General features: G+C 45.2%; 4 protein-coding genes and 1 pseudogene across 8 annotated transcripts; 3 read left to right on the top strand and 2 right to left on the bottom strand.

Annotated features, from left to right (window-relative positions):
• The first annotated feature begins 13,026 nt into the window (after positions 1 to 13,026).
• Positions 13,027 to 49,255, top strand: LOC308484323 (free fatty acid receptor 3 pseudogene; annotated as a pseudogene). Of its 2 annotated transcripts, none has more exons than XR_013991454.1 (2): positions 13,027 to 13,322; positions 45,312 to 49,255. The product of XR_013991454.1 is annotated as a free fatty acid receptor 3 pseudogene (transcript). The 2 variants fall into 2 exon arrangements; XR_013991455.1 differs by lacking the exon at positions 13,027 to 13,322 and adding an exon at positions 41,504 to 41,586.
• Positions 49,256 to 54,669: 5,414 nt separating this feature from the next.
• On the bottom strand, positions 54,670 to 61,506 carry LOC308483927 (immunoglobulin kappa light chain-like). 2 transcript variants are annotated; one of them, XM_081018263.1, is made up of 5 exons: positions 61,265 to 61,506; positions 59,896 to 60,254; positions 58,029 to 58,452; positions 55,825 to 55,926; positions 54,670 to 55,070 (listed from the first exon to the last, which is right to left on the bottom strand). In XM_081018263.1, the coding sequence occupies exons 1-5, from the start codon at positions 61,332 to 61,334 to the stop codon at positions 54,967 to 54,969; spliced, it is 1,059 nt and encodes a 352-aa protein (XP_080874389.1). In that variant the 5' UTR covers positions 61,335 to 61,506; the 3' UTR covers positions 54,670 to 54,966. The 2 variants fall into 2 exon arrangements, with proteins under 2 accessions (XP_080874389.1, XP_080874390.1); XM_081018264.1 differs by having other exon boundaries at positions 58,029 to 58,313; positions 59,916 to 60,254; positions 61,265 to 61,503.
• A 7,114-nt stretch (positions 61,507 to 68,620) lies between these two features.
• LOC308484481 (uncharacterized protein) lies at positions 68,621 to 79,299 on the top strand. Of its 2 annotated transcripts, XM_081019472.1 has the most exons (12): positions 68,621 to 68,777; positions 70,514 to 70,570; positions 71,386 to 71,409; positions 72,398 to 72,454; positions 73,046 to 73,069; positions 73,740 to 73,796; positions 74,571 to 74,594; positions 75,228 to 75,284; positions 76,480 to 76,503; positions 77,390 to 77,446; positions 78,244 to 78,270; positions 79,148 to 79,299. In XM_081019472.1, the coding sequence occupies exons 1-12, from the start codon at positions 68,703 to 68,705 to the stop codon at positions 79,151 to 79,153; spliced, it is 489 nt and encodes a 162-aa protein (XP_080875598.1). In that variant the 5' UTR covers positions 68,621 to 68,702; the 3' UTR covers positions 79,154 to 79,299. The 2 variants fall into 2 exon arrangements, with proteins under 2 accessions (XP_080875598.1, XP_080875599.1); XM_081019473.1 differs by lacking the exon at positions 74,571 to 74,594.
• Positions 79,300 to 86,015: 6,716 nt separating this feature from the next.
• On the bottom strand, positions 86,016 to 96,953 carry LOC308484649 (uncharacterized protein). The gene is made up of 10 exons (XM_081019567.1): positions 96,888 to 96,953; positions 96,207 to 96,227; positions 95,530 to 95,550; positions 94,537 to 94,563; positions 93,741 to 93,764; positions 92,354 to 92,377; positions 91,528 to 91,551; positions 89,199 to 89,381; positions 87,510 to 87,560; positions 86,016 to 86,217 (listed from the first exon to the last, which is right to left on the bottom strand). The coding sequence occupies exons 1-9, from the start codon at positions 96,936 to 96,938 to the stop codon at positions 87,531 to 87,533; spliced, it is 405 nt and encodes a 134-aa protein (XP_080875693.1). The 5' UTR covers positions 96,939 to 96,953; the 3' UTR covers positions 86,016 to 86,217; positions 87,510 to 87,530.
• Positions 96,954 to 103,766: 6,813 nt separating this feature from the next.
• On the top strand, positions 103,767 to 140,523 carry LOC308484284 (uncharacterized protein). The gene is made up of 27 exons (XM_081019084.1): positions 103,767 to 103,928; positions 106,280 to 106,318; positions 107,689 to 107,733; positions 108,148 to 108,183; positions 110,334 to 110,390; positions 111,106 to 111,150; positions 111,629 to 111,664; positions 113,296 to 113,337; positions 114,062 to 114,106; positions 115,311 to 115,346; positions 116,009 to 116,050; positions 117,497 to 117,559; positions 117,819 to 117,839; positions 118,335 to 118,391; positions 119,101 to 119,145; positions 120,325 to 120,360; positions 121,022 to 121,063; positions 122,514 to 122,576; positions 122,836 to 122,856; positions 130,880 to 130,930; positions 132,001 to 132,060; positions 132,782 to 132,817; positions 134,765 to 134,797; positions 136,229 to 136,264; positions 137,030 to 137,062; positions 137,340 to 137,372; positions 140,238 to 140,523. Exons 1-26 carry the CDS (start codon positions 103,869 to 103,871, stop codon positions 137,364 to 137,366), a joined length of 1,107 nt encoding a protein of 368 aa, XP_080875210.1. The 5' UTR covers positions 103,767 to 103,868; the 3' UTR covers positions 137,367 to 137,372; positions 140,238 to 140,523.
• Positions 140,524 to 142,700: the final 2,177 nt, after the last annotated feature.

Genomic DNA, 142,700 nt, shown 5'->3' with positions numbered 1-142,700 from the left:
CTTCTTCTTCTTCTTCTTCTTCTTCTTCTTCTTCTTCTAAACAGTGGTTAAAATGATGCTATTAGCTATACCCATGATGTAGTGACCATAGTATCTAGGCTTCAGTTCCATATACACTGGCAGGGGTTCTTGCTCCACAAGATACACTGGTGAGATTTGCTGTGGATTAAGCATGGGCATGATCAATGTACATCATTTCCCCTACACAATTTGCCAGGTTTATAGGTGGCAAATCTTGGGGGAGATGTGCAGTGATTCTCCATCCATGGGATGCAACATGTTTTATGGGTCTATGAATAAAGCCCCTTATTTATTACTGCAGTTTTTCAAACTGCATTTTGAGTCTATTTCCTGCATCCCTTCCTGCTGCCTCTTCAGCCTTGCTGTATCTGAGCAGGAAGTGGAGCTAAATAAATACAGATATATCAAGATACAGGTCAGCTAAACACAACACACTTAGGAACTTAATGCTGATGGACAGAATCCATAGTCCTTGCAAACAGAAGATGAGGCAGTCAATCTGTCTCTGAACTGAGCTGGAGGCTCACACAATTGAGTGCTGCTCCACATTAAAATAGGAATATATGTAAATCTTGAATACAGAAAGGCAGTTTGCCAGAGACAAGTGATCCTTGTTGCTGACAGGCTTATTTTATATGAAGTAGCCCACTCCAAATAGATGTTTATCACCTGTGATAATTTATCAAGAGCAGAAGGGAACTGTGGAAAGTTGCCCCGTGTGGTCAACCACTGAAATGAAGCTGCCATTTTCCCTGTGAAGGACCCTCAGGCCCTAGACTGACTCCGCCTACCTTGGTTGGCCATTTTACCCTCCTGGTCAGGAAGGAGGCTAAGAGGACTTCCTCATAGAAGTTGAGAACCTTGCCTGAGCAACAATATCTTCTTGGAGTGGTCCTGGTTCTCTGGGGGTGAAGTCAAACAGCTGCATTAGCAGCAGCAAAGTGACCTCCCCGGAGCACAAAGAGACCATCGGCTGTGGTGAGGACTGCAGGGCCTGCTCCCTTCCAGGGCCCTTTCCCCTGGGCCAGATGGAAAGGGCCCTGGAAGGGATCAGGCCCTGCAGTCCTCACCACAGCCGATGGTCCAAGGCCTCACTGCCACAGGAGTCCCTTTGTAGCTGGGAGAGTGAGGGCCTGGGCCACGCCCCCTGGGCCCGACGGAAAGGGCTCTGGAAGGGAGCAGGCCCTGCAGTCCTCACCACAGCCGATGGTCCAAGGCACAGAAAGATGTATATGCCTGGAAACATTCAAACTAAAACACTGGTGAATTTTAATGTGGACTTCTTAAATATATATAAAAAACCAGAAGCTACAGTAGAGAACTGAACTTCAGACTGGGGGGAAAAAACCCAAAACAAAACCCAAACAAAACTAAAACAGTGTCATTGATAATAAATACCTTGAAAAAAAACAGAATTATTCTCATTTGGCTATGTGCAGTTCAGAAGCACAGCTGCAGCACTGATGCCTAGGAAAATCCAGTTCTTGAGAAATGTTTGAAGAGCAGAACACCTGGCTACATGCAAATCAGGACCAAGATTACAGAGAACACAAAGAGCAGCTATGCTGTTGGCAGTGCACTGTAAAACATTTCTCTCATCTCCCCTGAAGTTCCTGCCTTTTCCTGCTCAGATAAAGGAGGTAGGAAAGATAATGGCTTCCCTTGAACCAAAACTAATCTACTCCATACAGTGCAGTGTAGATTGACATACAGACTTGCTACCTGTGATAATACTTTACATTTTATTGGGCTGCTGTGGGAAACGGGTGGTCTGCTCAGCTATTTCTAGATGACCACTCCCAGTATTTACAACACTGGCTGGGGCTGAAAGGTAAAGTGTGCAAACAAAAAAATATGCATACATTAGTGAAAATGACATACAGATCATAATTCTATTTCTTAAGATTGCTTTCCAAAATGCATCTATTAGAGAAATTCTCACCCAAAATTGCTAATCATCATCATCATCAGTGTGATATGGAAATGTAGAGACCTGGGTGTTATGTACTGAAGTTCTCACTCTGGACCAGCAGGGGGGGGTACTGTAGATAGCTATGCAAATGAAGGATCCAAAGTTTTAGAAAGTTGTTACAGTAACATTGTACTGGAGGTCTATATAAGCAGGCTGACTGAACCCTTCAGTTCAGTTCTGTTCTGGCCTGTGAATAAACAAGAGCTGTTTGAAGAATCGCTGTGTCGTCTGATATGTTCACCCACAACTTAACACTGAAGATTGGAAAAATGAGAAACTGAGAGAAACCAAAATTGACAGCTTTGCTCACACCTCAGTATAACTCTTGTTTGATCAACCTCCCCCCTTGGACTTTATTCAGCCTAAATTCTAATTGACTTATAGGCCACATTTTCTTTAATTATCATTTGCTTAAGAGAGACAAGTATGAAAGAGGGTGCTTTTTGTTTGAATTTTTGCTGGTTCTGAATGCTTCATATCACCTGATGCACTTCTTCAAATGAAACTTTGAAACCTTACTTGCTTATTCTCATCCCTGTACTTAGAACATTATTAAATTAAAGAAGAACGTGCTTATACGTGCATATAAATCTTGTAATATGCAAAGTCCCATTCTTCTGCTATTTCCTCATCAGGGTTATGCAAACATTTTCCATCTGGGGAACTAATGGAATTCTTTTGCTAACTTATGAGCAAGTTGCTTGAATGGCTTGGCTCCCGAACAAATCGGCTTCTGAACGCCACAAACCCGGAAGTAAGTTGTTATGTACTGAGTTGAATAGGATCCAAACTGCAGCAGTCTGATTGGTCCTAGAACAATAGGATCCAAAAGGCAGCAGTCTGATTGGTCCTAGAACAATGCAGCAGTATGATTGGTTGGCAGGAACCACCCAATCCTGCTCCAGATAGAAGTGAATCCACAACCTGATTGGCTTACAGTAGAATTCCGGAATTAGCCAATCATGTGCAGCCCATTGTGTAAATAATGTATATAAAGCAGATACTTTGAGGGGACATTCATTCATTCCTCCTCACCACTATGAGCTGAATAAAGAGCATGAAATCACTTTGCGACTCTGAGTATATTTCATAAGTGTTTCGGTTTGTGAACTTTTTTCGGATGCCGAACATCCGACGTGACTTCTGCTTGAGTGCAGGAAGCTCCTGCAGCCAATTGGTTTTCAAATGGTTTCGGCAGTCGAATGGACTCACGGAATGGATTAAGTTCGAGAACCAAGGTACTGGTGTAATGCATAATATTAGATATCAGGCAAGCCTGGTATGTCTTCCCTTATAAGCAGCAGCAGCTGGAGACCATCAGTAGAGGAGCTGAGCTGCTCACCTAGCCCCATCCACATTGGCTCTCATTCTGAGAAAATGCTGAAAAGCCACCAGCTCCTTCTAATTAACATCAGAGAAAGAAAGGGATAGTAATAGTAGATATATATTTAACTGAGAAAACAATATTAACTGCAGGTTAATGAATAACAGGTGCTAGACAATGTCTGCTACCCGTGCTGTGGGAAGTTCAAGGGGGAAACCAACTTGGCTGTCATCTCTAAATATTTGAGCTGGGCTGGGACCCGTGGTGGCCGTTGTCCTTTGAGACTTGTGGGGAAGAAGACAGAGAGGCCAGCTGAAGGTGGAGCCAGAGCCAATGACAGGCCGAACCAACTAACTCTAACTTTGCCACCATCTCCTCCCTGCTGAGCTCTTTGAGAGAAACATTGAGACTGCAGAAGAGGAATCTGACAGGCAGTGCCACCTCCTGGGCTGGATGTAACTTAGGCAACATTCACGTCTGAAGAACTATGATGCCACTATAAACAGTCATGGCTTCCCCCAAAGGATTATGGGAGCTGTGGTTTGTTAGGAGTGTCCTGAGAAGAACCAGGAGAGCCCCTATTCCCCTTCACTTAGCTACAGTTCCAAGACGTCCTTGAGAAGAAGGATTGGTTGTCATACCAAGAAAATCCTGACTGTGGACCAGATCGAAAGGCCTGGAGGGTTGAATTCTCTCTCTCTCTCTCTCTCTCTCTCTCTCTCTCACACACACACACACACACACACACACTGCCCTTCTCCAGACCGGGGGTTTTCCACTATCTGCTGGATATTTGTAAAGAAAGCTAATATCGCAAGCAAAAGCAAGAACCCAAAACCCAGCTGTTAGTTCTATACACTCTCTCATCGTGTACTCAAATAACACTATTCCTGGGTTTCCCTCCTCCTCCTCCATCATCGAATTTATATACTGCCCTATACTCAGAGGTCTCAGGGTGGTTCACAGAACAAAATCAAAATATAAAACCACAAAATATATAATCAAAATAAAACAATAACCCAATTACCCCCCCCCAAAAAACCCCCATATTTTAAAAGGACATAGGATGTAAATCAGATCAACCAAAGGCCTGGCACCTAAAGGTGTATAACGAAGGCTCCATGCGAACTTCCCTGGGGAAAGCATTCCGCAGATGGGGAGCCACTGCAGAGAAGGCCTGTTCTCGCGTTGCCACCCTCTGGACCACTCGAGGAGGAGGCACACGAAGAAGGACCTCAGAAGATGATTTCAGGGTCTGGATAGGTTCATATGGAAAGAGGCGATCCTTGAGGTATTGCGGTCCTGAGCCGTTTAAGGCTTTATAGGTCAAAACCAGCACTTTGAATTGGGCCCAGAAACTGATTGGTAGCCAGTGCAGACAGACCAGGATCAGTGTAATATGCACAAATCGTCTTGCTCCGGTGAGCAACTTGGCCGCTGAATTCTGCACCAGCTGAAGTTTCTGAACTGTCTACAAAGGCAGCCCTACGTATAATGCATTGCAGTAATCTAAATCTTATCACATGCAACAGTAACTTTAGGCATGGTGGCAGTGATGCCTCCAGTAATTTGACCTCCACCCTCACACACCCTCTGGTCCTGGCATTGGCTAAGCAGAAAAGGGCAAATGTAGCCACAGACTGGAGTAGGAGAAACTGAATGTACAGTGGAACCTCTATTTGTGACCATAATCCGTTCTGGAGGTCCGTCTGGAGGTCGAAACGGGTCGCTGGGAGAGGCGCCATTGTGCGCAGGTGCGGGCGACGATTGCACGCTTCTGTGCATGTGCGAACGGTGATCACCGCTCCTGCGCATGTGCGAAGGGTGGCAAACCTGCCAGTTACTTCCGGGTTTGCCGTGGTCACGACTTGGAATGATCGTAAGAAGAAGCGGTGGTAAGTAGAGGTTTGACTGTGCTGAGTTTTGGCCCAGGGTGACAACATAGGCTTTGCATGCATTTCTGCTCTGTACCTGACACCTCCGACTACAGCTTGTCCAAACAGTGACATTCTCTCAGTGCAACCGCAGACACTCTTGCCGTCTGGACAGCTGGAACAACGTAACTGCAGAGAAAACCTCAGGGTCTGCATTGTACTGGGAGAGAATCAACAAACTTGATGACAGCACTCTGCATTCCTCAGTTAGCTCACACACTAGGAATTCCCAGGGGCAGATATGTTTAAGCTCATTTTTCACTACGTCTAGAAGAAGATCAAACCTATCCATTCTGAAGGAAATCAGCCCTGAGAGCTGACTGGAAGGACAGATCCTGAAGCTGAGGCTCCAATACTTTGGCCACCTCATGAGAAGAGAAGACTCCCTGGGAAAGACCCTGATGTTGGGAAAGATGGAGGGCACAAGGAGAAGGGGACGACAGAGGATGAGATGGCTGGGTTGCGTTCTCGAAGCTACCAGCATGAGTTTGACCAAACTGCGGGAGGCAGTGGAAGACAGGAGTGCCTGGTGTGCTCTGGTCCATGGGGTCACGAAGAGTCGGACACGACTAATCGACTAAACAACAACAACATAGATAATACTGAACCAGACCAGTGTTTCTCAAACGTTGGGTCCCCAGCTGTTTTGGACTACAACTCCCACCATCCTTAATCACTGGTCCTGATAGCTAGGGATTATGGGAGTTGTAGTCCAACAACAGCTGGGAACCCATGTTTGAGAAACACTGGATGAGGCAAACCAGTGAGTGTGACTTGTATGTTCCCCCTGTGCTCCCCTCTCCTGTCCTCACACTCACCAATCAGATACACAGCTCAAAATGTCTGTCTCCTTTGCTGGGCTACATTCTGATCTCCAAAGTGTTTCCTCCAATTCCTGGTCCTAAGAAGTGGAGTGCTTCCACTACCTGGTAGTCACCAGCCATAAAAGCTCCTTCAAGCAAGCATCTTCTAGCCACTGCTCCCCCCACCCATGCCCCTGAGCTAGATGCATGTGAAAAAAAGCTTAAGAGAAGAGTTCACAACCCCATGCTGTACAGTCATAACAATAAAGAGCTGCAGCGTACACCCAAAGGAATTAATCAGAAACTTAACATGCAAAGTCTGGAGCCGGTTGACTGGAGGTTCAGGGTGGGGCAGAAACTAGAGTACTAGAACCTGACATAAAAAATCACTCCAAATCCCCACTAGAAGTTGCTCGGCACTTCTTAAATATATTTTGAAAGGTGAGGGGAAATGAGTTTCTTTATTTTTAAAATATTTTATTTTTTTCCATATAGAATGTTACATTTGTTAGTTTTGATGGATGCAATAACGGAATACTGAATGGTTTAGTTTATGTAAAATATGCAGGGATTTATGAAATGCAAAATGAACCATGGAAAGAGAAGAAGGGAAGTCATTGATATCTTAAGGATGTTTAAATGAGTATTTTAAATTGTAAAACAGAAAATTTAATAAAAATTATATATATAAAAAAGAAAAACAGATACTCTAAAAAAAGAATGTTACTGTTACTCAACAATTATATTCCAATTCAACAAAATGAGTGACGTCCCACTCACCCAACACTGATGTTTATAATCCATACAATTGCGTTTTAAGGTTCCGCCTTATCTAATTTAATCCTCTCTAGCATGTTTCTTAATACGTTCTGCTGTTTTCTTTCGCTTCAAACCCTGCTGCGGTCTTCACGTATGGGAAATAACTTTTTTATATAGACCGGAAAAGATTTCCAGTCTTCTTCAAAAGATTCTAAATCTATATCTTTAATCAGTTCCGTCAGTTTTGCCATCTCTGCTTATAAAATTATGATTAGTGTAGAACAAGGGATAGGTAACCACAGGTTGGGGGGGTGGAGCTGAATGTGGCCCTCCTGTCCTCTCTATATGTGGCCCTTTGTGGTGGCCGGGGATCGATGGAGAGATAGAGGCCTGGGTCAAACACTGCCAGGCCTGCCAAGAATCCCGCCCAGATCCCCCAAGGGCCCCAGTCCAGTCCTGGGAGTCCGCCCGAGCACCATGCTCACGCCTGCATGTGGATTTCGCCAGCCCCTTTCAGGGGAAAACATTCTTCATAGTGGTGGACTCCTACACCAAATGGTTAGAAGTCGCACTGGTACCGTCCACTTCCATGTTCGCAGCCATCCGGGTACTACGCAGGCTGTTTGCAACCCACGGGCTCCCTGACACTCTCATCTCAGACAACGGAACTGCATTTACATCAGGAGAATTCCAAACCTTCACAGCGCAGAATGCCATCCGCCACATCCGTTCGGTGCCATTCCACCCTGCCACCATTGGCCAAGCAGAACGCATGGTGCGGACCACCAAGGACACTCTTCGCCGCATGACGCAAGGGGACTGGGAGTACCGCCTTGCCACATTCCTTCTAGCACAGCACAGCACCCCCAGCTCAACGACTGGCTGGAGCCCCGCTGAACTACTAATGGGTCGGCGCCTTGCAATCAGATTGGACCGCCTTCACCCCGATAGAGCTCAGGATGAGGTAGTGGTGGGGGAAGGCAGGAACCCCCGGACCTTCGAGGCCCAGGACCCAGTGTACGCAAAGAATTTTGGGGCAGGCCCTGCATGGGTACCCGCCACAGTCACCAGGGTCACTGGCCCTGTGTCGTACGAGGTGCTAACGGATGGGGGGCAATGCTGGCGCCGCCACTGCGACCAGATACGGCGACGGTTCCCGGGAGAAAACCAGGAGGAGGACAGGTCAGAGGAGTCCCAAGGGAACAGCGGGGCAGTGAGGCCCATATAGCAGGAAGGGCCAGCAGGAGAGGCAGAATCAGTAAATACAGAGAGGACCCATGAGGCCGAAAGGACACCGGAACCAGAACCACGACTGAGCGAGCCGGTTGCACCAGACCAAACAGCCCCATCACAGCCAGCATCCTTGGAACTCGAGCCAGAACCTGGAGCCCGGACCAGGGAACACCCCAGGCCGCAACGCACACATAGGCCGCCGGCATACCTTGAGGACTATGAATGCGACCTCCCGGGCAGGACTGGAACTTAGAGGGGAGGGGTGTTATGTACTGAGTTGAATAGGATCCAAACTGCAGCAGTCTGATTGGTCCTAGAACAATAGGATCCAAAATGCAGCAGTCTGATTGGTCCTAGAACAATAGGATTCAGAATGCAGCAGTCTGATTGGTCCTAGAACAATGCAGCAGTATGATTGGTTGGCAGGAACCACCCAATCCTGCTCCAGATAGAAGTGAATCCACAACCTGATTGGCTTACAGTAGAATTCTGGAATACTCAGAGTCGCAAAGTGATTTCATGCTCTTTATTCAGCTCATAGTGGTGAGGAGGAATGAATGGAAGTCCCCTCACAGTATCTGCTTTATATACATTATTTACACAATGGGCTGCACATGATTGGCTAATTCCGGAATTCTACTGTAAGCCAATCAGGTTGTGGATTCACTTCTATCTGGAGCAGGATTGGGTGGTTCCTGCCAACCAATCATACTGCTGCATTGTTCTAGGACCAATCAGACTGCTGCATTCTGAATCCTATTGTTCTAGGACCAATCAGACTGCTGCTGTTTGGATCCTATTCAACTCAGTACATAACACCCTTGGAACTCTGGGAAGGCTACAGCCCTCCAAGCCTTCACTGGTCCTGTTTTTCTCTCTCCTCCAGAGATTTTACTGGGCTGAAATGTGACCTTGAACTGTATCTTGCTTGGATGGAGGATGGCAAGAGGTTTGCTAAATCTACTACTGGCTTGCTGCCCCTAGAAGGTCACCCACAAGGGAATGCCACTCTTGGGGTCGTTGTTGGCTGGGGTAGTTGTGGTTGATGCACAAAGTGAGCAGCGGTTCAGCCCCTGTTAAACGTTGTAAGTGTTAGAATTCCTGCTCCGTGATTGCAGTCATGGGATTGTTGTCTATCACATGACGGTATATGTTTTGACTCCACAGAGTGGGAAGTGACAGAGACAGGATGTTTGTGTTACTGTGTCCCGTGAAGTGGGACAATTGTCCTTTGTTCTCTCTTTTTGCTGTCTGATGCTAGAGAGAGAGGGAGCCATGTTGCAGTGCTCCGTGTGGTTTATATGTAAATAAAGTAGATTAGCCAAAATGCTGAGTTGCTGCGCAAGCTGCGAAGACTCTGTGGATCCCTAAGTGTGCCGATGTCTGTTGGCATCAGTTGCTGTGATGTTCGGGCAGAAGAAAGCTTTTGAAGCTCTCAAACAAGTGACTAGGAGGGAGGGAACATGCCAGTTGGGCATGTGTCTCTACCAGGGTCCTACTCGATTGTAGGACGAGCTCCTGACAGTAAGGGTGCCAGATGCAGTGCTGGAAACAGCTTTGAATAATTGCATAACATGAGTATTTCAGAGCAGGGCTATCTTCTCTCTCCCAGTATGAAAGTGCCATGGCAGGAGAAGCAACACATACTAAAAATTCTCCCTCCTGTACTAAAGGTCACCGTTGAACCCTGTTCTTTGAGCATAATCTATAGGCCTGGAGAATTTGCTGGTCCCTAGACGGCAATGTTCATCACAAACACAAGAGGGCACCGGCATGTCACATCTAGAGACAGTGTGCTCCTCCCATCCACCCTGCCCCTCATGTGCTTGGGAGCCCATCCTAAGGGTCTATGTACTTCCTGGGGCCTTTTTCTTTCCATGGGAAGTACCAGTCGTTAAACTGAGAATTTCACACAAAAAGGAACTTTTTGTTTCATGGAACTGCAATTTTATGCATACTGAAGTTTATGAAATTTTGATTTCTGCAATAAGGGAAATCATTTTCCTTGGATGAGGCAGGAGGAGAACAACAGGCCGTGTCATCTATAAACCGGGAAGAAGAAATGGTGGAGCTCAAGATGTTGTTGGATTCCAAATCCCATCAGCCCAAACCAGTGAGGCTGGGGGTGGTGGCGGTGGGGTTTGCAGTCCAACAGATGGAAGACCACTGGCTCTGCATTCTTGCAATATATGCTCCCATCTTACAGATGTAATTTGTTATTCATTTCTTGGCAAGGAGGACCTTTCACAATCGCTCTGATGGTTAGAGTGTTGTGCATCACATGCTGCTCTTCAGCGTTACAGTCGTACCTTGGTTGTAGAACGGAATCTGTTCTGGAAGTTCATTCGACTTCCAAAAATGTTCAACAACCAAGGCGTGGCTTCTGATTGGCTTCAGGAGCTTCCTGCACACAATCAGAAGCCGCGGAAGCCACGCCGGACTTTCGACTTCCAAAGAACGTTTGCAAACTGGAACACTCACTTCTGGGTTTGCGGCGTTCTGGAGCCAAAACATTTGACTTGCAAGGCGTTTGGGATCCAAGGTACGACTGTACAGGCAGTTAACTCTTGAATGGCATTAAAAGAGGATCAGACGCTGAGATTAAGAGTCTCATGCTCTACCGAATGAGATATCCCACAGGTAACAACAACAACAACTCCCCCCAATAACTCCTCCCCTCTGAATTCTCCCTTTCTGCCAGCAGCAGAAAATCTTTTATGGGCGTGAATGAGTTACATCCAAAAGTGGGTACCCAGACTCAATTCTGCCTGGCCCCCCAAGCCAACCCAATTAACTAGTCTACCATGTGGGCAAGAAGCACAGGGATAGGCTAGATGGCTCCAGATTAATCAGGCAAGACAGCATGGAATTCTACATACAAGGGCGAAAATTTACCCAACACCAAATATACCAGTCCGATCCCAGGGATATTACTGTGCCAAGCTTGGTAATGAAGCATTGCGGCACCAGGCCTCTAGGTGGAGCAACTGAGCATGCAGTCTTCACCCAACAGATAATTTCAGAAAGGCATATGGAAGAATTTCCAAGAGACAAACTTAAACTAGGTAACGGAACACCTAATCCGTATTGCCTTCTTTGGCCCTTTAAAAGCTGCTAAATCTCAGGTAGTCACCTTCCCACAACTGGTCTTTGAAAGAACAGTCCTTCAAACAGAAGATGCTTTCTATAAAGGTATGTATTCGTTTTATTTTTTCTGTCCTTCTCTTCAACCAAAAAAAGCCCCCCTGAGCAACTTACTCTAAAATGAAAATATAAACAGTCCTTAGGTTCAGGCTTACAATCTAAGAAGACATGAAACACAAAAGGAAAATGGACTGGGAAGGAGGAGGAGAGAAGCGAACTTGGGTTAAAGTTCTTAGTTATGTAAGTTCATCTAATTACCAGATGGGGTGGGCAAATTCAAGGCGAGGAAGCACCAAAATTTGCTGAACTTTCAGCTGCGCTGATGGTGCAACCCTGCACCCCTCCTCTCCCCTCCTCTCTTGCAGCCTGATGGAAGACCCTTCAAACAGAGAACCGTCCTCTGTAATGCAGGACATGCTCTGGAGCTAGGGAAGAGTTTAGATGCATCATAAGTGGTGCCTGGACTATATGGCATTAAAAGAAAAGAAAAAAGCTTTGTTGTGTTGTTCTGATGTTTACTGGCTTTTTTCTGGAGACACTGAACCAATAAAAAACGAAATGGTTGACAACCCTGTTTCTGCTCAAACCGCTTCCTGAAGCTGGCACCAGATGCATCGTGGGTAAGAAAGCCAGGACAACGTTGTCCCGGGCACATTGGTGCACTTATAAACCGCCCTCCCCCCTTTCCTGTTTGCTTGAGAGGCATTATTAATCCTATAAGGAACAAGCTGTAAAACGGTGAAGAACACAGATAACTAGTGATATTGAGTCACAAGGTTGCTGGAGGAACGAAGGCCCTTTTATTGGGGAAGTCATTTAACATAATAGGAAGAGTGTAAAAGCGGGGTGGAGTGGGGTGGAAAGGTACACAAATATTGGCACAGGAGGAGCAGGTGCACAGGGGTGAAAGAGTCAACGCGGCTCGACCGAGTTACCAAGGGGCTGCTTAAAGCAACCAGAAGCAGCTCTCCCTCCATTCCGAGCTCATTTGGCTATGCAGGGCTGCCCTAACCACTAGGCGGGGTTGCTAGGTTCTCGCCCAGAGAAAGCGCCAATGCTTTTTAAATTCATGAAGGATGTAGTGGTTGCCAGCCAGCTGGTGTTTTGCTGGTCTGGACAGTAAAACCACGTCTTGCGCTGCACACCTCTTTCAACCCGGCTGTCTCAGGGACAGAAATGAGACGGGAAGATCGCGCTTTAAGCGTATAGCGCAGATGGGGCCGTCATCTTCTGTAATTTCTGATTCTGGGCAAAAGGAGTAGTCAGTGACAAAATGCTTTAAGGTCCCATGTTCAACCTAGGTAGGATTTGGAAAAACTGCTGTCTGGAGCCTCGGAGAGCCACTTCTGTGAATGTAATGATCCATCTACGACCAACTGATGAGGATCAGGAATAGCTCAGCCCGCGCCAGGGAAAAGTGCACCTGGTCAGAGTTCGCCGGCGAGTTGTTATCGTGTTAATCTTGTTCCTCTTTGTTTTAAGATGAACATCGCTTGCTTTCCATTGCCTGTTGACCTCTCCCGCCTCCTTCCGTTTGCATCCCAGCGGCCTGCAGCCCGATCCTCGGCGTGTTTACTCGGATGTAACTCCCGCTGAGTCCCAGCAGGCTTACTCGCAGCAAGGATGTGCGCGGGTAGGATTGCCTCCCCAGCCCCATTTTCCAGACATGGCTCGGGAAGGTTCCAGGATCTGCTTACCTGGGAAGATGGCCTCGCACGCTGAACGTGCCGGGAGTTACTTCCGAGTAAGCACGAAGAGGATCGGGAGGCGCGCTCACTCACTGGCGCTCTCCTGGCAAACCCCATTCAGCATCTCCCGCGCCACGGCTCTCCTCGAAGTCCCGCCCACCCTCTTGGCAGCCGCGCCCCCTGGCTCTTCGCGAGTCAGACGTCTTTCAAGCGGTCCGCTAGGACACTTTTCGGTTGGTCCAGGTGGAGCGGCGGGCGAGATCCAGGACTCGAGCGAAGAGAAGCCAACAAGGGATCCGCTACCTCCAAACTTACAGAGCAGAGAAGATCTGAGATCTTGCAGAAGAAATCCCGAGGTCAAGACTGGCGGTGGTGATGCAATAGAGGTTTTTCTTCCTTCTTTCCTTAAGGGACCCAGGTGTCCGGTTTCCCCAACCTAGGGAGGTAAGTGCTAAGGTGGATGTGAAATATATGTTCGGGAGGTGCTGAGTGACTGATTTCTAATATCTAAGATTCTCCTGCATTTCTGAGCCCCATTCTCTTAACAAACCAAGAACTGAGTAACCAGTTGTTGATTCAGGTCCTCCAGAACTTGAAGCTCCTCATTACATATGCATTTCCCACCCCACACCCCACAAAAAGAGAGAAATCTTTGTAATCTGCTGCAGAGCGAGCTGGGAAGAGAGCAAAAGAAAAAAGGGTCCTGATTATGCCTGTGAAAGACAAAGAGATACGTGTGGCATTTATTTATCTTTTTGTATCTGTCTCTTTCAGTCCAAGAAGCTCAGAGATGGCGTATCAGGAGTGGGGATTATCTGCACAACAACCTTGTGAGGTTTAGTCATATACAGATAGATGAGAATTATTGGAGGCAGTGTGCTGTAGCGGTTAGAGCGTCGGACTAGGACCTGGGAGATCAAGGTTCAAATCCCCACTCAGCCACGAAGCCCACTGGGTGACCTGGGACCAGTCACTGCCTCTCAGCCTAACCTACCTCACAAGGTTGTCGTGCAGATTAAAGGGCAGATGGCAGGGGGAAGAACCATGTCGCCACCTTGAGCTCCTGGGAGAAAAAGGTAGAAGAAGCTTATTCAAGGCAGTAAGCTTTGCTGCTGAGTGGGGATTTGAACCCAGGGCTTCCTGAAGTGCAAAAAGCCACACATCTAAAGCTCTGCTGAGTTTGCACGATTTGTTGGATGGTGGTTTGGGATCTTGGCTGGAAACTTTAGAGCTGTTGCCTATTCTACACTTCCAGAAGTGACATCAGGAGGGAGGTGGGGTGGGAAGGAAGCAACTACTGGAGTTCCATCTCCAAGGATGACATACCTTCTGTGAAATTGACTTCCAAAAACAGGGATTCCAGTTCCCACAGTGCATAAGCTCTCTGCAAGCACATAGGAGCATGCGTAGAGCCCCTTCCGACATGCTGCAAACACCCAAGAACTTGGAGAAGGCTGGCTTCAGCCTCTGGTGCCAAGAGGCATACCAAGTCCATGTGTCTAAGTGAATCCCAGCATCTAGGAATTTATATCCTTGGATCTCGTTCTCAACCATTCCTGTAAGTCGCAAGCTCACAACAGAGAGCAATTCCCTTTCTGGACATGCTTGCTTTCACTGCTGAGCACCCCATTAGTCACTAGCAGATAGATGACTTGTGCCTATACCAGTTAAGTCTTAGATTCATTTGACTGGATTCTGTTTTCATTCAGGCTCTGCATAAGTACTTTGGCACTCCTCTTACACTGTTGGTGTTTGGGGGGGCCAATATTTTTTCTTATTGTGCGTGTAGCCAGGATGTTTATACCCTATAAGTTATTGCTTTATGCATGCTCTGGCCATAAAAACATTATGTTGCTTAGTCGTTTAGTCGTGTCCGACTCTTCGTGACCTCATGGACCAGAGCATGCCAGGCACTCCTGTCTTCCACTGCCTCCCGCAGTTTGGTCAGACTCATGTTTGTAGCTTCGAGAACACTGTCCAACCATCTCGTCCTCTGTCGTCCCCTTCTCCTTGTGCCCTCCATCTTTCCCAACATCAGGGTCTTTTCCAGGGAGTCTTCTCTTCTCATGAGGTGGCCAAAGTATTGGAGCCTCAGCTTCACGATCTGTCCTTCCAGTGAGCGCTCAGGGCTGATTTCCTTCAGAATGGATAGGTGTGATCTTCTTGCACTCCATGGGACTCTCAAGAGTCTCCTCCAGCACCATAATTCAAAAGCATCAATTCTTCGGTGATCAGCCTTCTTTAAGGTCCAGCTCTCACTTCCATACATCACTACTGGGAAAACCATGGCTTTAACTAAAGCCATAAAAACATATGCCGCGATAAGCTTGTTCACCTTCAAGATGCAGTAAGACTCTATGTTTCCTGTAACCCACAAACATGGTTTTCCCTCCAGAAGGACATCCCGCTGAAACTCTCAACCTCCAACAGAGGCTCCAAGTTTGACGGGATCCTTGGCAAAGTGTCTGGATGGGCTCACGCAGGAGTCAGTGAGCACCCTGGTGGACTTACCTGGCTGAGGTAGAAAAGGCAGTGACGTCAGAACTGCCATCAGAGCCAAGTGGCAGGCGGCCATTTAAATTTCCCACAATGCCCTGCAGCAATGCTTCATTGGAGGAAATCAAAATGGTGACTTGGTGGCTTGCATCCTTGTTGATCATAGGGCGTAGAGCATTGGCATTTGCATGGTGGCGGCAAGGAAGTGTGCTTGTTCCCTCTGGATGAATTATCCCCAATTTCCCACCTTCCTTTAAAAAAGAAAGAAAAAGAGTAAGTTTCAAACATTTGTAGAACCTGAGACACATGTACAGGAGCTATCTTCTCATTTTTGCTAGGAGAGATGACCCTGATCTCCTCTTTCAGTATTTAACTCCTGCCCCCATCCCTAAAATACATGCAGACTCCCATAGCATCTGCCCCAGGATAACACCTGTTGGAGCTCAGCCTCTATGGAACTTTAAAGAAGCGATGACAGCTAGTTAACATAAGAATATAAGAAGGGCCATTCTGGTGTAGGCCAAAGGTGTTCCAGCACCTTGTTCTCACACTGACCAACCAGATGCCTATGGGAAGCCTGCAAGACAGAACTGAGTGCAAGAACAACTCCCCCCACTTTTTATTCCCAGCAAATGGTATTCAGAGGAATGAGTAACCATGGTTTTGCCATGATCAGATGTGATGAGCTCAAGCTCTTAATGCAGCAGGTGAAGCAGTCCTCAGGTGTCTGCAGAGCACATGGTTCCTGTCTCTCTCCACCCAAGGGAGCTGCAAATGAACTTCCTGTCTTCTTTCCCCATTTTGTGAGCATGTGAAATCCCAGTTTCCCCTTACATGGCAACCAGGTTGTATTCCCCCCAGAGGTGGCTGAATTCCAGGCACTCTTAATGTCTCCATTTATAATCCGGAGAAGTCCAAATACACTTAAGCTGATTTAGGGAAGGCTAGGGTTTAATTCATGCCAGGATTCTTCCCGGGCATCTGTTTTTCAGTGTTATGCCTCTCTGAAGCCTGGAACATATGAAGTAAGAACAGATGAAATTGTCAAACCACTAAGGAGTATCCCAACACTGTGAAAGGAAGGTTAGAGACAGGTATTGACACCTGATGACTCCTTTCTTTTCGAAATTGAAGGCCATCTACAAGGATGGTGGTTGCCTATCCCTGTGCAACACGAACCACCAAACTGGCCTCAGCTCATCAGCCACAAACCATAGCCTGCTAGAAGGTCATTCAAATTCATGTTTTGCTTGTTTTCCTGGGAGAGCTGAAAGATGGGGTTGTTGAGTACAAGGCAGACCACAACACATTGGAGAAGTGGATTGTGTTCAGCTTGGTGGGTCACTGGTTGTTGAGGCCCAATTTTGGTACTAATTGCACCAGCTCTGCCATATTCCTCAATCCTAGGATTGCCATATTGCAAAAAGTAAAAACCAGGACACCCCACAAAGTTGTTGAGCTTTTGGGCCATGCTCACAGGTGACTCACATAACCTGTGTGAGATTGTGGCCTCCTAAAAAGCACCTTTTTAGGCCTTGCATGAGAGCATGATGCCCCAAAACACACATTTTGGAACGCCACACAAGTTCTCAGCCCTGGAAGGAAAAAAAAAAGCTTTTTGGAGTGAGATTGTGGTCCAAAATCATGCAAGATTGTGATGCCAAAAATTGCTGCCCTGCTCTCATGTCAAAAAATGTGATGTAACTAATAATAATATCCAGTGATTGATTGGTTTAACATGTGCACTTAGCTTTCTCAACAACAGTGTCAAGCTCAATGCAGTTCTCACAATGATAACAATAGCATTAAAATAATAATAAATAAATGACTGCCCTGTGCCAGTTGACTTACTCTGGGAAGGGATTTTTTCATACACACACACACATACACAGACAGACACACCCTCCAGGAGAGACCAAAGCAGCTTCAAAGCAGTTCCATCCCAGCCATGTGTTCAGAAGGATAGTGTGGCTGACAATGGTACTGAAGCATCACTGAGAGGTCCACCAGAATCAACAGGAATACACTCCCGTTGTCTGTTGTTGTTGTTGTTTAGTCGTGTCCGACTCTTCGTGACCCCATGGACCAGAGCACGCCAGGCACTTCTGTCTTCCACTGCCTCCTGCAGTTTGGTCAAACTTATGCTGGTAGCCTCGAGAACACTGTCCAACCATCTCGTCCTCTGTTGTCCCCTTCTCCTTGTGCCCTCCATCTTTCCCAACATGAGGGTCTTTTCCAGGGAGTCTTCTCTTCTCATGAGGTGGCCAAAGTATTGGAGCCTCAGCTTTGGGATCTGTCCTTCCAGTGAGCACTCAGGGCTGATTTCCTTAAGAATGGATAGGTTTGATCTTCTTGCAGTCCATGGGACTCTCAAGAGTCTCCTCCAGCACCATAATTCAAAAGCATCAATTTTTCAGCGATCAGCCTTCTTTATGGTCCAGCTCTCACTTCCATACATCACTACTGGGAAAACCATAGCTTTATGTATACAGACCTTTGTCGGCAAAGTGATATCTCTGCTTTTCCCAGCAAAAGTCACACCCCAAAGTAATCTCACCACTGCAAGTGCACAGGAGCCAGGTTTCCATTCAGGACAAACCAAGCCTGAGCTCAATTTAACGTGGTACCAGGCACCTAGGTTCTGTTCCAGCTGCCACTGAGTAATGCAGACCTCTTCAGCAATCAGGGTTGACAGACAGATCCTCTGTGCATTGGCCTAATTCCCTTCAAAAGACGTCAAAGCAAGTGACACACTGCCATGGCATGATGTGCATAGGATCAGACTGCTAATTCTTTTTTATCTTAGCTGGGGTTATAGATAAGGATTTGGCACTGGATTTCTTGAAAAGAGAAGTGACTCAGGCTTGTGGGAAAGCCGTAGCCTTTGAACTGGAAGGTGTTCTCCTCTGTCCTAAGTCTGCAGGGTCTTGCATCGCTTGGAAGTGACTCTGTGCATGCTCCTGGGGTGATCTTGAATGGTACGAGTTGTTTGAGAGTGGATCAGGTTGCCTTGCAAGGTGGTGGGTCTTCTTTTTGTTAGAAGTTTTCAAGCAGAGGCTGGATAGCTGCCTATCAGAGACAGTAGCAGCTGGGGTGGTACAGAAGAGTTTTCCAGTCACCCTCTGGGCATGGGTGCCACGGCAGCTTACCTGGATGGGACCAGGGCAGCGGGGAGGTTAGGCTGTGTGGATATATGGGTGGATTGTCTGCAGGTGCTTCTGTGCAGTCAAACCTTCCTCACTGCTCTACCCAATCCATCCAGGTAAACTGCACCGATACTGGTGATGGGGGGCAGCTGTGCCCCACCTCACCCACTGCCACTGATCACAGATTCTCCAATAGCAGGTGTCCTCTTACACTGGCAGGGAGGGATGGACTAGATGAGTGTGAAGGTCCCTTTCAGCACTGTGCATTGTATCCACCTAAGTTCTACTCAGAATACACCCATTAATGGGCCTAAGTTAGCCACACTGAGCAATTTCAGTGGGTCTGCTCTGAGCATGGCAAGTGATGGGTTTAGCCCATGGGGTCTACATTTGTTTCCCTTAAATAAGATGGCAGGCTGGAGAGGCTTCATTTACTACTGAAGGGAGACAGCCCTCAAAGCTGGCTCACTCATTTTCTGCTTATCCTCTGCCCAAGTGCCTTGCGTTGAGCATCCAGGGGAAGGGTCAGCTTGGTCTGCATTGAGTGGCAGTGGTTCTCAGGCAGAAATGGGCCTTTTCCTGTTCACCTGCTGTGTGATCCTTTGGGGTGACTGGGACGTTCTGCAGGGTTATGCTTTCTCAGCCTTTGCAGCCAGCCTCTAGACTAGGCATGGCCAAACTTGGCCCTCCAAATGTTTTGGGACTACAACTCCCATCACCCCTAGCTAACAGGACCAGTGGTCAGGGATGATGTCCCAAAACATCTGGAGGGCCAAGTTTGGCCATGCCTGCTCTAGCCTAAGCAGCAAGCCCTGATCTCCAGATTGCCAGGGCTCAGCTGCCTGCTGCCAGGTGTGTGTGATCATATCAGTACAGAGAAGAAAGGTGGTGTTTAATGTTTGAAGCTGAACAACTGCACTGTGCAATAGACTTCCAAGCTCGGAGGGCTGTCTGCCATCTCCCAGCGACAGAGGTTAAAGATCATCTTGTTAAGATTGCTGACAAGCTCATTGTTTTTGCTGGCGTATAGCAGAAGAGCCTCTGCAATTTGCAAATCCCATCATGCCTTAGGAAGCATAACTGGGCAACTTGCCATCTGCTTCCCCCTCCCCGCAACTTTATCCCATCCAGAGCTGTATGCCTGCTGTGCTCTGTAGAATCTTCACAGGTAAAAAACAGTTTTCCCAGGTAGGCTTTCCCAGACAGGGAACTGTCTGTTGGACTGTTGGGCCACATTCACACAATATATTTAAAGCACAATGATACCACTTTGAACAGTCATGGTTTCACTCAAAGGATTCTGGGAGCAGTAGATTGCTGAGAGATGTTAGCAGGCCCGTATCCTTCCCTAAACTACAATTCCCAGAGTAGTTTATCTAACAGTTCGCTCTTCCCAGGAAACTCTGGGAATTGTAGCTCTGGGAGCGGACTTCGGGTTTCACCTAACAACAGCACTCAGCACCCACCTCAAACTTCAGCTCCCAGAATCCTTTGAGGGAAGCCATGACTGTAGCACAATCCTCTAAAATTTAAATATATTGTGTGAATGTGGCCTTGGATTAGAATGTGGGGTATTTGGGTTCACACAGGCATGAGTGAAACAGAGGCTGTTTTTCAGTGGTTAGTGTTAAGTTGTGGGTTGACATAGCAGACGACACAGCGATTTCTCCAAAGCAGCTCTTTATTTTGTAAGCTGGAACAGAACTAAACTGAGGAGCTCAGTCAGCATGCTTATATAGAGCTACAGAACAATTGTAACTGTTGCAACATTCTAAAACTATCCAATCACTGAACGTCACTTTTCGATCCTTCATTTGCATAACTATCTACAGTATCCCCCTGCTGGCCCAGGGTGAGAACTTCAGTACATAACACCCCTCCCCACCGAGATAAGGCGTTAGTTACAATCGTAATGGTTTCCTTATATACAGCACTACACGTAATGGTTCAATTAGGCACAAAAGCATATCGGGTACATTTCCCATACTTAGACCAACAGTGATACATGTCCAACAACATAGTCCTTTAAATTAGTTGGGCGCTTGGAAACTCTGCCAGACCGCCGGGGACTGGTAGCCAAGTCCGGGGGGCCACACAATTCTTGCTGAGGCTGTGGTGCGACCCTAGGTGGCATTGAAACCAAATCCTCTGGATCCGCTGTTGTGGGTGGAGCCTCCGCAAGTGGAGTGGTCTGAGCCTGTGGTAAGTCTGGCAGACCCTCTGAAGCGGCTTGGTTCGGCTCCACGCTGGCAGTTTGCGAGGGAGGTGTAGGTGGAGCCTCGCCATCTGTAAGTGTCTCTTCTGGAGTCACGAGCGCAGTTGGGGGCACCACAGTAGTGTCCAAGTCCCCAACCCTGTGCCTAAGCTGGTCTATGTGCCGGCGCCACAAGCGTCCGTCTTCGAGTGCCACCTGGTACGAGCGAGGTCCAGTGACTCCCACTACTGTGGCTGGCACCCAAGGAATGTCCCCCACATAGTTCCGGGCAAAGACCTGGTTTCCTGGAACAAATGACCGTGGCGCGTTGGCACAGCCTGGGGGTTCGGCCACGGCAAAGTCCGGGTGCAGCCGGTCGAGCGGTGACCTGAGGCGGCGGCCCATAAACAGTTCAGCAGGACTCCGCCCTGTGGTCGCATGAGGGGTGATGTGTTGCACGAACAAGTATTCGGCGACCCGCTCGTGCCAGTCTCCCCGGTCCAGGCGCGCCAGTGCCTCGTTTGCCAAGCGCACCATTCTCTCCGCTTGCCCGTTGCTGGATGGATGAAATGGTGCCATTAGTGCATGGCGGATGCCCAGCCCCAAAAGATACCGCTCAAAAGTGCCTGACGTGAACTGCGGTCCGTTGTCGGAGACAAGGACATCAGGACACCCATGCGTCGCAAAGAGGCCTCGCAGCACCCGGATGACGGCCTCGGTAGTGGTGGAGGGCATCAGGGCCACCTCCAGCCATTTGGAATAGGCGTCCACCACTACCATAAAGGTCCGGCTGTGAAAGGGGCCAGCCAGATCGATGTGCACCCTTGACCAGGGTGTGTTTGGTGTCTCCCAGGTGTGTCCCTTAGCTGCCGGTGGTGCAGGCCTCGATTCTTGGCACGCTTGACAGGCGGACACCCAGGCAGTGATGGCATCATCCATGTTTTTTTTTTTTATAATAATTTTTTATTAAAGTTTTAAACAACAAAACAAGAAAAACAACACACACAAAAAACAATACAAAACTTAACAGTAAAAACACAAAACACAACAATTAAAAACAAACTCTCTTTTCCATTTCCAATTTTAAATTACTTATTTTCTAGACTTCCTCATACCTCCCTCTTTTGTATTCCAGTCCACATTATTTGTCCAGCAGTTTCTTTTCCACTTTTTTAATCCCAATCTTTAATTTAATAAAATGTTAAAAAATATAACTTCAACTTTTTTAAACCTAATCCTTAATCTTAATATCATATAACTTTAAAGTTTTCCCTTTTAATATCAAATTTCCATTTCTTTAAACATCTTTAATCTTGATCTTTAATCTTAATCTATCCTTAACTTTAACCTGTGCAGCTGGAAACCACTTGTTTTCAGTCCAACATCACTCTAACATTCCTTAATTTTGCAGTGTTTCTGAAGATAGTCTTTGAATTTCTTCCAGTCTTCCTCCATCGGCTCTTCTCCCTGGTCACGGATTCTACCAGTCATTTCAGCCAGTTCCATATAGTCCATAAGTTTCATCTGCCATTCCTCCAGCGTGGGAAGTTCTTGTGTCTTCCAATACTTTGCGATGAGTATTCTTGCTGCTGTTGTTGCATACATAAAGAAAGTTCTATCCTTTTTTAACACCATTTGGCCGACTATGCCCAGGAGAAAGGCCTCTGGTTTCTTAGGGAAGGTATACTTAAATACCTTTTTTAATTCATTATATATCATTTCCCAGAAAGCCTTAATCTTTGGGCACGTCCACCAAAGGTGAAAAAATGTACCTTCAGTTTCTTTACATTTCCAACATTTGTTATCGGGCAAGTGATAAATTTTCGCAAGCTTGACTGGGGTTATGTACCACCTGTATATCATTTTCATAATATTCTCTCTTAAGGCATTACATGGCGTAAATTTCATACCTGTGGTCCATAACTGTTCCCAGTCAGCAAACATAATGTTATGTCCAACGTCCTGTGCCCATTTAATCATAGCCGATTTTACCGTTTCATCTTGAGTATTCCATTTCAGCAGGAAGTTATACATTCTTGACAAATTCTTAGTCTTGGGTTCTAACAATTCTGTTTCTAATTTGGATCTTTCCACCTGGAAGCCAATTTTCCTGTCCAATTTAAATACCTCCATTATTTGATAATAATGAAGCCAGTCTCGCACTTTGTTTTTTAGTTTTTCAAAACTCTGCAATTTCAGTCTATCTCCGTCTTGTTCCAAAATTTCCCAATATTTCGGCCATTTGACCTCCATATTGAGCTTTTTCAAGGCTTTCGCTTCCATTGGTGACAGCCACCTTGGGGTTTTATTTTCTAGCAAATCCTTATATCTTATCCAAACATTAAACAGCGCTTTCCTGACAATGTGGTTTTTAAATGCTTTATGTGCTTTGACCTTATCATACCATAGATATGCATGCCATCCAAATACATTATTAAAACCTTCTAGATCCAAAATGTCAGTGTTTTCAAGAAGTAGCCATTCTTTCAACCAGCAAAAAGCTGCTGATTCATAGTACAGTTTAAGGTCTGGCAGGGCAAATCCACCTCTTTCCTTTGCATCCGTTAGTATTTTAAATTTTATTCTGGGTTTCTTGCCCTGCCAGACAAATTTAGAAATATCTTTCTGCCACCTCTTGAAACAATCCATTTTGTCCACGATCTGCAAAGTTTGAAACAAAAACAACATTCTGGGCAGTACATTCATCTTTATCGCAGCAATACGGCCTAGCAGTGAAAGCTTCAAATTTGACCAAATTTCTAAATCTTTTTTCACTTCTGACCAACATTTTTCGTAGTTATCTTTAAATAAATTCCCATTTTTTGCTGTCATGTTAATCCCCAAGTATTTAACTTTCTTAACCACTGTTAAACTTGTCTCATTCTGAAACCTCTCTCTTTCAAACGATGTTAAATTTTTCTCTAAAACCTTGGTTTTTGACTTGTTCAATTTAAATCCTGCCACTTGACCAAATTCTTGAATCAGTTCTAAAACCCTTTTAGTACTAGATTCTGGCTCCTGTAACGTCAATACTAAGTCATCTGCAAATGCTCTCAATTTATAGTGTTTAATTCCGACCTGTATACCTTTAACCACCTGGTCCCTTCTAATCATATTCAGCAGAACCTCCAGGACCGAAATAAAAAGAAGTGGGGAAATTGGGCAACCTTGACGTGTCCCTTTTTCAATTTTAAGTTCTTCCGTCACAACATTATTTACAATTAGTTTAGCCTTTTGTTCTGAATAAATTGCACTTATACCATTCTCAAAACCTTGGCCTACCCCCGTTCCCTGTAGATTCTTCTTCATAAACTTCCAAGAAATATTGTCAAAGGCTTTCTCCGCGTCTACAAATATCAGCACTGCTTTAGTGTTTATATTCACTTCTAATTTTTCCAAGATATCAATTATATTCCTCAAATTATCAGACAAATGTCTTCCTGGGAGAAAGCCCGCTTAGTCTTTATGAATCTCTTCCAACAGCACTTTTTTAAATCTCTTAGCCAAAATATCTGCAAAAATTTTGTAATCCACATTAAGTAATGATATAGGGCGGTAGTTCTTAAGTTGTGTCTTTTCAATCTCTGTTTTTGGTACAAGTGTAATATATGCTTCTTTCCACGACTCTGGTGCCCTCTTCCCCTCCATTATTTTGTTGCAGACCTCTTTCAATGGTTGAATTAACCATTCTTTTAAAGATCTGTAGTATCTAGAGGTCAAACCATCTGGTCCTGGAGATTTACCCAGTTGCATGTTTTGAATGGCACCTTCTATTTCCTGTTCAGTTATTCTGTCATTCAAAATTAGTCTGTTTTCTTGAGATATTTTTTGTAATCCATTTGTTTTCAAAAATTGGTCTAAGTCTGTTTCTTTCACTGGCCCTTGAGTATATAGTCTTTTAAAATACTTCTGGAAACAACTTCTAATCTCCGCAGGGTTCTGTATATTCCTTCCTTCCACTTCTAAATTCGTAATCGTATTTAGTTTTTGTCTCTTTTTCATTTGCCATGCCAACAATTTACCACATTTATTGGCCGATTCAAAAGTCTTTTGTCTCATTTGTTTAATTTTCCATTCTATTTCCTGATTCATTATTTTCATATATTGTACTTGATATAACTTTAACTCTCTCAGAATCTCTTGAGATTTGGGATTTACTCTCAGTCTTTTTTCACATTCATTCAATTTGTTCATAATTTTATCCTTCTTCTCATTTTGAGTTCTTTTCTTTATCGCATTCTGTTGTATTAAGAACCCTCTCATGACCGCTTTACTTGCATCCCAGATTACTCTTTTCTCCATGTTGGAACTAAGATTTATCTCGAAGTAATCTCTTAGAGTTTTTTGGGCCTTCTTAAGAAATTCTTCATCTCTAAATAAGGTGTCATTCATCTTCCATCTGAAGGAGCCAGTTGGTGTTAGTCTCATTTCCATCTTAACAGCATTGTGGTCGGAGCAAATTTTCGGGCAGATTTCCACCTTTCTTGTCTTTGGTGCCATTCCTCTAGTTATCCAAATTTGGTCAATTCTTGTCCAAGTCATTTTGGCTTCAGAAAAGAAAGTTCCCTCTTTAGCTAAGGGGTTTCTAATTCTCCAAATATCCACTAAATCCAAGTTGTCTGTCATATCAAAGAAGGTTTTCGGTAGTCTACCATCTTTGGTGACTACCTGTCTTTGTGCCTTGTCCATATAAGTAGATACCACTCCATTCATATCTCCCATCAAAATCATGTTGTAATCCATATGGTCCATCAAGGTCTCATGCAACTTCTTAAAAAAATCAGATTTCCCGTCATTTGGTGCGTAAACTCCTACAATCAAAAATTTTTCTCCTTGTGTTTGAATTTCAATTGCCACAAATCTTCCTTGGTCATCTTTAAAAACAAATTTCGGTGATAAATTGTCTTTTGCGTAGATCACAACCCCTCTCTTTTTAACTTTATCTGACGAAATAAATTCCTGACCAAGTCTTTTATTTATCAACAATTTCCTGTGTAGTCTTGTTATATGTGTTTCTTGTAAACAAATTAGGTCCAATTGTTCCTTTTTTAATATATGAAATACTGACTTCCTTTTCTGAGGGGAATTCAAACCCCGACAGTTCCATGTTAAAAGTTGCAGGGCCATGATGTTATTGTTTTAGTTCTCCTCCTACTGCACCTAGTGCCTGTTCCTCATCCGTCGGTGGTATCCCTTCTTTCGAACGGTCTTTTGGTTCCGGAAATAGTTCTTTTTGTAAGTCTTCTCCGTGGTCCCTGTAAAATTTATCTTTGTCGTCTTCCGATCTTATTTTCCTCTTCTTTCCTTTGTAGCTAAAAGACAGGCCTTGAGGGAGTTCCCACCTGAAGTTGATATTGTTCCTTCTCAGCAGGGTAACCAGGTCTTTATATTTTGATCTGAGATCCAGAAGATATTTCGGGATATCTTTGAATATTTCCACCCTTGTCCGATGGATTTCCAGTGTCTTCTTGAAATGTAGGCCCAAAATCTTATCCCTCTCTTCTTTTGTTCGAAAAGTAATCAGACAGTCTCTCACCTTCTTCTCTCCTCTTCTCCCAAGTCTGAAAGCATTTACTATTCTGAAACTGTCTTTTGCCAGTTCTGGATCCCAAAAGTCCAAAAATTCCTGCGTGAGAAATTCAGCTAGATTGTCCTTTTCCACCTCAGGTACCGATCTGACCCGCAAATTCACTTGCTTTTCCTTCAAATCTATCATAGACAGGGTTAGTTTATGGTCTTCCAGTTGTTTATGCAGTGTTGGTAATTCCTCTTGAACCTCTTTAACTTCAGTAGCAGAAGTTGTAGCAATTTCTTTAGCCTCTTCAGCAATCTGGCGTGTTGAGGCCGATTCCTCTAATAATTTCTGAATAGTCTCTGTGTTAGTATTTACTTTTTGGCCCAAGTTATTTATGCTTGCAGTATTTTGATCAATCTTGTCACATGCCTCTGCTACTTGTTGGCTTATTTTATTTAAAGATTCATTAACTTTGGCCAAAACTAGAGCAAAGGCGTCATCACTTGTCGCACTTTTTACCTTTAATTGTGCCGATGAGGCTGTTGTTGAGGTTCCAGAAGGGCCTGAGGCCGAAGATCTCCTTTGTAATCCTTCTTCTGTGCGAATAGTCCTCCCCGATCTTGTAGTCGAAGCATCCGCCTTCTCTTTACCATCTGCCATTCCTTAGATAATGCTCAAGGTCAGTCACGTAGTTGAAATTAAACAGTGGAAATTTCCTACCAAGCAGTGTGAGAACTCCTCAAGCCTGCTACAGTTACAATTATAACAAGTTGTAACAGTTCCAAGTTCCACTAGGGGGACACTGTAACAGTCATAAAAGTTCTTGGATACTTTAATTTCCTTTTTAAGCCCCCCTAGTTTATTCAGGAAGAAAACAGTCTATTCACAATTTTTAACTTAGGACCAGGAGATATATATTCACATAATTTGTCCAAACTTTTATTTCCTGTGCAGGACTAGCTGTCAAAATATATTGCAAGACAGTACCTCTCTTTCTTTCCTAAGATCTGGAAAATCCTTTCCCAGGGAATTGAGTGATGGTTTAATCCCTTCTTTTCCACTCTTTATGAAGAAATCACCTCCACAATTCTCCCCCCCTTTCCCTCAATTTATAGAGGGAAAAGTCCAGGTTGGATGATTGGATTAAAGTCCGCTAAAATGTACTTTCCAAATGCTTCCGCTTTCAAGTTCAATGCTTTATTTTATCTACAAAGAAAGAGGCTGACTTCCTTTTTAAGCCTCTTTCCATTTTTGGCCAGATTCCAGTTTCCAATTTGTACAGTTCCAATTTAGATTGTATCCTACTCACGGATCGTTGATTTTCAGGTCCGGATTTTAAGGAAGAAAGGCAGCGCTCTCCGGTCAACAGCTTGCAGCTTCACACCACGAACGAGCAGACAGCCCACAGCACAGCGCTCTCCCCCGCTCCGATTTCAAGCCCGTTGCTGGGCTTTTTACCGGTTTGGGGGGGCGCCAAATGTGCCCGCTGGGTCCCAGGCTCACAGGCTTCCCCCGCCTGTGATTTTTAAGGGTCCCCCGCTGCGCCGAAGCAGGATCCGACCCTTTTCTTCGTGGCGCTGATTCCCTCTAACCGAGGAAATCCGCCATCGACCGCTGGCGCCGCCTCCGGAAGTCCATCCCTGTTAGGCCACCAGACGTAACACCGAGCCAACGCCTTCATTTTGACAATTCCCGGGTGGCCAACGTGCAGAGCCTCCAGGACGCATTGACGGAGTCTTTGGGGAATCACGACGCGGTCTCCCCACAGCAGACAGCTGCGATGAGCCGAGAGTTCATTTTGTCTGGTTGCGAAGGGCTGGAACTCCGATGCAAAAGGCCCTTGTGGCCACCCCCTCCACACCCAGTTGAGCACACAGCTGATGGTGCGATCCTGGGCAGATGCGGAGGCCACATTGGCAGCCGATACAGGCGCTGCCGGAAGATCCTCAATCAGGAGGAGCGATGAAGCTGGAGCCGGGTCTTCCACAAACGCTGGAAGAGGGCAACGACTGAGGGCGTCGGCATGGCCCATCAATTTCCCTGGGCGATGGACGAGCCGGTAGTGGTAGGCAGCCAAGAAAACAGTCCATCGCAGCATGCATGGCGAGAGGACCGGTGGAGTTGGACGATCACCAGCGAGGAGGCCCAGGAGCGGCTTGTGGTCAGTGATGAGGTCAAAAGTCCTGCCATAGAGGTATTCATGGAACCTCTTCACTCCAGCCACAAGTGCCACTGCCTCCTTGTCGAGCTGGCTGTAATTCCGTTCCGTTGGAGATAGCATCCTGGAAAAGTAGGCGAGCGGTGCTTCTCTTCCATCTGGAAAACGGTGACTAAGGACAGCGCCGATGCCAAAAGGTGAGGCATCGCAGGCAAGGACCAGCAGCCTGGATTCACTGCACTGTACCAGCACACTGTCCGATGAAAGGAGAGCCTTGACCGCGTTGAAGGCTGCCGTCTCCCGAAGACCCCAGGCCCAAGGCGTCTTTGTGCTGAGGAGTCGGTGAAGAGGCTCAGCCACCGTGGCTTTGTGGGGCAGGAACATGTTATAAAAGTTCAGCAGCCCCAGGAACGCCTGCAACTCCGTCTTGTTTTTTGGGATGGGGGCCTGCTGGATAGTGCAGATCTTGGATGTGGTCGGGTGAAGGCCGGAGGCATCGATAAGCTAGCCCAGGAACTCTACCTGTGGAACGGCGATCTGGCACTTCTCCCTCTTTACCTTGAGCCCGGCCTCTTGGAATCTGGTCAGCACGGCATGGAGGCGCTCGAACAGCTGCTGGTGTGAGTCTGCGGACACCAAGACATCATCAAAATATGGTACCACGCCCGGAAGCCCTTGCAGGAGACGCTCCACAAGGCTTTGGAAGATGCCAGGAGCCACACTCACCCCAAACTGCAACCGGCGGCAACGGAATGCCCCTCGGTGGGTGATGATCGTCTTGGCTTCAGCAGTGGCATCATCGATGGGCAGTTGTTGATAGGCTTGGGCAAGGTCCACCTTAGCGAAGACCTTACCCTCACCCAGGGAATGCAGCAGGTGTTGGACAACAGGAACCGGATAAGCGTGCTGCTGAAGTGCCTTGTTGATCGTGCACTTGTAGTCAGCGCAGATTCTCACCGACCCGTCTGGCTTGACAGGCATGACGATGGGGGTTTCCCACTTGGCGTGGTCGACTGGCTCCAAAACTCCTTGGGCGATCAGCTTGTCCAGTTGTTCGTCCACCTTAGCCTTGAGAGCAAAGGGAACCCAGCGTGGCTTTAGCTTGATGGGGGCGACTTGTGGATCAAGGCTAAAGGAGATGGGCGTACCTGTATATTGCCCCAAAGTGCCGTCAAAAACCTTGGCAAAGTCTTTGACCAGACCCTCAGTCTCTGCGTTAGAGATGCAATTGATGCCGGTGACTTCCAGGCCAAGGGCATCAAACCAGTCTAGCCCTAGGAGGCTTGGCCGCTGACCTTCGACCACCACCAGCCGGAGCAGGCCCGAAAAATCCTTGAAGGCAATCCGGAACCAGCCAACGCCTACCACGGGAATATCGTTTCCCTGGTAGTCTCTCAGGTGTACGTGGTGAGAGTCGAGTTGCCTTTTGGACACTCTGGGTACCAGTCTTTTGATGGTGCTCCAAGACACGATGGACAGGGCAGACCCGGTGTCGCTCTCCATGTCACATGGAGCTCCTTCAATGAGCACCGTGACGTTCAGCTTGCGTCGCGTAGGCAAGTCGGTTTGGCCAATCATGGTTCCAGACGGGCAGCGGCAGTTGGTGAGAGTGAAACAGCTTTCCTTGGCAGATTGGAGTGAAGACTTGGACTTGCGAGTCGGTGAAGGGGGGGTGTCAGACGGAGCTGATCGGCAGACCTTAGTGATGTGGCCCCTTCTGGAACACTTCCGACAGATGGCGTCTCTGAATCGACACTTGGCATGGGAATGGTTGCTTCCGCAGCCGGCACATTCCGGTTGGCCCTTGTACTTCTGTTGGAACTTCCTGCCCTCCCACTTTGTCTGGTGCACGTCATCGTCTTCACTGGAGGATGCCTCATCACTGCTGGCCTCTTCGTGATGCACTGGAACTGGCTTCCTAGCAAGACACGGGCTGCTGGACTTGCGGATCTCCTGGGTGGAGTGTTCAGCAGCTTCCGAGGCCACAGCCTCCTCAATGCAATGGCTTTCTGTAGCGTGAGGTCTGGCTTGGTGAGGAGACGCCGTTACAGATGGATGTTTCGGACCCCGCAGATGATTCGAACCATCAGGGCATCGTCTAAGTCTCGGAACTCGCAGTGCATTGCAGCCTGTCTGAGGGCAGTGGTGTAGTTGTTGATTGACTCCCCCTCTGCCTGGTTCCGGTGGTAAAACGCATGGCGGGCAGCAATCTTGGACGGCTTTGGCGCGTAGTGGTTGCGGAGCTTCTCTTGGATCGTGTCCCATGGTGTTGCCTGGACTGCTTCAGGCACAACCAATGCTCGGGCCTTCTCAAACACCTCAGGCCCACAGAGGCTGAGGAATAGGCCCCACTTCCGTTCCTCTGATACTGCTGTCAGCTCGTTGGCTTGGAGGTAGCAGTCGAACCGAGCGAGGTAGGAGTCCCATGATTCAGAGGCTGGCGCAAACAGCGGTAGAGGCACAAGTGAAGCCATGATTCCGATGCCGGCGTGAAGGGCGATGGATGGAACACAGTGCTCTAGCCAAAACAGTCAGCTCTGAATTGGTTCTGTCCAGTGATTTCGCTCTGTGATTTCGCTCTGTGATTCAGCTCAGTTCAGAGGATGGCTGCATCTGGCTGTGCTCTGATGTCCATCGATCCCACCTTCGTCGCCAGTGTTAAGTTTTGGGTTGACATAGCAGACGACACGGCGATTTCTCCAAAGCAGCTCTTTATTTTGTAAGCTGGAACAGAACTAAACTGAGGAGCTCAGTCAGCATGCTTATATAGAGCTACAGAACAATTGTAACTGTTGCAACATTCTAAAACTATCCAATCACTGAACGTCACTTTTCGATCCTTCATTTGCATAACTATCTACAGTATCCCCCTGCTGGCCCAGGGTGAGAACTTCAGTACATAACAGTTAGAGTGCCTACTTTGCAGGCACAAAGTCCCAGGTTCAGTTCCCATCATGCAGAGTTGGGAAAGGCAAATGTCTGAAACCCTGGCGAATGCCTCCTACCTGCAAAAAAAGACCCACTCTAATATGGATTGAGTGTGCTCCGTAGCCATGGAGTGTTGAACTTCAGTTGAGAACTATGAGGAAACTGACATGTGAGGGGAAGGGGATGCTGGGAGATGGAGCAACTCATCAATGAGGAACGATTGCAGCTCTTTAGGATGTTTTAGTTTAGAGAAGAGGCAAGTAAGTGGCAACGTGATACAAGTGTATAAAATGATGCATGGAAAGGGGCTAGAGAAAAGTTTTTTCTTCCTCTGTCCTAACACCAGAAATGGTGGGCATTCTATGAAGCTGATTGCTGGACAGGACAGGCAAAAGAAAACACACCTTCCCACAGCACATGGTTAAACTATGGAATGGCCACCAACTTGGATGGCTTTAAAAGAGGATTAGGCAAATTCATGGAGGATAAAGCTATCACTGGCTCCTCAACACGATGGTCATTAAGATGATGATGATATATTATTTATACCCCACCCATCTGGCTGGGTTTCCCCAGCCACTCTGGGCGGCTTCCAACCGAATATTAAAAACAATACAGCATCAGACATTAAAAACTTCCCTAAACAGTTGTCTTTTAAAAGTAAAATAGTTGTTTATTGCCTTGACATCTGGTGGGAGCGTGTTCCACAGGGCAAGTGTCACTACCGAGAAGGCCCTCCTGGTTCCCTGTAACCTCACTTCTCGCAGTGAGGGAACCGCCAGAAGGCCCTTGGTGCTGGACCTCAGTGTCCGGGCTGAACTATGGGGGTGGAAACGCTCCTTCAGGTATACAGGACCGAGGCCGTTTAGGGCTTTAAAGGTCAGCACCAACACTTGGAATTGTGATCGGAAACGTACTGGGAGCCAATGAAGATCCTCCACTGTCACAGAAAGCATGTGTCTGAATACCAGGTGCTGGGAATCACAAGGAGGGAGGGCGCTGTTGTGCTCAGGTCCCGCTTGTGAGCTGGTTGTCCACTGTAAGAACAAGATGCTGGGCTAGATAGACCATTGGCCTCATCCAGATGGCTCTTCTTATGCCAGATTTAAGCTTTTTATGGCTGTCAGGAACCCTAAAGAGCAGTACACTGCAACATTTGCTGTAGATCCCACTTATGAAGCTCAAAAGACAACAAGCATGCCCTGGCAACCATTGGCACTTCTCAGCCAATCACATTTCAGCGAAGGAGGATATGAGAGAATGCCTATTCAAACCCTGAGGGGCAATAATGTTCCAAGGCACATTCACCTCTGTGGAGCCAGCCAGCCAGGGCTTCCTATGATATCATCAAAAACAAGGCGCAACACTCTTGACTTGACAGCCTGGCTCTATCGCATGAATGACCCTGGAAGAGGCGCTGTCAACAAAGCGCAAATCTTCCTGTCGCCTTCGTCATGTTCTCAGAGCAAAAGTAGCCAGTGCTTCTAGGTCAAAAGCAAGGAGGTTAGAAGATCTGGGGTGGGTGGAACAAAACGGCTTGGCATCTCATGCTGTCATATGAGGCTTCTGTAGTTTAGGCATCTTGCTAAAGAACTATTGTTGTTTACATATTAGGATTCTGGAAGCTTAGTAGGGGAAAGGGCTCCCCATCAAGGCCCAATCAGTGGCTGGGGAATTGAAAAGTTTCTTCTGCCCTAGATTCTGTGTAGGTCTTGGTTGGGACAGGAAATTAATCACAGATCAGACTGGCTCCCCCAATACGTCTCCCCCTGGCCCCAATATCCTGAGTGTCATATGTTTCCCATGGGTTGCCTCACCCCGGTGGGATATTAATCGACAAGAGAACTTCTCAGGAAATATATTGCAGATGTCGAATGCCAATATGATCTAGGCTTAAAGTCAAATCACACGTTCATTGACAAAGCACTCTAGCCCTATAAACCAGCAAGCACTTCCCCTGCCCCTTTAATGTGCTCTCTGTTCAAAAACAGAGCCTTTTTTCTGAACAGGCCTAAGTTAGTCACGTTCATTAGTTTCAATGGGTCTCCTCTGTGTAGGACTAGCATTGGCTACAACCAGAGTGAGAATGTAGAGAAGACACTTCCGCTTGCTCTGGAGGGATAGGGCAAATGAGATAGGGCAGCGGTGGCAGAGGCAGAAAAGTGTAGGCTCACCCAAGACAGCAGGCGCTCTGGAGGCATCTTGCCAAAGGTGCCCACAGAAACTGGATTAAACATTGCCAACTACTCTTGTGTAGTCGGCAGGTATTGAGCATTCCATTTTTGATATGAAACTTTTTTTGGATTGTGTGTGTGTGTGTGTGTGTCACAGGGTCTCCACACTTCTATTACGAGGTTCCGTCCATCAGTAGCCCTGTGCCTCCCTTTCTCCCACAGGCCCAGGTGAAGCTTTTCAAGGGTTGACTGTCAAAAAGATGGCGCATTGTCAGGGCCAGCCCACTCATGAGGCAAGGTGAGGTGACCGCTTCAGCTAGCAGGATCCATAGGGGCAGCAGATCCAGCCTTCAAGGAATGCATTGTCTGCTGATGGTGGTGTGGTGGCAGCAATGGCTGTGGCATGCTCCTTGGAGGCCTCTCAGCTGGCCTCTCAGCAGCAGCCCCCATGCCACCTCTACAGCAGCCTCTTGGTGAATGGGAGGAACTGCTGATCTCCTCCCACCCCTGGGGAGAAAATGGCAGGGGCTGGTCTCTTGGGCTCTGTCCTACCCAGTTGTGATCCAGCGTGGGCTCAGTTCTCTCCCATAACAGCCTTTGATTCCCACTTTGATTCAGGTAAGGTTGATTTGATTCCTTGCCCTTTTTTCCAGACATAGATATCTATTCCATGCTTGTCCCTGATGGAGATATTTATTCTCCCCTTGTTCTTCACTCACCCCCTTTACTCTGGCTGGGAGTGTGGCATTTTGTGGTTCACCTCAGGTGCCAAAATGTCTTGGGTCGGCCCTGTGCATTGTCCTGCCCAGTTGGCTTCCATTCAGACATCGCTTAATAGTGTCAGGCCACCATCAGGTCCCGCAGTAAATTGGCCTTTAATTGCCTGCCTTTTGTTGGTCCCCAGACGTCAGTGAGAATCATTACAGCTAATGGCGAGGGGGCTATCTGATTTCCTGGCTCACTTATTCTTACAAAGTTGAGCCTTAATTTCCGTGAATCGGGAAGGAGCCCAATTATGACAAACTTGCTGAAAGCAAGGAGCGGTGGGGTGGGGTGGAGGGAAGCAAAGTAGAATGAGAATTCAAATGGATACCCTCTCATTGCATAATCTACTCCCCTCTCCCCAGGAAAACATCCCATCTCCAGTCTTGGGTGCTTTTGCCTAGTTATAATGTGTCTTTGAACTCTGGACACATAACTCCTTGCTTATCTCAATGGAGGATAGGGAGGAGTTGGTGTGCATACAGAGTGAGCCTACTGCACAAAGCTACAATTCACACTCCTTGCTCCACCAACCTTTGCACTTGTTTCTGCCCACCATCAGCATGCGGCCCCTGCAAGGCCGCCCAGAATGCAATGCGGCCCTCTGGCAGAAAAAGTTCCCCCTCCTCTGTTGCACAATTCCTGCTTTTTATCATTAAAACCAGCCCTGACTGTGAGATCAAATTCCAGGATGAATTCCTGGTGAGCTGCACATTTAGCAAATCCCTCCTTCTATTCAAGACAGTGTAGAGTGGTCTTCCCAAGCAAGTTTCTCTTCTAGGTATTGACCTTAGCGAGTTGATGTTGTATCCTCCCTAGGATCCAGTAGACAGAGTGAGGTCCTTAGGCTTGGAAGTGAATTTCCAACTTTTCCTGCAGTTCTGCAGTTCCTTCATCAAAGCCAGCATATGTCGTAGGAGTGATTCAACTCAACCATGCAACTGAGTGTCCAGAAAGGTCTTATCATTATTATTATTATTATTCACCGTAACAGGGTCAGGAGCAATAGAGTTAGATCTGCAGCCACTTCCTCCCCAGTGATATGAGAACACAGAACAACCGCCGCAACCAGCAACCATTTGCCGTCTGATCTGGCATAATCTCATCTCCGTCACCTCTTGAGCTCATCTCCTTCCATCAACAGCTTTGCTGTCTCAGATGGATCATTTCAAGGAACAGGGCTGGCTGTTCATGACCTTTTGCACAGGGTGGTTTGGTGATGCATCCAGGAAAGTGGCAATTAGGCTGGGAAACAAAGCCTGTAAGTGATGCCATGCGCCAGCTGCCCCCTGCCGCCCCCACGGCTGCGCCCAGGGCACTGAAGAACATAGGTCATAGAACATAGGAGGCTGCCTTCTACTGAGTCACACCACTGACTCATCTAGCTTAGTACGATCTTCTCTGACCGGCAGCTGCTCTCCAGGGTTTCAGTTAGAGGACAACCCGACTTGGAAATTGAACCTGGGATCTTCTGCATGTAGAGCAGACGCTCTGCCACTGAGTGATAGCCGTTCCCCAAACCCTGGGAAGATCTTGGGGCAAAGGAATTCCTCATAATGGGTGGCAGTACTGGAGATGAACAAATCTCCCAATTTTGGATTCTCTTAGATTCTCATTTTTTCCAACCTAAAATTTGATTCTCAAAATACCGTATTTTTTGCTCTATAAGACTCACTTTTTCCCTCCTAAAAAGTAAGGGGAAATGTGTGTGCATCTTATGGAGCAAATGCAGGCTGCACAGCTATCCCAGAAGCCAGAACAGCAAGAGGGATCGCTGCTTTTGCTGCGCAGCGATCCCTCTTGCTGTTCTGGCTTCTGAGATTCAGAATATTTTTTTTCTTGTTTTCCTCCTCCAAAAACTAGGTGCGTCTTATGCTTTGGTGCGTCCTATAGAGCGAAAAATACGGTAGATTTACAGTTTTCCTTATATTCCCCATGGAAATTCATCGGTAATTTAGTGCGATTTTCTCCCAATCTACATATTTTTGGCATGCACATTTCATAGAATTGTAGAATTGGAAGGGACAATAAGGATTATCTTGTCCAACCACATGCAATACAGGAATCTTCCTTTTCTTTTTTCTGCCCCATGTGGGGCTTGAACCCACGACCCTGAGATTAAGAGCCCCATGCTTTACCAGCTGAGCTATCCATCGCTGATTCATGGGAACAGGCACAGACCGCCAAGGTAGACTTTTACCCTGCCCTCCTGCCCATCAGATGATGTCACAAGAGACATCAGTTAACAGATGGGTGTAGTTTGGGGGAAATGGCCCTCTGGGGTGGAGGTTTCCCATCCCTGCACCATACCATCCCGCTTCTTCAGAAAAACTGGGACATGTGTCCTCTGGGACGTGCTCCTGGGCAAGTCCCATGACAATGTGTGCCTTTTTTCAATGTGATCTCTGCCCCCTTTTTTCTGGAGCACTTGGCAGGTATGCTGCACTACAACTTGCTGGCAGAAATGTCTTCTGAGAAATTTTGGCTCAGCTTTAATGTGAAATATAGGGGTATCCCAGACTTTCTTTCTAACGTGTGTGAGGGAGGCTCTCCATCTCCACCCAATGCACTTTGGCCCTTCGGTGCTTCCCCATCATTTCTTCCTTCCTTCCTTCCTGGTGCCAACCTTGCTCCACACCCAATGGTGCCACAGCCCCGTCCAGCGTGCGTAAGAATCAGACACACACACCCCAGCAGCTCTTACCACCAATCAACACCTACGCCAGGGGGCATTTCATTAGCTTATTCCGATAGCATGTTATTATTGCCATTGGCTGACGCATCTCTTAGCAGGACAACGATTAACAATGTCTGATAGCTTATGTCAACAGCTGGATTGTTTCAATTTATGGACAATAAATTGGGTGCCAACTTGTAAGTCATTACCTATGAGCTTGGGCTTTTTTTGAGTGAACTTTACACAGAGTTGCTAAACTGTAGCATTAGGAAATGAGCTTGGGTCATTTTGGCCGAATCGCAATATTAAATAAGAAGAGAACTAAAACACAAAAGCGGGATTAACAGATGCCCAAAAAACAACACAATTTTAAAAAAACAACAATTTTTTTAACAAATGCAATGAAAACAGGAAAAGTCATTGATGATGTCATTGAAGGCATTGAAGGCATTAGAGCAGTCTTTAAATGCCTGGAAGGCTAACAGGCAGAGCAGGGGTTCTCAGTCTTTCTATCCTCAGGGTCCTCTTGAGATAGCTGAAAATTACCAAGGCCCACCAGTCACAAAATGGTGGTGCAGGGGCAGAGACAGTCACAAAATGGTGGCAGGTGGCGGAAGAGCTTGGCATCCTTTTCTGCTGACAACCTGATCCACCTTTGAAAACATTGCTAAATTCTTTGCTGCGGTGATTTCCTTGCACAGAGATCCTGAGTTCCATTTTCCTCAAGAAAAGTGTGCTCTTTTTCTGTGGAGGTATTTTGACTTGGTCTTTTCATGTCAAGCAAATCCAGAGACTCTAAGCGAAGAAGGCTTTTTTGCTTTTACGTTTCGCCCTTAAAAGTATTTTTACCCCTGTCGTGTAATTTCTTCTCCCATTCTCCTTGCACATTCAAATTGTTACTTCTCCCCCACTCACCCAACTGCCAAGTTCTTCCGTTCCTCCTCCCTCGTTCTTTCACATTACGGTACTTCTTTCTCCTCTAACAGCTTTCCTTAGAGCGTGAGAAGAGCTTGCTGAATTGGGCCAATGGTGAATCAAAAATCTGCTAGCAGGTTTGGACCACAGCTTCCATCATTAATGAACGTTGGCCATGATGGCTGGGCCTGATGGGAGTTGGATGTTTAGCAACCTCTGAAGGGATCCAGGGTGGGGAAGGATGGGTCAGCCCTTGAGCTTTATGGCTGAACAGGAATTCAAGGTGTCTTCTTATAGGTCCATCTTTCTCTACACCACAGCCCAGGCTCTCTCTGCCTCTCAAGCTTGTCATCACAAGGAATTCACTCACCTGTTCACTTGGGAGGGGGGCAACCTCCTGATATCTCCAGAACCAGTTTGTATTAATATTTCATATGGAAGGATGTTTGCAGAACAGTTTATTTCCTTGCTGCTTATACAGAGGCTGTTGTATTGAAGTTTTATTGTATTTGTCCATGTGCCTTACTGTCTGATAACATTGTAATTTTATTGCTTTATGCTTTGAACTGTGATTTTTAATGAAGGGTGGTATAGAAATTAATTGAGCAAATTAGGGCACAGTCACGCAAAGTAGAGCACAGAGACAGTAACCCAGTCACGGAAAATAAATCTTATTGATTTCACCCCTTCTGTCTTCTGAGATTTCAGCAGGCATTTTGCACACACTTTTCAGTACATCTTTGTCCACAAGGACTAAAAACCTGCCTTAAAAAGCAAGCCAGTATTCTGTGCAACTGGAATCCTGTGCTTCCTTGCACCCCTTTTGATGTGGTTCACCAGAATGGTGGAATATATGTACAATTGTCTTTATAAAATGCACATTGCTTCTCTTGGGAACTGCATTGCAAACTTCGGAGGAGTGTGAATTTTGAAGGAAGACTGTGTTTTTGTAGGTGGAGGTCAACCACCATACCCCAGCACTGTGGTTCTGATCTGAATCTAAAAACTCAATGCTCAGATATTAAGAGACAGCTGCAGAGAGGGAAAGAAAGTGAGTGAGTGTGAGAAAGGGCAGATCCACACCATGCCTTTAAAGCACACCCAGCACACATTTAAAGCACACAACTCCCCCCAAAGAATCCTGGGAAATGTAGTTTGTCAAGGGTGCTGAGAACTGCATCTCTGGGAGGAGGAAACTACAGATTTATACTGTGGATCTGTCCACAGTGAGAGTGAGAGGGAAAAGATAGGCCTACTCCTATGCGTAGGAAGTTTGTTTGAGCTACCCTACATATTGCCCCTAGAAGAAGCAAATCAAGAGGTCTGCCATGCGTCACCGAGTCTCAGACGGGTTGCTTTCGTAGAAGTGGCAGCTCCTTTGTGTCTCTCGAAGTGGCTTTCGCAAGCGTCTGCTCTGTAAAGAAGAGAAAGAACAGAGAGAAATAACCCGTGCGCAAATCTGCAAGATTCAGAGCTCCCATTTCCAAAGCAAACAGCAGTTCTGAGATGGAAAACAGTTTCCTCTGGAGTCCAAGCAGGCCCCCTGCCACTGTTTGGGGACCAGCATTTGTTATGGAAAATGGTTTTGTGTGTCCTCCCCTGCCATCGCAACGACCCCCATCCATCCTTGTGCTTACTCAAAGGGTTTATTGACCTTGTTTACAGACAGCTCCAAATATTTCTCCTATCTCTCATTTTCGTCTTAAAGTTGCCGTTCTGATCCCATTCCCTAGCCTGGGACAAACAATGCAGTGAGTCTAGCCATCTGCTGCTCTCTGTCCAGTCTGTCCAGAGAGTCATACTGACTAAGTACTTCTGCCAAGCGTCCAATGAAGGTGCTGCTGCTGCTGCTGCTGGAACTCCCAATGTTAATCTGATAAATTCATCTCTCTTTCTAGAGTCAAGCGGGTTGCGTGGCAAGACCCTCAAGCTGACCCCCCATTAAGATAAATAAATTCACATGGACAGGGATATTTTGTTTAAGGTTTTTGGGCAAAAAATTGGCCACAACTTTATTGATTACAGGAATGAGAGCGGCATTGGCTTAGGCATTGGCAAGACTATATCTGACTCCTGTCCCCTTTGCAGGAAGTCTGTAAGGGTAAAGCACCCAAAGGGAAATTGCTTCGGGGGAACCTGCATGCATCTCTCCTGGTGTTCCCAGGCATGGCCCTCACCCTTCAAGAGGACTTCGGACAGGAACCAGGCCACGGCTTCCTTTAACGAAATACCCTTGAAACTGGAGAGGCAGGTGATGGCCAACCTCCCCTCCCCCATTCACAATAAGCCAATGCCTAACCGCCAAACCTTCCAAAGTTGTGATGATTGCTAAGAGGTAGGCAAAAACCAAGTGGCCTGTGCCAAATTGCCAAATGGGAAAAATTCCTACCTGGCCCTCAACGCGAGGCAGGAGCCTGGCACATGCCGTGCTGCTGCTTTTATACTTTCCCCCACTATCACCCTTTGACATGATTGGGCAATAGCCCTGGGTAATTGTGGTGCCACCCCGGCATGCGTGCGTTAGTTCCACCCACGCTGGGGGGTGGGGAACCAGGTTGAGAGCCTGCCCGCAAACAGGACCATCTATTAAGGTGATCCCATTTAGAGCAGCGACAATAACATTTCCTGCTCAGCCACAAACCTTGCTGTGTGTCTCTAGACCAGTCACTGGCTCTCAGCCTCACCTACCTCACAGGCTTGTTGTTGTGAGAACAAAAGTGTAGGGTTCTTGCATTCCACCCTGCGTTGCCCATGCTCACATGGGCATTGTGCCACCGAGCCTCAGGTGAAGAGAGCCAACAGGTGTGAAGGGCAGCTGTGCTCATGTGCCACTTGTGGGTTTCCTGGAATCTTTGGCCTGTAGGGCCGGCCCTGTCGTGAGACAACTTCAGCCTCTGCACGCCCCCTGCAGCCAAGTGCCACCTTCACACCACATGCTGCAGCCACCACCACATGCCCCCCTCTGCCACCACTGCATGCCCACCTCCGAAAACAATGTCTGCCACCTCCATGGAAGCACAGGCACCATCCTGTTGTCATCACTGCGGCGCTGGAGGTCGCTCACTGCGCCATCATGACACCCACAGTGGGCACTGGGCGCCCACAGTGTGGGGCCCAAGTCAGCGCCCCTGTCCATGGGGACTAGTATTTGCCAGGCTGAGGCCTACCCAGATGGGTGGGGTATGAATAATAAAATTGTTATTATTACTCCTACTCCTCCTGTTTTTCCCTTTACCTCATGGCCTTGATCCTTCTTAGGAACGGACCTTTCGCCAGCACAGACCGCCAGGAGGGGCAAAAAGAAGATGGGAAGGGGAAAAAAGCCAATGATTGCCCAGGGCATGGTGCCAAGTGTGCCAGGATGGTTTATGCCAGCAGGCTGGTGCTGGACCAGTGCCCATATCACTCTGTCCAAACATATGGCTGCAGGCTTTGTAAACCAAAAGTGCCTGTTGACCTTTTCTGGGGATGCTGCCAGGCTGGAAGAGATTGTTATAGATCAAAGCCAACTCTGGAACGAGCTGATTCTTGCAATTGGCACAGAGAGAGAGAGAGAGAGAGAGAATAAAGTAACACCCTATTAATAGAGATGGGGAATTGGGTGTAATGCTAAAGAATTCCTACCAGCCATTTGTAGGAATGCATCGTCCTCTCCTGTGACACTTACCCCGAATTATTGTGTAGGAACACAGGAAGCTGACCAGGCCTGGTTTTCGGTTTGATGAGGCCCTAAGCTACTGAAGGTAATGGGGCCCTTTATATGTCCAGCTGTCCTTTGTCAACAACAAATTGTCACTGTTTTTTGTGTTGAATATATGCTATATGGTAATGTATTGGCCTGTAGGGACGCGGGTGGCACTGTGGGTTAAACCACAGAGCCTAGGGCTTGCCGATCAGAAGGTCGGTGGTTTGAATCCCCGCGACAGGGTGAAATCCCGTTGCTTGGTCCCTGCTCCTGCCAATCTAGCAGTTCGAAAGCACGTCAAAGTGCAAGTAGATAAATAGGTACTCCGGTGGGAAGGTAAATGACGTTTCCGTGTGCTGCTCTGGTTCATCAGAAGCGGCTTAGTCATGCTGGCCACATGACCCGGAAGCTGTACGCCGGCTCCCTCAGCCAATAAAGTGAGATGGGCGCCACAACCCCAGAGTCGGCCACGACTGGACCTAATGGTCAGGGGTCCCTTTACCTTTAATGTATGGACCTAATAGGTATCTAAAGCCATCTGCACATCACAAAATATGTATTTTATCAAAGTAATTGCTGAACTGAAATACAATTAAGAAGTATACTAATAGTGAAATACAATTAAGAAGAAGTTTATTAATAGTGAAATAATTATTAAGCTCTAACTTAAAATGATTGGGGGCCCATTACTTACATAGTAGGAGCCTACACAACAGGAAACAATGTTGCTGTATGTAGGTTTTATTTTATTTTATTTTATTTTATTTTAATCTTATATTTTGGAAATGTACATCCAGTTTTATTTCACCTTTAAATTTTTTGAGGGCCCCCAAGAGACAGTGGGGCCCAAAGCTATAGCTTGTTTAGCTTACACGTAAATCTGGCACTGAAGCAGTGGCATCTGTGGCTCCATGCTAAGCTGTAAGAAGCTATCCCTTCTTACACACAGGGCTGGCACATCCGCAAGGCAAGGTGAGGTGACTGCAGGGTCCACAGGGGCAGCCTGTTGCTGCCACAGTGGTTGTGACAGCTGTGTCGTGTACTTTGGAAGCCAGGTCTGCTTTTTCCTTGGCAGCCCCCCCCCCCCCATGCTGCCACTACAGCGGCTGCTTGGTGAATAGGAGGCGCTGCTGGTCTCTTCCCACCCTTGTTTCCAATGTAGAGCTTCACTCGCTCCTTCTGCTTTTTATGGTGCTGGTTTTTATGAGGCCCTAGGAATGAAGAATGTCCTTGTGTGCATCCCTCGAAGGAGCCAGTTCAGGCCCCAGTGCAGAACTGAGAAAACAGGGATGAATATGGTAAGGAGCAAAGCCTGGGAGTTTTATAGATGCTCTGGCATCTCCTCTCAGAGCAAGGTTTCCTCAGACCTTGCTTGGATAACCTTCAGCCACCATGGCGTGTAAAATCAATGCAGAGAAGAAGAAGTCCAGTTTTAATACCCTTAAACTACTGGGCTTCCAGACTTGGGGAGGAGAAAAATTTAAAGAAGGAGGCAGAGGCACCAGCCCCAGGGAAGGAAAGAGACATTATTTTATTTTATTTTATTTAATCCATTCCATTCTATTTTACTTATTTCACAGAATTTACATGCCACTTGGTTGTTTAAAAAAAACAAACAAACCTCAAAGCAGTTTGCAGCCATTAGGAACAACAAGAGTGGAGTCAGCTATGCAGTTGCAAATAAAACATTTTAAATGTGTTGTGAAGTGCAATATACAAGTGTGACACTAGATGGCGAAAGTGAGCTATGCAAAATGCAATGTATTTTTCAAAATGTTTTTAATAGGCTTTTTCACAATGTTTTTTAAAAATATGTGTGTAGATTCCACCAGCGTAGCCCCATCTGCACTTTATTTATTTATTTATTTATTTATTTATTTATTATTTCTATAACACTCTTCATCCAAAGATCCCAAGGCACTTTACCATATAAAGACACAGAAATACATACCACAGTAACAAACAAAACCAATACACCCTCAACAGTTTAATTAGCCAAAGGTCTAGAAGAAGAGGAATGCCTTTGGCTGGCAACTAAACTATACATAATGAAGGCACCTGGTGAGCTTCCCTGGTGAGCGCATTCCACATGCAGGGAGCCAGTGCAGAAAAGGCCTGTTATTGTGCTGCCGCCACCCCCCCCAGACCTCACAAGGAGGAGGCTCACGATGAAGGGCCTCAGATGATGCTTGCAGGGTCTGAGTTGCTTCATATGTAGAGAGAGGTGGTCCTTGAGGTATTTTGGTCCTGAGCCATTTAAGGCTTTATAGGTCAAAACCAGCATTTTGAATTGGACCCGGAAACTAATTGGCAGCCAATACAGTCAGGCCAGGATCAGTGTAATATGCTCAAACCATCTTACCCTGGTGAGCGATCGAGCCGCCAAATTCTGCACCAGCTGAAGTTTCCAAACCATCTTCAGGACAGCCCCACACATTGCAGCAATCTAACCTTTAGGTTACCAGAGCACAGACAACAGAAGGTATGCTATCCCTGTTCAAACAGGGGTGGGCCACAAACAGAAGCTGATGGCAGGCACTCTGCCCCACAGACACAATGATACCAATTTAAACAGTCAAAATCCTGGGAACTGTAGTGGATTAAGGATGCTAAGTGTTGTCTGCACACCCCTATTGCCCTTACATTCCCAGAGTAATGTAAAAAATGAACTCTGAGAACTGTAGTCCTCTGATAGGAATAGGGGTCTACTACAGCTCTCAGCACCCTTTGAGGGAAGCTACGTCTGTTTAAAGTGGTATGATACAGCTTTAAATGAATGGTGCAGATGGGGACCTTAAAGACAGAGAATAAACCAGGCATGTGTTATTTCCCAAGTATCCACAGCAGAAAACTCCTGAACCAGAGCAGTCAGTCTGGCAGAGATTGGAACAGGCTGGCACAGAAAGATTGGCTCCAGACCTACCAAGGCTGACAAATAAATGCTGGGTTGATTGGCTGCCCTATCAATTTCTCCCTGGCTCACATGTATTGCAAAGCAAATAAAAAATAAACAAACTTTCTTCACCTATTCTTGGCTGACTTCCAGTCCCTGGCTGGATTACATCTTGTCTGCCCTACACAGGACCGCTGCAGGGGGTAAATTCAGAGGGTGGATTGAAAATGGTTTGCGAAGCAAACAGAGAAGCAGATGCTCTGGTTGCCATCTTGTCTCAGCAACCTTCAGATATATCGCAGGTCTTATCCACAACCTTTCAGTGTGTGTGTGTGAGAGAGAGTGAGTGAGTGAGAATAAATCCAGTTCTCATTTAAAGGCAAACCTACATAATTTGCACTTTCTGAAATAATACCTGAGCAAACACAGCATCCTTTGAAATTTGCCAATCTCTGTATTTTGAGATGCTGTTCTTTACCCAACTCATATGTATAAAGCCGGAACACACCGGAACTCAGTTCCGGCACCTCTCAGGTGGGTGCCATTGTCATTCTAAGAGACTGAGGGAGGTGTTCATGATGAGTTCTGGCACCTCTTTTTCTAGAAAAATAGCACTGCATATACTCAGGCGAGGTGTGCATAAGAATGCACCCATTAGTGAAAACAGCAGACCAAAACCCATTATGGAAAGGAAAGCTGCTTTGCAAAAATGTGCCATAGTTATCTATATATGTGCATATTAGGAATTTGCACTAAAATGCTGGTGAACTTCCACAACATTTTTAAAAAGGAAATGTCTGAGGGCAACCGCTCAGCATCAGATTTATTTTCCCTCCTCTTTCATTCTCCTCACAAACGGCTTCTCTCACACACCTTATCTCCCCACACAGGTGAAAAAGCATCTGGCATGCCTTCTGGTGTTTACCTCTCCATCTACCTGCTCACCATCCTGACGGGCTTTCCCACCAACCTTCTGGCCCTGTATGCCCTCATCAAGAAGCTGAAGACCAAGGCCACACCCAACTGTGTCCTTCTCCTCAACCTCACTGTTTCTGACCTCTGCTTCCTGGCTTTCCTGCCCTTCAAGGTGGCAGAGGCGGTTGCCGGGCAGTGGCCTCTCCCCGCTCCCCTATGTCCCCTCAGCGGCCTCTTCTACTTCAGCACCATCTACTCCAGCACCCTCTTCCTCACGGCAGTGAGCGTGGAGCGCTACCTGGGCGTGGCCTACCCCATCCACTACAAGCTGAGGCGCCATTCGGCTTACGCGGCTGTGGCCAGCCTCGGCCTCTGGGCCTGCTCCTTTGCCCATTGCAGCATTGTGTACATCACTGAGTTTCAGCACAACAATACAGAGCCAGACAACGGCTCCCATAAGAACTGCTACAAGAACTTCACAGATGTCCAGCTCGCCATCCTGCTCCCCGTCCGCCTGGAGCTTGGCATCGTCCTCTTCCTGGTCCCATCCTTGCTCACTTGCTTCTGCTACTTCGGCTTCATGAGGATCGTGATCTCCTCGCCGCACATCCGCAGGAGCAAAAAGCAGCGAGCCGTGGGGCTGGTGTCGGCCACGTTAGCTGTCTTCATTGTCTGCTTCTCGCCTTACAACATCTCCCACGTGGTGGGCTTCATCCAGTGGGAAGATCCACGGTGGAGGGATGAGGCCTTGCTGCTCAGCACCTTCAATGCCAGCTTGGATCCGGTCATCTTCTACTTTTCTTCCTCTGCAGTGCAACGTTCATGCTGGGGCTTCCTGACCCGGGTAGAGAGGGTCTGTGCCTTGCCTTCAGTGATCCGCAAGGTGTTCTATAGAGAGAGTGAAAAACTGGGGAGAGCAGGTCCCCAGGAGGCAGTTTGCTGTTCCAGGTTATGACCATCTACATCTATGGACATGCCCAGAGACTGAGACTTTCTTTGTGGGCCAAGCAGATACTACAACATTTGATTTAAGTCTGACAGAAATGGCTCCAGGCCTCCGAAACTGAAATCTCAGTATCATGCACCTCTGCAGTTTCTGCACCTCTGAGGCTAGCTGGACTGTGCCCAGAGAAGCTCCATAAGTCCTTTTCCACGCTGGGTTGAGGTATCATAGAATTGTAGAGTTGGACATCTAGTCTAACCCCTTGCAATGCAGGAATCTTTTGCCCAACATGGGGCTCGAACCCACAACCCCGAGATTAAGCCTCTCCCCTCTTGGTTCTTGAAGGCTAGAAATAATGATGGGTGAGAGCCACTTCCCTCCAGTTTTATTTTGAATATGTTTTGAAGAAAATAAGTGTAATTTGGTGAGTGCATGTAGGATGCAAGCTCATTCTGACTAGGCACCACTGTCATGAGCTCCACAAGGCATGGGGCTCTCCCTTCTCCATCCATTGAGCTCCCATGCCACCCATGAGCTTCCCCCCATCTCTTGCTTCTTGTCTGTTCCCCAAAGTCAGCCAGTGGTGAATGTGGCTTACAAGGCCTCCACTAGGTCCTAGGCCAGGCATAGGTGAACTCGGCCCTCCAGATGTTTTGGGACTACAACTCCCATCACCCCGACCACTGGTCCTGTTAGCTAGGGATGGTGGGAGCTGTAGTCCCAAAACATCTGGAGGGCCGAGTTCGCCCATGCCTGCCCTAGGCACTGCTCTGATAGTTATGGAGGAGACAAATAAATCAGGAGCCAGGAGAAATGTTCCCATAGCTCCTGATATCCTGGATGCTGCTCCACATGTTCCTAGCGGCATTGTGGAGATGGCTCACAGCAGGGCGAGGTACTTGGTGATGCCTGGCGGAGACTCGTACTCTCCAACTGTTTCCAGAAAAGGGATGATGTGACACTGAGCTCCTATTTTCCTTGCTCTGCTGGAGAAGGGGCATATATGTGCTTTTCGGCACTCAGACTCATTTCTGGAAAAGGATTTTCTGAAGAAACAAGGACTCTGTTCGCTGCCTCAAAGAACGCCAAGTGTTAAAACTGTAGAGAATCATGTTCCATGTTTGTGTGTGGTGGTGTTGGATGGGTGGGGGGCCAGATCCCATCGAAAGTGACTTCACAAAAGAAGGAGGGTGCACATCTCCCCAAGGAGGGTGGGGGAACCTGAATGCATATTGTCTACTTTGCATGTTAACCCATCAGTGCCAAAAGAGGAAATACGATTCTACGGTTCATGCCTTGGCACTTTCTTTTTTTCGTTTTTTGTCATGTTTGAAGCTGCTCTCAAGATGTGTGAGAAATATAAGAGGCCCTCTGGGCAGCCAGGATGGTCCCAATGTGGCCTGTTAACACCTCCCAGAGGACATGCGAGGAAGCCCATCCTTTTTACTGAATGCAAGTAATTTGAAGTGGCAAGATGCAGTGAACCCGTGTAACACAAGCAGGAGTTGCTAAGGAGTGTGGGAATGCTCAGGGTGGCAGGAGAGGATATATTGTTTATTAATATCCTTCCTAACTTGTGCTAGCAAGTCCCTGTACTTAGCAGAGTTTACTTTCCCCTTCTAACATGCAGCAGATAGCTGCTTGCAGGCTTGTGTAAGCCTCTCACTATCATACAATTCAGTATTGAATTGTATGTTCCTGGTAAGTTCCCTTTTATCCCTCTTAAAAGAATAAAGACATGACAATCTTATTGAAAGTTAATAAAATAAGTTTACTCACATTCAGTTCACAGTTGGATTCCTGAAGACAGACTTAGTTACAAATATGTACATGTGGATCTACCCCATATTGGGGGGGTTAATTCCAGTGACTGCAGACTGGCGAAAGGAAGATGGAAAAGAGAGAGAGTGGTAGCATGCCTTGTTCTTTTGTTACCTGGACAGGTAAGGTCACACCCACATCTAGTCACATGCAAAGGAAGGATGCTCCAGCCAGGAGGAAATAGGAAGTTTTTGACTGGCTGGACCAAACATTCTCCCGCATGTCTTCTCTAGGAAAACAAAGAATGTTGTATTTGACTGCTCCCAGTGGATTACATCCCACAAGGATTGATGGTTAATGTTAACCATCATTAATAAACCATAGCTAAAACAGACATGGATTATCATAAAAAAACAAAAACATGACCAGCAAGCTTTGAGAGCTTTTTGAAACCTTTGCTGCTTCTCACTCATAGCTCTGTTGTTTTGGGGGCAGTGATAACTCCTTAACTATTGTTCAGTGAAAAGGCCAGGTTTACATGTAAAATGAACTTTATGAACCAAATACAACCCTTGGTTAATAGTTACTCAACCATTGCTAAGCTACTGTGCTAGGTTCACAAAAGCCATGGTGAGGACCAGGGGTAAAACATGGATAAAGAACAGGACTGCTCTACCATTAGGCAGAGTGAGGCAGTTGCCTCAGGTGGCAAATGCTGGAGGTCCACCAACCATTGTCCCATAAGGGAACCTGTATTTGCTGTGTTTGTGCTTAAGAGCGTTACTTTTTATTGTAATAATGTGGGTCTCCTTTATAAAATAAACAAATAATGACCCCAAAAACATCCCAGCTCAAAGCCATTTTTTCCCAAGCCCTCCTTAAAAGCCAGAACTGATGGGGTTAACTATATCCTTCAGGAAGGTGTTCTACAGATTGGAGGACACCACCAAGAAAGCCCTGCTTCAGCTCATCAATCTGAATCTGACCTTGCAGCACAAACAGCAGTGGCAAACCTGCCATAGCAAACCAGAGGATGACTGGCCTCTCTCCCTCTTAACAGTATAATTAATTCAGCCAGACTGATGAGCTGTAAGGGCTGGGTCAGGCTTGGAGAGATTTGGTTCACGGGGATATATCTCTGCTTCCCCTGAAGTTCAAAGTACCTAATTACAGTGGTACCTTTGGTTCTCAAACTTAATCTGTTCCGGAAGTCCATTCCAAAGCGTTCCAAAACCAAGGTGCACTTTCCCATAGAAAGTAATACAAAATGGATTAATCCGTTCCAGACTTTAAAAACAACCCCTAAAAGAGCAATTTAACATGAATTTTACTATCTAGCGAGACCATTGATCCATAAAATGAAAGCAATAAATAATGTACTGCAGTCACACAATCAATCAATCAGTAGCTGAACTGGGTTCCACACAGTCACAAAAACAAAACAAAAAGGGCCGCAAAAACAAAAACGCAAAATAAATAGCAAAAACAGGCAGACCTCAGTGTAACACTCAAAACAGAAGTGTGGCACTTAAATCGGAAGCATAACACTCAAAATGGAGCACATCCGGCTTCCAAAAAAAGTTTGCAAACCGGAACACTTACTCCCTGGTTTGCAGTGTTTGGGTTCCAGGTTGTTTGAGTACCAAGCTGTTTGAGAACCAAGGTACCACTGTAGTGATTTGACAGGCACCGCTGAGCCAGGATAGAGGTGACAGACTAAAGAGGTTGACACACACAGAGACCTTTGGAAAACAGCCTTTGGAAGCCAAATGTTTATTATCCTAGAGATCATAACCCTTTCATGGTGATGCAGAGTGGCTAAGGGAGTGATGCATAAGCACATCAGAGGGTGAATATGGGGGGTGGCAGTATTTCCTCTTTTTAAATTTGTTTCTTTAAATTGCATTTAAGGCAGTCTGTTTGGATGGAACCGGCTGGAACCAGGGCAAGGGGGGGGGGGAGCTTGTGGCCTGATCCTCCTGGCTTTCTTCCTTTACACCTGGAAACCGATAGAAGTGACCAAAGGTGAAGGATGGAACAAGGGTGGGTGAAGAGAGAAGGGGGATGATTTCTAGGTTCATTGATTCCCTTTATCTCTCCTCCCTTCCTGAGCCTCTCTCCCATTGTACACACACAATTCAGCTGTCGCAACCTCCAGGGGGAGGTTAAGAAAATGCAATTAGCTGATGTTTGCAAAGCACTTGTAGCTCTTAGATGAGATGGTAATGTGATAAAGGCTGTACTGTTCTCTCTGGGAATAGAAAAAGGCATAGGCACCCCAGGGATGGAGAGGGAGCCAGCTGCCCACATCTGCAACACAGATAGACATGAGGAGGGACCACAGTTAGGGATACTTGGTGCGACCGTTTGCACTTTGAAACAGAGGTGTGGAGGCCTGGAGGCTGTGGCCCTCCACACCTCTCTTTCTGGCCCTCAGAACTCTCCCTAGGCCATGCCTCCTGTCTAGGTCAACCCCTTCAGCAGCCCTGCTTCACACCATCCTTGAGTGTTTTTGTCTGGCTACAGCATGTCATTGAACTGTGATAATGCCCCTCACTTGCCTGGATGGAATTTGTGTGTTTGCACAGTAACTTGTAGGGACGCGGGTGGCACTGTGGGTTAAACCACAGAGCCTAGGACTTGCCAATCAGAAGGTTGGCGGTTTGAATCCCCGCAATGGGGTGAGCTCCCGTTGCTCGGTCCCTGCTCCTACCAACCTAGCAGTTCGAAACCATGTCAAAGTGCAAGTAGATAAATAGGTACCACTCTGGTGGGAAGGTAAACGGCATTTCCATGCACTGCTCTGGTTCACCAGAAGCGACTTAGTCATGCTGGCCACATGACCCGGAAGCTGTACGCTGGCTCCCTCGGCCAATAAAACGAGATGAGTGCCGCAACCCCAGAGTCAGCCACGACTGGATCTAATGGTCAGGGGTCCCTTTACCTTTACCTTTACAGTAACTTGTGGCTTTTGTGTGGTTGGAAATGTAGAGTCATATCTAGCCACTTTTGCTTCTGGCCACACCCACAGCTGGGATGCAGACCCCAAGAGGGAATTTGGCCCCTTGGGCTGAAAAGGTTCCCCCCCCCATACCTTTGCTTGACATTTTATACAAAAGCCACCATCCTCTCTCCTCGAGACTCCTATAATTGCCTGGTAAAGTTGGTTGCATCACATTAGAGTTTATTAAAATATCATTGGTTTGTCCAGCATTTGGGAGCCGTAATGTTTGACTCTGGGATTAGGCAACCACCATAAGCTATCAAGATTCATTTTTCCAAGCCAGGGAACTCAAAAAACCTTGAGGAACCTCACATCCGTCCTAAGCTTGGAGCATAATTTCATCTATTATAACAGTGACTCTCATCAGGTCCTTCATTGCAAGGTTGCTTGCGTAATGTACAGAAGAGTCTGGCATAAACCAGGGCTGGTGAACCTGTGGTCCACCAGATGTTGTAACATCTGGACAGCCATGGCACCTACCCTTAAGAATAAACATGAAAGAGGAAACCCACTTAGGCTGGCTAGTTTGCATGCTCTGCCACATTCCCAACAGCTGTCAGGAGGAGAGATGTTAAGCAGGACCCTGGGCTGGATAAGAATATGGTATTTTTAGCTCTGGTGGTCAGGGCAGCAATTGCTGATTGAAGAAGAACTCTGATGAAAGGAGGGAAAGCAGCGAGGGTGGGGAAAATATGGGAATGTGAAAACTTCCAGGAATGTCCTTTCCTCCTCCTATTAATAAGATGAGGGATGGGCAAATCATCCTGGAAGGAAATGACAAGAGGGATGTTTTAAACAGCAGTTGAGGACCTGTGGCTCTCTGGATGCAGTTGGACTACAACTCCCATCATCCCTCTTCCCCTCTCAGAGCTAGCCAATGGAAGTTGGAGTCAAGCAGCATTACTTGGAGTCAAGCAGCAATACTGGGGAAAGAATGAAAACACAACATTACTTTTCAAAGGGGTGGCCAATTTTGGTCCGCAGCAAAATAAGGGAGACTTTAAATAAGGCATCCTAATCATGAAGGTAGCAGCCCTAACCCCAGTTACCTGGGAGGAAGCACCATTGTATTCAACAGGACTTACTTCTGAGTAGGCATGGTTAGGCTTGAACTGTGACAGCTGTATTATGGCACAAGGTTCAATATCATCAGATGCATGAATAATAATCCTAAATTAGAAGACATAATCATGTTTTGGGGTGGGAATAGCAAAGAGTGAAGCCAGAGGATAATGAAATACATGAAGGACTGGGATAATTATGTAAAATGAAAAATGTTGCAGTGAACCTTAACAAGGGAATCTCAACAGCAAAAGGTTGCATCCAACTCTGTTTCACTAAGAGTAAACCCATTGAAATGACTGAACCTAGTCATGTCCATAAATTATTCTGCAGATGACTAATGTTTGGATTCCACCCGGAGAGACTTGTGGCACATTATTTATTCACTGACTTATTTATTATGGCACAAACGTTTGTGGAGTCAAGCCCACGTTGTCAAATACTAGGCAGTGTGGATGATAATGCAAACATCCTGGCACTGGCCAGCTGATTATCTAACATAAGAGATAAACTCGCAATCTCAAATCAAGCCACATGTGATTAATTTAATTTCCTGATCGTTTGGAACTTAGCAGTTTCACACAGTGCAGTTTTCTTTGGAAGATCCACTGTTAAAGTCTGCAGCAGACTGCCCAGTGAGGCTGAAAAGCTTTCTGAGCACTGCCAAATCTGACATGTGCCCATTTATTCTGCTTGTCCAGCGAAGAATGGCAAAGGGCATTGCTGGCAGATGATGGCATGAGGGACGGACAGGCACATTAAGTTCTGGCGACAGGACTAAGTTCATCTCATTTCTACCAGCCTTTAATAGCCATGTGCAACACCAGATCCACACAATACATTTGCAGCATTATGATATTACTTTAAACAGTCATAGCTCCCCCTCCCCAAAGAATCCTAGGAACTTAAAGCTGCTGAGAGTTGCAATGAGACCTCTCTTCCCCTCACAGAGCTACAGTTTTCCAGAGTGGTTTATCAATCTCTCTTCCCAGAGAACCTGGGGAATTGTAGCTAAGTGAGGGAACAGATGTCTCTCAAGAACTCTCAGTCTTAAACTACAGTTCACAGGATTTTCGGGGAGAAGCCATGACTGTTTAAAGAGGTGTAATAGTGCAAATGGGATGCGGGTGGCGCTGTGGCCTAAACCACAGAGCCTAGGGCTTGCCAATCAGAAGGTCAGTGGTTCGAATCCCCGCGATGGGGTGAGCTCCTGTTGTTCGGTCCCAGCTCCTGCCAACCTAGCAGTTCGAAAGCACGTCAAAGTTCAAGTAGATAAATAGGTACCACTCCGGCGAGAAGGTAAACGGCGTTTCCGTGCGCTGCTCTGGTTCGCCAGAAGCAGCTTAGTCATGCTGGCCACATGACCCGGAAGCTGTCTGCGGACAAATGCTTGCTCCCTTGGCCAATAGAGTGAGATGAGCGCACAATCCCAGAGTCCTCCGCGACTGGATCTAACTGGATCTAACCTTTACCTTTACCTTTAATAGTGCAAATGGGGCTTATGCTATTATTATTTTTAGAGTGTACAAAGTAGTTTCAGGACTGCATCTTTTCCTCTGCTCCTTTCTTCCACTAAAAGAGATTTCTGTTCTTTCAGATTTTTTAAAAAAATGGTCCATTAGTCACTCACAGCCCTGAGCAACTAATGGACAGAGCTGCTTGCTACTGCACAATTTGATGGCAATTTAACTAGTCCCCCTGGGAGCAATGGATGGTGTCCCATCACTCTTGAGAACTATATGGGTGGTGGTGGTGGGGACTTGTGTATGACAGTAGAAGAGAAAGCGGTTCCCAGAGAAGGACTGCTGGAAGATGCAGAGCACGAGTACCATGCGCAATTAAACTTGGGTCACAGGTTCTTTGCATCTAAAGCGATCGCAATTCCTGAAGGTTTCTTGTTAAGCAGACTATTTGTTTCCCTAGCAGCTCATTAATGAAACCAGAGCTAAACATCGACTTCTCTGGAAAATGCTTGTGTACCTCTTTTGGATTCAATGTCAGGTTGAGCGATTCAGCACTGCATCTCTGAACATGATTTCCCACCCCGTCCAAACCAAGTGTCCAAAACGGATTGTGTAAATATAATCTAGTTCCCATGAAAGACAAACAACCACATCCTAATAAAGTTTATGTGTTTTGATGGAGCTGGATCCATATTATTCTGCTCTATATTGTTTTGAATATCCTTCATTAATTTCTACCGTCTCTAAGGTAGGGAAAGACTCCTTTAGATAGAGATGGACTGATGTGGCAATTTCAGCTCCCTCAAGTTGTTATTTTCCTAGTCTTAAAGTCACTTCTACACCTTTCCACATCAGCTTGGGAATTTGTTTTCTTAAAGTCCTCATGAGAACAAAATTGGGTGAAGGAAGCATAAAACTGGATGAAACCAGAAGTCATATTTGAAAGAGAAACCACAGAGATTTATTCATCTACATGTGAAGACACATAGCTAATTTGCAGTTTCACAATTTACATTCTGGTGAGTGGAACTCTTCCACCCTTGCCTTCCATCCATGCCTTCCACCCATGCTGCAATTGGACAGTCTGCTTTTTTTATAAAAAAAAAAATCGCCACCTATATATTCACCAGTTCCTATATGTTTAAATGAAAACATTGTAAACACAGCTGCAAATCTTCTCCAGCAGGTACACGGAGAAGTGCCTTGGCAACATGACCGGCACTAGCCAATAGGTGCTGTCCACAGCTGGATTTTGCTACAAATATGCAGAGTGATAAATCTCTCATCCACACCTGACTTCAGCCCTGGAAATGAATAGGAATGCTTATCTGGAATGCCGAGGAGGTCCTTCCAAACCGGCCTGATTCTTCTATAAAAACCTATATCTGCCTCTGCCCTTAGAAGTACCCCTTGATGTCAGATCCTAGGACCTGATGTTGCAGTTCTGTAGCCTGACCTACCGGAGATCTTCTCGAATGCTTTTTGCAACTATCTATGCACCCTGTGGAAGAGAAACAAAGACAAGATATGGTCAAGGGAGCAAGTACCCATATGTGCTTTAGAACTGAGCCAAAAGCACCAAGAAAAAAATGCTTTCTGCAAACTATGTGGGCATTGCTGAAAGCCATCTCCCCTCCTTGCCAATTTCCCTCCATGCATGTGCTGTAAAAGGTTTGCTAGTGAATTATGACCCCCTCACTTCTCAGTTGCCTTCACTTGCCCTAGTGACGTCCTCAAGTCTAGCTATGTATCTGTGACCTCATTCCAGAGGTACCAGGTTGCCCCCAAGGCTGAGGAGGCTTGTCGTGCGTTGAACGTGCATGACATTATGTGTGTTGCATGTATGTGACATCATGCACGTAACATATGTCATGATGTCGTATCCTCCGGAGGAGAAGCTGGGTACTGAAGCTGCAATGCTCAATGTGTGTCACATGTAACAGCACATGTGTGAGCTGCATGCTGGGTCCCCTCAATATTGACACCCCAGCCCCCTAGAGGTGTTGCACCTGCCTCATTCTGTTTATTGTGTGTGATCCCTGATGGAGCAGGACTGCCCACCAGAACTACTCAGGAAGGTAGAAGGAATCACAGCTGGAGAAAATTGTGTCAATGCAGTATACTCAGGGAAATAAAGAAGAAAACCCGACAAGGACAGCAGTCATGCTGTCAAAGGAAAACCAAATCACCAGATAGACTTAAGCTGAGTGCATGCTGGGAGATCTGAGGCAAGAAAGGAGAGGGTTGTCACGTACCTAGTGCAAGAAGGGCAATGGTGATGCCAAAGATTACCCCAATCTTCAGCAGGTTCAGAACTTCAATCACCAAGGGAGGGGAAGAGAACCGGCTCTGTGGTTCTGGAAGGAGGAAAGTATGATCGGTTAGAGTAGAAACTATTTGTGGGTTCTGGATGTAGGATTTGCCTCTGAATAATGGAAAGCAACAAAGGTCCATATAGTTAAAGCTATGGTTTTCCCAGTAGTGATGTATGGAAGTGAGAGCTGAACCATAAAGAAGGCTGATAGCCGAAGAATTGATGCTTTTGAATGACGGTGCTGGAGGAGACTCTTGAGAGTCCCATGGACTGCGAGAAGATCAAACCTATCCATTCTGAAGGAAATCAGCCCTGAGTACTCACTGGAAGGACAGATCCTGAAGCTGAGACTCCAATACTTTGGCCACCTCATGAGAAGAGAAGACTCCCTGGAAAAGACTCTGATGTTGGGAAAGATTGAGGGTACAAGGAGAAGGGGATGACAGAGGAAGAGATGGTTGGAGAGTGTTCTCGAAGCTACCAGCATGAGTTTGACCAAACTGCGGGAGGCAGTGGAAGACAGGAGTGCCTGGGGTGCTCTTGTCCATGGGGTCACGAAGAGTCGGACACGACTAAATGACTAAACAACAACAGACAACTGGAGTGTATTCCTGTTGATTCTGGTGGACCTCTCAGTGGAAAGCAATTTGGAGTTGCAACTTTAAATGCCTCTTTCCCCAAGGGAAGGCAAATTAATGATAAAGTGATGCATCACAGGGAGAAGCAGTTACTAAATAATGGTACAATGAAAATCCCTGTAACAGTCCATAACAGAGTTAGGGAACTTCTCAAGGGCCACATTGCCTCATAGGCAACCTTCTCAGGGCCACATGCTAGTGGTGGGCGGAGCCAGGGGCAAACATGAGTGGAGTAAAAGGTAGGACACTTTCTTTTATATCATGTTTACACACATACCACCACATACCACCTAGGCCAGCAAACAGCATTATGCCAGTTCAAGCCTGGCAAAATCATTTCAGGTGATTCCAAAGCAGGACTAGTGAAAAGGAGTGTGCCCTGAGTTCCAGATAGGGCTGAAGGGCTGAATTTGGCCCTTGAGTTTGAGGTTGCCAACTCATCCTTGACGATAAAGTCGAGGATTCTGATTCTTGGCACTTTTATGCTAGTGTTAACTTCTGGACAAGTGAGTTTGCCAGATGAGGTGGCACATGTGTCATTATTCCTTCTGTTTTCGCCACCACGTGTATTCTTTCTTTTAAACATTTTATTTATTAATTTGATTTTTTTTAAGTGCTGTGGTAATGGATTTTAAGGCTATTGAACCGAATACAGTTTGCTAATAAAAACAGTTTTCAGAACTGGAACTGTTAAAAAAAACCCTTGCTTGTGGAGAACATGAGTTACAGCTTTTGCAAGCCAATTTGAATCGGGTGTAACCAGGGCTTCTTTTTTCAGCCAGAGCTCACAGGAGCTCAGCTGCGGCCCCTCTCAGGTGGGCACCGTTGCCATTCTAAGAGAATGAGGGAGAAGTTCATGTTGAGCCCTGGATTCTCTTTTTCTAGAAAATTAGCACTGGGTGTAACTCAGGGCCAGATTTAGGTTTGATGAGGCCCGAAGCTACTGAAGGTAATGGGGCCCTTTATATGTCCAGCTGTCCTTTGTCAACAACAAATGGTCGCTGTCTTTTTGTGTTGAATAGATGCTATATGGTAATTTATGGACCTAATAGGTATCTAAAGACATTGGCACATAACAGTCCATGCAGAATGTAGGCACTCTATACATAGAAATGAGCAAACGAGTGATATTTTAGGGAGCAGGCTAGCAGGCGGGGGCCAATTACTTACATCATAGGAGCCTACACAACACAAAACACGGTTGCTGTATGTAGGTTTTATTTTATTTGTTTTTTATCTTATATTTTGGAAATGTACATACAGGTTTTTCCCCTTTAAATTTTTTGGGGCCCCCAAGAGAGTGGGGCCCTAAGCTATAGCTTGTTTATAGCTTGTTTAGCTTATACATAAATCTGGCACTGGTGTAACTGCTTGAGAAGAACTACAGTCCCTAATACTGTATCCTATTCTCCAACGCGAGTGAGCTCCGAACCTTCCGTACATCCTCAAACGACCACAAGGAGGCAGAAGTGCTCTGAGCACTTCTGGCTGCTCCTTACCCACTCACCATAAGAGTACTGAACGCTTATCGGCTCGGACACCGATGGGTGCTCCACGCTGCAAGTGTAGCTCGCCCTCTGGTGAGGATCAGGCAAACCTAAGAAGCTAGAAGCCTGGGAGAAGCCGGTGGGATCTGTACAATCCTGCTGGGAGGAATTCAGCTGGAGTCCAGAATGATACCACGTGAGCCGCACCGGAGCAGGGTAGAAGCCTCCCGTTCTGCAAACGAGGGTCCATTTGGATTCAGGCTCAGTCTGGAGTTGTAGGAAAACGACCGGCTGGGTGGGGCGAGCTGAGGGAGGCAAAGAGAAAAGGAAAGCAGTTGCCAGCGGCGCAAGAACACTCTTACCTCCAGCACTTTCTAGCAACAAGTATTCAGAAGCAGCCTGGAGAGTGGGTGACTTTTCCTCTCCGCGCCCAGGAACAATGAGCTGCAAAAAGAGGATTTTCGGAATTTTGCCCAGCAAAGGGCATTCCGTGGCATCAAGGCTGGAAGAGAGAACTTTAAGAGGACAATGATTGTTTCATCACAGCCCTTGTTTATAATGTGGTCGCCAGATGGATGAAGGAGGTGCCTGGCCAGGAAGACAGCACACCACTGTTAAAACAACTTCACTGGCTGCCCATCTACCACTGAGCCAGGCTGACGTTATTAATTTGCAGAGCCCTGCCTGCACAAATTAAGTCCAGGGTACCTAAGGGATCTTCTGAACCTTTATAGCCCAGCTCCGTCCCTGAGATCATCAACAGGAGCATCGCTGGTTGATCTCCGTGTTGGCGAGGCTCACTTGATAATAACAAGAAATAGACCCAGTCCTGTGTACAGTGTGATACTTTGCCGACAGGGATTCAGCAGGCACCTTCTGTGCCAAGTTTTTAACATCTGCTGAAAACTTGTCTATTCTGCCAGGCCTATGCAGGCAACTAAGAATACATTCTTCTACAAGGGTTAATTGAGGTGTGGTTTTAACTTTTTAATATGCTTTTACTGTGTGTTTTTATGCATTTTTGTTGTAAACAAAAATAACAGTATACTTTTTAAAATAAATAATAATAATAATTTTTATTTTTATTATTTATAACCCGCCCATCTGGCTGGGTTTCCTCAGCCACTCTAGGTGCCTCCCAACAGAATACTAAAAATACAATAAAACAACAAACATTAAAAACTTCCCTAAACAGGGCTGCCTTCGGATGTCTTCTAAAAGTCAGATAGTTGTTTATTTCATTGATAAATAAATAGACATATATGTGTATATAATTAAGACAGGAATTGTTTCAAGACCATCTGGAGGATTCCCCGCCCCCCCCCCCCCCGGAGAGAGGCAAATTAAAACAGTGAACAGAGTGGAGAGGGCTGGTTTCTCACAAAAAAGTGAGAAGAATTGTGTCTGCACATTTGACCTCATATCTCAGGTTCTGCAAATGCTAAACACCTTCTCTCTCTTTCATGCTCCCCCCCCCATGAAATATGGAAAATTGGGAATGATGTTTCAACAGGAAGGGGGGACTGCTTACGTACCCCTATGGAGGGCCATGTATTCTTTATGAGTGTTATTTAGCTTGGCCAGCACAATCGTGTGCTGTGAGACCCTCAAGCAGGGGATGTTGCTGTAGTCCAACTCCCACCAGTCCCCAGCCAACATGCGCAACAGCCAGGGGTTATGGAAGTTGTATCTCAACAACATCCAGAGGTTGCAGCATTGGCTATTCCTGCCATCCGGACACCCTGACCAAAGAACCTTGGTTGAAGTATAGACATGCAGAGGGACACAGAGATTCTTGCATTGCAGGGGGGTTCATCCTTTACAGTTCTATGTTTCTATGAGCATTTTCTGAAGGAGAAAGGCTCAATGCCCAACAGACCTACCTACCTGTCGCTGGCCTGTCTTACCATAAACATGGAGCTTGACCCCATTGCCACACATCTCCTCTTCACCCAACACCATCACTTGGCAAGTGTAGCTCCCAGCATCTTCCAAGGAGACGTTGGTGATGACCAGCAGTCCCTCTCCTGGGCTGAGGAAGGTGTCTGGATAAGACAGGCTGAAGCGGGGTCCTGGGACCACCACAGATTCTGCCGTCCTTGGGCCTTTCAACCAGGACATGCCCCCCTTGGCTGAAGTGGGCTTCCCAGTCTGGATGGAGATGGCACATTTCAGGGTGACGTTGTCTCCCACGATGGCAGTGACCTCTGCTGGAAACTGGACCACCGAGTAATGGACGCCGAAGGCTGAAAGGAGGCAATGGAAAGGGTAAAAGAGTATTGGGAAACAATCTGTAATGAATTGAAAAAAATGTTTAAAAGTACTTCCCCAGCACCAACCCCCCCCCCCCCGAGTCCTTTCTGTTGGGGATAATTCAGACTGAGATTCCCAGGTGTCAAAAAAGTTTCTTTATGTTTGCTACTACTGCGGCTCGTGTTTTGTTAGACCAAAACTGGAAAACGAGTGAGGTCCCAACAAAAGAAGAATGGCAACTTAAGTTGACAGAATAGGCACAACTCACAGACTTAACATATAGAATAAGAGAACAAGAAGAACATACGTTTAGAGAAGATTGGAAAATGTTTATTGAATATACAGGAAATAACTGTGTACAGCTGAAAACGCTGGCAGCATTAAGATAAATTCAACAGTGAAAACAAGTTTTGATGGATGCAATAATAGAATACTGAATAGTATAGTTTTTGTAAAATATGTAGGGATTTATGATATGTAAAATGAACCATGGAAAGGGAAGAAGGGAAGTCACTCATATCTTAAGGATGTAAAATGTGTCTTTTAAATTGTAAAACAGAAAATTTAATAAAAATTATATATATAAAAAGAAAGAAAGGAGGCAATGGAAACTACAGTATATGATAACATATAGGCACACATGTCTGCAGAGCTGGCGAACCATATTCATAGGAAACAAGAACATTTTTGCTAAAAGGTTGCAAGTGGGGAAGCCTGTGGAACTCATCTTGCAAATGCAAAATCTGGATTGAAATTCATTTGCTAGTATGGAATTCCTAAACTACAGTGGTCAACAGAAGAATAAAAATGTATTTTTGAGGAATCTCAAGTTTTGTTCATTTTGCAATAAATCTGCTAGACATTGCTTCCTTCTCAGAACAAGCGACTCAATTCAAAAGACTTGGGCTCCTTCCATGCCCAATACTAAGTTTATAGCATCTCTGTTTAGGGATATCCCACATCAAAGCAGGCATAGGATTTTCCCATCATCCCTCAGACTCACCTGTGGGAAGGCTTGAAGTGCAGAGCAGGAAGGAAATTCCCAGCAGGAGATAAACCTGTTTCAGCTTCATTGTTTTGTGGCTGCTCAGCTTTGCAGTTCAGAAAAGACAGAGGTTCCCCCCCCCCCCCGCAGAGAAGCAAAGAAAGACTGAAGAATCACATGATACAAAGCGCAACAGTTCCTTTTCAGGTCAAGGCTGTGAAGCAAAATAAGCTTCTCCTGCTTGGACCCTCTGTGCTGTTATCTTAAGGTTGAGAACCCCTGTGGGATTCTTATTAAAAAAGGCTTGATTAGAATCAGGGCTGGCGCACCAGAAGCTCATCCCGTAACTTGTTCTATACAAACCAACTTCAGAAACCATCCTTGGAAGTAGGGGTGGAAGGATCTATGAATTTTGATTCCATCAGTTTCTCATGTTCCTCCCAATTAAAATTCAGTTCTCTACAGTTTGCAGCAATTTTTAAAATATATATTTAATCATTGTGAAAATTCAATTCCTCCTAAGGTCATCTCCCCCCCCCCCCCCAATTCTCCAGTTAGCAGCAATTTGCAAATAAAGAAAATATTTGTGGCAATTCACTAGCATTTTAGCAAGGCTTTCTCCAAATAAACACATTTTATGTGAAAATTTGACCAATGTACACATTTTCTGCAAGCCATTTCCCCTAATATAATGCATTTGAGGAGGCTATTTTCACAATTTACATTTTTATTTAAAATGTTCAGATTTAAGACACTAAAACCTGGTGGGCAGGGGCGACTCATCTTGCTTTGCCACCTGAGGTGAAACAGGAAAGTGTCGCCATTGTCAAAGCTTCGCTTATCGGAGTTGTACTACGGCTTCCAGGTTCCAGTGAAAGCTCATGAGATTTCACAGTGCTCTCATGATATCTCACAAGAACCCAGAAGCTGCCACCACCACTTCTCCTTGTTTCCCCAGTGGCAAAGGAAGCATCCATGGTGGCCACTCATTAGATTCTGCTGCCTGAGGCAGCTACCTCTGTCCACCTCATGGATGTGCCAGGCCCTGCTCTATGATCACACTCTATGATTTCTAAAAGCTATGAGATGAAGCCATATTTGTGGCTAGGGACAGGGTGGGATCCTCTTAGTTCCATTTAGTTCTGCATATCATATTTTTTTCCTACTATACCACAATGGACAGAGCCTCTTTTCTACAGACCCTTCCATACAGAAATTTGCCCTTCAGTGCATAACGCTTAGCTTTATAGTGCCTCCATAGTTCTCCACATCTTATTCTGGATCCAAAGTCCTCAGAATCCTCAGCACAGAATGTTATCTTGGGTGGTGTTGGAAGTCCAAACAGACCATATCTCCATGTCCTCTGGAGCCTCCTCCCTTGAAAAATTCTAACTGGGCGGGGGTGCTAAATATCTGGCCAAAAATGAGCCATGCCTAAAATAAGACAATAGGCCACTGCTGCTCCTTATCGATTCTTACGTATCTGCTGGTTATCAGGAGCTTGAAAACAAATTTATATTTTCTCCTGTACACAGAGTTGCCCCACAGAGCACACCATTTTCAGAGCAGCACTGGCTTCAAGTTTGCAAGAAAGTAAGAAGAACGTAGTGGATCAGGCCAATGGCCCATGTAGTCCAGCATCCTGTTCTCACAGTGGCCAACCAGAAGCTAATAATTATTATTATTATTATTATTATTATTATTTATTTATACCCCACCCATCTGGCTGAGTTTCCCCAGCCACTCTGGGCGGCTCCCAATCGAGTGTTAAAAACAATACAGCATTAAATATTAAAAACTTCCCTAAACAGGGCTGCCTTCAGATGTCTTTTAAAGATAGGATAGCTGCTTATTTCCTTGACATCTGAAGGGAGGGTGTTCCACAGGGCGGGCGCCACTACTGAGAAGGCCCTCTGTCTGTTTCGCTGTAACCTCACTTCTTGCAATGAGGGAACTGCCAGAAGGCCCTCGGCACTGGATCTCACTGTCCAGGCTGAACGATGGAGGTGAAGATGCTCCTTCAGGTATACAGGAGAATCTCAGCACAAGAGCCCTCTCCCCCTTCTGCAGTTTCCAGCAACTGGTATTCAGAAACATTACTGCTTTCAACCATGGAGGCAGAGTGCAGACATTGTGGCTAGTAGCAATTGGTAGCCATCTCCTCCAGGAATTTGCCACCCAGATTGGTGGCCTATCACTGCCTCCTGAAGAGGGTGAGTTTTATGGAAGCTGCATGGAGAACTTCTTTGATTTATGTCTCTTGGATCATCCAAGATTTAACTTCATTGGGTATCCATGGGTTCTATCGTTGGGCAAGAGGGTGAAAGGGCCCGTGCCTCAGTGAGGGGCCTGCTGCTGACCATGGGGACCCTGTGGCACTGTTTCTGCCCCTCTGGCTATAGCCATCAGCTTGCTCCTTCCAACCCAGCCAACATTGCTGGCTCCCTACCTGGGGAAGGCTGTTGCTCAGTGGGGCATCTGCTTTGCGTACAGAAGGTCCCCAGTTGAATCCCCAGCCTCTCCAGGTAGGCTTCCTGTCTGATGCCCCGGAGAGTCATTGCCAGCACATATAAACAATACAGATCTGGATGAACCAAGGGTCAGAATCCATACAAGGCAGATTCCTATGTCACAACAGCTCCATTGGCTATCGGTCTATCACTGGGCATCATTCCAAGGGTTGATTATGGTCTATAATGCCCTAGAAGGCTTGGGTTCCAGCTATCTGAAGGACTGCATTTTTCTATATGAGCCTGCTCAGGCTTGGAGATCTTCTAGGGGAGGCCTTTCTCCCTGCTCCACCACCTTCACAGTCACGATTGGTGAGGACACTAGAGAGGACCTTCTTGGAACTCCCTTTCATGGGAGGCTAGGCTGGCCCCTTCTCTGCTTACCTTTCATCAGCAGGCAAAGATATGCAGGGCAGTTCTATCCCAAGGGAACCTACTAAGAAACGCATTGCAGAGGATAAGGCAAAAATGGGTGGATCAGAAACTCATCTTCTGGGACCTCCTGCTGATGAATATTTTCTGCTTTTTAATTTTTTTTTATGGATGGCATCTCCTGCTTCTTCCATGGGTTTTTTTGCTTTGGTCATGTTCCAGAGAGAGAGGGACAAAAGTCACGAGGAACTGGATCAAATCATCTTCCAGCCAGTTGCCATAGAGGAAGCACCCTGATGATCCACAACAACAATATTTGCTAATTGTCTCTCCTGATCACTTGCCATTTCTTTGTTGCTTACAGCTATCCTTCCGAATTCGACGGGATTAGAATCACAATTGCCCAACTGAGCAAATGAGCCTATTCTTAACCACTGGTTTAACTTGGTTCCCTCCAGGGATGTTTGTCTTGAGCTACAATGATTGTATTTTGATGGATTAACCATTTAGCTAAATGAAGTTACGCCTGCGTGGAAGCAGGGACCCATATACCTCCCGGCCTTTGGCATTTCATAGAATTGTTCTTTCAAATTGATTTTTTTTTAGAACCAATAGCTGAAATAACCCATTTTCTTTTCCTGGAAGACAATTACACAACTATGGTTTGATCAGTCACCCTCTTGCTGTCAACAGACCGCTGGATTTCCATTCTGCAGGGCCAACAAAAGACATGTCTCCTGCTTGAGACAATTGTGCCTCCCTCTCTCCCATCCACCCACCCACCATCAGATCAGCTGCTTGCTGCTGACAAACGTGACATGGGTGCTCCATGCCTTGCTCTGAAGAAGGATTCTTTCCTCAAACAAGGCATTGTGAGTGAGGTTGCCCAGAGGGCACCTGCAAGTGTGCTCCTTGAATATTGCTTAAAGCAGGCATCCCCAACCTTTAGCCCTCCAGATCTTTTGGACTACAATTCCCATCATCCCTGACCACAGGTCCTGTTAGCTAGGGATCATGGGAGTTGTAGGCCAAAACATCTGGAGGGCTGCAGATTGGGGATGCCTGGCTTAAAGTAATCCAAAACTATTAAATGAGCAATACTCCCAGCTTAGTATAGGAAGGATTTCAGCCTGACAGTTCAGGGAAGCTAATCAAGCAATGATGGAGACATCTTTCCTTTCCTTTGATGGAGTAGCTTTTGCTCTTCATGCTAGTAACTTAGATAGCAATGCTTCTTTGCAAGGTTGCTCACACTTCCGATTAAAAGGCACAGATTGCCTTCTAGCAGACTGAAGATCTTTGGTTAAAGCTCAGTGTTGCACCAATGGAGTCAGAAGAAATTGAGTTTCCAATGGAGTTCAATTGAGCTTCCTCCCAGGAAACTATGCAAGGGTTTGCAGTTATGCCGATTCTAAACAACTGGGTATTATACCACAAGCTGTGTTTTGTGTGTGCGTGCGCACATTCACACACAATTCTTATATCTCTGTTTGCCTATATATAATGGGTCAATACAAGTACCTGCATTTTGGGGTGTGGTTATATGAGCTGTCAGGATGAGCTTCTAGAATTCAGAATTGCAACATCTCTGGAAAGTTGCAGGTTGCACATCATGCGTGTGGCTGATTGTCGCCAGAATTCAGTCTACAGAAGCATGCCCTATTAACCCATTTTGCTCTATGACATGCTATCTAGGACATACCGGGTGCGTATGAGTGTGTTTCCATTGGCTAGGGCCGTGACACAGATGCAACAGCCTCAGCATCTATTGATTGTCATGCAGCTCTGTTTGCTGTGTGGCTGCCAGTCCGCTGGCGTAACCCAGAACTTTGTCTGGTTAGCGAAGCAAGCCGCTTTGTACGACTCAGGCCCCAGCCTAAGCCACAACCACTCTGATGGCCTAGATGTGGTCTGAGATATAATCGCCAGAGAGATCACTGTCTCAAGCTCTCAAGCTCTATGGAAATATGCAGTATAGGGACAACTAGGGAAGCCAGGTGCAAAGGACAGCAGAACTCCAACGTCCTGTGTTGGTGGGGGGTGGATTTCAACACACATAGCTTCTCACGCAGGTGAAATTAGGGATAGGGGAGAAATTTGATTCAATTTGGATTTAAAGGTGAGTATGAGAACCAAAACACAGCAATCCTTTGAACTGCACACTTCTCCAAATTTTGCAGTGCAGTTCTCCAGCAAAGTGATGTGGACAATAAAAGTGTATATTATGGTAAAGTGTGTGTACAAATGCATATATTGGTTGAGATAACATGCAAAAAATGCAGTATTTTAGGGAAATTGCTTTGCAAAGTTGTGCATAATGGGAGAAATGCTCAGTAAGGGCTTATCCATGCTTCCTCTTTTCCCTCTGCCTTCCCCCAGGGAAAACTGCTCTTTAGTGCTCAGTCGGAGCAAATGGCAATTCAGCTTTTTACCCAGATGGCTGTTTCCTCCAATTTAGAGCTAAGGAGCAGATTTCCCCTGGGAAAGGAGTGGGGCAAGGGGGAGAACTGCTTGGATTTGTGTCTAGAAAGTGTGGATCAAGTGGACAACTTATCAGAACCACGCTTTTTTAGGCACAGGACAAGAGCAAGCCTAAGTTGCTAGTGGGTTCTCATGAGGACTTTTTCAAAAATGAACTTGAATTTAAGATTGGGAAAAGGAGGAACTGCATTGCAGGGAGGTTGGACTAGATTACCCTTGAGGTCCCTTCCAACGCTACATTTCTATGATTCTATGAAACTGACATTGTCAATTTTTTTTTTTGTCCATCCCTGATTTCAGCACAAGGTGCTTCAGTTGCAAGAGGAGAGTGAGCAAGTTCTGTTATGTACAACAGAGCTTCGAGAAAAACACAACTCAAATCACTCCAAAAAGAAGACATTGGAGCACTCCCAATCATTTGCCCATGTGCATGTACAGAAAATAGTCGATCCAGGTGCGAAAGAGAGCATGTGGCAATCTGTGCTGATCATTGCAACGCAGCAGATTTTCATTTGTAATCTTGTGGACTATATTGTTTCAAAAGCCCAACAGAATATCCCATGTTATCAGTGAGTCGTCCCATTCCGCCCCCCCCCCCGCTCAGGCCTCAGTGTTCAAATCAAGCTCCTAGCAGTCAGAGTGGGTCTTGCCCTCAGTGTGCAAACAGGAATCCCATCCACCTTCAGCAAACAAGAATCACAGCCAAATGAACATACAGTGGTACCTCGGGTTACAGACACTTCAGGTTACAGATGCTTCAGGTTACAGACTCTGCTAACCCAGAAATAGTACCTCAGGTTAAGAACTTTGTTTCAGGATGAGAACAGAAATCAGGCGGCGGTGGTGCGGCAGCAGCCACAGGAGGCCCCATTAGCTAAAGTGGTGCTTCAGGTTAAGAACAGTTTCAGGTTAAGAACGGACCTCCGGAACGAATTAAGTACTTAACCTGAGGTACCACTGTACCTTGTTCAACCAGCCACTTGCTTTATATTTGTGCCTTGGTGTGCATCAGAGAGAGCTCAGCCCTGTGGCAAGTGCCTCTAACTAATGGTGGACAATCAGTTTTAGTTTCTATCAGTTCCTCATATTTTCAGTCTTAAGCCCAGTTCTTCGCATGTTTGGGAAATTGACAAATCACCTGTTCTGGCTGGGATTACATCCCCCCTGAAGGAGCAAGTGCAGAGATTGGGGGTACTCCCAGATACATCTTTGTCACTAGAGCGTCCTCTCTGACCTTTTGCCTTTTGCCAGCTTTGTCTGGTTCACCAGCTACAGTCGATCCTGTACAAAGGTAGTCTGACCACTGTAGTCCATGCATTGGTCATCCTGAGGCTTGATTACTGCAGCAGGTTCTTTGTGGGGCTCCCCTTGGACTTGGTTCTGCTGGTGTAGAATGCAGTGGCCAGATTGCTGATGGGGGTATCTGGCTGGGAACACCATTGATAAAAACATCTGCACTGGCTTCCCATCTACTACTGAGCCAGTTTCAAGGTCCTTGCATTAACTTGCAAAGCCCTGAACAGCTTAGGTCCAGGGTACCTCAGGGATCACCTTAACCCTTACATCCCAGCTCCATCACTGAGACCATCTGCAGGAGGGTCGTTCATCATTCCCAGACTTGGTGAAGCTCGTTTGACAGAAACGGGAAACTGAGTCATTGGCCCCTATTGCGGAACATTCTGAATATTCAGCAGGTGCCTTCCGTTTCAACCTTTAAATGCCTGTTTTCTATTCCATCATGTTTATGCAGGCGGTTAATAATTCCTCTTTCCATAACAGTTTGTGGATTTCTCATGTTAACATTTTGTTTGCTTTTTCTTGTGTGGATTTATGTATAACTGTCATAAATGGCTCAGATTTTTTATTTTTAAAAAAGCTAACCAGTGTAAATATTTTATTCTAAATGAATAAAATAAATATTGCTGAGCCCGAGGTTCCCCACCCTTGGGAGAGGGAGCTGCAGGCATGAGTCACTGGGCTTGGCCCACAAGTGTGGCACTGCCTATGATAGGGCCCAGCATAAATAGAGCCCCACAATACACCATTATTCCCAAGCCCAGCTGAGAGGGAGAACAAAGCACGAGAAACCCAAAATGAAGTTCCAGGTCGCAGCTGCTTTCCTTGGCCTCTGCCTGCTGTCTCTGCGCAGCACCCAGGCTGCACCTGCGGTAAGAATGAACAAGGCAAAATCCTGAGAGCCCAGGGTGCCCAGGGAGGGGGGGGGGTCAGTGTGTATGCATAGATTGCTCAAACTTCCTGATGAATCTGTAGAAATCAGGGCTGTGTTTCACAGTGTTGGCATTTGCTAATGTTGTGCTTTGGGGCACAGGAGCCAATAAAAAATATCGGGCAACTCTAAAATGCAGTTACTGAAGTAGTACATTCCACGAATGACCATCCCAATTTGCTATTTCTGTACTTGTGAATTCACTCTTCTTCTTCCAAGGGTTACAGTGCAATGCTCTACCTAATCTTCATATTTATCATATTCTAAAAAGAAGAACCTGAAACTCTTCTACATAGCCCTGGAAGCACAAAGTTAAGTGCTGGCTGCTCCTGGGCTCTCCACTGTGATGGAGTTTTGTGTGCCCCCCCCGACCCCTCTCAAAATTTGTCTTGTAGGTTTCCTCCTCGAGATACTGTGAGGTGTTTATGGCCTCCTAAGACACACAACCCCTTCATGGATCACTGCCTTGTCATGGTGAAGGGGCCTGAATAACTCAGAGAAGCTATGAGCTATGCCGTGCAGGGCCACCCAAGACGGACAGGTCATAGCCGAGAGTTTAGACTAAATGTGATCCATCTGGAGAAGGAACTGGCAATCTACTCCAGTATTTTGCCAAGAAAACTCCATAGACATAAAAAAGGAGAAGCTCTGAGAAGAAAACGAGAGTTTCCAAGGCATGCTCTGATTCATGGGGTCACGGAGAGTCGAACACGACTAAGACGATGAAACAACAACAAAGACTTACAAACCTCATTTCCCACTTAAAGATAAATCAATAGATCACAATGCATTTTTCTGAAAGCACTTCTAAGATTTTTCATTTCCTCACTGCATTTGGAATGCCTTTTTGCAGAGTTCACCCAAATGTCATTTTTTTGAGTGGCACACACCATTCTCCCCCTGCTTCCATTGGCTAGCAATGCTGCCTGGTCAGGGATACTTTGGAAGATGCAAAGGCAGCTGCTGTTAGCGGCACATAAGGAAGGAAGGAAGGAAGGAAGGAAGGAAGGAAGGAAGGAAGGAAGGAAGGAGGAAGAGACATTTTGTTATTGGCACTGCTGCCTCACTTTTGAGAAACTGGTGGAGAATTTTCCCTTTCTTGGAAGAAATTTAATGAAACAGTCCCCAAGAGGGCAAAGCACTTCAATAGGTCACTTCTGCAGCATCTCACCCCATGTATGAAAGGAGGCAGGGATGAGGTTGCTGGCCAGCATATTACAACTGGAGGTCATGATACTATTTATCTTCCTCTTGAGCAAGTGGCCATGAATTGGCTTGTTCTTAATGTGTCTAGTTTGCTCCTTTGCTTTGCTGAGGCCTCACATCCCTTATGGAGTGCAAATTTGGCATCTGGAGCTTTCCTTGACTTAGAGTAAAAATCACCAGAGCAAACTTTACTTGTTGAAATTCCGCATGCCTGGCAGACCACTAACTGCAAAGGGTATGGGATCTCCACCAGGATCACCGTAGCCTTCTGTGAGCCCTCACTTCTTCTCTGTTTCCCTTGCTTGGTGTTTGCTTCCCCTGCACCCCTACAACCACAAACACTTCTCTGCCTTTAGGTCCACGTGCAAATCTTGCCCAAACTTTCATCCAAGACCCCAGTGCAGCCAATGCTGCTTTAGGGAGATGCTACAATCCTCCACCTAACAGAATGCTCATTCTGTTCCCTTACAGAATGGAGGCAGCTTTGATGGCAACAATGTAGGATCTGACAGCTTCAACAACAATGGAGTAAGTACCCCAGAACTCCTCTGTGTTTATCAGTATTCCCCTTTCCACTATATGTATAAAAATATTTTAAAGAAATGCTAGCAAACATTTCCACTGAAATGTTTCCTTTTGTTAGGTACCCTGCAAATTGCTATATATACCATATATATATATATATATATATATATAATAAAAAATAAAGGATGCATTTGCTTAATATAAGGTTGCATTTCCACTCAAGCTTAGATCTACCATTCATACTAGTCCTTCCATTGTGCTCTAGCATGTTGTTCCAACTCAGGGAGGGACTTCAGCTCACTGCTTGGTGCTTTGCATGCAGAAGGTCCCAAAGTCAATCCCTGGCATCTCCAGGTAGAACTTGGAAGCTCTCCAGCCTCAAGCCCTTGAGAGGTGCAACCAGTCAGTGCACAAAATGCGCTGCGTGGGTGGATGATCGGGAAGGATGTGTGCATGTCAAGAAATTAAGCTCGTGTAGCAAAGTAAAAAAAAAAAAAACTCCACATATTTATTTCTATGCTCACTTTTGTCTCTGGCCCCGCCCACCACTTGCACTTGGCCCCTGGAAGGTTGCCCAGAATGGAATGTGGCCCTCAAGGTAAAAGTGTATTCCAGCCCCAGTGAAGACAGTATTGAGCTAGATAGAGCAATGTTGGGACTCAGTGTAAGACAGCTGTCTATCTATGTAGAATGGATAGATCAGATAGCAGTTTTGATGTCTGAGAGACGGAACTTGTAATCTGGTGAAATGTGCACTCTCCCAATTATAAATCTGGTGGATGTTCTTAATTTCTGGTTTTTCTTTTTCTATGTTTCAGAACGATTATGAGGGATTAGGAGGAGTAAGTATCAGCAAGGGTATATACATGATCCATCTCATGTAGCATTTTCCTAAAACAAAGCTGGAGAACCGGTGGGGCTCCAGGTATTGTTGGACTACAATTCCCATCAGCCTTGACCACTGGCTATGCTGAGCTAGGGCTGGTGGGAGTTGGGGTCTACCAGCCTATGCCCCCATCCTGCACTCAAATGTTATCAGCAGCACCTGCTCATTGAATTCTAAAAAAATATTCAAAACCCCAATGACAGTTCAAGTAGCAACTGAACAGAGAAATGTTGGCTGTTCCTTTGGATTACTCAAGCCCTCTAGAAATCAAAAATACATCAAAATTTGGGCAACGGTTGGCAAGTACCCACTGCGCTGGGTTGGGATTCATATGGAGAGTTGAGGTGAATGTAGGGATAGGAGAGAAATATTATTCCATTCTCATTTAAAGGTAAACCTACCTAATCCATACTTTCCTAAACACTATGTAGTCCAAAACACAGCCATCCTTCAAAATTCTTCAAATTTTCTTTCTTTCATTTCTCCAAAATTTGCAGTGCAAAAAACCACATGCCAATGTCAGCTGTGCATATACATGCATATTTTAGTTAAAGTAGCATATGCAAATCATTCTGCTACAGAACATTCCCCCCCCCCCAAAAAAAAATCTGTAAGGCAAAACTGTGTGCAATGATTCAGAGAAAAAAACACCAAAACGCCGATTGATTCTCATGAGAGCTGCTGTTGGCTTTTAAAATGCAGATTAATCTGGAAGAATGGGGAACTGAATTTAAGAAAGCAAGAGAAACCAAACTTGACAGAGGTTGGCTTTAAAGGGGGATTAAACAAATTGATGGAGGAAAAGACTATCTGGAGCTAATAGCCATGAAAGGGTTACTCTTGCTGCCCAGACTTCCATCCCAGACCCGGATCCAGTCATTGCTGTTTTAGGAAAGGGCTTCTCTTTCCAGCCCTCCACCTAACAGGATGCTCTCTTCTTGCAGAATGCACACAGTTTTGATGGCAACAACGCAGGATCTGGCAGCTTCAACAACAATGGAGTAAGTCATAGAATTCCTATGTGTTTTCTGCTGATCCGTATTTCCTCAGCCAAATAATGGTCTTTAAAAAAAAATAAGGTAGCAAACATCGCCACTGATTGTGCTTCCTTTGGTAACTTGCAGATGACTTTTTTTTAAAGATGTATTGGCTTAATAAAAAGATGCATTTCCACCCAAGCTTAGATCTCCATTCATGCTACTCCTTTGTAGCATGTTGGCCCAACTCAGGGAGGGACCATGGCTTAATGTTTAGTGCATCCACTTTGCGTGCAGAAGATCCCAGGGACAATCATTCAGATATTCAGGGAGGGCTTGGAATGTGCTCTGTATGAAACCTTGGAGAGCCACAACCAATTAGGGCCCAATATACACTTCCTGGATGGAAGATAAAGGGCTGGTGAATGTGACTAGATTAACACAATAATAAAGTAAAATGCACATTTATTGCTCTGCCCACTTTTGTTTCTGGCTGTGTCCACCACTGGCTTTTGTCCCCTGGAAAGTTGCCCTGAAAGGAATGTAACCTGTTGTAAATAGGGTATCTGGGGATGCTCTTAATTTATTAATTTTCTCCCCTGTTTTCTGTTGCAGAACGAGTTTTGGGTGTATGGAGGAGTAAGTATCAGCAAGCATATGCATGATCCATCTAGCCTTGCCCTAAAACAGAGATGGAAAACCTGTGGGCATCCAGATATCATTGGACGGCAGCTCCCGTCATTCTGGACCCAGGGATCATGGGAGCTGGAGTCCTTAAGCATCTGGAAGGCCACAGGTTGCCCACCCCTAAGTTAAAGCAACCCTAATCCTACAGATCAGCTGGTGGTTAGAACACGAAAAGACCCTGTATTGACTCAAAAGTGTTCAGCGCTGGGTGCACCCAAAGTGATTGAAACTGAAGCCAAAGAAGATATTTGCTTAAGTTAGCATTGCTGTTCAGTGGCTACTACGCATTCCACTTGTTAGGTGGGTGTGGACTCTGATGAGAAACAGTTTAACAGAACATAGATAGAAAACCTGAGGTTTTCAGGTATCCATGGGTCCTTGCTCTCAGCTTCTTATCTGCTTCCCTTGCTAACTGCTTGACACACACACACACACACAGAGAGAGAGAGAGAGAGAGAGAGAGAGAGAGAGAGAGAAGATGGGGGACTTTTCTACCTTTGGGTCCACATCCAAATCCTGTCCAGAGTTCCATCCCCAATCTGATCCAGTTATTGCTGTTTTAAGAAGGGGCTCCTCTTTCCAGTCCTCCACCTAACATTATGCTCATTTTGTTCTCTTGCAGAATGGAGGCAGCTTTGATGGCAACAACGCAGGATCTGGCAGCTTCAACAACAACGGAGTAAGTCCCCTCTGTCTTTTGTGATGATCCATATTCCCCTTTCCTCAAACAATGGTCTCTTTTTAAACAATGGTAGCAAACATTCCCACTGATTATGCTTCCTTTTCTTTGGTACCCTATTATTTTTTTAAAAATAAAAGGATACATTGGTTTAATAAAAGGATGCATTTCCACCCAAGCTTAGATCTCCATTCATACCAGTCCTTCTACAGTGTTGCCCCAACTCAAGGAGGGACCATGGATTTATGGTTAGTGCATCTGCCTTGCATGCAGAAGGTGCCAGGACAATTGCTGGCATCTCCAGGGAGGCCTTGAAATGTGCCCTGTATGAAACCTTGGAGAACCACAACCAATTAGGGCACAATATGCACTGCTTGGAGGATGGATATACAAGGTTGTATGAATATGAATAAAATATATTATAGTAATAAGGTAAAATGCACAGTCATTGCTCTGTCCACCTTTGTTCCTGGCTGTGTCCACCACTGGCTTTTGTTACCTGGAAGGTTGCCCAGAAAGGAATGTAGCTGTTGGTTTGAAGAAGGTTCCCTGCCCTGTTCCAGACAATATGGAGCTGGATGCACTAATCTGACTTGACACAGGACAGGGCTGCTTCCATAGAACCATAGAAGTAAAATGGGTAGATTGCATAATAGCATTGCAGTAAGAGAGCTATAACTTTTAGTCCAGTGAAATGTCTTCTCTGCTTGTTATAAATTAGGTATCTGGGGATGCTCTTAATTTATGACTTTTCTCCCCTGTTTTCTGTTGCAGAACCAGTATGGGGGGAATGGAGGAGTAAGTATCAGCAAGCATGTGCATGATCCATCTAGCCTAGCATTGCCCTAAAACCAAGATAGGAAACCTGTGGGCATCCAGATTTCATTGGACAGCGGCACCCATCATTCCGGACCCAGGGATCATGGGAGCTGGAGTCCTTCAGCATCTGGAAGGCCACAGGTTCCCCACCCCTAAGTTAAAGCAACCCTAATCCTATAGATCAGCTGGTGGTTAGAACATGAAAAGACCCTGTATTGATTCAATAGTGTCAGTGCTGGGTGCACCCAAAGTGATTGAAACTGAAGCCAAAGAAGATATTTGCTTAAGTTAGCATTGCTGTTCAGTGGCTACTACCCATTCCACTTGTTAGGTGGGTGTGGATTCTGATGAGAAACAATTTCAGAGAATGTAGATGCCCTCAGCCTCTTCACACACACACATACATACACACACACACATACAGAGAGAGAGAGAGAGAGAGAGAGAGAGAGAGAGAGAGAAGGTGGGTGGGGAGCTTTTCTACCTTTGGGTTCACATCCAAATCCTTCCAAGAGCTCTATCCCTGACTCTGATCCAGTTAATGCTGTTTTAAGAAGGGGCTCCTCTTTCCAGTCCTCCACCTAACATTATGCTCATTCTGTTCCCTTGCAGAATGCAGGCAGCTTTGATGGCAACAGCGTAGGATCTGACAGCTTCAACAACAATGGAGTAAGTCCCCTAGAATTCCTCTGTGATGATCCATATTCCCCTTTCCTCAAATATTGGCCTCTTTTTTAGAAATGGCAGCAAACATTCTCACTAATTATGCTTCATTCTCTTTGGTAACATGAAGATTATTTTTTAAAAAATTCATTGATTAAAAATAAAAAATGCATTGGCTTAATAAAAGGATGCGTTTCTACCCAAGCTTAGATCTCCATTAATGCTAGTCCTTCTACAGTGTTGCAGCACATTGTCCCAACTCAGGGAGGGACCATGGCTTTATGCTTAGTGCATCTGCCTTGCATGCAGCAAGTGCCAGGGACAATTGCTGGCATCTCCAGGAAGAGCTTGGAATATGCTGTTTATGCTTCTGCTGCTTGGAGAACCACATCCAATTAGGGCACAGCATCCATTGTCTGGGTGGTAGGTAGAGGAGATTGTGTGAATATGAAGAAACTACTTTGCAGTAGTAAGGTAGATTTCACACTTATCGCTCTGCCCACTTTGTCTCCTGGAAGGTTGCCCAGAAAGGAATGTGTCTCCTCAGTTGAAAAAGGTACCCTGCCCAGTGTAGACAATATTGAGCTAGGGACCAAAGGACTGAGCTGATACAATAATAATAATTTATTAGATTTGTATAACATCCTTCATACGGAGATGATAGGATGATTCACAAGATAAAAATACAAAAAAATACAAAATGGAAACACAAGATGCATTTTAAAGCAAAATTAGAGATGGAATCTCTATAGACTACAGCAACTCCTCCTCCCCGACCCTCCAGTCTGCCCTGATGCTGCGCCAAGTACCTAGGTGGGCACAGCTGGGTGAGACCAACTCCGTCTATTTACCCACCCACGTCTCAGTGATGCAGACCAGGTCTTCTTCATCTACAATCAGATTGTGGAGGAGGGAGGTCTGATTCAAAGCTGATCTGTCATTCAACAGCATCAGCCACAGACCCTAGATAATAGGACAACCACAGTTCTCCAGGCTGGAGGAAGGGCTGCCAGATAGCACCGTCACTAACTGCCTGTTCTGTTTGCCTGGCAGCTTCCTGTGTATAATGGATAGATCATATCATAGATTCTCAGTGATAGAGCTATTGCTTTTAATCTAGTGGAATATGTACCCTGCTAATTATAGATTGGGTATCTGAGGGGTGTTCTCAATTTCTGCTTTTTTCTGTTTTCTGTTGCAGAACCAGTTTTGGGCATATGGAGGAGTAAGTATCAGCAAGGGTATACATGATCCGTCTAGTCTAGCATTGCTCTAAAACAGAGATGGAGAACCAGTGGGCATCCCGATAATTGTTGGACAGTAACTCCCCTCATTCCTGATCACTGACTGTGATGACCCAGGGATGTTGGGAGGTGGAGTCACCCAGGATCTGAAGAGTCACAGGTTCCCCAACCCTGGGTTAAAGCAACCCTAAACTTATAGAAGATTTTTTTTTTTTTTGAGGGGGGACTGTATAGCATGTCAATAGTGTGAAGTACTGGGTACACCCAAATTAATTGAAACTGAATCAAAAGAAGATGTTTACTTAAATTAGCATTGATGGCTGGGGACTGCTACTTCCTCCACTTGTCTGGTGGGGCATGTACTCTGGAGAGAAAGATTTTAGCAAAGAGGAATGCAGATGCAAAACTTGAGCTGTGCATCTGTCTAGGAAGCTACAAGAATGTGCCTTTTTGCCTCTGAAGGAACTCCCCCTGCTTTAAACACTGCCCTGGCACTCTCTCCCCTTTTTGGCCTGTGTTCATTCTTGCAGGCAGGTTCCAGGTTGAGGTGTCCCTGGCAAGGTGGCCTCCTCCTACAGTGGAGGACACCCTGGCTGCCCTTTTCAAATTCCTCGCACCGTGCTCCAAAGCAAAGCTATGCCAGCACTTTGCAGCAAATTGAAACAGTGGGCAGTTCCCAGTCACAGCCATCCACTGTGGGGAGCCTGGCTCCAATATTGGTGACAGGTACAGGCACCTCCTGCACCTCCTTGCTGAACTTGTATAATTCTAGGTATTACCAATTATAATGCTCTCTCAAAGGAAACTGACCCCGTAAAGCTCCCTGCCATGAGATCACTAATATATCCCCTTGCATTCTGTTTATAGAACAGTGGAAGTTTTGATAACAACAATGCTGGTGACAACAGCTTCAACAACAATGGAGTAAGTCTAGTTACATGAATCCATGCACCCATGGATTCTCTCTCTTCCAGAATTATTCTGCCACACATGAATTAAGGTTTCTATAACAATTCAAAACATAACACTCCCTTGTGGAGCCTGGCAGCGCTCTTCTTTTGATATTCCCTTTCAAATGCTCTCAGTTACATCAGATCACTATCTGTTCAAATGTCAAGCCTGTTTGTTCTTTTACAAAAAGAAGCAGCAGCAATTTTGACAGGCAGTCCCAAGAGTCCCACAGCCCAGCCATGTAGCATAACCACCAAAGCAAGATCTCATGTATCACATGGGTGCCTATCTTTTTACCCTGAGTACTTTCTAAGTATTACCTTTCTACCCAAGCATTTCCCAAGTACTCCATTTCTACTCTTTGTACTTTATTCTCCATGCTGGGCATAAAGGGTAACACTTAATGGCGTCTCTTTATGCCATATTCCAAAAAATCTTGCGAGTGAGAGGAACTAGATCAGAGGTGAGGAACCTGTGGCCCTCTAGGTATTGTTAAAATCCAACCCCCATCAGGCCCAGCCAGCATGGCCAGTATCCAGGGAAGATGAGATTTGCAGTCCACCAACATCTGGAGGACCAGAGGTTTCTCCTCCCAGGTCTAGATCTTTTTTTATGGATGGTATCTGGAAAAGAACCCTCAAAGTGATTCCCCCCCTTGCCTAACTGCAAATGCATACCTGAACATGCCTCCTAAGAGTCTGCAACTACATATTGAAAAACCACAAATTTGGATTAGTAGCTGAATGATCTGTCAATGTTTTGCCTTGCAGAATAATAATGATGACCCCATTGTTTGGGTGAGTATTAGTAATGCTGAATCTCTCCATTAGGAATAGGGTTTTATGGCATGACTGTGTCATTTTGTTGCCACAGTATTACTGGAAGCATACAGGGTTGCCTTTGCATAAACAGGAGAAATGGATGCATCATGCCACCCAAGCAGAGTGTTATGTATTATAAGAATGTAAGAGTTGTCTTGGTGAAATAGGTCGAGAAATAGGCTAGGTCCATCTAGCCTAGCATTTTGTTTCCAGTGGTGACTGGGGAGTTAACAGTGAAATAGGGATGTAAGGGATGCTTGTCAAGCCAAGCTCCCATCTAGTCTGGCATTTTCAGCCTAATAAGGGAACAAAAAGAGGATGCTGACTTATACCAAGTCAGATACATTGGCCCACCTACCTCCTACATTGACTGGCAGTGGCTGTCTGGGGTTTCAGAAAAGGAGGTTTTTCCCAGTCATATATGGAGATGCAAGGGTTTGAACATGAGATCTTCATGCAAAGCCGATGGCCTACTAAGCAATGGCTGTTCCTTGGAAAGCTTATTGTGGGGGAAATTGGAGGAAAGGCAGCCACATATCTAAGTCTGTCTAAGCACTTTGAGCCCACCTTGAGAGTGGGGTAAGAGTCTAGTAGCTAGCTAGAAAGACACATACCTTCTCCAAATATTCAGGAAAATGTATGAGCTACAGATTAGTACCCTGATTTCATAATATGGTGGTTTTACTGAAAGAAACACCTTTTTGTACCGGTGACAGACATCTGTCATATGCTGTAGCGCCCAGTGGAATGTGAGATGAGGAGATTTAGAGATAAAGACATATTGGGGAGAGCTGCCCTATGGGTCTCTCTTGGCATTTGAATTCTAATGGGTGTTCCTTTTCTTCTTTTGCAGTATTAGACACCCAGGAAACCACTGCAACACAGTGCCTTCTGCCCCTTTTGTTTCGTAAATGATTCTCTCTTGTGGGATCTTTCCTTGCTGCTGAACAACCGAAACCTTTTATTGCAAATAAAGAACCTTGGCGTCACTTGTTGATCAATAAATTTGTTTGAGTGTCCAGTTATTCTATAGCAACAAACCCAATGCGTTGCATGAAGACAACCTTCCTGGATTAATCCAAAAGTATATCTCAGGGTGAATTGGAGTCAGGTGAATTGGAGTGGCCAAGTTATTTTGGCCCTTGAGACAGAAAATACTGCAATCCAGGCAGTTGGATTAGGATTTCATGAAAGGGCAGCAAATTGTTAACTGCTTCATTTAACACTAATATATTCCATTAATACTCCCATGGAGAGCTAACAATTTGCTGCCCTTTCATGAAATCTACATCCAACTGCCTGAGGTGGTGACCTCACTCCGCCTAATGCTAAGGTCAGCCTTGCATGCCTCTCTGTGAGTGAAAAATATATTTCTGACATTCTCCTTCTATGTAAATATAACTGAATGACTGGAGGAGGAGATGAATGTGGCAACAACTCTGGCCCTAACCTTTCCCCGTTTTCCTTATGCACCTTCCCAGTTAATCAGACAATAATACATCTTTATCAATGTCCAAACAAATCCAGCCTCACAGGTGAATTTGCTGACACCCTCCCCCAAGCTTTTTTTCACCTCTGCCTTCCACAGACCTTAATCTCCACATCAAGTTCCTCACAAATACTCAGTTTGGTCTTACGCAAACCAGCTTTCCACCTACCTTCAGCAAATAAGAGAGACTTGAACAAATAAGGAAATCTGAGAGGTGGAGTGGTTTGAAAGTCGCATTAAGGTGGCAACCCTAACCCCATTTACTGGGGTGTAAGGCCCATTGAATTCAGTGGGACTTCTGAATAAGGATGGGAGAGAAATTTGATTCATTTTGTATTTAACTTTGCACTTTATGAAACAATAACCAAACAGAAATGTCCCCCTCCTTTGAAATTTTCACTTTCCTGAATTTTGTACTGCGGTTCTCCAGCCATATAGTTAAAGGATCCCTGGGTGGTTAAGTCCAGTCAAAGGTGAGTATGGGGTTGCAGCGCTCATCTCGCTTCAGACAAAGGGAGCTGGCATTTGTCCATAGGCAACTTTCCAGGTCATGTGGCAGCGTGACTAAACCGCTTCTGGCGCAATGGAACACTGTGTTGTGTGCCACAGTGTACTGAAATGCTATTTACCTTCCTGTTGGTACCTATTTATCTACTTGCGCTGGTATACTTTGGAACTGCTAGGTTGGCAGAAGCTGGGAAAGAGCAATGGAGCTCACCCCGTTGCGCAGATTCGAACCGCTGACCTTCCAATCAGCAAGCTCAGTGGTTTAGACCACAGCACCACCCACATCTCCTTTCCAGCCATATAATGCATGCTCAAATGCAAATAAAAGTGTGCATACAAATGTATACATCTGTGGAAGGCAATGTACAAAAATGCATTATATTAGGGGCCTGCTTGTGCGTAGACACAGTGAGGCTTGCAGCCTGAAACCAGGGAAATGTGGATTCATGGACTTGCTCAGTACAAACAGTGTCAGGAGCTGGCATCATCAGGCACCAGACAAGGTCCATGCCCCTGAACAGGGTTGACTATTGGAGCCTCCTGGAACTCCCATTTGCCTGGAATGTCTTCCCTGGGAAGTTGTGTGGATTGGGCACAGAGAGGGAGGGCGATTGAATGGCCCACTCAGAAGATGGCACTCCAAGCATCTTGGAGCCATCATTACCATTCACCCATGAAGCTGACTAGATGAGTAGGCCATTCTCTCTCTCTCTCTCTCTCTCTCTCTCTCTCTCTCTCTCTCTCTCTCTTTCCCACCATCAGCCCATCTCTTAGGATGGTTGTGAGGGAAAAAGAGGCCAGAACCCTGTACACTGCCTTGAGCTGAGAGAGAACTTGAGAGAAATTGCTAATCAGGATAGGCAGGTGATTGAGCTCAATTGACTAAATCTCTGACTGTGCTGTTCTAAGGGTTGCTGGCCTCACTGTAATGTATCATCTCATCTCTGGGGGGAGGCAGGATGGTTGTTTCATGGTTCTTTAAGGATTTGTAACCTGTAATAGCAATACAAATATTACTTTAAAAAGGGGGGGGGGGGAGTACCTCTGACTCGTCAAGGTTGTTCAGTCCAAATTCTGCCCAGTTGTTCACCCCAGATCCCAGCAGATCCCAGTGATACAGACTAGGAACCAGAGAGTTTGGTCGCTTTATCCAGCCATCCACCTGACAAGACGCTCTTCCTGCTCTTCCTGACTGAACATGGATCAGTACTCGTGTGCTTCTCAGCATTGCATTATAGAATTTTAGCAGTGCTGAATGTATCTCTTTGAAGAGCACCATTATCCTCATCCATGTAGCACTGATTGCAGCTCAAAGTTATGGGGAAGCATTTTCATGCCCTCTAGTGCTTAGAACCTGAACAGCTCTGATAGCTCAATTGTTGTTGTTGTTTTTAATATATATATATTTATTGATTTTCCAATATAGTTCCAATAACAGCCTTATTATAACAATAAAAATTTTATCCAATTAATACAATTATTAATGCCAATTATTCAATGTCAAATTGTACAACTTGCCATATTTTTCTGTGTATAGCACGCCCCCATGTATAAGACAACCCCTATTTTGGGGGACTCAAACTTACAAAAATGGGGGGAGATTGCCCTGAGTTGTTGGGCTTTTTTTGTGGAGGATTGCCCCCAGAGTTTTTGAGCTTTTTCTGGGGGGTGGGGGTGGACCAGAGTTGTGGAGCTTTTTTTAGGGGGGATATTGCCAATAATTGCTCACCCATTTCACCTGCGCTGCCGTGCCCACCGCCTATCAGCTTTTCCCTTATGCCCACCCTATTGCTGCAGGAACACCAAATAGACACCGGCCCTTGTCACAGCCACCTATAACACCACCGACAATCTCCGGCTAGCAGAACCAACCAATCCCATATCACCAATATGCACTGACCATGTATAAGATGCCCCCCCTTTTTTCACGTAATTTTTGTGGGGGGAAACCTCTTCTAATACACGGAAAACTACAGTACTTAAACTGCCCCCCCCCCGCATGCTAGAGTTGATGAGTTCATTCTTCTACATTCCAATAAGATATAATAATCCCTTATATAACACCTACAATCTTGTGATTTCAATTCATGTTGGTCTAATAGGTAATTTCAAGTGAGGAACTTTAGCTGTAATCCTTATTCTTTCCTGTGTGTGGCAATTTTCCCCATGATGTTTTCCCATCCATATATGGTGTTGCATCCTTTATTCCTGCAGCTGTTGATGGTTCCTGTCATGTTTCGGGAGAAGCAGTTATCCCAGAGTTTCCAAAGGTCACTGCATCGCTTCATCCCATGATTCAGCTTCCAGTAAACAAGCCATCTCCGCCATTTTTCCCAGCCTAGGAAGAACAGTCTGAATCCAGACTGCAGATTGTTAATCCAAAATTTTCTATTCTCACAGCTGGTAGACTCCTTTCTGCCTTGATGCTGATTCATGGCCATTTATCTTTATCTCAAACACATTCCTTTGTGGATAATAGAGGTTAGGGAGGATTTTGCTCTATATTTTCAAAGCATACATTTATTCCCCCCTCCCCTCTCAGTTCCTCTCTCACACACAAACAGTTCCAATTTTGTTAAATTCCATATTATATTACAATTTCTTCCATCCTCACTTGTGCAGATATTTTGAAATAAAACTTGCATTCGGGGGGGGGGGGAGTTGCTATATCATAAATGCAGAGAAAAACCTTAAGTAAGCAAACTGTGGGCTCCCCTCCCCCCATAATCTTTTCGACCGAATGAAATCTGCTCTCAATCCAAACCTTTCACATTCTTGTAGCTGGGTTGTTTTCCCAGTTTCTTATCTCATTGTCTCTGGCACGGGTCTTTAGTTTACTCCAATTAAAATCCAATTAACAGGATAACCTGTGCTTCCAGGAATGGGATTGGGGTGGGAGTGGGGGTCGCAACCACCAGAGTGTTGTGTGCACCCAGTGCCTTTGCCTGCCCTTGCATTCCATGGGGAAGCGAGTGCCAGACCACCGGGCAAACTGCAGATCAGAGCTTGGTTCTTCTTCCAACCAAAGAGGAATGCAGATAATGAAATTCCCCCATCATTATCTCTGTCTGTCTCTCTCCCATGGTGTTGGGAGAGGTGTCTACCCCCTAGTGCACAGGAAACAGGAAGCCCTCTGATAGCTCAGTTCTGTGGCGAATACTGTGTGCTTTCACCCAGTGAAATCAATTAGGTTTCCACTCTGCCTGAATCTGCATAGGACAGATCAGGATGCTGGGTGTAACATTTTGACTTAGGCACTGCAGCTTTCATATTCAAAGGTCCCTGTTTGGGTCCCTTGCGGGATTATTCACCTGAATGCTTGCCTACTCCTCTTTAACAAATCAACACATATTTCAAAAAGGCCTGTAGTCTGTCAGTTTACCAGACGCTCTGTAAACAATATTTCCCTTCCCATTCAAAGAGGTGGGGAGCCGCAGAGCTTTGGTGGCAACTCAGTTAGTGACAACAGCTTCAACAATATAAGTACTGGAGATCTAGATCCATTTAATAGAATTGTCAAGTTGGAAGGTATCCTGAGGATCATTTAGTCCAACCCCCTGCAGTGCAGGAATATGCAGGCTTCACATTCAGGGATCGAACCTGCAACCTTGATGTTATCAGCACCATCCTCTAACCAACTGAGCTATCAAAGGGCTCTCTTCTACCGTTGTTCCCCCAGCACTAGTTATTTGGAGATATAGTATCACTGAACATGGAGGTTCTATTAGGTTGTTACATAGGACAGGACCTTGATTCTGAATGGGTAAGTGCAGTTCCAGCACCTGCGAATGGGCTTCACAGATCTAGCAAGAGGCAGAATTCCAGTGAAGGAGGTGCTGCTGCTGTTGAGCCTTTTCTCCTTACTGGTGCTTCACCAGAACCTCAGTCCTAGATCGCAGGAAGGAATAATAGGAAGTGCCTCAGAGACAGCTATCTCTGCCCCACTGAGGGCCTCATCACACTTTAGGAAGTGGAGAGGCACAGTTCTGTTGTTGCAGGAAGCACTCAAACAAAGCCTGATGAGAAGACTCATGTCTTCTCCAAATACTCCAGGAAACACAGTGAGGAAGGAAGTGACCAAGAGGACACAGGGGCACCACCACCACGATGCTTTTCAACATCTTTATGCACACCCTCGCCCAGCTTGTCCGGAGTTTTGGGTTGGGCTGCCATCAGTATGCTGATGACACCCAACTCTATCTGTTGATGGATGGCCATCCTGACTCGGCCCCAGACACACTGATCAGATGTTTGGAAGCTGTGGCGGGATGGTTACATGGGAGCTGGTTGAAGTTAAATCCTTCGAAGACAGAGGTCCTTTGGCTGGGTTGGGACGATATGGGATATGGGATTGGGGGGGCAACTCCCATCTCTTGCGCAATTAGTGCCATCACCGTCCGTTAAGAGTTTGGGTGTAATCTTCGACACCTCCCTTTCGATGGAGGTGCAGATTGCAGCTATAACAAAGGCGGCATTTTTTTATCTCCGCCAAGCTAAGCAGTTGGCTCCTTAGCTCTCTCGCCCTGACCTAGCCACTGTGATCCACGCGACGGTCACCTCCAGACTAGATTATTGTAACTCGCTCTACGTGGGGCTGCCCTTGAGACTGACCCAGAAACTCCAATGGGTGCAGAATGCCTTGGCGAGACTCCTTACTTGGCGAGACTCTCCTCGCTGTGAGATCACATTCACCCGGTGCTATACCAGCTGCACTGGCTCCCGGTGGAGTACAGGGTCAGGTTTAAGGTGCTGGTTTTAACCTTTAAAGCCCTATACGGCCTAGGACCCTCGTAACTACGGGACTGCCTCTCCTGGTATGTCCCACAGAGGAATTTACGGTCTTCAAATAAAAACATCTTGAAGGTCACAGGCCACAGAGAGGTTAGGCTGGCCTCAACTAGAGCCAGGACTTTTTTGGCTGTGGCTCTGATCTGGTGGAACGCTCTGTCACAAGAGACTAGGGCCCTGCGGGACTTGACATCTTTCCGCAAGGCTTGCAAGACAGAGCTGTTCCACCAGGCCTTTGGTCAGGGCACAGCCTGACTCCCTCCTCTGGCAATCCTCACAGAACTCTAGCCCAATGGTTGCTATTAATCTGACTGGAATTAATTTTATAATGAAATGATTTTATAATGTTTTATCATTTTACTGTTGTTAGCTGCTCTGAGCCCGGCTTCGGCTGGGGTGGGCGGGATATAAATAAAATTATTATTATTATTATTATTATTATTATTATTATTATTATTATTTTACAGACCTGTGCCTCCCTGTCATAGGAGGGTGCTCTGTGCCACAAAAGCATAGTTAAACTATGGAACTCATTTCCACGGGTGGCAGTGATGACCACCAACTTAGAGGGCTGTAAAAGAGGGCTGAACAAATTCATGGTGCATCAGCCTGTCAATGGCTACTAGCTTGGAAGGTTGTCCATGGGGAACTGTATCTCTGATAAAGGCTCCCCCATTCCTGTTCTGTGGGGACACCTACAGTCAGAAGCAAACATTTGGTCTTCAGAAATGCCAAACCCAGGACTGTAAGTGGATGATTTCCTGGTTGTCATTGCTCAGTTGCCTCCAGGAGATTCGGTTCAAGAGATTTGGTTCTCCATCCCACCTTGGCTCATCACAAATGCCTACGGTGGGAGCACAAGCATTTCTGTTGCTGAGGACTTCTTTGGCCATATTCATACAGTTGTGCCAAATAAACAGACCCCACGCATTGGAAATTGGATGCTTGCTAATTTTTATTGTTTTGAAGCTTTCCTCAAACCAGCAGACAAGACAGAACAAAAACCATTCATGAGCAACTGATGATCACCATCGCCACGGCAACTCTGGTTGTTTCATGATGCAATTTGTTGTCTTTGATTAGCAGGGAGCAGGATAGCTGGTCCAGTGGCCAATTCTTGCTTTAGATTTAAGTGAATGCTGAAAAGAGAGAAAAAGCAGCAAGCTGAGAGTTCTCTGTTCTCTGTTCTCAGAGATCTGCACTTGTTGACGGTTTGCTACTAGACCAAGTTCAAGTTGTTTCTATTAATATATAAAACATTTAACAACTTGGGACTGGTTTACCTTCAAGATTGCCTTACCTCATATATTCCCACTCAGCCCCTTTGATCTGTGGGACTGGCACTGTTATGAGTGTCACATGATATCCACTGCTCATTTACTGCCTCTTTTTAGTGTCTGCTACAAACATTTTTGTTTAGACAAGCCTACCCAGGCACATGGAACATTGATGTATGTCTTAATTTCCTTTTCGTTTATAGCTGATTTTATTATTTATGTTTTAAATACTTGCTTTCAACTGTTTTTGCAGATAATTTTATAGTTTTTTTCTCTCTTTGTAAACTGCTTTGAGATGTGTGTGTTTTTACAATCAAGCAGTGTATAAATTTCACGAAACGTGGGCAAAAGGTTTCTCATTCATGGTTGATCTGGGACTGTCAGCATGAATCATGTTTAGGAGCCATTTGCTAGAATACACACATCATCCTTCTGTTCATTTCCAGTTTTCGGGCTCTGAGTGCTGTTGCTTATGTAACCCACATGCAAGAAGAAGGAATCATCAGGCTTGGGAAACTCTTGAGTGTTTTCATAAGCACATAAAACCTTAGGGGAGAAAGACCCTAAAGGGGAAATGGACCAATAACTTTGCTCATGGTCAGGGGGTACATGATGCAGAGTGACTGTTGTGGGCAAAACTGGGGAGGGGGCAAAGAACAGAGAATATGATGTAGTAACTCGAATCCTAGGGAGCAGCATTTTATGCAGCCTTTCAGGTTTGCCTCATCTGCAACAGAAGCCATTTCTGGTGATAAGAGTCATTCTTTGGCTGTTCCCATAGGAACCCCAACTGTGCTGCCACACACACACCCCGCCCCCATGATAGAAGAAAGGAAGACACACAAAAAACAAATATGTAGTACACACTGGCTCTGTACTCATTTAACAGTCATAGCTCCCAGTGTCTCACAAAACGATGCTCAAATCCTGGGAACTGTAGTTTAGTGCTAAGAATTCTGCCCCATAGATCTGCCGTTCCTTTGATGCTCTAGGGAGAAAGGATGATGTCTTAATGTCAATAGGCATTGGGGGTTGGGGAAGGCAGAGCATAAGGATGAATGAAGTTTGTTAAAATACAATTAAGCTGGGTTTAACATTGAAGGCTGCTGGATTTATTTTTATTTTAAGCAGATAATCTGTATTAGAGAACTTACAGGTGGTGGGGTCCTTTCTGCTTACTCCTCATTCTCATTTACTGGTTCCACCTAAAGAGAGAACACAAGTTTTATTACATCCTCATCCTTATCTCTGGTCATGCAGACTTGAAAATTAATTTTTAAAAAATAACCAAGAGTTCATTGAGGGGCCTACTGGTCTCTTACAATTTCTCATTTTAAAATAATTAAGAAGCATCTAGTAGTCACCAGCTGAACAATCTCTCCCCCCCCCCCCAAGCTGCTCAACAGATGTAGGGTTGCCATACGTCCTCAACAACATGGGAGGGGAGCTCAGCAACTTTGTCCGGATTTTCACTTTTAGGAATACGGAATACGGAAACCCTATTATATATTTAAAGGTAAAGGACCCCTGACAGTTAAGTCCAGTCGCGAACTCTGGGGTTCCGGCGCTCATCTCACTTTACTGGCCGAGGGAGCCGACATTTGTCCACAGACAGTTTTTCTGGGTCATGTGGCTAGCATGATTAAGCTGCTTCTGGCGAAACCTGAGCAGTGCATGGAAACGCCATTTACCTCCCCGCCAGAGTGGTACCTATTTATCTACTTGCACTTTGGTGTGCTTTTGAACTGCTAGGTTGGCAGGAGCTGGGACTGAACAATGGGAGCTCACCCCGTTGCGGGGATTCAAATTACTGACTTTCCGATATATTTACTTCTCAGTAAACTTGCACTAACTCCCATTCTCCTCTCCAAATGGAGATGTTCAAAGTGGTTGATGAAACACATTCAAAACAAATACAATTCAGCCTGAGCAGTGCTAAACCCATCTACCAGTTTCAAGCACCTATTGCTCTATTACCACCACAAAAGAGGCAGTCATTTTTCCACAACTGCTTCCTGATGGTAGCACCAGAGTCTGATTGTGGCATAGCTGCAAGTGTATGTTTATTAAGATAAAAGAAATGCTTTTAACTTTATAGAGTGGGAGCACCACTTTCTGGCATGATCTCCCCCTAGATCAGAGGAGAGCCTCAAGCCAGCAGTCAGGTGTCCGTGTGACTTTACAGAAGTTAGCCCTTATGGAATTAATAGTCAAAGCAGTGGCATAACATGGGTTGCTAGTCCCCAGGGCCACACGGAGCTGGGGTGGGAGGGAAATGGATGGGGTGCCCTTGTGCATTCAACTGCCTAACAATGTCCGTGTCATCCAAGAAATTGAAGCTGCAGAGATAAGAAAAGATGAGTCTTTCCATTGTCTGGAGAAGTCACTTCCTGCTTTTCATGGAGAAGCTGTTTTCAACAGAGTCCAGCTGTGGAAGTGCGCAGCTGTATTGAGGCAGCACTGGGTGTTGAAATTTTGCACCCCTAACAATTTTGTGTCTGGGGTGACTGCCCCGTGCCCCCCATGCTATGCCACTGATTCAAAGCAGTCCTCTGCTTGCAGGGTTGTCTGGTCCAAGCCCCTTCTAAAGATAATCAATAAGATGGGCTTGCAGAACAGTGACTGTGGTTTGAAGCCACCCATTACGTTTTGCATGCACACATTTGAATGCCCATTTTGTTACTTCTTTTGTTCTGTTTGGTGGGGCTGCATTTCCTCCCTGGCCAGCAGCATGTGAGTGACCTATGACTGCACCTGGGTAGCCAGAAGAGAGCCCCAAAAGCCAAGGATCAGAAGGAAAGGTAGGAAAGAGCGATCCATAAAAATGTGCCCTCATTTCTCACCTCATTCTTTTTGCCTTTGCCTTTGCCATGGCCATGGTGATGGCCTCTGCCTTCACCTTTGCCATGGCCATGGTGATGGTCATGGTGACGGCCTTTGCCTTTGTCTTTGCCTTTGCCTTTGCCTCTGCCATGGCCTCTGCCGTGGCTGTTGCCACTTTCAGGCTGAGCTACCTCTTCTTCAGTCTAGGAAGCAAAGAACAATTACTATTAAGGATGGAATGGGCAGCTGATTTGGTCCATCGTTCCTGGTTCTTCATTCCTGGATCACAGGTCTGTTCCCATCCTGTCTTGATGTTTCAAAGGAATGCATTAGAAGTCTGCATTTAATTGTATACATTTTATATGAAGTTTCTTAAGAACATAAAAACACCCTCCTCTCAACAGATTCAATGCATTCAACAACTTTCTGATAGTAAGAGCTGTTCAACAGTGGAACAGACTCCCTCGGAAGGTGGTGGACTCTCCTCCAAGGGTATATAAGCAGAGGTTGGATGGCCATCTGTCTGGTATGATCTAGTTGAGATTCCTGCACAGCAGGGGGTTGGACTAGACCCCTGGGTTCCCTTCCAACTGGATGACTCTATGAGTCTATGATTCAACAGTAAGGTACATATTTTTGAATGCCTCTTTTATGTTATAGCCATAATTTTCTGCACACATTTCCTGCACTGGAACCTGTGGTGCTTGAGACGTTGGACTTCAAATTCCCTCAGCCCCCACCAGCGCGGCAAATAGTCAGGGGAGGTGGGAGTTGTAGGTGTCCAACAACACTTGGAGCATGGTAGCTTCCCCATCCCTAGCCTTGGGGAATATTAAAATTCAAATTTTCGCTGTTTTGGGGATCTGAACATGAAAGCAGCTGGGTCCAGACAAAAATGTCATAATAGCAACCTGATCCTCCCTTTGTCGATCAAGGCAAAGAATCTCAAAATAGGACACTCTCCTCCCCAGTCAACCAAACCTCCAAATCCCAACACCCCTCCACAGCCTAACAAACCTCTCCCTGCCTCTCGTGGTCCAATGGCCATGTTAGCATTTTATTGCCATTCCAGGTAGTTTCAATTCAACCAATTGGGTTATTTGGAACTGTCCAAGGTCCTGCTTTTGCCTACCTTCTGCTTTGACCTGGCTTAGCTTGTCTTCAGCAGGTGCCACCTGCTGCCCTGGAGAACATCAAGCTACAATGGGACCACCCTAGTCTCATTTCTTAGTGTTTCTGATGCCTAAGGATTTTGTAGGTTGAGTGACATATAAATAGAAACCTTTACATCCCCTATAATGCTCCAGATCTCCACTGGAAGCTGTCTTTACAAGTTCCCACAATGCCCCAGAATAGTGGGCACTAGGAGACAGAGTAAGAAAAATAAACAGCCCACAGATATGTACTGTCATTGAGTCAACCACATATTTGACATTTTGAAAGAGAAAATTGCTTTCAGTTGGCATAATGCACAATGGGATTATTTAAGAGAAGACTTTGATGAGAGGGATAACAGGAAGGACTGCTTAGATCTGCCAGCCCTTTTGGTAGTCACTAGGGGTGCTACACTTGAGGAGGAAAATTGGGCTGTTCCTGTGCAGGTGTGTGTCATTGCCAATGTGCCGCATTACAATATGTTCACAAGATCTCTTTTTACCAGCGAAAGGGGGTTCTGAGGGATGAAAAATAAAGCAATCCTGCTTTTCCATCTACAACCTTGCAGACAGGCATGACTCTCTTAGCAGATGTTCTGAGTCACTGGGCATGAAAATCCCATCCTTGAGGTCGAAAGGCCTTTGTTATGTCAAATCCTGCATGCTGGACATTGTGGGAAATTAAAATGGGAGCTTGCAGATCCAGACATCAGGGCAGTGCTAGTGCGCAGCGACACAGCCTGAGAGCAGGGCTGGCTCCCACAGGATGGTGCTGTATTAATGCCTGTGGATTGCCTCCTTTGGAATTATGGAGCGGAAATTAGGCCCTTTACTCCACCAATTAAAGGATAAGTTGTATAATACTACATTGAGCCAATATGCACTTTGGACTAATGGTCCTCTTTCCCCATTGCTCAACTGTGTTCAGGGTTACACTCCTTTTTCAGGATGCCAGGCAGACTGGCACAGATCCACCCTGGGTTCTTTTGTGTCTTACTAACAGAACAGTGCGAATTCACTCTTCCATTATACAGCTGGATGTTCTTCCTCCTCCTTACATCTGTTGGCTTTTAAAAAATTCCATGGAAGCAGAATTCAAGGGAACCACAAAAGAGTTCCGCTGCCAGTTATTTTTTGTTTTTACACCATTGCAGTCCATTCATGACACAAACAGAGAAAGCTCACAGATACTTACTACTACCAATGGATCGACCGCATCCTGAAAGAGAAAATTGCAGACAATGTATATAGTGCTTAATGCAGTGATATGACAGAGGAAGGTGAGGATGAAAATGACAAGAGGAAAAGGGGGTGCTGGCCTCTGCCCCCCAGGAGCTTGCACATCATAGGTCTACAGCTGGTGGCAGTGACAAAGGGGAACAAGCAGGGCTGGTCTAAGATGTTTTGGTATCTGGACAATCTGCAAAATTCTCTCCTCCCCACCAGGGAAGGAGGGGTAAGTGAAGATCCACATTGGGAGCAAGGGGAGGAATAAAATAAACTACACCCAACAACTGAAGTGGGAATCTGAGGCTACTGCGGGGGCGGGGCTCTCAGTGTCACCAGCAGACAGTGCATTCCTTGGATGCCAGACCTTCTGTCCCTGTGGATTCTGCTGCCCAAGGCTGTCACCTCACCTTGCCTAGTGGTTGGGCTGGCCCTTGGCAGAAACATATATCAAACTCAATGGATCGCCACAGCTGATCACTGTGGAAACCCACCTGAGACAAGGAATGCTCTTAATAACCTAGGGCAGTTTCACACCCTAGATTTAAAGCACATGACTTCCCCCAGAGAATTCTGGGAACTGAAGTTTCCTCTTCTCAGTTCTGTCAGTTCAGCCTTCCTTTCTATGGATAAATGCTCTTCCTCCTTCTTTTCCTCAATGACTTTTAAATATTCTGTGGTAACCCAATTAAGGGAAGAGAACAAACGACTGTGTTATTCTGCTCCTGAGCCTTTTGGTGCTACTCTAATCCGTTATATAGGATGCAAACACAGAAAGCCCCACAGATACTCACCTCAAGTGCTTCCTCCTGGAGATCCTGAAAAAGAAAATGACCGTCAGTCCCCATAGTGCCTACCAGAGTCAAACACCATGATTTCCTTGCCCCAGTGGATTTACGTTTCGTAAAGCTGTGTGACCTTAGCTTACCGTAGACAGTCTACATCTTGGCTACCTAAAAAAGGCTTTAAAGAGACCTTGGGAAAGTTTTGGAGGCTGTTTGATGAGAGGCAACCTGGGAATTAATTGATCTCTTATTTGGTGGTGGCAAGGGCCTCAAATGAAGAAAGGCAAGGTGCAAGAAAGAGGTACACTACTTAACAGATAAGATACTAAGCTTTTCCTATATGCAACAACCACAGCAAGAATTTTATTAGCACAGAAGTGGAAACAAGAGGAATTACTGACAAAGGAAGAATGGCAATTGAAGTTAATGGCGAATGCGAAACTGGCCAAAATGAAGGGAAGAATCCGAGAACAGTGGGACCAGAAGTTCATCAAGGACTGGACTAAATTTGTAAATTGTTTGAAAGACAATTGTAGTCAATCAAACACATTGGTAGGATTGCAAGAAGCTTTGTAAGGAAAGGTATAAAAATCACCGCAGAGAAGAATAAGAAAATATGGTGCTTTGATGTTTTTGATTTGAAAGCAATGGTTAAGCAGTGAAAATGCAGAAATTTGAAATGAAAGGTAGAAAATCATAAGGAAGGTTTGAAGGAAGTCATGGCCCCAAAAAGCCAAATTGTAAAATATAAGAGGAGAAATTGTAATGGAAAGCAATATTGTAAAATTAATAAAAATGATATGGCCAAAAGAAAAGAAAAGAAAAGAAAAGAAAAGAAAAGAAAAGAAAAGAAAAGAAAAGAAAAGAAAGGGGTACACTAATGCCCGTCCCTCAGGCAGCACTGGACCCAGGAAGGTGGGATATGGCCATTGCAAGGTCAGTATCTGAGCCCTGGCTCAGGTGCACCTAGAAGTAATGAGCATGTTTTGCTCCCTAGGCTGCGTTCCAACTTCACACTCCTTTTTCAGAATTCTAGGCCTATTGGCACAGTCCACCCTGGGTATTTCGTCTTCATCTCAGTTATAGTGCAGTGCGCATTTACTCTCTTATTACATGGATAGAGTCTGGTGTCCTATCTAGCCTATTTTCACAATAACCAACCAGAAACCTGCAGGAAATGCACAAGCAAGATTTGAGTCCAAGACCCCTCTCCTCTTCTGTGCATTCCGGCATAGAATGTATTCAGAAGAAATGCTGCCTCCATCTGTGGAATTTTAAGTAATGCCTCTGAAGCTTAATTAGAGGGGGCAGGGAACCAACAAGAGAGTATTCCTGCAAATTAAGTTTCTTGACCCCGTTGCGGTCCTTACATGTCACAGAGAATGCACATACTTACATCCACATCGTCATCCAAAGCCTCCTGAAAGAGAAAAATGCCAGCAATCTTGAGAGTCATTTATTTTTATCTGCAGTATTATTATTATTATTATTATTATTATTATTATTATTATTACGGCATAATGTACAATAGGGTTATATAAGAGAAGGACTGCTTAGATCTGCCAGTCCTTGTCATAGTGACTATAGTAGTCATTAGAGGGGCTGCACTTGAGGAGGAGGATCGGGCTGTTCCTGTAGTGGGGTGTGTGTGTTTGTGTGTGTGTGTGTATGTATTGGTGTCTCACAACTTTGACCTGTTGCAGGACCTTAGCCAGACCTTAGCAGAGCATACACAGAGTTCCAGAAAGCAATCAGTTGCAGGCAGGATGGACGAAGCAGGAACAAAATGCTATTACTAGTAACTTGGTTACTTAGAGGTGTTTATTATTTACAGCAGGCTCTACAAGTTACTATACACAAGAACAGATACAGATATGGATCTTAACTAGCTCTCTCTGACAAACTCCAAACGATTCTCAGAACTCCACACTGACCAACAAACACTTCAGTCAGTAAGATCATAAGTCATCATGCCTGTGTGAGACCTCAACCAATGGTAGAGCTATATCCAAGGTCCCATATCTCCAGTCAGATAACTCCTCTCTGCTCAGTCATCCTTGGCCTTCGGCCAACTCTTAATTGATTCTGTGTGAAACTGCACAGAATGGCACGTAGTCAAAAATCCCAACAGTATGTGTATCCCAAACAGTAAGTTTGTGCGTTGCCAATGTGATGCATTACAATATACTCACAAGATCTCTTTTGCTCTGCACATGTTTCTGAGGAATGAAAAATAAAACAAGGGTGACTCAATTCTGCTTTTCCATCAACAAACCTTGGGTACACGAAAGATTCTCCTGGAGGATGCTCTGGGTCACTGGGGTTTGAATGGACATGGAAATTTCATCCTTGAGCACGGAAGGCTCATTTGTTACATGAAATCTTGTGCGCTGACACAACCTGAGACCAGGGCAGGCTGCCATTTTGAGGTAGCCCCTAGGAAAGCAGCAGAATCCTGCCTATAGCAGCGGTTATCGTAAGAGTTTTAGGCAGGCATTGGAGTTTCCCCATGATGCCTTGCAGTGACACTCCATCATTTGGGGAAATCAAAGTGGTGGCTTGCAGATCTAGACACCAAGGCAGTGCTGGTGTACACTGACGAAACCTCAGATCAGGGCTGGCTCCCATTTGAATTTCCCTGTCTTTTTGAATTGTAAGCCTGAAGGCAGTGGTTCTCTTTTGTTTTTTCTTCTTGAAATTAGTTCTCTGGGAGTCACTTTTAGAGATAAAATAGAGTTCTTTTTTAATGTAAATAATAAACTGAGCAAAGGTAGGGCCCAATTGCTCTGTGTCTGGCCTGGTAGGCAGGTTTTCCCACATAGCAATGAATGGCAGCTTTTCAACCCATGTGGGAGAGCTTAGGAGGAGTGGGAAACACCTGACCCTCCAGATTATGTTGACCTACAACTCCCATCAGCCTTCAGTATTATCTATGTTGGCTGAGGTTGATGCATGATGCAGTTCAACAAGATTTGAAGGGCTTTTGTCTCACTAATAAATCACTGTGAATTCACTCTTTCACTACACAGATAGATCTCCCTCCTCCTTATTCTTGGTGACTTTAAAAAACAAATCCACAGCAGCACAATTAAAAGCAAGTGAAGTAACGAAAGCATTCTTTTGCAGATTAAGGGTTTGGCATAGTCCATATTTGGCAGCCATAGAGAAGGACCACAGCTACTTACATGCAGCTTATCTTTGCCTTTCTGAAAGAGAAAATTGCCATCAGTCTGCATAGTGCCCAACAGAGTTATATAAAAGAAGCCGATGAGAGAGTCAGAGTGGTTAGATTGTTGGACTAGGACCTGGGAGACCAGGGTTCAAATCCTCATTCTGTCATGAAACTCATTGGGTGACCTTGGGCCAGTCCCTCCCTCTCCATCTAACTTAATTCATTGAATGTTTGTGGGGATTAAATGAGGAAAGGAGAACTACGCACACCAACTTGAGCTCCTTGGAGAAAAAAAAAAAGAGAGTATAAATGCAACAAACAAACAAACAAACAAGGATGAATATGTCACAGGATGCAGTAGCAGAGAGAGCAGAAGAGAGGCACGACCACTCCATCACTGCAGCTAGGAGGCCACCTCTGATTCTGTGTCTCTTTGACCTATCCCTGTCTAGTGAGTCATTGGAAGAACTTGCAGCTCATTTACAGATTTCTTCCTCTGTGCCAATCCATTTTGTTTTGTTTTCAATTGTAAGCCAGAGGGAAAGGACCCCCAATTTTTTGTGACCTGGGGACCAATTTTAGCTAAAAAGTGGAATAAAAAAAGTGAAGTAACAAAAGCATTCTTCTGCAGATTAAGGGTTTGGCATAGCCCACATTTGGCAGCCACAGAGAAGGACCACAGCTACTTACCTTTAGCCCACCTTGGACTTTCTGAAAGAGAAAATTGCCATCAGTCTGCATAGTGCTCAACAGAGTTATATACGATAAGATGATGAGAGAGCCAGAGTGGTTAGATTGTTGGACTAGGACCTGGGAGACCAGGGTTCAAATCCTCATTCAGCCATGAAACTCATTGGGTGACCTTGGCCCAGTCCCTGCCTCTCCACCTAACTTAATTCATTGAGTTGTTCTGGGGATTAAATGAGGAGGGGAGAACTATGCACACAAACTTGAGCACCTTGGGGGTGGGGAAGAGAATATAAATGCAATAAACAAACAAACAAGGATGAATATGTCACAGGCTGCACTAGCAGAGAGAGCAGAAGAGAGGAAGGACCACTCCATCGCTGCAGCTGGGAGGCCATCTCTGATTCTATGTCTCTTTGACCTATCCCTGTCTAGCAAGCCATTGGAAGAACTTGCAGCTCATTTTACAGATTTCCTCCTCTATGCCAATCCATTTTGTTTTGTTTTCAATTGTAAGCCAGAGGGAGAGGATCCCCCCCCTTTTGGGGGGGGGGGTAACCTAGGGTCCAATTTTAGCTGAAGAGTGGAATAAATAAAGCGAAGTAACAAAAGCATTCTTCTGGAAATTAAGGCTTTGGCATAGTCCATATTTGGCAGCCACAGAGAAAGACCACAGGTACTTACATCCAGCCCACCTTTGCCTTTCTGAAAGAGAAAATTGCCATCAGTCTGCATAGTGCTCAACAGAGTTATATACGATAAGATGATGAGAGAGCCAGAGTGGTCAGATTGTTGGACTAGGACCTGGGAGACCAGGGTTCAAATCCTCATTCAGCCATGAAACTCATTGGGTGACCTTGGGCCAGTCCCTGCCTCTCCACCTAACTTAATTCATTGAGTTGTTCTGGGGATTAAATGAGAAGGGGAGAACTATGCACACCAACTTGAGCTCCTTAGAGAAAAAAAGAGAGAATATAAACGCAATAAACAAACAAACAAGGATGAATATGTCACAGGCTGCAGTAGCAGAGAGAACAGAAGAGAGGCAGGACCACTCCATTGCTGCAGCTGGGAGCCACCTCTAATTCTGTCTCTCCTTGATCTTTCCCTGTCTAGCGAGTCACTGGAAGAACTTGCAGCTCAGTTTACAGATTTCCTCCTCTGTGCCAATCCATTTTGTTTTGTTTTCGATTGTAAGCCAGAGGGAAAGGATTCCTCCCCCCCCCCACTGCCTTTTTTTTGGGTGACCTGGGTTCCAATTTTAGCTGGAGTGGAATAAAAAACAAACAAATAAATAACCCAGGCAATGGTAGGGCCAGGGTTGGTGGGTAAGAGCTGCCCACTCAGCAAGATGCCTTTCAGAGACGCCTCCTTGGACCGAAGATTGGGGCCCCATCAGTGCAGCATGTCACACATACATGTGTCATGTATGCATCATTGGAAGGAGGCACATCATCGAGAGCAGGCTTTGCACAGTTTCATTGATTGCGGCTCCTCCTCTCTCACACTCAGGAGAAGCCTTCCTTTGATGCTCGGTGGTTAGACCTCCACCCCCTCAATATCGGGGGGGGGGAGGCTAAGTCCCCTGCTAAGGAATACTGAGGGGGCTGAAGACACATCCACCCCTTAGAGTTGATGTGTGTGGTGCCATTCCCTAGTATAATGTTTTATAGCAGTGAATGGTGGCTTATCAGCAGATGTGCGAGTGGACTGGTGTCTTCCAGTTGTGCTTATGGAGCAACCCTTCCTCACTTGGGGACAAGATCTGACTCTTGCCCAGGGACTTTCCTGTGTCCCAACGACAACTCTTCTTATAGACAGGCTGATTGGCACAGACCCACTCTGGATTCTTATTTGCTGGTAACACATTACTGTGAATTAAGCCTTCCTTTCTCAGGTAGTTCTTCCTTCTGCCTATGCTCAGTGACTTTTAAACAGTCTGTGGGAGCCCTATTAAGGGACAGGAACAAACAACATTGTTGTTCTGCTCCTTTGGTTTTAGGTGTTCTCTAGTCCATATAGGCAGTGCTTTTTTCTAAAAAAAAAAAAAAAAATGTTTAGGGGTACTTTCATTTTGACTCAAGAAAACCACCATTTCCTTGAGACCCTGAAAAAGAAAATGGCCATCAGGTTAAGAACTTAATTCGTTCTGGAGGTCCGTTCTTAACCTGACACTGTTCTTAACCTGAGGTACCTCCCACTGCTGCCGCGCAATTTCTGTTCTCATCCTGAGGTAAAGTTCTTAACCCGAGGTAATATTTCTGGGTTAGCAGAGTCTGTAACCTGAAGCGCCTGTAACCCAAGGAACCACAGTATTCAGAACCATTGTTGCCTCCAACTATGGAATTTTAAATAATTCCTTGGAAGCTTAATTAGAGCAGAGAACCAACTTTCTTTCTGCAAGTTCAGTTTCCTGACACTGTTGCAGTCCATACATGTCATAGACAGATAAAACAGATACTTACGGCGCCCACAGAACCCTGAAAGAGAAAAATGCCATCAGTGTTCAGAATACTTTATTTTTCTCTGTGTTTTTTAAAATCTATTTTTCACTTCGTTTTTCCTAAACAGAAACAAAACATACATATAAATTTCAATGCAACATGAGGGGCTTTTGATGATAAAGTCAAAAGAAGGATTAAAAAAAATCAGGAGTAAATGAACTTGATACAATTGTAAAATGTAAATTGTAAATGGGGCATAGAAACAACTTGCATTATACACTGAAGGGAAAAAAGAAAAAAGGTCTTAACAGTTTACAGAGGTTGTCAAATAAAATCATATTTCAAAGGGATTTGTCACCTGTGTTGTTGTTTAATTATTATTTAATTCAGAGCCCCCCCCCCCAAGAGAGTACTTAACAGTGTTATATCAGAGAGGAAGATGGTGACAAAGATGACCGGGGTGGGGGAAGGGGGGGGGAGAAGAGCAAGTCTCTTTCCCGAAATCATAGATCTGGAAAGTGAAATATAATGGGAAAGGGGGTGGGAAGGGGGTTGGAGCCAAAAGTACAAATCAACAAAGAAAGAAGGTGGCAGGATGAGGGCAACATGGATCAATAAGTTTCATTGGAAATGCACTTGTGTTGCTTTGGGCTCAATGCTGAATGCCAAACTGAAGCCAGTAAGCAAATTAATAATAAACCCCCCAAAAGCTTAAAACTAAATTTCAACAACCAATATAAGAGGGATAAGCTGGTTAACATCTGCAATTATTAGACAAAATAGCAGTTGCTACAGCCGAAGCAGCAACCAGCTGTGCCTGTTGGAATTTTGTAGGACATTCAGTGCTAATCATACTTTGTAAACTAAAATCACTAAACCACCACAATCAATAAATGTAAGTTCATAAATTTCAGTGGCTCTCATCTATGGCTAGCAATGGGTACCACCCATCCATTTTAATGTAATATTGGCCTGCACTGAACCCCCCCTTTAATCCCCCCCCTGTTTTTTAGAAATACCTTTAGCAAAACTAGCAATACTGGTAACCTTCACAGGGTATGCACATACAGTGGGAATCCAGGACAACGCACTTAATAACAACTGCCATCATTCCTGGCCATTGGCCGTGCTTGCTGGGGCTGATGGAAGTTGTTGGTCAGCAACATATGGAGAACCAAAGTTTCCCCACTCCTGGTCTAGACAGAGGGGAGAGCTGCACAAGGCCAGAAAAGGGGCCACAGAAAGCTGACATCCATACACTGGTTTAATCTGTACCAAGTTTTTAGCTGGAAGCTTCTAAGTTTGTTTTTAGCATGAAACCCAGCCCACTGAATTACTCCCCTCTTACCAAGCTCTGTACAGACACTGCCACAAAAAGGAACACAACCAATGGATACAGCAGCTTCATTTTGCCGGTCTCCTTCTTTTTACTCTTTGAGATACTTCTCAAAGCGCAAACCGTCCTTTCCAAACTCCAGCATTTATACTCACTTTGGGAAGGCTCAGTGGGTCCAAATCTCAATGTTTCCATTGTCAAAAGGTGTGTGGATAATAGGTTTATCAATAAGGAAAGGTCACGGGATGGATTGCATCAGCCTAACCACAGTATGGAACAACATGGCTGCACCCAAGGAAAAGAAGGATGCAAAGGGCAACTGGACGTGGCATCCCATGGCTGTTGGCACTTCTGCAGCTGGCACAGAAATATTATCTGCCACTTCTTTGATGTGCTGGAAAATGCCTGGATGCTGGACACAGCCACGTCTGTTTTGGATTTTTGCTGTACCCTTTGGAAGGTACATAGCTGCTGAGGTCATTCATCAAACTTTCTAATAACATCTTCCTTGATTAGGGCTGGGCCAAGCTGTCAATTCTGAACTCTATTGGTTTCTCATTTAGCAATGCATTTTAAGTCCTTGTGAAAATTTGTTAGTGTTTTTGTGCAAGTTTCTCCTAAAATTAAATATGTATGCAAAAAGCCTAATGAACTCATTCTTGCAAAGCGGGTTTCCCTAACATATGCTATTTTCACTTGTTCGATGCATTTTTATGCACACTCTGCATTGTATAGGCATTTGAAAAAAATTACTTGGCCGGAGAACTGCATTTGAAAATTCAGAGAACAGCAAATCTTGAAAGACTACTGTGTTTCACCTCTCGTATTGTTTTGGGAGATGGGACTCAGTTAGGTAAAGGTAAAGGGTCCCCTGACCATTAGGTCCAGTCGTGACCGACTCTGGGGTTGCGGCGCTCATCTCACTTTATTGGCCGAGGGAGCCAGCGTATAGCCAGCATGTGGCCAGCATGACTAAGCCGCTTCTGGCGAACCAGAGCAGCGCACGGAAACGCCGTTTACCTTCCTGCTGAAGCGGTACCTATTTATCTACTTGCACTTTGACGTGCTTTTGAACTGCTAGGTTGGCAGGAGCAGGGACCGAGCAACGGGAGCTCACCCCGTCGCGGGGATTCGAACCGCCAACCTTCTGATTGGCAAGTCCTAGGCTCTGTGGTTTAACCCACAGCGCCACCCGCATCCCTGGGACTCAGTTAGGCTCATCTTAAGTATTAATGGGAACATTTTCTCTCTCTAACCCTGATAGATAAAATTGTGAATAAATCGCCTGTAGTTTTTAGCAGAAGAAGCAGCTCAGACATAATTCCCAGACCTCTACAAAAAACAATGAGCAAACTGATTGCCTTGTTGTTAACTAGGGCTGAGTACATACCACCTTCTTGGGAGTGTTACAATCCACATTCTCATATTATTCTTATTCAGTGCTCCAGCAATGGATTAACTTCATGCACTCCCAGAGCCGGTGAGGTTTGCTAAGTGACAATGTAAGGGGAAAATGAGAAACTGAGAGGATCGAAACAGGGATATTTTCCCATCCCTGCTGTTATTACATGCACCTGAGAAATTAAGATGGTGGGAAATGAAGATGCAGTTTGCCAACTACCCTATTAGCAAAGTTTAAAAAATAAAAATAAAGGGGGGAAAGGCAGGAGTTCTGGGGTCTCCTGGTAACCCCCTGAGCCACCCCTAACCAAGCCCCTGGTGTTTGAATCACATGTGTATTATGGTTTATTAAAGCAATATCCTTGCCTTATCATGATTTGAAGTTCATGATCCTTGGCTTATCACCATACTTTGTCATCATCAGATGCCCCTTTGAATGAGCTTGCTGCAATATCTCCATTGAAGCAGCTAATGAAACCACAGTGCTGTTCTGAATCAACAGGGACTCTGCTACTCTTGGACCAACCTCAGAATGGTTTCTTTGTTGTTTGCAAAAGGGAGCTGAGCACCGATAAGGGAGACCAAGGTAAATGAATCTTATCAGCAAAAAGGGCATCAGATTCAAAGAGTGTTGTGCCTAGATAAAGAGACTTGGCACACCTTCTCTGGGCCAGATGGATCAGCCAAAATCATTAGGTTCTTGGCAAGGGCAAAGTGGAAGCAGAAGCTTGAATGACCACCATTATCATTATATATTTTATATATACCCCATCTTTTCCCCTGATGGAACTCAAGGTGGCACCACTAAAGGAAGTTCGGAATAGGTCTCATCCACACAAGCAACAGAATGAGATGGGAATGAGTTGGTAGAGTCCTATAATGATATATTGGATTGTGCCACTTCTAAGCCTGACCGCGGGTACAGAACTTACATTACCAAATCCTACCCCACCCCACTTTTTTAAAAGAGTCAGTGCTAGTAAGTCTGAAGAGCTATGCTGGATCATGGAAACTGTTCATCAGCTGATGAATGGAGAGATTAGTCCTTCTTGTTGCAAGGTGTTGCTTCATAGAAACTTTACCTGCAGGATTCATTCAGGGCCTGATCTGGGTCACGGCCAATTCAGTGTTCCAGATCAGGCCTCAGATCAGGCTGTGAGGGCATGCACAACCCTAGTGCATATAAAATAATATACAGTACACTAAAATGCTGCTGAACTTTCATGGGGATGTTTTTCTTCTTCTTAATTTGCAAATTGCTGCTGAATTTGAGGCCACATTCACACCATGCATTTAAAGCAATATGACATGGGTAGGTAAAGTAAGGTCCGCGGGTCGGATCAGGCCCAATTGCCTTCTGGAACTGGCCCATGGGCAGTCCAGGAATTGCCGCATGGATCACCAGCATGGGCATTCTTTCCATCTCCCTCCCTCTACCTCACATGGCGGCGGCACCTCCTCCCTCCCTCTTCCTAGCTTCTCCCTGCCCGGCCTAGAGGAGGAAGGGGGCTGGGCTTTGTTGGTGCCAGCAGCAGCAGCGCTTGAGTGGCCACCATTTTAAGCAACCCCTCTCCGGAGCCCTTTTGTGGGCCACTCATTGTCCAGCCGCCGCCAGCCCCTGCCACTCGCAAGACACAGGTAAGCAGCCACCAGGGATTGTGGTGCTCTTGCATAATTTTTTCCCTTCAAAATATAGTCTGGCCCCCCACAAGGTCTGAGGGACAGTGGACCAGCCCCCTGCTGAAAAAGTTTGCTGGCCCCTGCACTATGATATGACTTTAAATAGCCATGGCTTCCATCAAGGAATTCTGGGAGCTGTAATTTGTTAAGGGTGCTGAGAGCTGTTAGGATTCCCCCCTATGTTCCCCTCAAAGTGCTACAATTCACAGAGTTCCCTGTGAAGAGGGATGGATGGCTAAACCATTCTGAGAAGTGTAGCTCTGAGGTGGGAATAGAGGCCTCTTAACAACTATCAGCACTCATATCCAAATAAGCACCTGGGATTCTTTCAGGAGGGAAGTGCTGAATGTTCAAAGTGGTATGATACTGTGTTAAAGGTGGTGTGATGTGGAAGTGGCCAAGACTGGGGGAAAACGAGAAACTGAAATTGGCAGAGTCATGCATCCCTAATGATTAAAATGTTTTCTGGATGCTTATAACGAAATGGCTCTGCTTCGATCATCATTATGGTAGTGTAACTAGTTTGGTTTTTTAGAAGTTTGACCTCCCAATACGAAGCAGGCAGCAACACAACACTGTTCCTTCTCTTCAAGTCTGGCAAATGAAATCACTTTACGTGGCACAATGCAACACACACCCATCCCGCCGCATTTCCTTGACAGGAAGGGAGCAGAAATTCTATAACAATAGCAGCATTGGGTTTGGGCACTCAGGCCTGCTGGCACATGTATTAAATGTAGCTGCAGAACTGAATACTGCTACTGCAGGAACATCAAGGTGTGGAAGAATCTTGGAGAGGCGAAGATGATGATGCAGTTCCTTGCATGGACTGCTTTGCTTTTTGCAGTCTCAACACAGGCTTGGGTAAGAGAGAGAATGCATCCAATGGGTTGGGATTGCTTTTCAATTGCACCACAGATTTCAAGTGGTATTATACCACAGTGAATAGCCATGGGTTCCTCCAAAAGATTCTGGGAAGCAGAGGAGGATTTAGGCAGGGCAACCAGTTCCACCGTACTGGACACCAAGCCTAGAGTGTGCCACAGGGCATCACAACTATGATGCTGTAAATTGAGCAGGATGTGAGAGGCAGCAGGCACTAAATTTTGGCCCCAATGGGGCACCACTGAAATTTGAAAAACTAAAGTCTGCTCCTCCAGGGAAGTGTAGTTTGTTATGGGTGCTGAAAGTGGCTATGAGACGGCTATTCCCCTCGCACAGCTACAATGCCCTGAATTCCTTGGGAAGAGAGATTAATTGTTAAACTACCCTGAGAGTTGTAGCACTGAGAGGCAATTCCTTCAACCTACTTTGGGGTTGGGCCAGGCCTGTCAGCAGCCTTAACAGACGACACTTTGGGGGAAGCCGTGGCTGTTCAAAGTGCTATATTAGTGCTTTAGGTGCGTGGTGCAGATGTTGCAGTTGAGTGCTTTAAGTCCTGGATTTCTTATGATGTTACTTGCAGTGCTGAAGCTCTGAATGGGCTTTATGTTTTTGAGCCAGTTGATGGATAAGGGTTCAAACCAGATTTGGGTGGGCCCAACAACATGCAAACTCAACCTGAGAGAATGGTTGGGAACTAGGCCAGTTGCCCTCAGTGATGTGATGGTCGTGGGCCACAGCAGTGCCCTGAGAAGTGCTAGGCAGCTGGGTCTAGCCACCATTTGGGGAGGAGTGTTTGCTAAACTCCTCACATTTACAAACTTGGACTGGCACTAGCACAAGACAGTTGATTCTGCCACCTATTGGCCTTGTTCAATTTAAAAGAGCATCGGTTCAAAGCTTGGGCCTCAAAGATTGAGTTGTAAGGAAAAGGGTAACATTTTTCAAGTTGTCAGAAATACATAAATGTGTCCCTTCCAGGTAATGTGACCTCTGTTCTGATTTGTATTCATATGTTTGTAATTAATATGCAAAATGTGCATGCCTTTTCTATCCATGAGTGAGCCTTAACAGGGAAGTGTGTGTTGCTAAGTGGGATGCAGAGGTTTGGGGAACATTGTCGCAGCAAGTATCCCAGATGACAATGGACAATGAATCAGATACACGGAATCGGGACCAGTATCAAAGATTGATATGGTCAGGCATCTGCCAAGGCCTCAGTCATAAGCAGGGCTCATGGAGAAACAGGGACGGAGAAGTTTGATTCTTTTCATTTAAAGGCAAAGCTTCCTAATTCACACTTTCTAAAACAATGTTTGAACTGAAACACAGCCATCCTTGAAAATTCGCTCCTCTCTGAATTTTGCAATGGAGTTCTCCAGCCAGGTAACATGAACCAAAATGCATCTGCTGCAGGGAAAAGTGTATATAATAATGCATATATTGGTGATAAATAACATACAAATAGCATTGTGTTAGGGGGAAATTATTTACTAAAAAAAAAAATATTTATAAAAAAAATGTATTTGCTAGGCAACAATGCATACAAATGTGTATCTAAACAGAAATTTGTACTATCAGGAGGCCAATAAATAAATAAATAAATAAATAAATAAATAAATAAATAAATAAAGTATTTGTACCCCGCCCATCTGGTTGGGTTTCCCCAGTCACTCTGGGTGGCCCCCAACAGAATATAAAAATGATGAAACATCAAACATTAAGAACGGCCCTAAACAGGGCTGCCTTCAGATGTCTTCTAAAAGTCAGAGGGTCGTTTAACTTTTAAAATAATAATAATTGTAAGCATGAACTGATGTGAACATGTAGGGAAATCCACTTTAAAAGTAGAGAAATAAGAAACCTGAGAAGAAGGGAAATTGACAGATTCACCCATCCCTCCTGACAAGAAATAGACACACCTGTCCCTCTTTCTCCTTCTCATGGCTGCGATTTGCTTGATCACTTGCCTCTCACTCCGGTCCAGACAGCGGTAGTGGTGAAAGGGTTGGGCCACAGGTGCCACTGCCTCTCTTCTCATTGGCTGTCTGCCTGTTAAGCCAGTAGGTGGTAGTAATGGTGAAGTTGGAGGAGGAGCTGGTGGTAATGTCAGTGACAAGATGGGCTCCCTGAGCGTTGTGAAGGCGAAATCACAGAAGTTATCTTGTCCAGGGGTCCTCCAAACTCTGGAGGTCAACAGGGCACCTGTTTCCCAGAATGCTTAGCACAGTGACACTGACATTCTGCACCTGAGTGCATCTCTGTAACTGGCCAGACATCTTAGAAATGAAAATAATACCTTTTGTTTTGTTTTGTTTTGTTTTGTTTTGCAGGGTGATGGAGACGGGGATGAAGATGAAGGCGGGATGCCGGTAAGTTAAGCAAAGCTGGATTTCAGTTACAGTGTCTCCCCTTTAAAAGGATTAAGGTTCATAACCTGAATGAGTGGGCAGCAACAGTTACCTCACATTGGTTTCCACTCCGCACAGAAATATATCTCACACACCTATCTCACCCTTCAACTAAGGCTCTTGGTCATCCAATATAGGATTTTCTAACCACCACCCCCATTCTATTCTCACAACAACCCTACAAGAAAGATGGTCAGTTGGCAGAGAGAGACTGGATGCCCCAGCATCATCCAGGAAGTTCAATGCCTGAGAAGATATTTGAGATCTGACCTCTGATACTCCAGCCTAGGGGTTCTCAAGCCATGGTCTGTGAGCTACATTCAGATGGCTAGCAGCATATCTGTAAAATACAACAAGAATCCATGCACCAACGAGGACAGCACATTACAGTCACTACAACAGGCAGCAATTTTCATGTGGGGAATTTTTTTTGCAACCAAGGAAGCTGTCCTCATCTTGAACTGTGGTGGCCACTCTGACCAGAAGCAGCTCTCAGGGGCCTTTCAGTGGGGATGACCAGGATCAAATATGGGAACCTTCTGCATGCAAATCATATGCTCTATGACTAAGCTGTGGTCCACTCAACAATCTTTTTTTGAGGGGGGGATCTCAGTTGCCCCATTGAAAAAAAGCCCAAAGTTTCTGATAATCACACAAAAACAAAAGGAAACAATATGAACCATTATCTGGCCATTCAGTTAATAATCAGGAATGGCTGTGAGCAGAATGCCTGCTTTGCAAAGGTGTTGGAATAGATGGCCCTCAGGGTAGATTCCAACTCTACAATTCTATGATTCTATGAAATTAATATTACAGGGTGATCTCTCCTTCTCCCCTCCCCTTTCCCTCTCCTGTCCATCAGTTTAACAGTCAGTGTGGTGATGAACTAGGGCCTGAGAGTTTAGAGTTCAAATCCCCATTCTCTCATGAAGCACACTGGATGACAATGTGCCAGTAACAGTCTCTCAGCCTAACCTGTCTCACATTCTCCTCTAAATCACTGCCTTCCCACATTTTGCCCTCCCTCAGTCCAGATTTTCCCATATCCTCTCCTTTTTGGAGTACCCTGGGTCTGAAAAAAAAAATCTATATTGAGTAAGGAGTATGTGTGGGAAGGCAGTGATTTCAAGGAGAATGTCATATGGACAATGGAGAATCCGTGGAGATACAGGAAGCTTCCTATGCACATTAAATGCCAGTATGGCTGAGTTCAAGAGAATGGAGCAATGTATATATGGCATGTCTAAGTTGGAGTAGTAGAATAGTGGAGCGTGGGAGGCTGGGGTGCATGTCATGTGTGGATCAGTCAATGCTTTCCCCCTCCTTTGTAGGATCTAATGTCCATGCTAGGAGGTGGTGGTGGCGGCGGCTTAATGGTAAGAATTTCTCCATCACCTTCTCCCGTTTTCTTCTGTGCTTTCCTTTGGTTGGTGGGAGGCAACTGGGATATATTTTTTAAAAAAAATGCATCAACCAATGTCACATGAGGTTGCTCCCTTTGTAAGCTAAGCTGGTCTGCCCAGAGATAGTTACCTGGTGTCCATGGTATGATGTGAAGGCAGTTTTAAATAAATAAATAAATAAATAAATAAATAAAGTAAGTGTAGGGCAGTTGTTTTTTTAAAAAATAAGAAAAGAAAAAGATTCTGGTCCACATCATGGCAAGAGATATCAATTTCCTACCCTGGGGAAGACAGCAACTGTTGCACAGTATGTCTAAAATTGAGTAGTGGGGATGCCAAGTGTGTATCATCCAAGAGAAGATCAAAAACCTTTCCCTTCCTTTGCAGAAGATGCTTGGAGGTGGTGGTGCTAGTAAACTAGCGGTAAGTGCATTTCTATTACCTTCTTTCATTTTCCTCTGAGCTATTATTTTGGGAAGTCAGAATTTCATCCATGGGGAAGCGAGTGCCAGACCGCCAGGCAAACTGCAGATCAGAGCCTGGTTCTTCTTCCAACCAAAGAGGAATGCAGATAATGAAATTCCCCCATCATTATCTCTGTCTGTCTCTCTCCCATGGTGTTGGGAGAGGTGTCTACCCCCTAGTGCACAGGAAACAGGAAGCCCTCTGATAGCTCAGTTCTGTGGCGAAATCAATTAGGTTTCCACTCTGCCTGAAACTGCATAGGACAAATCAGGATGCTGGGTGTAACATTTTGACTTAGGCACTGCAGCTTTCATATTCAAAGATCCCTGTTTGGGTCCCTTGCGGGATTATTCACCTGAACGCTTGCCTACTCCTCTTTAGCAAATCAACACATATTTCAGAAAGACCTGTAGTCTGTCAGTTTACCAGACGCTCTGAAAACAATATTTCCCTTCCCATTCAAAGAGGTGGGGAGCCGCAGAGCTTTGGTGGCAACCCAGTTAGTGACAACAGCTTCAACAATGTAAGTACTGGAGATCTAGATCCATTTAATAGAATTGTCAAGTTGGAAAGTATCCTGAGGATCATTTAGTCCAACCCCCTGCAGTGCAGGAATATGCAGGCTTCACATTCAGGGATCGAACCTGCAACACTGATGTTATCAGCACTATCCTCTAACCAACTGAGCTATCGAAGGGCTCTCCTCTACCGTTGTTCCCCCAGCACTAGTTATTTGGAGATATAGTATGAACATGGAGGTTCTATTAGGTTGTTACATAGGACAGGACCTTGATTCTGAATGGGTAAGTGCAGTTTCAGCACCTGCGAATGGGCTTCACAGACCTAGCAAGAGGCAGAATTCCAATGGAGGAGGTGCTGCTGCTGTTGAGCCTTGCAACAAAGTTTTCCTTTTTGAGATATTTTGTCAGTATTTGTTCCTTTAAAATGCGAAAGGAAACAGTGGAATCACTATTTTTCTCTTCTTTAGCTATCTGTCAAAAACGTTTGTCTCTGGTCAATGAGCTTCAAACGTCAGTCCTGACACCCCGCTCCAGGGTCAGGACGGTGGAAAGTTACTTTACTTTAAACTCACTTTAAACAGTCCGAAAAAGATCCCCCTTCTTCTCCTGCTGTCGAAGGGGGTTTCCACAATTTTAAATGATGAAATCCAATCCTTTAAAGACGATTTTCTAAACTCTAGTTTACGTTGTCTTTGCTTTATTCTGTCTACAAAAGAATGGAAGGCTGACTTCCTGTTTAGACCTTCCCGTTCAGTACCAAATTGAAAATAAATTTTTAAATCCAATTCCTTTCTGCTCGCAAGTCCTTATTTAAGGTCCAGTTGTTCAAAGTTTAAGTACTCACGGGTGCTTATTTTAGAGTCCAAATTGTCCCAGGAAAAAGGCAGCGCTCTCCGGCAACGGCTAAGCGGCTTCGCTCCACAGAAATAGCAGTTGACTCACAGCACCGCGCCACTTCCCCCTCTTCACTTCGGAGCCCGTTAGTGGGTTCCTTTGCGAGTTGGGGGGGCGCTAAAGGTGCCCGCCGAGTCCCATGGTCACAGGCTTCATCCGCCTGTGATTTTTAAAAGGGTTCCCGCTTCGCCGTAGCGGAGAAGACCCGTTTCACGCGGAGCTAGTCCCTCCAGTTCAGAGGGAGTCCGCCATTGCCGTCAACATGGCGGATGTTCTTATTGGGAGGCAAATAGCATCACCCCAAGAGAGTCACTCCGACGCAAGCCAACTTCCTACAAGCACTAAATGTGGTTTGCTTCCTGCAAAGCCTTCAAGCACCTGACTTCCATGCATCTCCCTCCTCCAGGACACTTTTGAACATCCATTGTCCTACAACCAACTACAGTTCAACGGGTGGGTGTGAAGAGAGAGAATTTTCAATGGTGGAGCAAAAACTCTGGGATGCCCTCCACAGGAAGTCCCATATGAGCAAATCACAACCAGAAATGGGCAAATCAGTCTAATTTTAGTCATGGTTGATGCGAAAACAGGATGATAGACCTGAAAGGCCTGGGGTATGATCCAACTGACTCTTCATCTATTCTTAGAGTAACCTGCCTTTCTGTAAAGATCTTTCTTTTTACTTCCTTGTAGGCAATGGTCCCTATGCTAGCTGGAGGTGGAGGTGATGGCGAGGTAGGTGGTGGAGGGGTAAGGCACAATCCTTTTTCATTGCAGGGCAGATCTTGCCATGAAGTCAGATGTCAATCTGAAGCATCGTCACCATCATCCTTATTCTGGACATCACTTGCTTGTTGAGGGAAACCACCATGAAACCATGTGTTTAGCCGCCACCTCCCCAAACCATACTCATGCTCCCTCCTGGTCAGTATGCTGAGCACATGCGTGGAACCCCCAGGACCATAGGCAACATGCAGCCCTCAAAAGACCGCGGTACCAAAGTGGTGATGTGGCTTGAATGATGAACTGGGAGTTTAGAGTTCAAATCCCCATTCTCTCATGAAGCACACTGGATGACAAATTGCCAGTAACAGTCTCTCAGCCTAACCTATCTCACATTCTCCTCTAAATCACTGCCTTCCCACATTTTGCCCTCCCTCAGTCCAGATTTTCCCATATCCTCTCCTTTTTGGAGTACTCTGGGTCTGGAAAAAAAAAATCTATATTGAGTAAGGAGTATGTGTGGGAAGGCAGTGATTTAGAGGAGAATGTCATATGGACAATGGAGAATTTGTGGAGATACAGGAAGCTTCCTATGCACATTAAATGACAGTATGGCTGAGTTCAAGAGAATGGAGCAATGCATATATGGCATGTCTAAGTTGGAGTAGTAGAATACTGGAGCGTGGGAGGCTGGGGTGCATGTCATGTGTGGATCAGTCAATGCTTTCCCCCTGCTTTGTAGGGTCTAATGTCCATGCTTGGAGGTGGTGGCGCTGATGGCTTAATGGTAAGAATTTCGCCATTTACTTCTTCTGTCCTTTCCATTGGTTGGTGGGAGGCAGTTGGGATAATTTTTTTAAAAAATGCATCAACTAAATCACATGAGGTTGCTCCCTTGTTGAAGCTAAGCCTGTCTGCCCAGAGATAGTTACCTGGTGTCCAGGGTATGGTGTGAAGGCAATTATTTATTTATTTATTTATTTATTTATTTATTCATATAGTGTAGGGCAGTTGTTTTTTAAAAAATAAGAAAAAAAGGAACAAAGAAAAGCAATGGGATGAAACTGTTCTTTGTGAAACAAACAAAACTGCTGGCTAACAGAGGTGATGGAGATACTGCTTCATATCACAGCAAGAGATATCGATTTCCTACCCTGGGGAAGACAGCAACTGCTGCACAGTATGTCTAAAATTGAGTAGTGGGGATGCCCAGTGTGTATCAGCCAAGAGAAGATCAAAAACCTTTCCTTTCCTTTCCTTTGCAGAACATGCTTGGAAATGGTGGCGCTAGTAAACTAGCGGTAAGAGCATTTCTATTACCTTCTCTCATTTTCTTCTGTGCTATTATTTTGGGAAGTCAGAATTCTGCAATTATGTCAAATGTGGACAAAGAGTCCTCTCATGTCTACCACACGTAAGATGGGTGGCGCCTTTTACTTTTCATATTTGGGAATTTTAACAGTCTTTTTTGGTAAGAAACTGACCATCCTTTCCGTGTCCATAGAGATAGAAGGATCTGTCAATTTTGGTTCCCCCATTTCCAATTTTTCCAATCTTTAATCTGGTTCTCCACATTTCTGCAGCCATCTGTTAATTAAAAAAAAAAAGAAAATTCCTCAGTATTTTAGTGCAATTTTCTCCTGAAAACCATATTTTTGCATGCAGGTGTTTTTGGGTTTGAATTGAATTTTCAAATACAGGAACACAGAGCATATTTATCCCCCCTCCCCTCCCCCCATCCCACTTACAACCATACCAAATATAGCATATCTACATATACCATAGGACTTCCCCTTTGTAGGCAGTTCTGATTAATATCCAAGTATTTGCAAGCATTTTTCCTTATACAATGCATTTTTCCTAATATAATATTTGGTGGTGGTAAGAAACTATCCATTATAATCTTCCTGTATTTGTGAAGCTGTTGTAGGCCTTGGGAATGAAGTCAGTAATGTCATTGGGTTGGTAAGAATCTAATATAAGCTCCTCTTACAGTATGTGTTAGACTTTTGGTTATATTCACATGCAAGGCTATTGCATGAAGAATGACTGCTCAGCTGGGCACACCCCAGATGACACATTCTTGCTGCGCACTCAACATTTCCATCTTCAGTGAGGATGTCTCCAAAAGGGCATTTATACATGAATAGCTAAATATATATCAGCTCCCCCCTTGCAGGTGCCCATACAGATTCAAGCTATTTCCACGGTGCGACAGCAGTGTGTGTTTTGTCATTGGAGACAGTGAAAGTGACAGAGATGTTGCTCCATCTATCTTCTCCATGTGCTAGACCTAATAATAGGATACTGGTCCCTGTGCTCTTAATGTTGTGAAGCCAGAAGTCATCCTGAAAGACTCTTGGAAGTCCTGTAACATCACCCAAGTAGACCTCAAATGCATTCCAAGATCTCAGCAACCTAGGAAATACATAAACTTTAGATAGGAGGAAGACCTTCCCAGATTGTTTAGGTGAAGGTTTTATCTCCCACAACATAAATGGCCTGGGTATGGTCTGGAGACACATGAAGACTCCACCTAACTGAAGTTAAGCAGATTTGAGTGGGTGACGGGGAGTGAAACTATGGAATTTGCAAGCACAGGATGTAATGTTGACCATCAATTTGGATTACTATAAATGGGGAGAAGACAAGTACATGGAGGATAAGGCTATCCATAAATATTCATCATGATGGCTGTTACACTACCTCAAGTACCAGAGGCCTTATGCCTATAGATGATAGTTGCTGAGGAGCTAGAACAGGAGGCTTCTATTGTACTCTTGTTCTACATGTGAGGTTCTAATAGGCACTTGGCTGATGTGAAAACAGGATGATAGACCTGAAGGGCCTGGGGTATGATCCAACTGACTCTTCATCTATTCTTAGAGTAACCTGTCTTTCTGTAAAGATCTTTCTTTTTACTTCCTTGTAGGCAATGGCCCCTATGCTAGCTGGAGGTGGAGATGATGGCGAGGTAGGTGGTGGAGGTGTAAGGCACAATCCTTTTTCATTGCAGGGCAGATCTTGCCATGAAGTCAGACGTCAATGTGAAGCATCATCACCATCACCTTATTCTGGACATGACTTGCTTGTTGAGGGAAACCACCATGAAACCATGTTTTTAGCCGACCCCTCCCCAAACCATACTCATGCTCCCTCCTGGTCAGTATGCTGAGCACATGCGTGGAACCCCCAGGACCATAGGCAACATGCAGCCCTCAGAAGACCGCGGTACCAAAGTGGAGATGTGGCTTGAATGATGAACTGGGAGTTTAGAGTTCAAATCCCTATTTTCTCATGAAGCACACTGGATGACAAGGTGCCAGTAACAGTCGCTCAGCCTAACCTGTCTCACATTTTCCTCTAAATCACTGCCTTCCCACATATACCCCTCCCTCAGTCCAGATTTTCCCATATTCTCTCCATTTAGGAGTACCCTTGGTCTGGAAAAAAAAATCTGTATTGTTTAAGGGGTGTGGGAAGGCAGTGATTTAGAGGAGAATGTCATATGGACAATGGAGAATTTGTGGAGATACAGAAAGCTTCCTACGCTCATTAAATGACGGTATGGCTGAGTTCAAGAGAATGGAGCAATGCATATATGGCATGTCTAAGTTGGAGTAGTAGAATACTGGAGCGGGGGAGGTTGGGGTGCATGTCATGTGTGGACCAGTCAATGCTTTCTCCTTCCTTTGTAGGGTCTAATGTCCATGCTTGGAGGTGGTGGCGGTGGTGGCTTAATGGTAAGAATTTCTCCATCACCTTCTCCCGTTTTCTTCTGTCCTTTCCATTGGTTGGTGGGAGGCAGCTGGGATAATTTTTTAAAAAATTGCATGAACTAAAATCACATGAGGTTGCTCCCTTGTTGTAGCTAAGCCTGTCTGCCCAGAGATATTTACCTGGTGTCCATGGTATGGTGTGAAGGCAATTGAAAGAAGAAAGAAAGAAAGAAAGAAAGAAAGAAAGAAAGAAAGAAAGAAAGAAAGAAAGAAAGAAAGAAAGAAAAGAAAGAGTTGTTTTTTTAAAAAAATAAGAAAAGAAAAAGGAACAATAAAAGCAATGGGATGAAACTGCTCTTTGTGAAACAAACAAAACTGCTGGCTACCAAGCAGGCCAATAGCAGCCCCTCTCTCTCTCTCTCTCTCTCTCTCTCTCTCTCTCTCATCCCAGAGTGCTCTAAGTTCTCTACATAATAAAACTGTTGATAAAAAAACAGCTAAAAATTCCCCAAATTGTTTAAAAACATATATACATAAAATAATTAATAAAATGCATGTAAAATCAGTAAAGCCCTTGAGAGATGAATGTAGGCAACTAGCTTATATGTCTGGGTAGATTGGATGAATTAAAACGATTTTCAGCAGGCATCTGCAACAACATAGCAAGGATGCCTGACTAATGTCAACAGGCTAGGAGTCCCTAACTGAAAATGCTGCTACTCTAAACCAGGCTTCCTCAACCTCGGCCCTCCAGATGTTTTTGGCCTACAACTCCTATGATCCCCAGCTAGCAAGACCAGTGGTCAGGGATGATGGGAATTGTAGTATCAAAACATCTGAGGAAGCCTGCTCTAAACTGTTGACTCCTTACAAATGTGGAACAAGTATTATGTGGCATTTGTAAAAGTGCTACTAGTTTCACAGTTCTGAACCCATCAGCCAGGGGCCTTAAATAAACTTGTTCCACAACATTAAGGGCTTCATTTACCAATTGTAGAAATTAAACAATTCTATGATTCTGTGACTCTACAAAGAAATACCAGAAAAGCAGCAACTAAAGAAAGCCCAGACTGGCTGGACTGCTCCACATCATGGCAAGAGATATCGATTTCCTACCCTGGGGAAGACAGCAACTGCTGCACAGTATGTCTAAAATTGAGTAGCGGGGATGCCAAGTGTGTATCAGCCAAGAGACGATCAAAAACCTTTCTTTTCCTTTCCTTTGCAGGACATGCTTCGAAATGGTGGCGCTAGTAAACTAGCGGTAAGTGCATTTCTATTACCTTCTCTCATTTTCTTCTGTGCTATTATTTTGGGAAGTCAGAATTTCATCCTAAAACATGGCGGCTGTCCTTATTGGGAGGCAAATAACATCGCCCCAAGAGAGTCTCTCCGATGCAAGCTAAATTCTTACAAGTACTAAAAGTGTTTTGCTATCTTCAAAGCCTTCAGGCACCTGACTTCCAGGCGTCTCCCTCCCCCAGGACACTTTTGAGCATCCAAGGCCTTTTGGTAATAAATGTTGGTGGCAAGGAAAGTTTCTTCACCTGATAACAAATAGAGTCATGTAAGGCGTTTAAGCCTTGTACGTGTGCATTATATAGGATGATGTTTTTCTCCTCTTTGTAGGCACTTGCACCTATGCTTAGAGGTTAAGGCTATCCATAAATATTCATCATGATGGCTGTTACACTACCTCAAGTACCAGAGGCCTTATGCCTGTAGACAATAGTTGCTGAGGAACTAGAGCAGGAGGCTTCTATTGTACTCTTGTTCTACATGCGAGGTTCTAATAGGCACCCACTTGGTTGATGTGAAAACAGGATGATAGACGTGAAAGGCCTGGGGTATGATCCAACTGACTCTTCATTTATTCTTAGAGTAACCTGCCTTTCTGTAAAGATCTTTCTTTTTACTTCCTTGTAGGCAATGGTTCCTATGCTAGGTGGTGGTGGAGGTGATGGCGAGGTAGGTGGTGGAGGTGTAAGGCACAATCCTTTTTCATTGCAGGGCAGATCTTGCCATGAAGTCAGACGTCAATGTGAAGCATCATCACCATCACCTTATTCTGTACATGACTTGCTTGTTGAGGGAAACCACCATGAAAACATGTGTTTAGCCGACCCCTCCCCAAACCATACTCATGCTCCTTCTGGGTTCAATTAAGGGTCTCCTGTGCACACAGGTCCTGCTATCAGCTTGATTGTTCTGCAAAAATATTACATATCTGAACATAAAGCATTATGCCCAAACCTCACTTACAAGTGCAGCTGATTCCTATATCTGAACAGCCACAATTTGCCCACTGCTCTGCTAGCTGGTAGCAGCTGTTTACAGGCAGAAACCATTTAGAAAGGGAAGAGGTAGAGAGATCAGACAAATAATCCCCCCCCCCCCTTGTCTCTCTTTTGCTGGCTGGCTGCAGCCATTTTAAGAAGAAACCATGGCAAGAGAGGGAGGGGAGATCACTGATTAGACATGTTCCCATAGGAAATATTGGAGATTGCCAGCTCATTATGCAAAACACTTGCCCCTAACCAACAATTTATTGGGAACTCATTTTGTTCTTTAAGTGGGACCTCATGACACATTGAACATATATATGATTCTGGGAAGTATTCTAGGTTAGTGGTGTGCATTTCTTATGAACCTCCAAGAATTTCCAATATTCCAAATGCAATTCAAGTACAGTGGTACCTTGGGTTACAGAAGCTTCAGGTTATAGACTCCGCTAACCCAGAAATAGTACCCCGGATTAAGAACTTTGCTTCGGGATGAGAACAGAAATCGCGCGGCGGCAGCAGGAGGCCCCATTAGCGAAAGTGGTGCTTCGGGTTAAGAACAGTTTCAGGTTAAGAACAGACCTCCGGAACGAATTAAGTACTTAACCTGATGTACCACTGTACTGCAAAGGGTCTGCCCATTGACTTTTCTCTTCCAAAAACAATGGAAAATAGAAATGTTTCCTTGACTAGAAACTTTGCCATCTGGCAATTGAAACAGCAATGGAATGTATCACCACACAGGAGGACTGCTTACCTGATCTCCCAGCAGCTGAATCCCCACCTCCTTCTGGGAAGAAATGGGGAGGGATGGGCTGGTGAGGAGGTCAGCATGGTGCAAATGTACTGGAGGATCTGATCCCATGATCCTGCTGGCAGGTTTGTCCTGCACCTGCCCCTCTATCACCCCACCCCCAATTACTCTTGCTAAGTAGCAGCAACTCAGCTGTCAAGAGGTCAGGTGAGTGCCGCTGCCCGCCATGGCACACACTACTGAGCGCAGCTAGGGGCAAGATAAAACTTTGCCGACTGGAGAATGCTGGTTTCTTCATACAATGAGAAACCAAAGCAAATGAGTGTGGACCTATGAATATGTGCATTAACAGAGATAATTCTCCTGTTCCCCTTGTAGGCCATGTTGTCTATGCTTTCCGCAGGTGGTGATGATGATGAGGAAGGTGCTGGTGGTGCTGCGGTAAGAAACTCTCCCTTTTAATTCCAGGGCAATTCTGAGGGCAGGGTTAAGGATGTGGCCCCATCACCATATTTCCTCTGCACACACAAGTAGGCTGTGAGGAAGCCTAAAGTATCCCATCAAAGCTGGATTTTAAACAAAACATCTAAAGAAGGCTCATAAGTGATTCAAATTCTACAATGTGTTGTCAAAGATGAGCTAAATGTCATTTCCTGTCTTCCATGTACAGAAGGATTAATACATTTCCTTTCCTTTGTAGGGATTGCTTGAGAAGCTTTCGGTAAGAAACCATACATTGTAGCCCCTGTACTGTTAGTTCCTTCAGTCTTTAGTTGGTTTTCCTGGGCATCAGGACAGTAGAAGAAACTATCTAATATATCTCTTATTAGGGTGCTACTCAATCAATCAATAGACTTTATTTGCATAGCCGACAGGCTATAGCATCGAAGGACAAACAGGATGTAATGTTGACCATCAATTTGGATCATTATAAATGGGGAGAAGACAAATACATGGAGGTTAAGGCTATCCATAAATGTTCATCATGATGGTACCAGAGGCCTTATGCCTGTAGATGACAGTTGCCGTGGAACTAGAGCAGGAGGCTTCTATTGTACTCTTGTTCTACATGAGAGGTTCTAATAGGCACCCACTTGGTTGATGTGAAAACAGGATGATAGACGTGAAAGGCCTGGGGTATGATCCAACTGACTCTTCATCTATTCTTAGAGAAACTTGCCTTTCTGTAAAGATCTTTCTTTTTACTTCCTTGTAGGCAATGGCCCCTATGCTAGGTGGTGGTGGAGGTGATGGCGAGGTAGGTGGTGGAGGGGTAAGGCACAATTTTTTTCAGTTTCAGGGCAGATCTTGCCATGAAGTCAGACGTCAATCTGAAGCATCGTCACCATCATCCTTATTCTGGACATGACTTGCTTGTTGAGGGAAACCACCATGAAACCATGTTTTTAGCCGACCCCTCCCCAAACCATACTCATGCTCCCTCCTGGTCAGTATGCTGAGCACGTGCGTGGAACATCCAGGACCATAGGCAACATGCAGCCCTCAGAACACCACGGTACCAAAGTGGTGATGTGGCTTGAATGATGAACTGGGAGTTTAGAGTTCAAATCCCCATTCTCTCATGAAGCACACTGGATAACAAATTGCCAGTAACAGTCTCTCAGCCTAACCTGTCTCACATTCTCCTCTAAAACACTGCCTTCCCACATTTCCCTCTCCCTCAATCCAGACTTTCCCATTTTCTCTCCATTTGGGAGTACCCTTGGTCTGAAAAAAAAATCTGGATTGTGGAAGGGGTGTGGGAAGGCAGTGATTTAGAGGAGAATGTCGTATGGAAAATGGAGAATTTGTGGAGATACAGAAAGCTTCCTATGCACATTAAATGACAGTATGGCTGAGTTCAAGAGAATGGAGCAATGCATATATGGCATGTCTAAGTTGGAGTAGTAGAATACTGGAGCGTGGGAGGCTGGGGTGCATGTCATGTGTGGATCAGTCAATGCTTTCCCCCTCCTTTGTAGGGTCTAATGTCCATGCTAGGAGGTGGTGGCGCTGATGGCTTAATGGTAAGAATTTTGCCATTTACTTCTTCTGTCCTTTCCATTGGTTGGTGGGAGGCAGCTGGGATAAAGATTTTAAAAATTGCATCAACCAAAGTCACATGAGGTTGCTCCCTTGTTGAAGCTAAGCCTGTCTGCCCAGAGATAGTTACCTGGTGTCCAGGGTATGGTGTGAAGGCAATTATCTATCTATCTATCTATCTATCTATCTATCTATCTATCTATCTAGTGTAGGGCAGTTGTTTTTTAAAAAATAAGAAAAAAAGGAACAATAAAAGCAATGGGATGAAACTGTTCTTTGTGAAACAAACAAAACTGCTGGCTACCAAGCAGGCCAATAGAAGCCTCTCTCTCTCTCTCTCTCTCTCTCTCTCTCTCTCTCTCTCTCTCTCTCTCTCTCATCCCAGAGTGCTCTAAGTTCTCTACATAATAAAACTGTTGATAAAAAAACAGCTAAAAATTCCCCAAATTGTTTAAAAACATATATACATAAAATAATTAATAAAATGCATGTAAAATCAGTAAAGCCCTTGAGAGATGAATGTAGGCAACTAGCTTATATGTCTGGGTAGATTGGATGAATTAAAACAATTTTCAGCAGGCATCTGCAACAACATAGCAAGGATGCCTGACTAATGTCAACAGGCTAGGAGTCCCTAACTGAAAATGCTGCTACTCTAAACCAGGCTTCCTCAACCTCGGCCCTCCAGATGTTTTTTGGCCTACAACTCCCATGATCCCCAGCTAGCAAGACCAGTGGTCAGGGATGATGGGAATTGTAGTATCAAAACATCTGAGGAAGCCTGCTCTAAACTGTTGACTCCTTACAAATGTGGAACAAGTATTATGTGGCATTTGTAAAAGTGCTACTAGTTTCACAGTTCTGAACCCATCAGCCAGGGGCCTTAAATAAACTTGTTCCACAACATTAAGGGCTTCATTTACCAATTGTAGAAATTAAACAATTCTATGATTCTGTGACTCTACAAAGAAATACCAGAAAAGCAGCAACTAAAGAAAGCCCAGATTGGCTGGACTGTTCCACATCATGGCAAGAGATATCGATTTCCTACCCTGGGGAAGACAGCAACTGCTGCACAGTATGTCTAAAATTGAGTGGCGGGGATGCCAAGTGTGTATCAGCCAAGAGACGATCAAAAACCTTTCTTTTCCTTTCCTTTGCAGGACATGCTTGGAAATGGTGGCGCTAGTAAACTAGCGGTAAGTGCATTTCTATTACCTTCTCTCATTTTCTTCTGTGCTATTATTTTGGGAAGTCAGAATTTCATCCTAAAACATGGCGGCTGTCCTTATTGGGAGGCAAATAACATCGCCCCAAAAGAGTCTCTCCGATGCAAGCTAAATTCTTACAAGTACTAAAAGTGTTTTGCTATTTTCAAAGCCTTCAGGCACCTGACTTCCAGGCGTCTCCCTCCCCCAGGACACTTTTGAGCATCAAGGCCTTTTGGTAATAAATGTTGGTGGCAAGGAAAGTTTCTTCACCTGATAACAAATAGAGTCATGTAAGGCGTTTAAGCCTTGTACGTGCGCATTATATAGGATGATGTTTTTCTCCTCTTTGTAGGCACTTGCACCTATGCTTAGAGGTTAAGGCTATCCATAAATATTCATCATGATGGCTGTTACACTACCTCAAGTACCAGAGGCCTTATGCCTGTAGACAATAGTTGCTGAGGAACTAGAGCAGGAGGCTTCTATTGTACTCTTGTTCTACATGCGAGGTTCTAATAGGCACCCACTTGGTTGATGTGAAAACAGGATGATAGACGTGAAAGGTCTGGGGTATGATCCAACTGACTCTTCATTTATTCTTAGAGTAACCTGCCTTTCTGTAAAGATCTTTCTTTTTACTTCCTTGTAGGCAATGGTTCCTATGCTAGGTGGTGGTGGAGGTGATGGCGAGGTAGGTGGTGGAGGGGTAAGGCACAATCCTTTTTCATTGCAGGGCAGATCTTGCCATGAAGTCAGACGTCAATGTGAAGCATCATCACCATCACCTTATTCTGTACATGACTTGCTTGTTGAGGGAAACCACCATGAAAACATGTGTTTAGCCGACCCCTCCCCAAACCATACTCATGCTCCTTCTGGGTTCAATTAAGGGTCTCCTATGCACACAGGTCCTGCTATCAGCTTGATTGTTCTGCAAAAATATTACATATCTGAACATAAAGCATTATGCCCAAACCTCACTTACAAGTGCAGCTGATTCCTATATCTGAACAGCCACAATTTGCCCACTTGTTGTTTGTGCTCTGCTAGCTGGTAGCAGCTGTTTACAGGCAGAAACCATTTAGAAAGGGAAGAGGGAGAGAGATCAGACAAATAATCCCCCCCCCCTTATCTCTCTTTTGCTGGCTGCAGCCATTTTAAGAAGAAACCATGGCAAGAGAGGGAGGGGAGATCACTGATTAGACATGTTCCCATAGGAAATATTGGAGATTGCCAGCTCATTATGCAAAACACTTGCCCCTAACCAACAATTTATTGGGAACTCATTTTGTTCTTTAAGTGGGACCTCATGACGCATTGAACATATATATGATTCTGGGAAGTATTCTAGGTTAGCGGTGTGCTTTTCTTATGAACCTCCAAGAATTTCCAATACTCCAAATGCAATTCAAGTACAGTGGTACCTTGGGTTACAGACGCTTCAGGTTATAGACTCCGCTAACCCAGAAATAGTACCCCGGGTTAAGAACTTTGCTTCGGGATGAGAACAGAAATCACGCGGCGGCAGCAGGAGGCCCCATTAGCGAAAGTGGTGCTTCAGGTTAAGAACAGTTTCAGGTTAAGAACAGACCTCCGGAACGAATTAAGTACTTAACCTGATGTACCACTGTACTGCAAAGGGTCTGCCCATTGACTTTTCTCTTCCAAAAACAATGGAAAATAGAAATGTTGCCTTGACTAGAAACTTTGCCATCTGGCAATTGAAACAGCAATGGAATGTATCGCCACACAGGAGGACTGCTTACCTGATCTCCCAGCAGCTGAATCCCCACCTCCTTCTGGGAAGAAATGGGGAGGGATGAGCTGGTGAGGAGGTCAGCATGGTGCAAATGTACTGGAGGATCTGATCCCATGATCCTGCTGGCAGGTTTGTCCTGCACCTGCCCCTCTATCACCCCACCCCCAATTACTCTTGCTAAGTAGCAGCAACTCAGCTGTCAAGAGGTCAGGTGAGTGCCGCTGCCCACCATGGCACACACTACTGAGCGCAGCTAGGGGCAAGATAAAACTTTGCCGACTGGAGAATGCTGGTTTCTTCATACAATGAGAAACCAAAGCAAATGAGGGTGGACCTATGAATATGTGCATTAACAGAGATAATTCTCCTGTTCCCCTTGTAGGCCATGTTGTCTATGCTTTCCGCAGGTGGTGATGATGATGAGGAAGGTGCTGGTGGTGCTGCGGTAAGAAACTCTCCCTTTTAATTCCAGGGCAATTCTGAGGGCAGGGTTAAGGATGTGGCCCCATCACCATATTTCCTCTGCACACACAAGTAGGCTGTGAGGAAGCCTAAAGTATCCCATCAAAGCTGGATTTTAAACAAAACATCTAAAGAAGGCTCATAAGTGATTCAAATTCTACAATGTGTTGTCAAAGATGAGCTAAATGTCATTTCCTGTCTTCCATGTACAGAAGGCTTAATACATTTCCTTTCCTTTGTAGGGATTGCTTGAGAAGCTTTCGGTAAGAAACCATACATTGTAGCCCCTGTACTGTTAGTTCCTTCAGTCTTTAGTTGGTTTTCCTGGGCATCAGGACAGTAGAAGAAACTATCTAATATATCTCTTATTAGGATGCTACTCAATCAATCAATAGACTTTATTTGCATAGCCGACAGGCCATAGCATCGAAGGACAAACACCGACAAAAATACATTACAAATATAGATACCATAAAATCTTATGACCTATTAAAACCTTAGGTAGAAACTGGATTATCATTCATCAATGACCCTCTGTCCTTTGGGCGGCGGCCTTTTCTCTGGTAGATTGTTCCAGGTCGGTTAAGTAAATAGACCAGCCAAATTGCAAGATTATAAATATTAAATATAACCTCGGAGGGATGGTCAGGACAGGGAGAAAGATAATAATAACCAGATGCAGATAAATTAATAATCTCAATACTTAAAACTTGGCAGAGGTAATAAAATAATAATAGTAAAACATAATGATAATAATAATAAAATCTTAGGCGAGGAATCCGGGTGACGGCACTGATGTCATTCAGATAGCAGCTCTCAGTCTCATTGCTCTCTCGATAAATTTGGCAACCTTCTCTGTTGTTGAGCTGTTCTGGTCAGCTAGGAGTGAGAACAGTTTGGCTTCACAAGAGTGGCCCGGGATGGCAGATAGGAGCGGCATGATGGTCTCGTCCCTGAGATCTTTATATAGGGAACAAGACAAGAGAACGTGTGACACAGTCTCTACATAGCCAGCTCCACAGGGGCAGAGCCGGTTCTCGCATGAAATTTTTTGATATCTACCTTCAAGAACAGCTGAGGGTAACATATTTAGTCTGGCCAGTGTAAAGGCCCGCCTGAGTTTTGGAATGGTTAAGGTAGACAAATAAGGTGCCCGAAAATCAAAGTGGGAGGGGGGCAGATAAGCGTACCAAGCACTAAATTTCTTAATATAGGCCAGATTATTCTGCTGCTCAATATCCTTCATGCGCTGGACAATAATAGTTTTTGCCTTGGGGAGACCCATTTTCAGGAGATGCTGTGCTTGGAGGCCACATATAAGTAGTTTTTGATGCACTACCGACTTCTATGAGCATCTCGTGCTATAGAGGTAGTAGTCCGGATGGGTTTAAATTTAAGCTAAGCCAATAGTTAAATGTTCTTAACCAGGTTCAGGTTTCGACGGAGAGGAGGCCAGTCTCCAGCCGTAGGGCCGCATTTGGTGCACATGGTGGAACGGCTAGAATCTGTCTTAAGAATTTAGACTGGACCGTTTCAAGTGTGCGGCAATGATTTCCCGTCCAGATTTGGGCCCTGTAGAGTAATTGTGCCAAGGGTTTTGCTTGAAAGACCTCCAGAGCTGCTGGGATATGTCTGCCCCCTTTCGTAAAGTAAAAGCAAGACAGTATTTTGGCGCTTTGAGATGCTTTTTCCCTAGCATATTTATGGTGGGCCTCCCAGGCCCCTGTTGACTGGAAAACTACTCTGAGGTATTTGAAAATTTTGACCTGTTCTATTGGCTGATTGTCCATCTCCCATCTGTGTCTCCTAGCGAAGACCATGACTTTGGCTTTTTGGTGATTAACCACTAATTGATCTCTCCTGCAGTAGGCTGAGAATTCTCTTAGTAGCCTTTTGAGGCCTACTTTAGTTCGTGATAAGAGAACCGCGTCGTCCGCATAGAGGAGTGCTGAAATTGGTTTTTCGGCCAGTTTGGGGGCATGGAACTCTGGGGATGTTAGGTATTTGACCATGTCATTTATATATAAGTTGAATAAGGCCGGGGCTAAAATACAGCCCTGCTTGACTCCTTTGGTGGCTGGTACAGGGCCAATTAGTTGCCCATTTACTGAGGTTCTTACATATAACTTGGAGTCTTTATATAGGCTTTTTATCAAGAATAGTAATCTTTTGTCAATGTTGGTAGCATTGAGTTTAGCCCAAAGTTTGACTCGTGAGATTGAGTCAAAGGCCGCCTTCAGGTCAATAAATGCTGCGTATAGAATCCCACGTGTTTTATTGGCGTATTTGTCAATGAGGTGTGCTAATACGAAACAATGGTCTATTGTTGTTCTGCCCTGTCTAAAGCCGGCTTGCTCCTCTGCCAGAACTGCCTCAGTTTCCATCCAGTCAATTAGTTTGATGTGGAGGTGTTTGGCATACAGTTTGCTGGGGATAGTAAGGAGGCTAATGGGTCTATAGCTCGCTGGATCTGCCATAGGACCCTTTTTATAGATTGGGATGATTACTGCCTCTGTCCAGCAGCCAGGAATTATGCCTGTTGAATCGATGTATGTAAATATTGACGCCATTATAGGAGCCCACCAACTGATATTGTTCTTCATGAGCTCTGCTGGAATGTGGTCTATGCCCGGGGCTTTGTTGTTTTTCAGTTGGGCAATTAGTTTCCCCACCTCCTCTATGGAGACAGGAGGCCAATATGGTAAATTCTCGGAGTAGGCACTTGGATCATTGTGCTGAGCTTTGTCATCATAGAAGAGGGTTTGAAAATATTTCATCCACTCCTGGGGTTCTACAGTACATGTGGGACCAATCCGCTCCTGACTCAGGAGGCCCATAATGGTACGCCAGAAGGAGGTTGAGTCTTTCTCATTCGAGGCCTTCACTAAGTTACACCAGGCCAATCTCTCAGCTTTTTGTTTTTTTACCTTTAATAGCTGTTTGTAGTTTCGTCTTAAATCAATGTAAGCCATAAATAGCGAGGGTGCGAGGGTGTTTCTGTAATTCCGGTAGGTTGATCTCAGACGTTTCCTTGCTTGTCTGCACTCCAAATCAAACCATCTCTCTTGATCCTTTGCCCGCTTTGTAACAGAATTAAGTATCTCAGTTCTTAGAAAGGTCTTTAGTCTTGCTAATAACTCGTTGAACGAGTCCATGGCCTTTCCCCCGGTATTAGCTGATACAATGGCTGTGTAGATGGTCTTCACGACTTCCAAGTGGAGGAGATGAGTTAGCTCTGTATTGAGCATGGGGGTCCATTTAATTCTTCTGGGGGCCAGTGATCCCAGATTAACGATGGGGGTGTAGTAAAGGTTAGTCGTGGGTTTGTTAAATGATGGGCCATTGAGCGCTAAAATTAGTGGGAGGTGGTCACTTTCGGTGTTATGTCCCACTTGAAACTTTGACACAGAGTTATAGGCGAATCTTGATATCAGAATATAGTCTATCACACTTCCTCCCATCTTTGAAAAATGGGTATACTCCCCTGGGCGATCCTCTTCCTTACTACCGTTTATTATCATCAGCTCCCTTCTTTTTGCGACCTGGGCTAGACATAGCCCCGAGAAGTTGCATTTATTATCTTTAGAAAGTCGTGAAACGCCTGCTTCGGTTGGACTTTCAGGGTCCTGAATCTGATTATATTGGCTGTAAAGGTTGTTATCATCAATTCCCATACGGGCGTTGAAATCCCCCCCGATTATAATCGGTGTAGAAGGGTGGGAAGATTCTACGGACTCTAGGAATGCCTCTAACTCTGCCCAGTTAGCTTTCACTATAGATTTTTTTTGGCAGGGGGGCAGATAGACATTGACCACTACCAGTGCATCTCTCTTAAATTTGAGTAGGACTGCCGTGGCTAGTGAATTGCAGTTTGGGGGGGGCTTTTAAGGAATGTTCAAGCTCTGTGGAGATAAGGCTAGCTAAACCTCCACTAGGCCTACCTCCCCTCACAGATGGAGTAGCAAATAGGGAGTGACAAGAATACCCATTGAACAGAATGGGGTCGCTGTACCAGGTCTCCTGCAGGAGGATGATATCAAATCGCTTAAGAAACATTGCAAGTTGTTGATTGTTTTTCTTAGCGCGCCATCCTGCAATGTTCCAGGACAGCAGCTTTAATTCTCTGTCCCTCCATGGTGTGGATTTGTTGGGTCCACGGTGTCCAGTGACCCCTTTACATCTAAAAAAACACTCCCATTAAGTTTGTCAATAGGCATCTGCTGCATAAGGGAATGATTATCCATAGCTCTTGGGGACTTAAGGGGGTGGTTTGGACTTGGGGGAGTAGCTATTTCATTTGGGGAGAGTTTTAGATAGTTGAACCAGGTACTCGGAGATGTGACAGTCTGTTTTGGTTTTGCCTTACCATACACCAGCGGGGGCTGCGATTGGTCTTCCGAATCTACACATTTAAAGGCGCCTCCCACCGTCCTCTTGTCCACTAGGCACTTGGGGGATATAGGCCGTATGTGTGAGCCTTCCGTAGTCTCAACATGGGCCTCCTTTTTGGTCAGTCTGCTTCTCAGAGTGTCCAGTCTGACCAAGATTTCCTTTTGGGCTGGCATCTGCAGTGACCAGAACCAATTTATTAGGGCATGTTCTTCTATGGAAAAAGAGTCCTCTCTGTCGTTCAAATGAAGTTGAGTCTCGGTAGGAGCTATGTTTTCCTGCTGGTGCACTAGGCTCTGGTTTTGCTGGTTTTGTTGCATGTGCACTCTATCGTTTTGTTCCTCTGTTCCTGGTCTCCCTTCCCCCTTGGCCGCCAGTAGGGAGGTTAGCGGGGCTCTGTTTTCAAAGATTCTTAATAAATCTATTCCTTTCTTTAAAAATAGATTTCTTGTTCTAAAGATGAAGTTGACCAGATTATGATCTGTGAAAGTGATCAGGGCACGGACTGAATGTCCATCTTGATATAGGTAGTCTATACTGTCTATGTCGGTTGCTTTAACTGCCCCAGGTAGAATGTTGTTTATAATAGTCAGCAGGTGCCTCACGCGGTCTGTCCCTGTGCGAGGACCCAGTGGTTTTGGATAGTTCGTGAATACCATCTTTTCCGGGCTTAGGACCAGGATCCATTCTTTCTTTCTACTGCGGGCTTGGAGTTCCTGCGGGTTCCGGTCTATATTGGAGATCCCCGACTTACTTCTGTTTGCAGTTGCTACAGGGGTCCTAGGTGGATTCAAGACAGGAACATCCAGCTGTAGTTTGGTTGCTTTTGTCAGGCTGGGCGAACACAGGGGGAGAACAGCCATGGGGGGGCTTATTTCTTTGAATGCACTTGGGGAATTATTTTCACATATGGGGAGGGGTTTGGTCTTTGGCGAGTCCCCCTTGTCGATCTCTTTGGTGCCTTGAGCTTTGATTTTTTTTGTGGATATAGGAGGTGATGATAATAAGTTGAAGAGTTTCTGCCACTGTTTTTTACTGATGTGTTGGGTTTTTCTAGATGGCTTAAAATTTTTGATGTTTTTAGTTTTCTTTGTCTTGGGTTCCAGTTTTCTTTTGTGTGAGTTCTTTTTGGGTGGTATGTGGATTCTAGCATCTGAGTCCAAGGACTGATCTGTGGCTCTTTTTGCTTGTTTGAAATTCTCCACAAGCGTCAGGAGTAGGCCATTTGTTACTGCTAGGAAGTTTTTTATGTTGTAGAGGTCTGTGCCTATCTGATCTATTTGATCGTGTAACTGGTCACCTCTCTCTTCTATGCTGTTGGCATTCACTGTGGGTTGAGGGTCTTGCTGGTTTCCCCTGAGATTCTGAGGGTCTTGCTGGTTTTCCCTGAGATTCTGGGTTGATTTTTGGTGCTCGAGGTCATTGGGGTTGGGGGAATTGGTCATCAAGGCGTTCTCAGCTAGGTCCAGTTCCTGCGCCCAGCTCATGGAATAATTTGGTCTTTCAAGCTCAGTTTGTAAGTCTTTGCGTTGTAATGACCAATCCAGCACAGTAGGGGCAATTTCTTTTGGGGTGCTCTCGTGCTGTGGATTCTTACTCCCTTCTTTATGGGGGAAGTAATTGGTGATTTTACTTTGCTTCCTTCGGGTCTCCCACTCCCCCTGAGGTGATATTGGTGCAATTCCCAGGTCCATATACAGTGGTGCCCCGCAAGACGAATGCCTCGCAAGACGAAAAACTCGCTAGACGAAAGGGTTTTTCGGTTTTGCGTTGCTTCGCTAGACGAATTTCCCTATGGGCTTGCTTCGCAAGACGAAAATGTCTTGCGCTTTTTTCCTAAAGCCGCTTGAAGAAGCGCAGTTGCGACGGACCATGCTTCGCAAGATGAAAAACATCGCAAGACGAAAAGACTCGCGGAACGAATTATTTTCGTCTTGCGAGGTACCACTGTAGTTCTTTCTTGTAAGGACCATGTTGAGCGTGGAAAAAGGTAATTGGGAGCAGTTTGCTGGAGTCTCTTAGTCCTGGGTTTTTTGGCTTCACTTGTCTCAATCACAAGACAGATTATGTTTATCTTCCAGTTTCCCACCTTCGAAAGGTGGGGAGGGTTGTTTTACAAGCAAGGTTTCATGCTTGTCCCTTATCTCGGTGGGCCTCTAGGGTTTCTGCTCCCTTTTCCGTCTTTAGTTCTCAGCTTTAAGGCTTTCAACGCTCACCGCGGAAATATTTCTGGGAAGGGGAATAATTTACCTCAGCCTTGACGATACAGCAGGTTCGTGCCTCCCTTCAATGGATGAAAGCTGTGCGTTAGTTGCAAAGACTGCAATCTATCTTCTTTAGCGTTCCTTGTTACGCTAAATCGAGTTGAGCCATAAAACAGTAGATAATAAAACAGTAAAACAATAAACCATTAGGCTAAAAGCAAAGGAAACAAAATGACAACTAAAAATATAAACATAGGGTCAGAAGATGGCTAAAACCTAATTAAAAGCTTAATTGAAGACGGGAGGTTCTGGCTAGTCTGCTACCTCCATCGCCATTTTGGCTCCCTCTTAGGGTGCTACTCATTTATCTGATATTAGGTAAAGGTAAAGGGACCCCTGACCATTAGGTCCAGTCGCAGATGACTCTGGGGTTGCGGCGCTCATCTCGCTTTATTGGCTGAGGGAACCGGCATACAGCTTCCGGTCATGTGGTCAGAATGACTAAGCCGCTACTGGCGAACCAGAGCAGTGCACGGAAACGCTGTTTACCTTTCCAATGTAGCGATACCAATTTATCTACTTGCACTTTGTGCTTTCGAACTGCTAGACTGGCAGGAGCAGGGACCGAGCAATGGGAGCTCACCCCGTCGCAGGGATTCGAACTGCCGACCTTCTGATCAGCAAGTCCTAGGCTCTGTGGTTTAACCCAAAGCGCCACCCGCGTCCCTATATCTGATATTATCACAGTGCAATTGCATAGAGAGTATGACGAGAGACTCCCTGTGCTTTTCAACATACATTTTCCATCCCACTGAGGCTCTTTTAACTGCTGTTGTTTGGGTCTCTGTTCACCTTTCCCAATTTAATTAATTCATGTCTTTGCAAACCACCCTGGGTACAATGACTGAAGGGCAGAATAATAGTAATAGTAATAGTAATAGTAATAGTAATAGTAATAGTAATAATACTTTGAAGGCTGACACCATAAAAATGTGAAGTGAACTTTATGTGCCACTTGTAAAAAGGGCTCAACGTTGAACATGATGACTGAAGGGCAGAATAATAATAATAATAATAATAATAATAATAATAATAGGCTGTACTAAATGCATGTACAGTGGTACCTTGGTTGTCAAACTTAATCCATTTCGGGAGTCCATTCGACTCCCGGAACTGTTTGAAAACCAAGGCGTGGCTTCCAATTGGCTGCAGGAGATTCATGCACTGTATCGGAAGCCACAGAAGCCACATAGGACATTCAGCTTCCAAAAAAACGTTTGCAAGCCGTAACCCTCAGTTCTGGATTTGCGGCGCTCAGGAGCCGATTTGTTCAGGAGCCAAGCCGTTCAACAACCAAGGTACCATTGTACATGAATTGGTTGAGCCAATGCAGTGTGCATTGTTTAGGGCAGGGCCAGCAGCACAGATCCTATTCCCCCCTTGTTTATATGTGTGCGAGAAACATGGTGAGAGGAGGAAACAGGGAGGGTGTCATACGTCCGTAAGTCCTTTCAGGAGCCACCACTGGCAGCAGTCCACTTTAGACAGCACAGCACACCGTGGCCCTCAGCTAGGGTCAACTGCAGAAGGCAAGTTTCTTCACCCAATAATGAACCAAATCACACAGTGCACACCCAAGAAGGAGATGTGGACATGTGCATTACAGAAGATTATGTTTTTCTCCCTGTTGTAGAGCATGATGCCTTCAGGTGGCGGTGGTGATGAAAAGGAAGGTGGCGGCTCGGTAAGGGAATAACTGGTTATGGAGCCAGGAGTTCTTATTAAACATTTGTTCAGACATCATTATTCAGATACTTGTTGCTTCTCCCCAAGCACATTCTAAGGCTGCAACCCTAACCCCATTCAACTGGGAGTAAGCCCCACTGAATTCAATATGGCTTACTTCTCAGTAGACATTTACTTGTTCAGGGCTACTGAGTTTCTCAAACGTCCTCCAGGAAGGAATGCCTTCTAACCAAGTCACTGCAAAGTAAAAAGCCTACACAAACTCCTTCTGCAAAAAAGAAATAGACACAAAGACTAGCATGGGATGCAAAGAGAGAGCCAACTATGAGGGGTGTGGTTTGCATAAGAAGGGGTGAGGCAAGGGACCCACTGAAACCCTATTGCCTAAGGGGCCACGGAAACCTGGATCTGACCCTACAAGGTCTGACAACACAACAGCAGTTACTGATGCAAATGCAACTCCATCATGGGGCAGAGAGCAGATTTCTTTGCCTGGCAACAAAATACATTGGCGCTAACTCCAGGTGTCTGTGGTGGGTCTTTGGCACCCCCAATAATCTACATAGGCACTATCTCTATGGAGCCCTGAGTGCCTCAGCCCCCTCAATATTTGTAGCAGGGGGGCCAAGCCCCTGCAATGAAGAGGGGAGCTGGCCACCCACCCGATCCCCGCCAACACAGTGACCAGGCCAAGGCCACCACTACAAGGCCTCCACTGAGGCCCACCACAGACACAGCCCTGGAAACACACCTGCGGCCACAGTAGGCCCCAATGGGGGCCCCATGGCAGATGCAGAGGTTCAGTCACTGCAGTGGCAGCAGAGGACCAGTGGACACGAGGCAGCGGGTGGTGGCTGGTGGAGGCTGAGCATGGAGCCCAGTGTAATGCGCATGTGATGTGTGAGCGATGTCAGGATGTCACATTGCACATGCATGCACCGCTGGACACCCACAATCTGGGGCACAAGTCAGCACCTCTGACAAAATATAAAATCATATAGGATATGCCCAAGATGGAGGCACCAAAATCAGTGTTAGAGAAGAATTCCGTGTTTTCCTTTTCTTTAGGGCCTAATGGCTTTGCTTGGAGGAGGAGGAGGAGGAGGAGGAGGAGGAGCTGCGTTATCGGTAAGATGCCTTCCATTACATGGACTATGAAGACAATAGTTTTATCGCAGAATGAATGCCCTTCCTAAGTAATAATGTTGGCTCCTCCCAATATCTTTCCCCCAGTTACTTTGTGCTCTGTTAATGAGTATACAATGTGCACAACAAACTTCTCTATCCTGGCTGGCACACCTATAGAAAAACATGAAATGGCCTCAGGAGTGAACATTTGTAAGTAAGTTTCAGAAGGCACTTAGGTTGTCTTTGCCAAATGTATTAGGTGACTAACAAACTGAATAAATTAACAAAACAACAACAACAAATCCTGAAAAGTTGAATGCAAGGTTCTTCTCTGGCCATCAGCTAAGTGACTTCCCATTTTACTCTATTTTGTGTATGTGTTAGGGGGTCCAGAGCATAGCCCCTGCAGAAATGGGGAGTCTCCTGTATAGGAAGCTGGCTTATGCCCCTTCAGGCTATGTGTCTAGTCCTGAGAATGCAGAAAACTGGAGATAGATACATTTACAGCAGGCATGTCCAACCGGTCAATCACGCTCTACCTGTCATCCTCACCCCAAAAAGCTCAACAACTCTGGTCAATCCATTGGATAGATCACTGCCAGTTTTTTAATAGCTGGAGTAGATCGCAGTCTCTTGGGAGTTGGACATGCCTGATTTACAGCGTGGGGTGTTATATGTCCATCAGCCAGAGAAAGATTAATGCCTTTTCTTCCTTTTGTAGAGTCTAATGTCGATGTTTGGAAATGGCGGCGGTGCAGTAAGACATTTTCCATTACCTTCTCCCATCCCCCCCCCCCATTTTTTGGGTGGTGGGAGGAGGGGCAGTCAGAATTAATCCTAAAATGTAACTGACACCTGTATGGTGAGGCATGTTGCATCATTGCAAAACATGCCCTTCAGTTGAGATTTCTGCATTGCACAGGGTTGGGCTTCCAATTCTACAATTCTATGAATCCATGATTCTATGAATCCTTACAGACAGTAAGGACAGTTTGGGGCCTGGTAGCCTACAAACTACTTACCGTATTTTTCGCTCCATAGGGCACACTGGACTATAGGGCACACCTAGTTTTTAGGGGGGGAATAAAGGGGGGAAATATTTTTTCCCCTCCCCAAAGGGCAAAGAAGCCAAGACAGCGAGCGGGATCCATCCCGCTGGCTGTCTTGGCTTCCTTTTTAGCTGCACGCAACGTCTCCAGCTGGGAGAGGCTGCGCGCGGCTTTGGCAGAAGCCAAAACAGGGAGCGGGATGGATCCCACTCGCTGTCTTGGCTTTGTTTTTAGCCGCTTCCCCTGACCCCAGCCCCCAGAACAGGTCCAGGATCGGCGGCAAGGTTGCACCGGAGCTTGCGGGACTGGGGGCACGCTCCGAAGGCTTGCAGATAGCTGCCTGAAGCCCGGGGAGTGCAGCGGGAGTTGGCGCTGCGCTCCCTGGACTTCAGGCTTCAGGCTGCTATTTGCAAGCCTTCGGAGCGCGGGGGGAACTCCTGCTATGCTCCGAAGGCTTGCCGATAGCTGCCTGAAGCCTGGAGAGTGAGAGGGGTCGGTGCGCACCAACCCCTCTCGCTCTGCAGGCTTCAGCGAAAGCAACGCGAAGCCTCCAGAGCGCGGAGGGAGTGCTCCCTCTGCGCTTCGGAGGCTTCCCGTTGCTATCGCTGAAGCCAAGGAGCTTGCATTCGCTCCATAGGACGCACATACATTTCCCCTTCCCCAAATACGGTACTTCCATGTCTGTAGCACGTTAAGTATACTCTTTTCGGCTCTGCTGTTCCTCCCCACCCTCGGTATTTCTTGGGTAACCATGCTCCTTTTCCCACGACCACCCCTTCCCCTATTGTTCCTGTTGTACCCAATCCAAAATAGTAATGATTTTAATTCTGTGAGAATCACTGCAGCTATCATTCTTCAAAAGAAGTGGCCACGCCAGCAAACTGCATTCAGTTTTGGCAGAAAATGAAAATGTTTTGTTTTGCCTTTGTTTTTAAATCAAACATTAAAAATGACCTGCAAGGAAAACCACTGGATGTATCTGTGTACAGGTCGGCTGACTTAATCTACACTAGATGCCGGCAAATTTCATCCACATATGTGAAAATGAAAAATAAGCTATTATTAGATCCCCCATTATAGTGAATGAGGAGAAAACAGACTTGTTTTTAACCAACCTTATTTCATTATTGAAAGTCTAATCATATAGGAAAGACACAGAGAGGCTCTGAAACACATCAGGCTTCTTCCCAAAACCCACAGATACAAGTTGCCTCTTCTAGCTAGCGCACACGCCTAACATTTACACCCCACCTTTCCTCAAGTTGCTCATGCTGAATAGTATAGGAAGACTGAAGTCACCACCCTTGGATCCAATAATTGTTTGCCCTCTAGAGGCAACCAGAATTTGACAGCTGAAGCAAGTACTTCAGCTTGGTGGCATGGTCAGCTCTGATCCTTTATTGCTATTTCATGTATTTCATTGGATTCCCAACTCTAGTCTCTCCTGATTCTCCATTCCAGTTTTGAGGTTGGCCCTTTCATTACTATCCAAATGGCTCAAGAAACGGATGTACCTTCTGAACAAGCAAAGGGCCGTATTTTATGTCCCTTATATTCCTTTGGTGCCCCATCTGCCCCCATTCTATTGGCATGATTGATCTCGAGAGGAAGAAAACACTCCTGGCTAATATGTTCCCTATCTCTTTTCATTGCAGGCTGGAGCAGAGAAACAAGACGCAAGAGGAAAGGTAAGACACTCTCAAGAGTCACCTCCCTTACTTTCCGGCCCATCGTAATGGATTTGAGATGGAGTGGAGATTCATACACACGTCCATATGCATTTCTCCAAGAAACTACTTGGATAAATTAATGGAATATACACACTTCCTTTGCATGCAGTTTCCCCCCAATATGCCTTTGTGTACATTAGTTGCTCTAATATGCACATGTGTGTGTGTGTTCATTTCATTTGCACTTTTTACAAAGCAAACAAGCACATTCCTCGGTAGAAGAATTGCATTGCATAATTCAGAGAAGTGCGGATTTTGAAGGGTAGCTGTTTATTGCTTGTTTATTGTTCCGTGAAATAGGAATTAGATAGGTTTGCCTGAAAATGTGAACCAAATGAATTTCTCCCTCTCCCTTCCACAACGGAGACCCTTAAATGAGACAAGGTGCAGCCTGGCTATTGCAGGTAGGAACAGAGGAGGTGAGAAATCTGATTCCTTTCTCATTTTAAGGCCAGCCTCCCCAGCTCACACTTTCTGAAGCAAGACGCAAACCAAAACACAGCCATCCCCCAAAATGTGGACGTCACATTTTGCAATGCAGTTATCCAGCATGCATGGTGGAAGTGTGCCTAAGAATGCATCTACTACTGAAAGCAGCATACAAAATTGGAGAAAATTGGTTTCCAAAAATGTGAACTGGGGAAATTGCATACGAAAACAATGTATATTAGGAGAAATTAGCTGCAAATTGCTGGTGTAGCATTTTCATGAGCACTTTCAATAGTAGTAGTTGCAAACCGATGTGGACATATGGAAAATTGAACTTCCTATGCAAAAAATGAGGAACTGAAATGGACAGAGTTGCCCATGCCAAATTGCAGATCATGTTGGCTTGCAGAAGAGCACAGGAAAGGAGAAAGCATGCTGACCAGCCTCACTTTTCTTAGTTCAAGGATGGGAAAACCTTTTCAGTCCTAGGCAACTTTCCAGGGGCCACATGCAGTGGTGCACAGTGCCAGAGATAAAGGTGGGCAGAGCAACCAATGTTAATTTCAGCTTTGTGTAGGAAGCTGGTTTCTGCATGCTTATACTCCTCCCTGTCCTTCACCCAGGCATACAAAATGCATCACCAGAGTTAAAGGACACATGGCAGCCAGGCAAAAAAAAATTGGGTGCAAATTAGAGGGGTGTGGCCTGGGGAGAATTTGGAAGGACAGATAGAGAGGTGGGGGGGCAGTGGTGGAGCTTCATGCTCCGGCTCCGGGGGCGGAGAGCAGGCGCGGGTGTGGCTGGCATGCACCCCGGGGGCTTCTGAACAAGCAAAGGGCCGTATTTTCTATCCCTTATATTCCTCTGGTGCCCCATCTGCCCCCATTCTATTGGCATGATTGATCTCGAGAGGAAGAAAACACTCCTGGCTAATATGTTCCCTATCTCTTTTCATTGCAGGCTGGAGCAAACAAGAATAAAAAGGCAGGAGGAAGGGTAAGACACTCTCAAGAGTCACCTCCCTTACTTTCCAGCCCATCGTAATGGATTTGAGATGGAGTGGAGATTCATACACACGTCCATATGCTTTTCTCCAAGAAACTACTTGGAGAAATTAATGGAATATACACACTCCCTTTGCATGCAGTTTCCCCCCAATATGCCTTTGTGTACATTAGTTGCTCTAATATGCAGGTGTGTGTGTGTTCATTTCATTTGCACTTTTTACAAAGCAAACAAGCACATTCCTCGGTAGAAGAATTGCATCGCATAATTCAGAGAAGTGCGGATTTTGAAGGGTAGCTGTTTATTGCTTGTTTATTGTTCCGTGAAATATGCTTATACTCCTCCATGTCCTTCATCCAGGCATACAAAATGTGTCACCAGAGTTAAAGGACACATGGCAGCCAGGCAAAAAAATTTGAGGCGCAAATTAGAGGCAGTGAGGGGTGTGGTCTGGGGAGAATTTGGAAGGACAGAGAGATAGGTGGGTGGAAAGCAGGCGGGGGTGTGGCTGGCGTGCGTCCCGGAGGCGTGGTGCGCCACCTGCAGGGGTGTGGTGTGCCGTCTGTGGGGGCATGGCGCCCAGCATGGGGGGGGCGCGGCCGCTCCCCTGCCCCCCTCTTCCTCTGCCAGTGGGGGGGGCACATTTGGCCTCCAGGCCTGAGGTTCAGCACCTTCCTTACTTGTCAGGACCAAAGCCAATGTTTCCATTCTTCTTGCAAGCCTGGAAATAATTATGGCTTATTTTCTTCTTTTTAGGGTGCCGGTGGCAATAGACAACAAGGGAGAAGGGTGAGTACATATCATGGGGAATAGCATTAGTTCTTCCAGAAGTGCTCCAGGGAACCTGCTTAGGCCTTTTCACATGTTTTGTGCAGGATTGTCGTGAGCAATGCCAGGGAGCAAAGCTTGTGCCACTGGCCTCGCCCCAACGCCACACCTTTCCACTGGCCCCGCTCCTTTGGTGCATAGAGCTGCTCAGATGTAGCTGGTCTATGTGGCTGGGACCCCTATGTCTATTCTGGGGCATATTCTTTCGGTTGTTTGAATTTCTGACTTTGCATTGCAGAAGTGGAAAAAGCCACAGCAGCAGTAAAGTCGTGTGAGTATCAAATATGCCTATAATGACATTGCCTCTCCCTTTCTCCTTGTGATGTATCATAGAATTCAAAGGGGACCCAAGGGCCACCTAGTCCAATGCCCTGCAAATCAGGAAGTACAGTTAAATAAGCCCAGGTGGATGGCCCTCCAACCTCTGTTTAAAAACTTCCAGTGAAAATTTGCTCAGTAAGAATTGGGCAACTACCGTATTTTTCACCCTATAGGGCGAACCGGCCCATAGGGCGCACCTAGTTTTTTGGGGGGAGGGGGAATAAATAATTTTTTTTTACCCCCACCCCAAAACTACGTGCGCCCTATGGGCCAGTGCGCCCTATAGGGCGAAAAATACGGTAGTATAGGGCTCCCAAGGCTTGCGGATAGCTTCCTGAAGCCTGGAGAGCGAGAGGGGTCGGTGCGCACCGACCCCTCTCGCTCTCCAGGCTTCAGCAAAAGCCTGCATTCGCCCCATAGGACGCACACACATTTCCCCTTCATTTTTGGAGGGGAAAAGGTGCGTCCTATAGGGCGAAAAATACAGTAATTAGGTTTGTTCTTTTAAAACTGCTGATTTTGATACATTTCATGCCTACTCATTTATCATTTTTAAATTTATTTTGTGGCCAAGGTTTTAAAAACTAACATTGCACTCCTATGCATATCTACTCAGGAGTAAGCTCCATTGAGTGGAACATAGGAAGCTACCTTATACTGACTCAGGTCATTGTTCTACGTAGTTCTCAGTATCATTTGAGAAGGCAGAGGGCCTTCTCAGCAGTGGCACCTTCCCTGTGGGACACCCTCCCATCAGTTGTCGAGGAGATAAAGAACTACACAACTTTTAGGAGACATGCGAAGGCAGTCCTGTATCAGGAAGTTTTTTTTAATTTTTGACATTTTATTATGTTTTTATATCTTGATGGAAGATGACCAGAATGGCTGGGGGAACCCAGCCAGATGGGTGAGGTATTATTATTGTTGTTGTTGTTGTTGTTGTTATTTACCAACTGACAGCAGCTTTCCAGGATTTCTGATGGGGCTATCTCCCAGCTGGGAACTTTTGCATTCAAGGCATGTGTTCTACCACTGAGCTGTGGCCCTCCTGCATTGACAGCCCTGAAGAGTCTAGAGTAGAGATGCAGTGCTGCTTCTGTGCATTCATTTGCCTGTAAGATGAAGGGCCCCAAAAGCTCTCTCTTGGAGGATGAGATTTGACCTCATGATCTGTTCACTCCAGGTCATAGCTGCCAACTAGTGGGGGGACTTGGCTGTGGGTTCCAACAGCGCAGGTTCCGACGTAACTTCCAGTTTCTTTTTTTTTTTTATAATATTTTTATTGCTTTTTTCAGTTACGGATATAAAGTCAGATATATAAAAGAAATAACAGAAAAAAGAAAAAGAAAGAAAGAAATCCATCCTTCCAAGACATTTTTTCATAACCAACCGGACTTCCCCACATCTCCCTCACCCTGCATTCTTTACAATAAAAATATCAGCAAATTGTTACCTTGTTTCATGCATTCCTTTGTACTTTCAGATAATTATATTTTAGGTTTAAAATACTTGTTGTCAATTTACTTTTACCTTGAAATAAATATATTATTACTTTAAACTTTAATCCTTTCATAATTGTAACTTAATTTCCCATATCACCAAATCTTATTGCTGAAGCTAGATTTTCCAAATCATGCAAATTCTTAACATTCGTATAACTTATAATATTTTTGTAAATAGTCCTTGAATTTTTTCCAGTCCTCTTCCATTGTTTCTTCTCCCAAATCTCGGATTCTGCCAGTCATTTCAGCCAGTTCCATATAGTCCATCAATTGCGTCTGCCACTCTTCCAGCGTGGGCAAATCTTGTGTCTTCCAGTATTTTGCAATAAGTATTCTTGCTGCTGTGGTTGCATACATAAAAAAAGTTCTATCCTTCTTTAACACTTTCTGGCTGACAATGCCCAGAAGGAAGGCCTCTGGTTTCTTGGGAAAGGTATACTTAAATACCTTTTTTAACTCATTATAAATCATTTCCCAGAAGGCCTTCACTTTTGGACAGGTCCACCAGAGGTGAAAGAATGTCCCTTCAGCCTCCTTACATTTCCAACATTTATTATCAGACAGGTGATATATCTTTGCAAGCTTGACTGGGGTCATGTACCACCTATATATCATTTTCATAATATTTTCCTTCAGGGCATTACATGCCGTGAATTTTATTCCGGTGGTCCATAACCTTTCCCAGTCCTCAAACATAATGTTATACCCAATGTCCTGCGCCCATTTTATCATGGCTGATTTGACTGTCTCATCCTGAGTATTCCACTTAAGCAGCAAGTTATACATTCTCGAAAGTACCTTAGTCTTTGGTTTAAGCAGTTCTGTCTCTAACTTCGATTTTTCCACCTGGAATCCTATTTTTTTATCCATTTTAAAAACCTCTTGAATTTGAGCATAATGTAACCAATCTCGCACCTTATTCTTTAATTTGTCTAGGCTCTGCAACCTCCAATTGTCCGTAACTTCCAGTTTCTACTGAAAGTCACACTGGAAGCCCAACGTGACTTCCAAGGCAACGTCGGAGGCCCTGCCAGGCTTCTGACACAACTTCCGGTACAAACCAAAGTCACATTGGAGGTCTTGGACATGATCGCCAAGGCCCCGTGAGGCCTCAGACGTGATCTCAGAAGCCAGGCCTCAGAAGCACCTCAGTAGCTTGCTGATTAATGTGATGTTGTGACATCATGACTTCACAACGTCATGTTACGTCATGGATGCCATTGGGCACCCATAACCTAGGGCCCAAGTTGGCGCCCCTACATTTTTTGCAGTCATTTTCTTTTATGACTTCTTCCCCTCTCGTCTTTTTCCAGGATGCCTGAAATAGCCCAGAGCAAGAGCTAACAGATCAGAAACCGAAGGAGCTAATTGGGACACCAGCTGGCACACCTTTCTCCTTTCATCCAGAAAGACAAGAAACCTACGTACATGTCTGCAAAATTAACAGAGTCCATTCCATCAAGGAAAAAAGAACATTCGACCTAAACAAATCTTGGTTTAGGGGTGATTTTACTTTGGTATCTTTAATTAACTATTCCTTTGTCCTTTGGCCCTGGAAAATATTTCATGCAAATAAAACTGAAACCCCAATTGCACAGACATGGTTCTTAATTTGTTTTATTGAGGAGTAGACGATGCTGACATGAGCCTTGATTGTACTCCTAAATCTCGATTTTCATGAAAGGTTGTCTTATTCTCTCTGCTACAGCTGTACCATTGCTAGAAAAGATAGCTGCTCACTCCTCTTCTGTTGAGCTGTAGTGCCACCAGTAGGCAGCAGGCAGTAATGTACTTACCATTTCTTCTCTTTTCACTTTTAATTTGTATACAGTACCTCCTTTTTATATTACTATGCCCAAGGCGGTTTACAGCAAGAAAATAAACAATGAAGAACATGCACCTTATAATAATCTGATCCGATACAGAAAGTCATAATAAAATATATCTTTAAAATGGAATGACTTATATCAAAGAAAGTAATATCCAGTGATCGATTAGAATATAATAGCACACAATAAAATTAACTCTCAAAACATCAGCAAATAATAATTAAGAATAAATTCACTCTTAAGCATTACAATAAATAATTAATAAACTGTGATCAATAAAAGCAACTGCAAGTCACAATGGATAAAATACCACAATACGTACAAAACCATGTACAAGGATCAAATCGAGGCACAAAAAATACAAAACTTACAGAATTAGTAGAAAAATTATAACATTACTGGCACAGACAGTGTCAGGAGACACAAGTGACCAATAGTGTTGTCTTGGCAGGCCTGATGAGTGCAAGCAAATTCTTGGGTTAAGTGTGGTTGCTTTCTATCCCCCCATCCCCATTTCTGCATCAGTTTTCTCTTTTTAAGTCCTCATGAAAATCCACCAGCGTCTTTGTGCTCCTGATATGCACATCTCTGTATGCAATGTTGTCTAACATATACATTATTTGCATAGTAATTCCCCACAGTCTAATGCATTTTGACATGGTTTCTTCTTCTAATATCTGCATTCTAATGCACACTTTACCCACATTATATGCATTTCTGTACACACCACTTGGCTGAAAAGCTGTGTTGCAAAATTCTGAGAGGTGTGGATTTCAAAGGACGTCTTGTTTCAGAAAATGTGAATTAAGTAGATTCCTGCACAAAAGTTAGGCTTGAAAGAAACCTTCCATTGTAGCTAATATAATAGGTGGTGTGGTGTGGGAGGGTGCTCACAACAGTTTCGCTAGTTTTCAAATGTGCCCCAAGAGATTGGTGAACCGTAGTCTAGACCACCAGTCCTGATACTTCATATTTATTTTATTTCATTAAAATTGTATGCTTCTCGATATATGAAAAACCCCTCAAAGTAGTTCATTGCCATGAATCAGCTGGAAGCCCCAGGGGTAAATTGTTCAGAGCCAGGGGTCTGTGTGGTCAGAAGAACAATAGGAAGCAGACTGCAAAGAGGATGTGTTGGAAGCTGAAGAGGTAAAAGGGTTTAGTGAGCAAGAAGAGTCTATGGCAGAGAGTAGTTCAGAATCAGAGCTAGAAGTAGAGGCTGGAGAAGAGGGGGCCAAGTGGCAGAGATGACACGGCTGCTGAATAAGCCAGGGAGTCTCCCTTCCTGCTGTGACTTCCTGCTCTCTCCCAGAACTAGAAGAGGTACACAGAAGGCCAAGCAAAGGCAGGCACTGTAACAGAGAGGCAGATTGCTTGTGAAGGACCTGAATGACAAGCTTGGTGGATCAGGGGAATGCTGTGGAAGTAGTGTATCTTGATTTCAGTAAGGCTTTTAACAAATCCCCTATGATATTCTTACAGAGAAGCTGGTAAAATGTGGGCTTGACGAGGTAACCGTTAGATGAATTTGTAATTTGATTGACCTGGGAAAAACGTGACAAGTGAGGTGCTGCAGGGTTCGGTCCTGGGCCCATTGTTGTTCAACATCTTTCTAAAAGGAAGAGATGCAATAAATTTGCAGATGCTACTGACCTTGCACCAGGAGTGACTAAAACTTGATGCCTAGCTTAGACTAGTCATTAAAAGAAACAAAAAACCAATTTTAGCGTATTTGAGATTTATTTATTTTTTTAAAGTTTTTGCCAGTCATCAGGGTATTAATTAGGGCAGTTCATATTGTCTGTACAAAGACAAGAAAATCAGTTCATGTTATAGCGATTATCCCGATTGTATTAGCATTGGTTTTGTGATTCAGTTTTTGTCTGATTGGCTTAGGGCAGACAGTGTAGGAAGAGTGTACAAGAGAGTAGGGAGCCTTTGTCAATG

The sequence above is a fragment of the Podarcis pityusensis genome (assembly GCF_964106645.2).
Source record: "Podarcis pityusensis genome assembly, chromosome: 8".
Lineage (NCBI taxonomy): Eukaryota > Metazoa > Chordata > Lepidosauria > Squamata > Lacertidae > Podarcis > Podarcis pityusensis.
This window is presented reverse-complemented; position numbering and strand designations above follow the sequence as displayed.

Excerpts from the sequence above, each read along its gene's own strand:
- LOC308483927 (XM_081018263.1), bottom strand. The coding sequence starts at position 61,334 with ATGAAGCTGAAACAGGTTTATCTCCTGCTGGGAATTTCCTTCCTGCTC. Across the intron at positions 60,255-61,264 it reads CACTTCAAGCCTTCCCACAG|CCTTCGGCGTCCATTACTCG; the intron begins GTGAGTCTGAGG and ends GCCTCCTTTCAG. Across the intron at positions 58,453-59,895 it reads GTAAGACAGGCCAGCGACAG|CTCATTGTTCCTGGGCGCGG; the intron begins GTAGGTAGGTCT and ends CTCTTTTTGCAG.
- LOC308484481 (XM_081019472.1), top strand. The coding sequence starts at position 68,703 with ATGAAGTTCCAGGTCGCAGCTGCTTTCCTTGGCCTCTGCCTGCTGTCT. Across the intron at positions 71,410-72,397 it reads ATTATGAGGGATTAGGAGGA|AATGCACACAGTTTTGATGG; the intron begins GTAAGTATCAGC and ends CTCTTCTTGCAG. Across the intron at positions 76,504-77,389 it reads AGTTTTGGGCATATGGAGGA|AACAGTGGAAGTTTTGATAA; the intron begins GTAAGTATCAGC and ends TTCTGTTTATAG.
- LOC308484649 (XM_081019567.1), bottom strand. The coding sequence starts at position 96,938 with ATGCAGACTGATGGCAATTTTCTCTTTCAGAAAGGCAAAGGTGGGCTG. Across the intron at positions 89,382-91,527 it reads CGGTCGATCCATTGGTAGTA|ACTGAAGAAGAGGTAGCTCA; the intron begins GTAAGTATCTGT and ends TTTGCTTCCTAG. Across the intron at positions 87,561-89,198 it reads GCAAAGGCAAAAAGAATGAG|GTGGAACCAGTAAATGAGAA; the intron begins GTGAGAAATGAG and ends TTCTCTCTTTAG.
- LOC308484284 (XM_081019084.1), top strand. The coding sequence starts at position 103,869 with ATGATGATGCAGTTCCTTGCATGGACTGCTTTGCTTTTTGCAGTCTCA. Across the intron at positions 110,391-111,105 it reads GCGAGGTAGGTGGTGGAGGG|GGTCTAATGTCCATGCTTGG; the intron begins GTAAGGCACAAT and ends CCTGCTTTGTAG. Across the intron at positions 130,931-132,000 it reads AAAAGGAAGGTGGCGGCTCG|GGCCTAATGGCTTTGCTTGG; the intron begins GTAAGGGAATAA and ends CCTTTTCTTTAG.